Here is a 144,179-nt window from a genome sequence, read left to right as displayed (position 1 = left end):
ATGTGAAAAGGTGCACTGTATAGGCATTTTTCAGCAGCTGAGAACATTGCAAGGGAGAGCAGGTGTGCAGCACGGGTAAATCTTCCCAGTCACCTGAAATGTCTGGTTATTCATTTATAATAATGTGATTTATAATCAATGACACCCATAATCTCAGGAAGGTTTTGCATATCAGGAATGGTATCTTAGGTTCTGTTTTGCACAGTATCTATCACAGGGGTCCATTTATGGGTTTTTGAAGAAGAGCTATTATGCCAATAGATATAATAGTAATTGTTATTAGTGGCAGAAGGATGACGCTGAGAGATCAGACAGCAGTGAAGCAAAAAGGAGTTCATCCACCACAACAATCTCTCAGACACAAGACTGTCCCTAGAAGATTGTTTCATCATCCCCTCAGAATAAGTGGGTAGAAGTTCATTCATTATGCCCACTGCAGCTGTTTCTCCTGAGCTTGCCAAAGATCAGAGCTGCGGTTGCAGAGTGCACAGAGGGTGTCAGTACTTGACAAAGAGAGTTTGCTTATTGCCCATTCAACATCATATGGAGAAGATGGGAAAGATGCAGCCTAGCCAAGACTGGGCAATATCCACTCCACCACAGCTCACAAACCCAGCTCAGCCAAACCTGACCACACATCCCTGACAGACATGTGGAGAGCAGTCCCAGTACTGGGAATTGTGCACAGGAGGAAATCCTCTCAGTGGCTGGCCTGTAACTGGAATTCAGGCACAGAAAGGTTTTTAGCTCACCATTGTTCAACAACGACCACAGGGACTGGACTCGGAGATCTAAAGGGCAGGCTTTAAAGGACTAGTTTTCTTCATGCCAGAAGCAATGCCCCATAGACAGTTTTCATGTAACCATCCTGTTTCGGAGGCTGAAAGAATTTATTGGGATGATTTCCAGGCTGACTTAAGTTCCAGATGACCATCTTCAACCTGTTTAATTTTGGAGCATAGATGAAGCCAAAGTGTCCTGCTGTATTCTCACTTCCAAGAACCATGGCCATGCAAAGGAAAAAAGCAAAGCCTCTCTTTTTCAGTTCAACAGTTCTTTTTTAACAATATATTTTAAATATACCTTTGATCCAGCAGGTTTCCTAAGACTGTCACCTTTTACTTTTTTCCTTCTGCTTTTAGGTCTTGGATTCCTTTTCTATAGAAGCTATTAGGTTTGCACTGAGAAATACAAGGGGGAATGTTTCAATGACAGCAAGATGCAGCACTAGGTGCAATGTTATATTCAGAGTAAATGATACCATTCAAAGGGCAAGCAGAGCATGAATAGCATTGATTTCCAGAAGAGCTATTTCAGTACACAGCAAAGTTTGATAAGACTGCTCTCCTTCACTGCCTGAGTTGTTAAGAGGCTGTGTCCCACACTAGCAGGCAGCAATATGGTCTGAGCTAAATGTAACTCATCACCTCCTGTGGGGTTGTCAGCATTAAATTATGCCTGGGCTCACCACCCCATACTCATGGAAAACACAAGAGCATCCCACAGTACTACTGTGTGCCGAGGTATGAGTGCCCAAACTGCGCTTTGCACTCTAGAAGGGCTCACAAAGCAGGTCTGTATCATTAAAGCATGCAGTGACCTACTCCAAGGGTATCTGAAATCACCTGGCCTGATTTCAAGGGTGAAGGCCTGACTGGTGGCTGAGAGCCCCCAAGGGTGAAGCTGTGCAGGAGGAGACCCTTTGGAGCTGGTCCAAGCCAATGGGATGTTCTTTCAAAGCTTCAAAACCAAGAGCAGCAGCATCACTTCAGAGAACCATTAGTTTACCTAGTGGGTTTCATCTACTGCAAGACAAGGTGAACCACAACTTGAGAGTTGCTGCCTTCTTTGCTTTAAGTGGGGTCTGGAGAACCAGCTCAAGTGCAAAAAAAGTACATCCACAGGTTTCAATATGCAAAGTCATCTCCAAGCAAGGAGTTGCACTTTGCCCACCCATACAAACAGCTGTAATAAAACCAAAAGATTTGCAGCCCAAATCCATAAATTTATATAACTTTTTGGAGCAAGTTATATTAAATCGAAGTTAAAAAGTTTTGCAGATGATTTGAAAAGAGAAAATAATCTATTTTTTGCTCAAATAACCTATTTTGTTACTGCAAAAGATCTCTTTTTTTACAGATTTTAAGTACTATATAATATCTTACTTCAGCTAAAATACCATGTTTTAAACCTACTTTTGGTTTTGAAAGTTTTTTGAAAATAACTTTCAGCTACTTTACAAGCATAAATGTGTCAAAACGATGTTGTCTCATAAGAATGCCCTTCAACCACCTGAATAACTCAATATTGGCAGCAGTTCAGACCACACATCTTGGCAGGCAAACAACCTGGCTATATATCCAAAGCTATCACTAAGCACACTTTCTGTGGCATGCCAACCTTGAGTACCTTGAAAGTGTATGAGTATTTTAAGAAGGTTAAAATGTTGTTGCCAGTTTGTCAGTTTTATCATTTCACCAATTACCACAGCTTCAACAAATCCTTAGATGTCACAGGTCTCCTGAAGCTGCTGCCAAACTAGAAGAGGGAGAGGGATGGATCAGCAGAGCCATTGAGGGAGTGAGAGTCCTTGTGTCTGGAGGCTAGAGGCTTGTTTACTTCAGTTTTAGACTGTTTACTGAACATTGAACTGGGAATCTTGATTGCTTCTGAGGAAATAAGTAGAAATTGTTGTATTTTTGAAGTTTCAAATTCTTCATGCAGTGCTGTGGAAATTGACATAGTGGGCAGGGGAGGACTGTGATGGGATTGATCTTTCCAAAGATAAATTGGTTGTAAAATCATGCTCCTAATCTTCTTGTTGCTCCTCCAGCTCTCCTTCTTCATAGCCCACCTTATCCACCTACAGCCCACACTGTGGGAGATATCAGGCCCTGAGCAGGAATTTACAATCACAGCAGATACCAAAGCAGCTCTGACATGAGGGTCTGGTCATGCCTCCCACCACTTCCAATCCATCACCCCTTCTTTCATGCTCTACAACTGTTCCTCTCAGCTGACTCTGAGACATGCACAAGGTCATCGCTTCAGAGCAGGACCCCCCTAGAGAAAATCTTTCCCTTACACATCACCCCTCCTGCTAATGTTTCCCCTGCATCTTTACTGTCCTGCTCACAGCCCAGCACTTCCCTTGCATCTCCCCTGGCTGTTCACCTTCTTCCTGCCTCTCTGATAACTGGGCAGCCAGCAAAAGCAGCAGTAGGCCAGCAGAGTTCATGTTGTCCTGTCAAATCTCAAATCACCTGCTTCTAATCCTGACTGATTCCTTCAAGGAGAGACAAAGAACACAGAAGCATGAAAATGCCTTTGCAAAGTTTGAATGCTGATGTTTAGTTTCTTGACATGATGAATTTACCCAGAAAAGCTGTGTCTCAAGCATACAGGAATCTGTTATGAAAAAGGCACTGCAAGTAGCTGGCAGGCAGTACAACATTGTGTCAATGACCATTATCCTTCTCGGGTGATCTCCTTGTCAAAGACAATAGGACTGTGCTGCACACATAGGACGCAGAAGCAGCCACTGAGCAGGCAAATTCCAACTCATTTCACCAGCCATAAAATAAATCCTGAGTCCATAAGTGTTTGTGTAGAAATGAAAGCTGTTTTATGACCAAAGCATAAGAAGAAAGCCCTTCAAATGCCCGTTTCAAAGTCTAAAGCTTTCTTACACTTCTGACCCTTCCAATCCCTTTAGCTTTTTGCTATGAGTGCCGTTTTAGCAACAATAGCAACGAGAAAATAACACCAAATTGGCTTAGCACCACGTGTGAATTCTTATTTACAAGCTACCGATAGCAGCATTTTTATCCCTGGCTCAGCTCTAGCTGCAGCAAGCGAGTCTGAAAGCAGTTTCACAGCTCAGGGCTGACAGCAAGAAGGGCACTGCCCCAGCCCAAGCCCTGTTCCTGTCTCATGAGGCCCCACACCACTGAGGTGATCAGGTATCGCCATCAAAGTGCCCCTGGGTCAGTGGGGGATCAGGGACTCACTATGCACCAGTACGACCTACTGCTGCCCAGACGCCTTCTCTTCTATTTCTGACCTGATTTTCTCACCTCACACAAAAAGGGCTGCTCTTATTGATGTTCCCACCGGGTTTTTTCTGCTTTGCAGGGTGGCAGAACATTCAATGGTGCCTGAAAAGAGAGCAGCCACTAATAAAGACTGAGCACAACCTGTGCCCAGGAGCGAAGCTACCCACATAGGGAGGAGTCAGAGGTCCTGGTTCCCACTCCCCAGAACGTATTGTACTAAGAACAGGGGCAGGAGCTCTGGACTCATCGATCCCCCTCTATTACTCACATCTCCAGGGCCTCTTTATCTATTGCATTTACACACAGCTGGTTATAAATATCGCCATATGAAATAAAGTGGCTTGGGGCTTTTTTATCTAGCTGACATTCCTCATGTTTTCCCACATTTCCTATGGCATGTGGTAGGGCAGGAGATCCCACAAAATCCATCATCCTTTTTCATGGATTTTCAGCAAGGTATGCAGTGAGGCAATAATTATGACCTCAAGTCTACATTTTGGCAAAGTTTTCAGTGGATTAATTTGAAATACATGACAAGATAATGATATCTTAATGATTTTTTTCAGGTTATTATATAAATCACACCACTCTCTCCAGAATAATGGGGGGTCCTATTTGTTACTCCCTCTTCAGTTTCCATCACTTGCTGTTGCCCCAAAACATTTAGAGCTGTTGTAGTATCTCTTCCCAATGTACTAAAATACAATTTGCTTGTTGCTATTGCAAGACATTAAAGACCAGACAAAGTGACTGGGTTTTTGTTTGAATCTAGGAAGGAAAATTCCAGGAACATAATAAAAAGTTATAAACAACATCCACTCTGGTGCACCTGCCAGTTGCAAGCCATAAAAAAACCAAAAAGGGCTATAACATGCCCCAACTAATTTAAGATCTTTCACCTAAAAGACTAAAGGCCTCAGATATGACAATGTGCATGCACATAAAAAAAAGTCAAACAAAAAACCAAAGAACACCCCACCCCAAAACCCAGAAGAAATGAAAAGTATAATTTTCCTCATGTTTCTGTAGGAACAGAGTCTATTATGTAACAGAGCTGAGATGACCCTAAAAGATGACTCTAAGCTGTAAAAAAAGAAAAATGACAGTGCTTGCTAGTTTGACCTGAAGATAAACTCCTTCCTGGTGTTAAACCTTCTGACTGAATCCAGGTGGCTCCATTTCAGTCCTGCCACACAATAAGATTTTTTAGCATAAGTATTTTGTTCATAATGTAAATCAGGCATGTAGTTCTATCTTACCCTAGGAAAGCTGTTCTCCATTTGCTTAAACTAAGGAAACTTGGCAGTGTGACTAAGCTGAGACTCCCAAATATGTTTCATTTTACTGTGAGAGTCATTATCAGCATGCAGAAGTGCTGGACTAGCCTGTTAAAATTGGTACAGCCCCTGCCCTGTGATGTGCACATGAGATACAAGAGGCAGGTATAGCTGACAGAAGGAAAGAGCGGAGTGAATCAAGCCAGCACTAGGACTGTCCACGGGCCACTCTCTGCACAACCAGCACTGATTTATTTTAAACGTCCCAGAAGGGAAGATTTTACTGGGGAATCAGAATGTGAGCAGTGAGGGAAATTTGCCACTATTTATCTGGAGCTCCTCCACACGGGAGGGAGACATTCAGCAAGTAAACTTCAATAGTTAAATTTACAAGTTCTTTTACACTTTCTCTTAAGACAGAGGAGAAAAAGTAATTTGCAGGAGTGGTTTATCCAAGCTGTCAGATGTTCATGGAACAAAATCAAACTCCAGTTTGGCAGGACCAAGGGATTTTTCAGAGTTGTACTTATTTCAAGAAACCTGGGAGAAGTCCAAGTAGGGTTGCTTTACTAAAAGCCAGAGAGAGAAAGACCTCATCTGACCTGCAAAATCTGAGTGCTGCTTGTGTACCATGAATGCTAAAACTGAAATGGCCTGTGGATGCTGTGCCAGAGAGGATTCAGTCTTCAGCCCAGAATAGCCAGTGCCCACTGTGGTCAATGCAAGGGCCGAGTTCCAGCCCTGCTTGCTGCTGAATCAGGGAAGAAGTGACACCTCTACTCGTCACACCCCAACAGAGTACCCTTGTCTTTACACCTCTCGTCATCCATACTGAATGTATTTTGAAAAGTTTGCAGCTTCATTTTGATGCAAAATGAAAATGGATTTTAGAACTGTAACATCTCTTCATGGGATAGCGTCCATGTTTTCCAGCCCAACTGAGCTTTAAGCTTTAGTTTTAAATGCTTAATATAAATAATTTGAAATAGGAACACTGAAAGGCCTGGATGCATTCTAAGCACTAGTATTCCAAATCAGTAAGCATAAAACTTATTTTAAACTCACTCCTGTTTCATTAATCCAAACTTCATAGTAAGTAAAGTAGAAATCTTCCTACAAATTCAAAAGCAAACCACTTTCCAATCTCTCTTCATCTGTTTAAATTATGCTGGCTGCCATAGAAAGCATACCCTTTAGAAATAATAGATGATTAAACAGCCTGCCTCACCTGTAAATAAGCATGGAATTTGGTGTGTTAGACATGTTATTTGCTTTGCACCTACTAGTCAAGCTCAAGTCCTGTGACTATTTATCTTCCAGAGAGCCTCCATGTTTTTTTCATTTGAAAAAATGCCAAATGACAAATTGCATTTGACTCCAGAGATTTGGAGACTGAACTGCTGCCACATATGTAAGCTTTTTGCTGGGGAGCCATCTGCAAGGCAAACGCAAAGCTCTAACATTATTATTCCAACCCAATGTGAAATACTGCAAAATACAAACTCAGCCTCCAGTTTTACTCCTACTAATATGCACACACCATAAGACTCAAATAAAAATGTTCAGCTGTGAATATTTATGTCTTATTATTAGCTCTGTTGTGTTTAGAGGCTTAGTACACCTTTGGTTGCTTCTCATCCTCCAAACAGACAACACAGAAAGATTTTTTGTGTCAATCACATGCCAGCAAGACAGAAAGAACATGGCAAAGGTGCATAAAATGTAGGAATAATTTTGCTGGGCCTTGCTGCATTTCAAATGGATGTTTCAAAAATGCAAGAAGTTTTACTAATTGCAGGATATACTTTCAAGAACCATCAGATTTCTTATGTGTGGTAGTCTAACTTGCACTGTCACATCTCCAGCCAAAATTGCAGCAAGGTGCCAGTGGGCACCAGAAATCTCTGATGCTACAGCTGGGTTTCTCCAGCTATGGACACTGGACAAATCATGCCATTCTGTCACACTGTTTTCTCTGAAGGCACAGGAAAAATCTTTCTGAACCTACTCATTAGAAAAAAGCACTATCTGGCAAACCCAGCATGCTTATGTTATTAATGGAAATTAAGGAGAACCATGCCTCTCACTTGCCTTTCAGACACTTAAGTAAACATTCATTATAACATCTCAAGTAAACATTCATTGTTATATCTCTGAGCCTAACTTGGCAAACTGCATAAGCCCTGCTGGAAAAGGTGCATAGTAATGAATTAAACTAGTGTAAATGTGATCTGAGCAGTAAAAAAATCATTGCAAAAGCAATACATGATTGCCTTTACTAAACAGTTACAGTACTGACAGAAATAATGGTTTCAACAGCTCTGCAGTCACTGACTTAAGGCACCACCATAAAACACTATGCATTGAAGACGTTGCAAAACAACAACTTTTGAAAAACGGGATATATATTAAAATATGGGATCTGAATACAGAGATGAATCAAGAGAGGAAAGTCTGTGTTTTAGCAGCTGTTTTTTTTCCCTTTAATTTGGATTTAAATACTGTCTTGGAGGACACAGGTATCGAGATGCTGCCCATAAACATGTATCTGATATAACTAAAGGAAGAACTAGTGACATACACAATTTGTCCCACGTGTCTGACCATGAATCTTGTTCACAGTGACTCAGAGACACTAATTATGATTTTAGGGAGGGGACACCAGGACTATCCATGCCTTCCACCAGAAGTTCTACATCTAAGCTTTATCACCAGGCACTTCTATGAACCTCTGACATTCTACTGGATTCAGGGAAACTTTTAGAAGATTTCCCAAAGAGATTCAAAGCTGTCAGCGTGATCCTAATAGGATTTTTTCCACTGTCATTTGGTTGATCTCTCCAAATTGACTCACAGCTGAAGACACCACATAAATCTGAGGATTTGTTTGTCCAAGGCACTGGCAAGGTCCCCATCACCAAATGGGATTATCCAAGTGTCTCATGAAATAGCATCTATTAACAATTTGAACATATTTAATGTCATGTCGCCCCACTGTTTCACAGAATATTATACATATGAGGAATTACAGCACAAAGAGGCTAATGTTTAGATCCTGGGAAAAAAAAGGACACTAAGAATAATTTACCATTATGTGGTATTGCAATGCCCAGCTTTCAGCATCCTTGTCCTCCTGATGGAACATGGAACTCTGACAGTCTGATCACTTGGATACCTCATGCTGGGGGACACCTGAGGCAGCAGGGACAGCACAGGGCAAGGAATAGCACCTAGTTCAAATCCTGCCCTCCTTCTATGGCAGCAGAGAGGCACTTCCAACCTTCCCTGAAGGTGGTGATGAATACACACTGAAGAGATATAGCAAGAGATCTCCATAATAGTAAACTGGATAGATGAGTAGCTTTTCAGGGAGCTGTAGAGAACAGTGTTTTGCCAGATCCACCAATCTGGTTTACAAAGAAAGAGTGGTGTAGGCATGTCAACTTGTGTGTCATTTGAAGGTGCTATTGTCATATTTTAGGAGAAGAGATCTTAGAGGAATTAAAGCAAGCTGTCCCTTGACCATGCAGCTAGACTCATGCCTTTAAACATGTACTTAGTATTGTCCTTAAAAATTTACCTCAAGGCTTTAACATTGCAAATGGGAATACATTTTAGGACAAAAGGAACTCTTAGATGCTCAGGTGTGCATTACCTTATTCATCACAAGTTCTGGGTTTTTTTTTTCCATGATTACCCCTGCAACCAGCCCGAAGTTTAATTTTGTTTTAAGGAAATATTAGGACCTGGACAAACTGTCAGGGACATTAGAACAGCTATGCACAGCAGAGCCATGGTCCATCCAGTCCTGTGTTCTGTCCCCATTCTCTGTCTGGCCCAAAAGCAGGTGCCCGGGCTAGCACATGACAACAGGGCAAGCACCCGTCAGCACCTGCCCTGATTATGCTCCTAGCCCCCTTCAGGTTGTGTCTCTGGGACTCCTGGACCAGGCAAAGCATAAACAAGAAAAGTGATAAAGACCAACATGAAGTGAGCATCCAGAATTAAAAATGTCCTTGATATTTCCCATTGTAAAGCATTATCTTCAGAAAAAGTATGTGACCTTCTTGCAGCCTCTGCAAATTTTTATCATTCTTGTTTTGAATGTATAAACTGTGTGCAGCCCTTGAGTACCAATCCTATCAATGCTAAGTACAGAGTTTAGCTCCCTTTTGACTCAGCAGTCTTTTAGCTACATATCAAATGAGCATTTTTTGCTGCAGCACCAAACTAGAATTTCATATCCAAGCACATGCTCTCTGGGATTCTTAAGCTTTTATCATCATCACTGTTTTCCTATGAAAAGCACCTAAATGATTACACTTAAATGCAACTTTGTATAACAAGGCCAACTTATCCAGCACTCCAGACTTCTCTGTATATCTGCCCCCCTATCTCTACAGGTCTTTCTACAGTCTTAGTGTGAGTTGCAAGTTTTCTTCTGGCTTCGAGTTCAGTATCAAAAATACTGAGTAGTGCTGGTATTTGCATGGAGCCTTGGAGACTCTCTGAGACACACTTTAATCTGGAGATTATTTCCTATGATAAGCTTCTAGACTTATGCAAATTCAAGACAATTTAAAGTGTTTTAGAATATTGCTCCAAAAATATACCTTATATGCTACTCATGTCTTGCTTTCTATGAGAAATCCAGAGATGTGTGCTGGAGAATCTGGCTTTAAGCATGGCTGTCACAAAACAAAAATGGACCCTGGTTTGATATGTATCAAAATAAAGTGAGCAGAAGTGTGAACAGGGTGGGAGTGAGAGCTTTTACACGTGCAGTGAGTGCCAATTAACAGACATCAGAAGCTTGTGCCAGCGTGAGACAGGCACTCCCAGCCCCTTCACCCACCACAGGCACTGCTCTGCAGGGACTCATTACAAGTGTGAGCCAGAAGCAGTCAGGGCTGTGGAGAAAAAGGAGTGCCAACCTGAGGCTATCAGGAATAGGAAAATAGGGCAATGAGGGTGGCGGGACTGATTTGGGGTTCTGGTCTGTGAACATGGGGGGAGAGGAGAGGATGGAGCTCCATATCCAGGCGTTTAGAAGACGGGTGATGTGGGAGGCACTGCTTTGAGGACGTGGCACAGCAGGATGGGACCTCCTAGTATGCAAAGCCAAAAGCTTTTTCTCATAAATAATTAAAAGTCTTTTTCCATTCCTGTTTTTTTTTTTTTTTAATAAATATGATTCTTTTTAGCTTCTACCAATTAGCCTGATAGTAATCTATTAAATGCATATGTTCTTGATAATGTAGGTGTACCTTTGCAACCCAAATGTCAAGTGGCAGGTACAAATGCCTCTCAGAATTTAAAGAAAATGCATGTGCTCTGTTCCTTCCATGTGCAACATTTATAATCTCAGCAAAAATGAAAGCAGATTTGCTTGATGAGATGTAGCATGAAACATTGAAATCCCCCTTTGCCCTGGCTTGCCAGCCAAATAAATCACAGGCCACTTCATTGAGTCCCTGTCTGAATACATAAACATGACAGGACAGCTTTGGGAACATCTAGTAAATCTCATTAAACACTTTCACTGACAGCATAATAACATGCTAAGCATATTCCAGCTGCCACACTGCACTGAGAATCAGAGTGCCTCTCTCCTGCTTTTTGTAATTCTGAGCTTTGCTTCCATAAAAAGAAAGATACTATCATAGTTTTGTTTTAAAATACTGGCTCACCCTGCAGGTTGTATATTTTCAAAACTCAGCTTTTCTCACTCTCCTTTTTGGGACACATCACTTGTTAACCTTGGACTTCTCTCCTGACAAGGTGAAAACTCATTAACCACCTCTGTATAATTTAAACACACAGCTTTGTTACTATGCCTGCCCCAGCCCACAGGGACGGCTGGGTTCCTGAAGCAATAGCTTGTTCTCATGGCAGGTACGTCCTCAATCACTTTCTCTGGGACAGAAGATAATTACCTGCCCAGTAAAAGAATCACAGTACAAGAAAACCCAAAAATGCTGTATGAACTTTTACAAGGCAAGATCACCTCACCCAGGACTATCAGTGATAGAGCAGAAAAAAATGACGCTGCTCTTGAGTTTCCCTTTTCATGTTATCTGAACAGTCCCCATGGGAATGATTCCTCTCGCTGTCTCTCCCAGTACCTGATGGTACGAGAGAGAGAGGCACACACAAAAACTTTCAGCTCTCGCGTCAAACGCTTCTCTTCCCTTAGCTGCCATTTCAGTGGTAGACAGCTTTTCAAAAGTGATTGTTCTTAATAATAGCCCAGGAGAACAATTTTGACGCTGGGTATCTCTAATACTTAATATCACTGTCCCCTGTAACAGACAAAGAAACACTAACATTGCTGCAGGGTCATCTGGGAAATGGCAGATGGATCCAAGTGGCAGGGGAATGGCCCCACCGGTCTGGAGTCACCTTCCCCAGCACCATGGCTACATCCAGCTGATCTCTAGTTACACTGGCTTAGTGTGGGCTCTTTGTGGTTACCTTTCACCCCTCTGCCAACCTCCCAAGTGTTGTTTAAAGCCACATGGCGCCACAGATAAAGTCTCCTCCAGAAAGGATCACTGATTTACATTCACTTTATAGAACACTTCTATGTCTGCTCACGGCTCCAGTGACTGGGTGCATCCAGCACCGGCAGACTTCCAAAGTCACAAGACCCACCAGGCTTCAAAAGCTTGTGGTAGCAACATCTGATAGCAAAACCAGGACTGCATCATTTAATATATGATAGTGTGGGAGATGGAGGGGAAGCGGCTTAGTATGGTAGGCACCGGGTGAAGGCATTAGCAGATGAAAGCCATAGGAACCCTTATGTCAGATTTCCCCACACGCATTTATTTCTAGGCTGAATGCTAAGTAGGATTTGTCTGCTTTCCAATTTCAGTTTGAATCATGCCAAAATCTTTTGAGCACAACCCAAGGAAGTCAAAGTAGCAGGTACTCATTTTCACTAAAGAAAAAACAGTCTAGGAAGTTCTCTAGAGTGTAAAACAGGCCCACGCACAGAGAGCCCTGAGATGCGGTTTGGCATTCGTGTCACAGAGGGCTTCTGGAATTTCGCAAGTCCCCACACTGACACTTCCCATGTCTCAGGTGCCACCTAGAGCTGCTGCCTATCTACTCTGATGAAGATACAGTGACAGTCTGGGGGCAACAGCAAGAAAACAAGAAGAGAAAAGAAAATTGACTCTAGCATTTAAAGAGCCAAATTTACCAATTTTTTCTTAATATAAATAAAATGGAATGAGACAATTTTGAATGGATCAAACTAACTTCTTCATGTGGTTCACCTTACCTCTCATACCCTCCTCTTTCCCATTCTCATCATTTTTCACCACAGAACAACTGTGGCCTTTTAAGTCCTTGCCATTGCACCAGAACCCTTCCTTTTTTTTCTTCTCTCTTGACCCTTCAGATCAGGACCTGACCACCTGCTTAAGGGCTGTCTAGAGATAGGCAAGGTTTGCAACACCTAGGAACCTCATTTCTCAGCAGGTTTGCCTGCGTGTAAGGCTCTGGGTGGGAGTAAATCCACGGTTCTGGCCCACACCTGGAGCACTGCACCAGCTCCAAGGACAGCACAGCAGCCAGCCTGTGGTCCATGCTGACAGGGGGATACCTGGGCCTGACTCAAACCTCCTCAAGTTAGTGGCATCACTTCCATCAACCCGGATGGAGTCTGGATCAGCACTGTGGTGGGAACAATTATGGAGGTAATCTAAATGGCAGACTCCAAGTAGATGATTGCCAATAAACGAGGAGCTGATGAGCAGAAGGGAAAAAAATTAGAAGGACCAACCAGCCAACAGTGGTAAACAAAATTCCTACAGGACAATGCATAGGTAACTTCCCATGGTTTCCTCTCTGTAAGCCGCTCCTTGCAAACCTCTTTTCTTCACATATTGTTTACATTGGCACATATTTTACCTCCAAATCTGGACTAATGCTGTTCAGATCCATGCAGCAAGGATATTTCATAGCATACACAATACAAAGAAAAGTCTCTCAGTTCCCTCCCAGTTCACATTTGTGTGGGTCCTTCACCCTCTTCAGGATAATAAGAGCTGTCTCTGTAGCCAAGGCAGCAACTTTTACCATGAAAACTGATTCTTAAGGCAGTATTTAATGCTGTTTATTTGGCATTAATTTAGAAATTGCCCTTCTTTAGGAAGGTGACCAAATCTCTAGGCAGAAAATGCCAGTGAAGCCTTTTACAGCAAATCAGTGCATGGAAACTGCTGGTAGAACTACATGGAGGCTAATGCCAGAGATGTATTCACCAGATCCAGCTGTTGGAACTTAAAGGAGGAGGCTGGTAACCTACAGTCCAGGGAGAAGGAAAGAGAGCTCTGAAGGCATCCTAGACTGGGTTGAGCCCTTTCACAAGGTACCTGCCTCCTTCCCTCACTGTGGAGGCCAGATTCTGGCTAATACAGACAGACCTGTGTTGAGAGGAGACCTGGAAACAGATCTTGTGAAATGGACTGGCTGATCGGGTAACACAAGACTGAGCAGATTAAACCACTGGGATCATTTTTCCTTTTAATCATCTAGTTCTGTGGCATTGGAAATAGTTGATGTGGGCACTTGCTCATGCAGGCAAACAGGGAAAACTCTGGAGGGCAGCAAGGTCAACTAAGCACCCAGGTTATCAGGTGGGTTTGTCATGAAGGGGCAGGTGCCGCAGGTCAGGACCATGCTCCACAGGGTCAGAACTGCCCTGGGATGGCCAGGACTATGGAGGGCTGGAGACCTGCACTGCTGCTGCATGGCCAGGGCACGGGTTGGAATGGGGCCCTGGCCCATGGGCAGGATGGGGAGAGGTCCTGGAGGATGTCAAACAAGGCCAACAGAGCCTGTTAGTGCCGTAAGGAACCTGGCAGTAGCTTGGCTGTAAATGTTCAAGGACTCCAGCTTTATCAGATTTCATTAAAACTAACGGGATGAAATCATACCTATTTATTATGTGTCATGCCCTCCTTCTCTAAAAATTTAGGAGTCTCTCACTTTAGGCAGAGCCATGAGAACAGCTGTAAGAATGATTTGTTATGAAGAACCCAACCTGCAGTGCTCTAGGCTACTGCAATTACCTAAATCTTTACCACTGTTGCAAATTACTCTCGTTTGTCAACGTCCCCATCAGGTCCAACCCATGATATGTTGTTATCATTGCCTCTGGATTTAAATATTCCACAATGCTGCTTTTGTTGCAGAAGGCATCTATTTAAAAACAAAATTAAACTTAGAGAAGACTTTTGATTACAGATAGCCTGTGTAATACATTAACGCTCATCAGTCTTCACTAATTTATTCTTGCTCCCCTGTAAAGCACGTGCAGACACTGTGTAAACAGGAGCTCTATCAGAACGAAGGATACACTTTCATTCCTCAAGCACAGAAGACAGATTCTCGCTCCATAAATTATTCCATTTGTAAATTATCCTATAGGTTAATAGATTTTAGAGCCTGACGGGGCTTCTGGCATCATCTAGCCTGTATCAACTCTTGCGTAATCACTGCATATATTAGGTGTACAGTTTTATCCAATGACTCCTAGCAAAGAAGAAATTTTTCTCCCAAACTTAGTGCAGTCGGGGATCTATGAGGGGAAAACTATGAATGAGATAAATAATCCTTTGCCCTTAAAAATTACTTCTAGCAGGATATTTTCTCGGTATATAAATCACTAGTAGTTAAAGGCAGATTACATTCATAATAAATGATAGATGTCACATGTTATCAAAGTGATTTCAGGCTTCACTCCACAAAGGCACTTGAGAGTGAATAGCTTTAAACTCGTGAATTGCCTTGTAGGTTTCTGTGGGATCACTCCTGGGCTTCCAACAGAGCCGGCATGTAAGAGCTTGCTAGAATAACTCTTGCAAAAGCTGACGGAATACATCTAGGAAACAGCACCAGATGAGCTTCAGAGTGAACTAAAACTCCAGACTCTCAATAGCTGCACTGCAGCAAAATGCCTTCAAGGCAGGTCTGGAAACATTATGATTCCTATATATCACACCCAGCTGATTTCAACTTGTCTGTGAGCATGGCGATATCCCATTTAAAAAAATCAACCCTGGTACATGACACTCAGGCTTGAAAATCTTGAATTTTGCTATCAGTAATCACAAAATTATGCTCATTTCTGCAGCATATGACAAGAAATAGTTGGTGTCTATGGTACGTACTGAGCAAAGACTAGCTCTTGAATTGTGGATGTTTGTTTAGCTGAAGCCACCTTCATTTACCTGCCCTTTGAGAAGACAGCATTCTCACAACAGCTGTGTCATGTCATAAACTCAACTTCTAAACAGCAATAATTGGAATCCATGGGAAGCACCTGATACTTTCAGGAAAATACAAAATTGTGCCAAAGCACATCAAAGAAAAGTTGCACAACAAGAAAGATGTCAAAGTAATATCAACATAGACAAATAAGAAGCTGAAAGATTAAACGCAACAAACATTATTGCCAGCTTTTGTAAATAACTGCAGGGTATCCAGGTGACTGGAAAAAAATTAATTGGGACACTGGGAAAAGAGCAAATTAGCTCACTAGCAAGTATATATGAGCTAGGAACCTAACTAAAACTAACAAGATTGAATAATATCACTTCAAGGTGAAACTGTGAACTTTGTAGAATCCATCCAACAGTGAGCTGATTTTGGTATACCTTCAGGTAGACTGTTATCCAGTCTGTATCTTAAAGAACGTCCTTTATTTCCTTGATTTGTTCCACAGGTTTGTCCCCCTCCCCGATGCTAAAGATTCTTTTATCATGAGATCTGAATCAATTAATTAAGCCTCTGAAGAGCACCAATAAGATTCTGATTAATCTTTCCCTCAGAGCAAAGCCTGGAAAAAAACCTACAATACCCTAGCAGTACTAAGGACAAAGCTTCTCCAAAAACAGTAGAGCTATTTTGCTTTCCTCCTCTCCTAAGGTGGCAGAGAATGGGATTCTTGCACTAAAAATTATGAAACTTCTCAGTTAAGACTTTGTCAGTTAAGGTACTTCTCTAAACCTTTGGTTTTGCGGTTGTAACTTGAGAAGAAATTATGTTCCAAAACTCTAGAAAGGTTTGTTAGTGGGTGTGAATACAATAAAGTTATACCTACATGTGGCATTCTGAGGAGCAAAAGGAGTGCCTTCACTAGTCCAACCTGCAAAGCCCCATGCCACCCGCAAAAGCCACCTTCATCCCACAAGCAGCAGCAGTGCACAGGGTGCTCCTGAAGGCTGTCTTTGGTTTAGTGATGTTGGAAGGGAATTCAGTCTGTGTGAATTCAATCAATTCTTGGTGTGAACCAAAGCATGCTAAGGGGGCAAGAGATGCTAATGCACACTCTTACTTTGCACAAAAATATCACTGGCAGATTGCCTGCAGGCACCAGCCTGCTCTGCTGGGTTCAGAAGCTGAGCAGCAAGTTACTGCTTCTGGCAGGACTTGAAAACAGGTTTACTAAGGCTCTTTGGGATTTCCAATGTCAGTTCAATACTCAGAGGGAAAGATCAGGCCTTCAGGTGTTCTAGCATAGCAAGCTGCTGTTGAGTTCTGAGTACCAAGGTAGTCACAGAAGACTTCAGCAATATCTTTGAAACTAGCAAAAGAAACCAATCCCCTTCAAGTTTTGTACAGAAACTGAAGGTCTCACAAATCGTCTGAGGTGAAAATTTTCAAAAATTATGGAGACAAGAGTTTGAGATTGAAGGACATAAGCATACAAAAAATTAGGAAAACTGAGGAAACCACTCAAGAACTCACTTTCTCACTATAAAATTCAGCAGAATTTGGAGGATTGAGATCTTTGGCTGAAGGACAGAAACACAGTGAGGACCAGAGGTGCAAAAAACCATGAGTAACCTGCTTTGAACTTTGAATCCTCAAAGCTTCTGTTTTGGCACTGAAGCATGCCAACTTCCCCAAAAAATTGTTTTGTGCAGGTAACAATCTAGACGCAAACAGGGTTATAAACATTTTGGAGTTCTGTCATTTGGTTGTTTCTAAGAATGATTTACCAGGGTTTGCAAAGACTAGTCCATGTCCAAACAAATGGTACACAGAGTAAAAAATACAGAGCCAGTTACACACAAAGCAGTAGCACATCAGTCCTTCTTGCCTGCCTTGTCCGGTACAGTTTCCTGCACCAGAACCGATACCCCACGTGCTCCCCATGCAGCAGGATCAGATCAGTACATTTCCAAGTTGGTTTCTAACTGCAGTGCTCTGAGCTACTGTGTTTTCAGGACCTGTATTCAGATCCAAACATCACCCTCCTATCATGGCTAACTTGACCGTACCTTAGCAACGTGGCCAAAATGAGAAGCCTCAGGCACAGAAACAAGTTACCAGGCAGTGAAGAGTCGCTGTGTGTCAGCTACCCTGCAGTGGCTGTCTGCACTGATGCTGTTAAATGTCTGCAAGGAAAGACTTGTGGCTGTGCTTTGCTTCTGCCACAGACCGTGTGCACAGTTGCAGCACATCAGCTGATGGGAGGTCATTTCTTTCCCACTTTCATCCTGCCTGCGCTGCCTGTAGTATTTTGCTGGCTGATTTGACAGGCCCTGTGCAGACACAGGCTGTGGATGGCTGGAAGCTTGTTTCTATAATTTCATACTTTGCTCCTGTTTGAAGGACAGCCTGGCAGTGTGTATACACAGACATGGGTCTGGCAGGCACTGGTTGTCAGAGGGCCCAGGCAAGCACCCATGGAGCAGGAAGAAAACATTGGGTATGATTTAGTGGTTGGGCAGGGGTACGAAAGAAGAGGGCAGAGAGAGAAAAATTATGCAGATGCTTCTCAGTGGAGTGAGGACCACGAGGGTTCATAGAGGCTGGAAAACAATAGCTGTTAGACAGTGTGATTGTGGTTCTGAGGGCATTGACTCAAAACAAAGGAAAAAGGTGTCATGTCATGCAGGACCCTCGGCTCACTCCCTATAAAAGCATAAAGATACTGGGAAGAGAAAGGGACACAAAATCTGCTTGTTCTCTTTTTCTTCTTTTTCTCTGAAGGCTAGTATAGTACAACAGGAAATTCAGAACCACACTGAAAAGAAATTTCAGCGAAGTGCCTTCTCTGAGGACAACCTGTGAATTAACTTCAAGACTGAAGTTCAAAAATATTTTACTGCTATACCTCTTTTTACACCAAAGACTTCCTACAACTACTCAGTATTTCAAATCAGCTTATTTCAAAGCTTACAATATTGCCTTGTTACAGTTCCCATTTGAGCCTAGTTAATGTTTGCAATAATAAGAAAATAAATTGTTTCAGTGAGAAAACAGCTACTGCAGATATTTGCTTGCATTGTGAAAATGACTGGGTCAAAGAACAACTTCCCCAGGGAAAAAAAAATAAAGAGATCCAAATAAAACCAGAGACATAAACAGAAACATGCTTCACATCTTTATCCTGGCAACCAGCATGAGGGTTCAACAAATCTGCACCAAATGACATCCAGCTCAAGGTCCAGAAATTTGTCTTTATTATTTAGCTTTTTTTTTTGTTAAAGCTTTGGAGTTTTTTTCACTGTCATGTTTTGAGGGGTTGGGACATGCCTTTCACAAATTAAAATGCCCTTTTTTCTTAAAAATGCTGGTTTTAATGGCTGCAGGTCACATGTATTTCAACAGAAAAACTGGCACTCTCTTCTTACTCAAGCTGACACATAAAACAATACAGATCAAACCAAGCAAAGTCCCATGGGAGCAATACACAGGGAAACACACATACTCCAGAATTTGCTGGTTTATTTATAAAATATGATGACTTTAAATATGTGGTTTCTGTAGTAGCTCATGGATCCTCTGTATACCTGAGATTTTATCTTCATTTTTTTTCATTTTATCTCCTTGGTTTCTTAAAATATAAATTTTATATTTCTGCTTGTTTGCCTTCCTTCCCCAAACATCAACAAAATTTCTGGAATTGGCACTAGCACTCTAGATGCATAAAGAAGCAACTTTTCAAATTAAGCCATGCACAATTTAATTTCTCCTGGGGTCTTAATAACCACAATATCTTTCAAACATAAGGTACAAAGCATAATTTAAAATAAAATAAAATTTTTAAAAAGGCTTCAATTTGTATGTGTCTGCCTTATTCCCTTACTAAATATGAGATCTCAAATTCTCAAAGCAACAAAGGTGGAGGCAACTACTTAGTTATCTGAATTTGTTTATCATTGTTTACTATTTGTATCCAAGTGGCATTGTATTATACACAGAGCAATACAGATGAAAACAGCCCTCTGCATCACACAGCTCACAGAGATAACTGCAGCTAGTAAGAAAAAGGAAGAGCAGGATGGTCTCGATCTATCTGCCTCAGTTCATCACCTTTAAAAAAATGCCATTTGTGCTCAGAATTCTTGGTCATGTGTCTACCATGGAAAAAAGTCATAGTAAAACATTTAAGTATCTAGACATTTTTACAGACTTCAATAGAGACGTCATTTCAGCCCTTCCAGCTTCACTGTTGCATGAGGAAAACACAGCACATTAGTTACAAATGTGGGCTGCATGTTTGTGGGAATCCTAATGGCTGAAAGACAGAGGGAAAATAAGACAACCAAAATTTATTACTAAATAAACTAGAAACTACCTTGTATTATGAAGGCTGTTCTCGAAAACTTTAGATGTACAAGTCATGGTTTGAAATATTTGAGGTTGCAGGTTTGCCCCTGCATTTTTAACTGCTGCCTGTGAGTAGAGCAGCTGTGTCATCATTCACACCTTTATGTCATTCTGCAATATGTCAAGAGCTGCATCCTTAAAATCTGTAGATTTGAAAGCATGAATCAGCAAAATTCTCACCTTTTTCTTTTACTCTTAGAGAATGGCTAAACAAATTATATATGTAATCTGAAAAAACAGACAATAAACACTCAGTTGAACTGGATGGTTTCTGGTTTACAGGCTCTTACATTCTGCTCCCACAAGTGGGGGGGATCAGATATGGTATAGTTAAAAACTTATTAGCAAAAATAATTCACAGTTCATTTATGGTGGGAATCGTTTGATTCTAACCCGTCAGGAAGTTTCACTCGGTTGCTTAAATGAAAGAGGAACAATTCTTCTGGATATAGGAAGAGGATCTTGTTGGGTTTTTTGGTTTTTTTTTTTTTTTATAAAACCCCTTTTTTCTTATCACTTTTCCCTTTTTACCTTTGCTGTGTACCACTCTGTCTTGTGGGCTGCTATTTAGTTAAGAGAGGATAGATATACTTTGCCCCAGAACACATCACTGTGAGGAAAAGCCACATAAACACTAACCGTGCGGAAGAGAGGACTGAAAAAAAGCAACTCAGAGTCAAGCTGTGTAATGAATCTCCATAGGAAACATATTTGTAATTAATTAAACATTAAAAGAGAAGACTAAAAGCTGCCAGCTGGGTCATCAACTAACAATAAAAATAAACAAGAAGAAAAAGATCCAAGAGGCCAACTCACCAACTCAGTGAGTGAGGACAGATTCTCTGATCAGCTAAACCAGAGATTGCTTTTACTGCTACCCTAATACATCTCAAGAATTTGCAGGATAAATTCTGCCCGAAAATTTAATTCTCCCTCCTGTCAGAACTTTCACAGATTCTGCCTTTCATATGTGAACTGGGTCCTCCCTCACCAAGCCACTGTGGCCTTAAATGCCTCCAGACTGAGCTCTATTATGTATTCTAGTTGATCATACCTAGTAAATAGGTACATGAGCCAAACTAACGATCAGGTTCCTAAAACCCTGCTGCCCTGTCATCTCCTCCCTTCTCACACATATCACCTATCCTCTAGCTCATCTGGTTTAGGGTGTTTTTTTCTCCCATCCATCTGTTACATCTTCCACTGTCTTCACTGGTAAGCCCTGTGCTGCATCATTGTAGAGTAAGCAGCACAAAATTATACATGCCAGCACTGAGCTGTTAATTAAGTTAGCAGAAGTGGGATAATAACAGGACCCTGGCTCAGTATAATTTTCACCTGAACCAGCTGAACACATTTACCTAAAGGAAACAAAGGCTGCTATTCCAGCACTTTATGTATTCACGATTTTTATTCATGGCACAATTAACCATTTCCACCATTACAGACGGTGCTGGGCAGTTTTATTTGAACAGCAATCTGTCTTTCCTGCACTGAGCACTAAAGCACTGACCTCTTGGTAGGGAACAGGTTTGCTTTTGCTCTGTAGTGACAGCAGCTCCCTGCAGTGCTGTTATAAGCATGCTGTGACAACCGCTAATGACACCAGCCAGAAGACATCTGAAAAACACTGCAGTAATGTTAAAGTGAATAAAATATTTAGCTTTGCAATTTCTTTACAGAGTACCCGCTGTTGAACCCAGGTTGGCTGCTTGCTTAAAGCAGGACCCTGTGCAGCTGCACAGGGCTGGACTGGGACAGTGACCATTTCAGTGTGCAAAGAACTGTGTGTAAAGACTGGAGGTTTTGGTTCCTTCTCTAGAAAGCATGCCGCACATGATCTGTGTTTGCACAGATATGTATTAAAGTATGTCTGCATAAAGTGACCTGCCTTTCTCCATCTCTCCCGGTCGAGAGAGTTCATCACACAGCCAAGGTGCCAAGTAAGCAAGTGGAATATTTGTAACCCTCTCCTTTTCCATAAAAGAGCTTAAGCTATGCATATTTTCTTTCTTTTATACTTCCATGCTATATTTGCAGGGAGGAATTTTTCCTTCCCTGTGTCTGGATATCTTTAATTTATGGAGGAACTAAACATTTCACTTAACATTGACCTTCATTCTAAAGCAAGCCGACTGTTTGAACAGGGGTTGAGAAAGGCAAATGAGGAAAACACAGCAGCTTTCTGGAACCTGCGTCCATCCAAGCATTTCACTCAGCATCGGCTGTTGTCATAGCCAAGTAAAACCCTGTTAACGACTCTCTTACCAGCTCAAGAATGTATCCTACAAAAGATGCATACTCAGGAAAATAACAAGCTGCTACATTTATTCTCCCTATCCGTGCACTCTGTACATACCCATCCAAGGCACTGAATCCCAACAACCTTAAAGTTAAAAAATACTTACTGATTTCTGGGCTTGATGTCTAAGACAGCACTTCATCAGGGACCTGCTCAAAATTATATAAACAGAAAAATAAAACAAAGGGCCTCCAGACTCCAAGGAATGGCTGAACTCTCCCTTACAGCAATTTTATGATCCATGTTTATATTTTTCATACAGAGCTACTGGCATTTCTTGAAGTTCAATTTACATCTTGACAGCTCCAGCTGTCAGGTCAGTGCTACAGACCAAGAGAAGGTGAAAGGGTCAGGACCTCCTCTCAAAGTCTTGGTTGTTTGAAAAAGTCTGTAGCCAGTGAGACAGAAAGAGAATGCTCCCTTCATGAAGTACTGCAGTATAGACATTTTCCTCTTAATTAGTGAGGACATATAGACTTTTGATACTTTCTTTCTCGTGTATTCCGTCCCGTTGGTATCAGAGATTTCCAGTACTTTTCGCATGGCTCTCACTTAAGCTTTTCATACTTCTTTCATTCTCATTGTAAAGACAGAAGAGCAGATTGCTCCATAGGAAAATGCACATGAAATAAAATGTGCTTTCTCTGAACCACACAGCCTGCTCTATGGAGAAAGAAGCTAAATGCCTCTGCTTTGCCAATGGGTGTTTAATACAGAAGAAAGTATGTAAAAAGAGAAATAACCTGCTCTACAAACTACTGACACAGATGCAATTATTACTCTGTGCAGGTATCCAAAATGCAACACTAGAGTCAAATATGCATCTGCCTGCAGCTTTGCCAGAGTTACAACAGCAATGCTTTTGTCTCCTCTGCTTTCTTTAATTAGTGTCACATCCATTACAGGGCAGCAGCAAAACTGACATTTCAGGAAACAACGTCTGGCTCTTGTTAATCAGAAAGAGAGCTGTAAGTCTTGCAAGGAGAGTGGTTTTAATTTGTGCCTATGGGATTCTGATATTGAAATACTGGCCTTAAATATCTGCTCCGTGGGGAGTTACTGCTGCACATTAATTCTGAACTTGGCAGTTGTTGTGCTGCAATAAGACCAAAAAAAAGAGCGATGAGTGACATAACACTAAGTGACATAGCACCAGGAACGCTGTAGCAAATGCAGAAGTGCAGTCACCCGTGAAGTATACCACACCAACATTCACCCCCTACACACAGCCCGTACTATCCACTTGGAGGAGGAACCAGCTTCAGAGAGCCCAGCTTTACCAGAGATAGATCCCTACATACACAGAGAGAAAGTTACATGGAACTTTCAACACAGCCCATCAGAGAGACTTGGGAGGTCACCATGCCTTATTTTCTTTCTTTGGCTATAATGACTCATACTGGGACATCTCATTGAGTTCATCTTCCATGCAGACTGTTACCAATAAATAAATAAATAAATAAATAAATAAATAAATAAATAAATAAATATCAGATAAACTTTGGAAATTTTCCTGAAGTGCCTCTCTCCACCTTAACACACTTTTTGATCATGCGGCTTCCTACCTTTTTTGGTGAGGTGATAGGAGACCATGATGATTCATTCAAGCTGTCCATGTTTCACTACATTCACTGCTGGAAATGGCACTCCAGAATGCAGATTCCCTTCAAATTCCACAGTCAAAGGAAAAGCTTCTACACCATATTTAGAAAGTCTCAAATCCCTCTTTGCTGTGGCTCTTCATAGAGGACCTTTTCCCAGGGATGGCTGTAAGATGGATTGCTGCTGATTTTTTAAGGTGCTATAAAACAGTTTAAGGGTATGTCCATTCTTTAGAAGTCTTGGTAATATACATACCGTTACATTTTTGCTTTTAAATAAGTCTGTAAAAATATGTAAAAATTCATATTTCCTATATTTTCTATGCAAAATGTCTCTAATATCAAATGGTAGCAAAAAAATATTTGGTAAATGCAAAACTACAAGGAGGTCTCAATTGGATGGAGACGAAAGCTCTCCTTTTCACATAAGATAAATATTTATATTCATATAAGCTTTTATTATGATTCATAAATATCTCAAGAGTTATTAGCATCCTTGTGGCAGCTTCCTGAGGCATGGTAATGCTGCCATGTCTGCTTCAGAGAGGAGGAACTGAAACACTGAAAGACTGAGGTCACCTCATAGAACTTTTAGCTTCTTAATCTGAATTATTAACCTGGGTTCCCCTCATCACAAAGTGAGAGGAGGAATCACTTTTAGAGTGATTGGTCCTTTCTAAACCAAGCTGGTTGAAATTACACTCAGGCATTACATAACCCTAAACAAGTTACATAGAGAAACTGGAGGGCTAGAGAACACAAGACACTAGTTTTGTTCCCGTGCATAGGGACTTAGTTAACAAAGTATGCAGCAAAACATGATCTTGACCTCATATTTCTCAAGTCAAGCCCACATCTTAACTATTGAGTAACATAAAATAGTGGGCAAGATGCTAAAATAAGCATTTGCTAAAATCTTCTTTGATGGATTTGATGCAATAAAGAAATTAAAAGATTAGTTTAATCTATCAATAATTCTATAACACAGCTATTACAGATGCAGACCAAAGTAGCTTGTTTGAAAATGCTTGGTAGGTACAATGACGTATGAAAAAATTATTACATGTGAGAATGGTAAATCTAGTGACACAGTGAAATACTACAAACAACTCAAAATTGCATGCAGCAAGTCACCAAACACATAGGTGGATCATGCAGTTGTTTTTTCTTTTGAATCCGCCAGAGAGAAAATTAAGCAGTAAGGTCAAAAACCAGCCTGGATTTCTGTTGAGCTGCAGAAAATGTACCAACTAATGGAATGTAAAACGTACCAACTAATCAACTAATAATGCAGATTTAAGGAGCCATCTTGTTCATTTGTCGAACATAATTTTATTTGTTTTCCTTTACTTTGTTTCTATTTCCTTGAAATATTCCCCTGTCACAAATCTTTCCTGGAGCTTTGGCATGAAATATATCAGCTTTCAAGTAACACAAGGGCAGGAGAAATGAGCTAGCATCCAAAGAGGAAGAAGAGAATGAAGCCACAGGAGCATAGCTGAGTTTTAAGTGTGTTACAGTCAGCTTACAAAATTCACATCAGTTTGGCTAGTTACACTGTAGTTTTTCCTCAAGATTTCTTGGGGAAGAAATGAAGTGTGATAGTGTGGGTTGTGTTCAAAGTCAACTGCTATTGCTGATTTCAGTACAGCTGTTCAGAGTGTAAAGCTAAGGGCAGAACTATGGTCCATCTTGTACAGCTAAATTAAAACAGGTGTTTAGAACAGACAGAAAAAGGGTGGCCAAACCATAGGTCTATTCAAACTAGTATTAAATGTATTCCTCATTTTGGAAGCCGAGTCACAGCCAAAGTGTTTTGGGTTTTACATAGTGAAGGATTTTATTTGTTTCACTTTTAAAAGGATTTGACAGTAACCAAGATAATTAATTATGAATTGCAGGCAAAGTTCTGGGTTCTGCTGGACTTGTTTTTGTATGCTGTGGTACAGCTGAGAAACATATGAGCAATATTCTTTCTTTTTCTTTACCAAACCTGGCTGGTTTTAAACATTTTTATTTATTCTGAATCAATTCAGATTGACTTACTTCTAATGAGCCTGCTCCTATGTCTAAAATTTTAAAGAGGAACCAAAATGCTCTAAAATAAATGTATTCCAAACCTTGCTTACTCTGGTAACCAGTGTACATAGTGCACCGGCAACGAAATGTCAAAGCACTGAAATAAAAGACCAAAGAATTCAATCTGTAGAACCAATACACAACTACACCAGAGAATTTAAAAAAAAAAAGAAAAAAAAAAGTCATAACAGAGTGTTCCTATGGTTTAGACAAGTGGTTTCAGGCAGCTTGTCAATACACTTGCTGTACAATCTCTTGCGCTTTTTTTACGTGATGGAAAGGCATACATGAATATTTAGGTCAAATAAATAATACATATCTCATAAATAGGACAACCAGGGGGTGTGTCCTTGGAGGTTTCACTTTAGTGGACAACATTTGTATCTTGAAAAGCGATGCAAGTGTGCTATTATAACCATTCGTATCAAGATGTGCTGGTTTGGGCTGGGAAAAAGTTAATTTTCTTCACAGTAGCTGGTGTGGGGCTGTGTTTTGGATTTGTGCTGGAAGCAGTAATAACATGGGATGTTTTGGTTACTGCTGAGCAGGGCTTACACAGGGTCAAGGCTTTTTCTGCCTCTCACCCCAACCCAGCAGTGAGTGAGCTGGGAGGGGACACAGTGGGGACAGCTGACCCCAGCTGACCAAAGGGATATCCCAGACCATGTGGTGCCATACTCAGCATATAAACTAGGGGGAAAGTTGGCTGGAAGCCACTGTTCAGGGACTGGATGGGCACTGGGAATTGGTTTTTATTTGCATCACTTGTCTTTCTAGGGTTTTATTAATCTCTCTTTTTTTTTATTACCTTCTTTTTCCTTACAAGTTATCAATATCAATATTATTATTTCAGTTATTAAACCATTCTTATCTCAGTCCACAAGTTTTCTCACTTTTACCCTTCCAATTCTCTTCCCCACCATCCTTCTGGCAAGGGTGGTGAGTGAGGGACCAGCTGTGTGGTTCTTCGTTGCCAGCTGGGGTTAAACAACAACACAAGAGTACTGGCAATTTTTATAATCTTCTTCTTCTTCTTCTTCTATTTTTTTTTTCCCCCTAATATCCATATTCAGAAGGATGCACTTAGCAAAGCAAAACAAAAAAATCTAAAAAACAACCAAACCAAACCAAAAAACAACAGGAAAATAAAAATCAAGGAAATACATTCCAGGCATAAAGGAAAATATATGAAAATATAATAGGTCAGTTACTGATTGCTAGATCTCTTTCTCTCATAAATAAGGCTCTTACCTACTATCGACTAGCTACTAGTCCAGAATTTTCCTCTTTCACCCACCACAGATCTGAATTCTGAAATAAAGATTAAAATTAGGACTATAAAATTAATCACCTATAGAAGGGTACACAAAAGCATGGCAAATTAGGAACCAAAATGCAGACAGAGAGGTGAAACCCTCCAGCAGTCTGAGACCAACAACTGTGCATTCCAGCTTCTATTGTAATATGTATTTATTTTTTCTTTACATCACACCACACATTTTCCTATTCATTATCAGCCAGCTACTATCAGGGATGACCATGCGCTCTCTAACTCACTGCTTTGCTTAATAATGCACTTGCAACCTCTTCTTGTCTCACTTACTGCACTTGTCACATTTCCAAGCACCCATTCCAAGTAGCTAATTACAGTCTTAATTGGGGCACTTTCAGACCAGCATACATGCCTCATGTTTGCCAGATGGCAGATCCAGATCTTCTGTCTTGTGTGTACTCAGCAAACAGATAAAACCACAGCCCAACGTTTTGGAAACCTGTTTTAGATCAATGTAGCATCAGTATGTCACTGAGAACTGACTTGGCCTACATCAATAGAAGTTAGTTCTGCTTAACCTATTTCATACTGAATTTCCCCAAGAGCTGCTCTGATATTAAAAGTCTCTAGACAAATATTACAAAGATTCTAACCCCCAAAAGCTGTGATCTTCTGCAACTTGCCTATCTGAATTTTAAGAGTGCTATGACAATTAAGGGCAATGACAACTTCAAGGTCCTGTCACTGGATTCACCACTCAGGATCTAACATGTCTGCAGCTCATAGTTTCACAGCTTTTGTACTCCCAGCTTATACTTCTCAGCACACAAGTAATAATGTAATGAGAGACTAAACTCAAGCTGACAATGAATAGCCATAGAATTAATCAAAAACATCTAAGATGAAGAAATATTTAAGCTAGAATGCTTACACCTCATGGCTTGGAGCATTTCTGCCACAGGAAATTTACAGTTGCAAGGACGTAAGCACAGGTATATTTACTTTTTCCATAGAGTAGCCACCACACAGGGATTCAGAAACTTCTCATGTTACAGTTGGCCAGCACTGTACTCCATCTAGCCACTTAGCTACCTTCTGTCCTGTTCTGTGCACTATAAACCATTCCTGTTCCACAGAGCTTTAGGAAGAAAGACGGAAAGAAGAAATGTACCAGCCACTGCATCCATAAATGAGGCCAGAGTATTGTTATAGCTTCTGGTCAAGCCATTTCTGCAGCGGTTATTGGCACATAGAGCAGTTCTGGAAACAGCTGAAACCTGAAGGATTACAGCAGCCTTTGTGGCAAGACTGTTAAAAACAGAGCTAAACAAAGCAATAAAGATACAAAAAGCAAGGCTAGATTCTTTAGTACGGGGAATGAGTTTGCTACAGTGTTAAGCTATGAGTATGGACTAATTTTACACAAAGGCACTGGAACAGCATTACTTTAGTTTCAGAAGTGGTGCTTTCCCCAGGGAAGGCTCCCTGGAGAATCACTTCCAATGGTTTTTGTCCCACCCCCCTTTCCTCTCAATCCTATGAAGAAGTGCTGTATTTCCACCCCTGCCAGAGAGAGAAAAATGAGAGAAAAATCATTCTACCACGCTTGAAATCCCCAAATGCTTTTAGTGGTTGTAATTTCCCCAGTGAGCAATTTTTAGCAGAATGAGCAGATAAAATTACACTGCAAACCATCAAATTGAATGATAGAATCTTCATCATAATCAGGCATCATTCTTGCAACCGTTTCACTTCAGGAATTCCTTGCATATTCATCCCTCTTAAAGGCAAGGGGACAGAGGTCTCTGAATAAATGCTGTATTCAGGAGTTCGTCCTACATTTTATTGCAATAGAAACAGTGGCTGTATTTACTGGGCCTGTATTTGCTGTTCCATCAGGGTAAGCCAAGTGTGCAGCAGCTGCACAGTTGCATTGCACTGCACAGTTGCACTGTTTGCACCATCGCCGCACCAGCCGTGGATTCCCTACCGAGGCTGTGGGATTATTAAATACCAGACAGGCACTGAACCCAAATATGTACAGGTGACATGGCGCAGTTACAGATTTACAGTCATGTAAACGAAATCATGATGAACCACCAGCCCTGCTCATTACACTTTTCCTCCTGGTCCTCAACCTGTCTTTCAAGTACCATTTTTTATTTCATACGATTGCTGTGAAAAATGATGGCTCTTATAAATCTTCACAGGTTCAGATACTTAATTACACACTCCTGTATCTACGACCAGGGTAGCAGCCCTATAGACCTGGATTTGCAAGGCCACATTTCAATTATCAGCTCTATGGTCATGTATTTTACCATTCCTCTTTCCTTCACAGTTTCTAAATGTCAGACAAATAAAGTATTTGACATTTGGAGAAATACCAGCATTATAACAAATATGACAATACACTAATTTTCAGACAATACATGCTACTAAGCATGTAATTTTCAAGACTTAATTTCAACCCTTGTATACATATTTTAAAATCAACAATTTTAAATTTTAAATGAGAACAATCGTTAATATAGAAAATTTAATTATAAGCATGATCATTGAACCAAAAATAGAAGTGAGTGATAATTAGCGTGCCAGCATATAAATGCCATAGTAAGAACTGCTACTGGTTACAAATAATTGATTTGTGAATAGATGTTCTCTGTGAACTTCATAAACCTGTAACTCAAATCATTCTCATTATAAAAACTGGTCATCTTAGCTGAAAATACTTCTGTGGATGAGAGAGCCAAGAAAATCAATCACTTCCATGGCCACAGAAAGAGGTTGTTCTGGGTCAGTGTCCAGATAGTAAAATATTTGAAGCCTGTGATCTAGTTTATAATTCATGATAGGCTATAGTTAGCCCTATAGATATTAAAAAACCCTTTCTTCTCCTGAAAGAAAAAACTGCTCCAGAGACCTCTACAGCTTTCACAGTTTAAACATCAAGTCCATGATTTTGTTAATATGTCTGTAAATTACAAAATTTTTGAAGAAATTGTTTATTAGTAGTTGAGATGAGCATCCCAAAAAACCCAAACCTAGCTCTTAAAATTCCAATATTGTTGTATTGCCCAAAAAGTACAATAGTAACTTTATTCTATCACTATTTTTTTAACAGAAGAGTGGGAGTGAATGTAAGATGAGTCAATAGGAAACACAGGTTCTAATTTTTACCACACCTTTGCCTTTGAAAGGGAATTCTGAAAGCAATCAAAAAGAAGCTTTCCATGTGTTGATGTTTAATTATCTGTCACTGGGATCATGGTCTGCTGTCTAATGTCCAGCACCACCAGTAACAGTATTAATAGGTTTTTTTCTGTGTATTCATTTGGTCTGGATTAGCAAAATGGGAAGATGCTGCCTAGACAGCTCAGTAGCAAAAGCAGACAGAGGTGCAGGATGATTCTGAAGAGGCTATTCCTTTAGATGTCACATAAATTAATTGAAAAATACAGAAAAGGCTCATTAAATACCCACCCCTGTTTTATACAAAATAAGAACATTTTTATAAACATGATACACAGAAGTAAAATGTAACAAGTATATCCAGCTACCTACATGGCACAGAGCGAGCACAGCACAAAGATCAAGTAAAACTTAGAAATCATTGAGATTCCTAACATTTGGGACCAAAGCAGATCTTTGAATCAACAAGTCTGACTTCTGTAAGACCTCATCTAATAATTCTTATGTTTGAATTAATCAATCAACAGCTTAAAACAGTCATTTGAAAGGGAATAATGAGGTAGTGACAAAGATGTTTTACATGACGCACATGCCAAGTGTCAAGGGAAGTGATCAATAGGTAGCAGAGGATGGCTCCAGAAGCTCATTACAGGTGGTGAACACATCTCAATACTAAATTTAACATTTCCTGATAGGTATTGGAAGAGAAAATGAGCCTCTCATATTTGAAGTTTGAGAGGCCACAATGGAAGGTTGTTAAGATAGGATTAAATTGTTAAAAGCACTGCTCTAGGTAAGTGACCTCTGCAAGCAGCATTTTGGATGGATATCAGCTGGAGAAGGCTCCATTTGTTGAGCTCAGATAGGCTCGTGCTTCAGTGGCGCGGGACTGGACAAGACTTAATCACCATGCAGGGTGTCGGGAAAGGCAATATCATAACCTAAAGGACATAGCTGGAGTCTGAATGCAAAGAGACTGGGATGAGCTGGAGAGTAACCCATGAAAAATAAGTAGGGTGGTGACCACTGACCAAGGCAGGAAATAAATGGGAAAGTCAGGTAAAGAGGTGAGACCAGCCATGCCAGTCTAGGGAAGTTTCATAACATGACTAAATATGTTCCCATTTAATAAAGTGGGGTGAATAGCTTCTGCTCCTGTCAGGAATGCTTTCTTTCACCCATGCATTCCCTAAGGAATACATATACACATACACACACACACATACATACACACACACATATATATTTCCTTCTTCTGAAGATGACTGGATGAAAAAAAGCAATTTTTTACTTGTCTTTGTTGTGATATCTTGATAGAAAACTTAAAAGCAGTTCTGCTACTGCTGCTCCGTAGATATGGTCATATATGGTACCCATTATTTATATTTAAGATTTGAGAGGTCTGGCTAAGAATTTTATAACAACTAAAAGAATATTCCTTTCAAGTAAAAACTAACAGTGATGGTTTCCAGCTCCCCAGTTTTCCACATCATTAACTACGATCACAGATAATTAAGCTTCTATCTGACCTGTCCTAAATTGCATTTCTGTTATTATACACTTGGATTCCCCAGATCTCTGACACTGGTATTTACAAATAAGCAATTCAGGTAGGTGCTGTCATTCAGAGTGGAACTGCAAGCTTTTTCTTTCGGTGGATTTTTCTCAGGAAAGACAAAAAAACCAACCTAACTTTCAATTGATTACGTGGATTGGTGTGAAGCATCACTTCTATGGAGATGATAATTCTGTGAAAGACATGTTGTATCCACAGAGAATTTCTGACATTTTCTGTTTTGACACAGAAGAGGAAGTCAAACTCTTCCATTCAGTCGATTTTGCCACCAACCAAGCTCACAGCCACACCCCTCTCACTGAACATCCCATGTAATACAAAGCAATAATCAGACAATAAAGCTGATGTTTCTGCAGGAGGAGTGCATGCTGCTGGACAACCCCTCCATCCAACCACCTTGCACAGCTAACATTTCCCATTTCATGCACTGTAACACATCTGACTTCAATATTTTTTTTATGACATTTGTGAGCTCAATAACATATCTTTAAGCATTATTACCACAATTTTCACTAGGTGCAAGCATGAACATTTAAATCATCATTTATATGTCTCAACAATATGGTAACTTACCCTTCAGAGAACTATCTATTATAACTGACCATGCTTTCCAGAATACTCCCAGAAATATTCTCCATGCTTTTAAGAGCCACGATGCTATTATCTCCCTACAAAATAAGCAGAATAATCAATGCGCCTCAAATCATTTTCCGCTTTGGGATACTACTTTGCTGGCCAACAGAGCAACCAAATATAGCTGCAAAATAGCCTTTCTACTTAAGCATGGTCAATATAGGGGTTTGTAGCACTAACTTTTCCCAGGACAACATACACCTCTTAATATTTTTAATATGTTTGCCTTGTTTTCTCTTCCCTGATGTCTTCTGTGGTCTTTTGAAGAACTCCAAGTACTTTGTGAGGCTCTAAAGAAGCTCAGTGTTTCTCACTCATTCATCTCATGCTTTATGCCCAATTAATAAATGAATACTGTAATGAAAAAATTTTCATTAATGTACTAAAAAAGTAATAAAAGGTTGCTTATAAAAGTCAAAGCAAAGTGCACTTTCTTCAGTTCCGTAATATTCCTGCCATGATAAATCACTCCCCCCCCACAACAACAACAACAACAACAAAAAGAGAGAGAGAAGAAACTTATTTAAAGTACCTATGAGAAGAAGTAAAAGAAAAACAGTTTGTTGTGTTAAAAGGAGCAGATAAGAGACACTAGGTACCAAGAAAAACATGAGATACATTTGCAGGGCAACATGCCCCCAAGACAGACAATTTTGAAGACTGAATATTCAGCCGTTTACCACACATGGGCAAGAAGCCCATCAGGAAAGGACAACTCAGAGCAGCCCAGACTCCAATGCAAACTCCAGGGAGAAGGGTTTGTTTTCAAACATCTCAGACCATCAGAGTACCATGTTCTTTCACCTGAAAAGAATAAACTGTGAGTTGTAAGAAACTTCTCCTTGTTACAGTGGCCCACAAAAAGGGAAAAATGAAATTACTATTAATTTCGGGTAAGGTTTTTATTTTGGCATGTGCTTGTATAGAATTTGTTTTTGATAAGGTTTCCTCCAAAAAGGTGTCAAGAAATGGAACCATTACTTGCCCTGGATGTGTTGATCCAGGGCATAATTATCTTGGTATTAAAATTTTGACCTTAATTTTGAATCTGAATTTCTCTAACTTCAGCTTTCGGACATTACACTCTTTTCTGACAGATTCAAGAGCCATTCAAAATCATGGTGAAAGTGTGCTGTAATCCATGCATTTCTTGATCTTCTCTTAGACTAACTGAAAAGAGTAATTTCTATAAATCCTTCACCAGGAGAAATTTCCCGTGTTCTTCAGAATACTTTTTGTGACTCTTTCCTGCATTCGCTCTCATTTCTCAGTACTTTTTAAAACATGCTGGCCTGGACTGTATAAAGCTTTCAAATATTGATCTCATCAGTTCCCTGTCCAGCAGTAATAATTATTTCCCTTCTTCTGTTCATGATTCTCCTTTTATCACAGCAGCCCTCTGTCATGGCTCTGCATAGGGAACTCAGATGCAACCAGCTACTTCCCATGCACAGTCAGTGTCATCCCATACTTCATACCCTATAGCGTAGGAATGACTAAATAATTTCTTCTTAGAAATACAGTTATGTTTATAGCTGTATATATTAAAAAAAAAAAAAAAAAAAAAGCCTGAACAAGCTGTGTGACAAAAGCCCCCCACCCGAACGCTCTGCTGTCTTCTTTGTTTACCATGATGTCCACCTGTCTTTATAACACGTCCATTCTTCGTCTATTCTGTGGGTTATGGAATAACTGCAAGTCTGGCACAGGCTCTGTTGGAAGCTGGTATTTTAAGAGATTGTAAGAAAACAGGTATTAATCCCCTTCACAAGAATTTTAATGAAAATTGGCACTTCTGTTATAATGGCATATGATAAGACAAGTGCCTTTCAAAAATCTGTTGCATCTGCGGAGGAACAAAATATGTCTTTCCATTGTAATAATATCTGTGTGACAAGACTTATTTTCTATTAAATTGATATAAATTGGCAAGTACTCTTTTATGCTCCATTCTCTTTCTTTCCTTTGGAAATGGACAAAGACTGATTTAGAACAAACCCAAAATATTCTTTATATATAACCCCTACTTTAGTTATGCTCCTAATTGTTTCCAGCTTGCCTAGCAATTCAGAAAAAATAAGTGAAGACTTCAACACTTGATTCACCAATGGGAGGGGGGGGGGAAATATTAAAATAAAAAGCAAAGGTTAAATGGGCTGCACGTGCCCAGGGTATGCTAGTTCAAAGATTCCGAAAGATCAGTAATAACTGCACATTTCTGTGCATGGGAAGAATTTGGTTCATTACATGGTCTGAGTGCTGAAATTACATTAATGTAACACTGAAGATTAAATCAATGTGAAGATGAAACCTCCTGAAAGAAAATTCTAACAAAAGCCATTTCTACAATGCACATAGGCTGCTGTCAAGGGTTTTCACACTTCTTTTGTACAGCAAACCATCACTATCTGCAAGAGTTGTTTCCAGAATATGAACTTTCTTTTCTTGTTTTTATTTAAATTACTATAAGACTACATATGGGAAAAATAAAATCCAAGGGAAAAATAAAATCCAAAGAAAAAATAATTCCAGGTAATGAGGACTCACATTTGACTAGAGGCTCTTTCAGGGTGGTTCTGATTACATGGATGAAAGACTAGGAGTCAAAACACAGCGATTAAGAATAGAGAGAGGGTGCTTAGAAAGGAATAAGAGGCATGGGACCTTGTTGGATTTCCTGAAGGGAAACCTGCTGGATGGTAGGGACCCAGATGAAAAATATGTCAATGTGTTATTTCAGGATATTTTTTCTACTTGAATGGGACTGTTTAGTTTCTGTGGATAGATCTATAATTTACTGGCTGGTAATGCAGTTTGCATCCCAAAGCCTGATGCTCCTACTGTTCAGACCAGGAAGGCAATGAAGCAGATGACATTTTTCATCCCTTAACTGTATGAAGAGGCTCCCCACCCATGGCACATGGGGTCCTGGAAGCAGACTTGCCCCTCAGGACATGGCTGGGGCATGACCCTGGGGAGGAGATTGCCATGTATTGCCAGTTGCAGATACCTGAAGGAAAGAAGGGCATGCCCCTGAATTCACCCAAACCTCCTGGACAGAGCAGGTTCACAGACTGCCTGAAGAGTGATAAACTTCCAGACTATGACCAAGACAGATAACAGCACTAGACTCCACATGTATATTGTTCCTCGCAGGCATATATATTCCTCAGGATATGCCGCTATTATGCAAAGTCATGTTGTGTTACTTGAGCTGGGCCACAGTATCTTTGTACGTCACCATGGCAGTCACAGCGTCAGACAGAGATCCTGAGATCCTGGGTCCAAAGCCAGCACAGCCCGACCTCTGCTTCCTGTTCCAGCACTAGGCTGTTCTGTGCTAGCTTGAGGGTCAGCAAACACCTCTATCAGCAGCTTCATGAGAGACAGAAATAAATAGCAAGCCAGTGGTACAAAAGCTCTTTAGCTATGACCTATCCCTAATTTTTGCATCTGGTAATCTTTATATTGCCAGAGATTTTAAAAAACAGATTTTCCTCTAAATGACAAGTGTTCTGTTCCATGCCAATGCCATTTGTCCTAATGATGACAGTTCACCATCTCAAGAAAAAGGGACAAACTGGCAGTACAGGACACAAACATTAGCTTGTTTATAATGTGTTATAATTGGAATGGAAATCATTCACAAATTAAATAAGTGAATAAACACAGCTCTCCAAAGTCCTAAATTAAAATATTCAATTGAAACACTTGTCTTTGCCATTTGTGAAACAAATGTTAAAAAATTCAAAGAAGAGCTTTTGCATTTTTATTGCAACTGTTCTAAATGGAAGAGTGACAGATGATGAAACACACCAAACATATTCAGTCCAGATCACAGGAAAGTATTTGTCACACTGTCACATAAGAAATCACTGGAAAAAACTGGAAGACAATGATCAGCAGCAAGGTGATATCCATTTTTAATCCTCGTTATAAAGCAGGAGAGGCACCAGAAATATGAATGAATCATCTTGAGTCATCCAGCAAAGTTTCACAAGGCTTTACACAGTGATTGAGGTTGATCTGAATGAAGAATGGCACCACACAGACTTGCTGAGTCCATAACTCAACAAGGGAGAAGGAAATCTTTCCTCCAGATTCCAATCATTCCCCAGGGCCTGATTTTCCAGAGGTTTTTAGGTGTAGAGTGGTGTAAATGAGGACAAAGCATGTCTTCCTAAAATTTCCCATGCTCCTCTGTAGACCAACTATCCCACTGTTTTGACATGCCCTGGAGGATACACTTCTCTCCACTGACTGTACAGAGGACCTTGGGTGACTACTTTCTGTGCAGAAGCCATCTGTGTCTGGCGTTTAAATCCGTTTGGTGTAGCTCCTCTGACCCAGTGGCCTATATCCAAGTTTAGCTCCAACTCGCTCCAAGCCCCACTGGCCTCCCTGCACTACTCAATATCAAACTCCTTTGTAAAAATGCCCATGTATCCCTAATGTCACCATCCAAAGATGACAAGGCATCCCCATGCCCATGCTACCCCCGCAGGCCCCCTGCAGAGGCAGAAGCTCCCTGCTCTAGACATGACAACAGGCATCACTCTTCTAAATTTTTTGTAGCATATTTTCATTTTCACGTGGTTGCAGACCACAGAATCATAGAATGGTTGAGGCTCCAGTGTGTGTCTACAGGCGGTCTGGTCCAGCTCCATGTCTCAAAGTAGGGTCAGCTTTAAGAGGTCATTCAGGACCTATTGGAAAGGAGGTCATAGCCAGCTGGGGGTCAGCCTCTTCTCCCAGATGACAAGTGACAGGATGAAGGGACATAGTCTTAAGCTGTGCCAGGGGAGGCTTAGCTAGGACATGAGAAAGAATTTCTTCAGAGAAAGGGTGGTTTAACATTGGAATGGGCTGCCCAGGGAAGTGGTGGAATCACCATCCCTGAAGGTGTTTAAGGAAACACTGCTTGTGGCACTCAGCGACATGGTCTGGTTGGCATGGTGGTGTTCAGTCATGGCTTGAACTCAATGATCTTGGAGGTTTTTCCCAACCTAATTGATTCTAGCATTCTATGATTCGCTTTCATATGGTTGTGGACCACAGGATCACAGAAAGGTTTGGCTCCACGGTGCCTCTGCTGATGGTCTGGTTCAGCCTCACTTCCCAAAGCCAACTGGGAATTAGAACACTGCCAATTAGAACAGGTCGTTCTGAACCACAGAACCACAGAACTGTAGAATGGTTTGGGTTGGAAGGAACTTTGAAGACCATCTAACTCCAAATGCCCTGCCACGGGCAGGGAGCACGTCACTCAGGACCCCACCCAGCCTGGCCTCGAACATTACCAGGGTCGACGATGCCATCAGCTTTTGTATTACCTCCAGAGGCGGAGAAACCACAACCTCTCTGGGCAAACCCGTGCCGCCAGCACCTCACCACCCCCCGCAGTACGAGGATAATTTTCATCTCAATAATTTCGAGAGGCTCTTGCAGCAAGGGAAAAGCCGGCCGGCCGCCGTGGAGCAGCGGGAGGTCAGCGGGCCGCGAAGGAGCGTCCGCTCGGGCCGGGCCGGGCGCGGCGCTCCCCCGGGCCGGTGGAGCCGGGGGTGGGTGTGGGGGGGCGTCCGCCCCCTTTCCACCCTCACCGCCTCCCACGCGCGCACCTGCGCAGGCGCGCGGGCACGAGGCGCGCCCCCGCCCCCTCACTGCCTCGCTCCCTCGCTCGCGGCCGGGCGCACGCACACGCCCAGCGCGCGCGCGCGCGCGCGGGGGGCGCGCACCTGCGCCGCGCCCTCGGCCCCCCGCCCCGCGCGCGGCGCCGGCCCCGCTGGCGCCTGGAAGGGACCGCGGCGACCCCTGCGTGCCTCCTCCTCCTCCTCCTTCCTCCGTCCATCCTTCCTCCGAGCCGCCGGGGGACTGCCCAGGTGATCCGCCGCTGGGAGTGCCTGGGGGACGTGGGGAGGATGTCTGTGTGTGTGTGTGTGTGTGTGTGGTGTCCGCGTCGAGTTTGTAAGTTCTCAGAGGATATCGCCCTGCTCTTCCCCCCAGCCCGGGCGGGGTTTCCTCACTGGGGGTCGGTGAAAGATACTCCGCCTCCCCTTCTCCTTCCCCATCCTGTCCGCTCCCTCCGTGACCGATATAATCCCGCGCTGGAATCGCGGCCGCAGGGTAGCGGGGTTTACGCCGCCCCGCAGCCGGCCCCCACCCCAAATTGCGGCGCTTAGAGGGGGTTTAGCTGCTCTATGGGTTGTCTCCCGTGCCCGTGCCTCCCTCCCTGTGCGGGGTACCCTAAGGATCGCTCAGCCTCCGCGCGTCGGTCCCTTGGAGGATAATCTCGGGCAATTTAAACATCCTCCCCCCTCCCCCGTTTTTGTTTTTATTTTCTATTGTCACATTTATGTAACAAGTGCCTGCCTGCACGACAGGCTGGTGTTGCTGTCTAGGGCGTTGCATGCTTCGGGTGGGGTGGGGGGGGTGGGGGGGGCGGGTGATGTATCCAGTGCTGTGGCCGAACATTAAAAAAATGTCTTTCTGTTGAAGAAGACAGGGGTTAAAATGAATGAAGATCTGAAGGTTAATTTGAGCTGGCTGCCTCAGGATCATGTAGAAGCCAGCTCTACAGAGAATGCCTCAGCTGCAGGCTCCTCCCTGGTTCCTGCCGTAGACCCTGAGCCAGAGCTTTTGGTAAACCCCTGGGACATTGTCTTGTGTACTTCAGGGACCCTTATCTCCTGCGAAAATGCCGTTGTGGTTCTGATCATTTTCCATAATCCCAGTCTTCGTGCCCCCATGTTCCTTCTGATAGGCAGCCTGGCGCTGGCAGATCTCTTAGCAGGCATTGGATTGATCATCAATTTTGTTTTTGCCTACCTTCTGCAGTCAGAAGCTACGAAACTGGTTACGATTGGACTGATTGTTGCCTCTTTCTCAGCATCTGTTGGCAGCTTGCTGGCTATCACTGTTGATCGTTACCTCTCCCTGTATTATGCTCTGACTTACAATTCAGAGAGGACTGTCACTTTTACCTATGTCATGCTTATATTGCTCTGGGGAGCATCTATCTGTATTGGACTGCTGCCTGTAATGGGCTGGAACTGCCTCAGAGATGAATCCACCTGCAGTGTTATCAGACCACTCACTAAAAATAATGCAGCCGTCCTTTCGGTCTCTTTCTTGCTTATGTTTGCCCTCATGCTGCAGCTCTACATTCAGATCTGTAAAATCGTGATGCGCCATGCCCATCAGATTGCCTTGCAACACCATTTCCTGGCCACTTCCCACTATGTGACCACCAGAAAAGGAGTGTCTACTTTGGCCATTATTTTGGGGACTTTTGCTGCTTGCTGGATGCCTTTTACGCTCTATTCTTTAATAGCAGATTACACCTATCCTTCTATATACACCTATGCCACCCTCCTGCCAGCTACCTACAATTCCATCATCAATCCTGTAATATATGCGTTTAGAAACCAGGAGATACAGAAAGCACTTTGGCTCGTCTGTTGTGGCTGTATTCCTTCTAACCTGTCTCAGAGGGCAAGATCACCCAGTGATGTCTGATTGGCAGCCACCAGGACGCTCCTTAACATGTTGCTTTCCAGACATTCTGTCTTTGGTTTAGATGCATTCATTAAATGGCGTGTGATGGGTTGACATGAAAACCACAGGATGGACTGACCTTTTTGTAAACAGAAAACCCCAGCGACCAAAATCAATCGAGTGGTTTAAGGAGGATTTCCAAAATTAAAATAATCAGTGTTCTTAACAGATTTATAATGTTGCTCAGGGTATTTTTGTCATATTACCCAGACTTTGCCATGTTTGCCATGATTTTACATTAAGTTTTCTAATTAAAATTAGATTGAAACAGCATACTTCTTTTAAATTGTTTATGTGATTGAGTTTAGTCATACTGCATGTTACAATCTGTTGTTAGGATATTTTTTCATCTTTAATTCTTTTTTAAATGGGGAAAAAAAAAAATAAAACCCAAACCAAGTCCTGTGACCCCATCTGTATACCATCAGAATACTCTTCAAAATAATGGCCAATTGTACTGATTTATATGGAATTTCTTGTAATAATCTCAGTGCAACAAATTTGCTCTAAGTGAGAAAGTACTTGTGCAGCTTTTTGTTTTACATCTCAGCATGAATTAGGTTGAAAATTGTTTACAAGAGTTACCTGTTCTCTCATGTGTTCTGGCTGGATGTTAAAGCAAGAGATAGACGTTCCTTTCCTTTTGAAAAGTCAGACATATGTTTTCACTTGCATGTGGGACATCGGAGCTGTGCTGTTGATTATAAAACTGACAGGGGGGTATCTTTGAAATTGATGAAACAATATGGCCTCTTTCGGCTATGCATTTGTAATAGATTGAAAACTAGGTTTCTCAGACAAGTTTATCTTTTTAGAGGAGTATAAGAGACGTTTCATAAAACAACGTATGGATTGCTTGCAGCACATATTTAGCACTACATGAAATGGTTCCCCTAGATTTGTTACCAAGTCAATACTATTACCATTTGTTTTCACTGTTCTCCTATGTAATTTTAAATACCGACATTTATAAATTCTCAAAGCATATCTGGTTCATAATATATGCAACCAGAACTGCAGAGTGAAACAGTGTTTTCTTCTTTTCTGGCAGTTTCATTCTTTGCACTGTATACATGTCAGTTCACTTCATTATGGGACTTTATTATAATTCTGGTCTAGAAAGCAGAGCTTCCTCTCATGAATGGTTAAATTTCAAACTGCTTCTAACCTTCCACTGAAGCCGCATTAAAATGCACTAGAAATAAAGCATTGTTTCCTGATTTGAAGACTACTTGATTGTCAGAGAGAAAATCTTCCTGGCACTTGTCTTCGTGAAACATGAGGTGTACCCTCATGTCAGCGCACGGGAGGTTAGAGTACCGCTTCCCTTAGTGTTGATGGGAGCTCAATGTGTTCATGCCCTGGCATCAGCCGGCGGTTATACTCCCTTGAATGTCGAACTCAGCGTATTGTATTGTTGCTTCAGTACCTTCCATTAAAAGAAAAAAAAAAAAAAAAAAATCCAAAACTCAAGTGTAAAAATAGCAATATTTACAGTTCAGTGAAAAAATATACCTGTGTAGTAGAGATAGTAGAGACAACTGCGCTGCTGGTCTGGACTTTTCCAAATGGAATCTGTCCTTTTCACGTGGACGTTTGGATGACTGTAGCTTTTGTGGCAAAGTTTCTGTAACGTTAAGAATCATATGCTATACACAAAGCTGAATCTCAAATGTAAGTTGTCTGTAAACAAGGCTCTGTAGAGATTTTTATGAGCAATAATTAATTTTAGTTGCAATGCTGGGTTTAAATTCCATTATTTATTTGGTTCTTACTTGGTAATCTGATTAGTTTAATAATAATTGCATGGCATGACCCAGTAGAGCTGTGAATTTGAAGCTCCCCTGGCTTCCCTGTGATTTACAGATGCTCAGCAAATTAGACTATGACCTCTGCTCAGTGTAGGGTATTGGTGTTCTTTATCTACTTATGAATGATGCTGAAACTCTAGTCATTGAATTTTCTTACAATTTTTTGTATAAGACATACTCACTTCAAACATATCCATGCTACATACGTGTGCAATTTTGTGAGTATTCAAACTATTGGGAAATAATGGCAGTAAAAAAAAAATCATGAGATTAATAATATAGAGGCTGAATAATGTAGGATAGCACTTTTAAAAGAAAAAATGTCATGCAAACTTTGCTCCCCCTGCTTTTTCCCTTTGTTCTTCTCTATCAAATTACTAAAACTATGATGAAGATGAGCAACTACAACTGTGACCAAAATTCAATCCTGAGGGCGACTGTTGTTTTCCTTATACAGACGTGTTCTCATCCTCCTGGATAACCTCACAGGCGTTTTTCTCTAGGCAGCACCAGTGTGGTAGGGAAGCCAGAGGAAGACACCACAGAGGGAGATAATGTCATCCCCTCTCCTCGTGCTGTTTCACCTCTTGTCCTTGTCATCTTCCTCACTCCACAGGCTGCTCAATTCCACAGAGGCTCTCCAGTGTGCCGTGGGAGCCGACCTCTTCCTTGTGCCAGAGCAGAGAGATTTGTAATTGGAAGCTTCTCTCCTGAGGAGCAGAGCAAGTCAAACGGAGGAAAGACGGATTAATTATAGCAATCCCTCAAAGCTGGCTCATAGGGATGTGATTTGCCCTTGTTTGAGGAGTTGTGCATGGTTACCTTCCACCACAAACTGATGAGAAACATGACTCTGCCTCCAAAGATACCGCTGTGACCTCCAGCGAGGATTTTGCCTCTTACAGAAATATGTTCCAAAATTGAGGCCGTGCAGCATAGGCCAGAAAATTCTGCTGAAAGTCAATGACATGGGTTTGCCTGCAGCTGTCAGGCCAAACTTTAGCATAGTCTGCAGCACTGGGATGGGGGCTACGTAACACACCTCTGAATGAGTGCTGGGAAAGAGGGGCAGAGCTGTGGGTGCAAAGCTGCCTTCCTCACTCACAGAAGAATTGCTTGACAGCCAGCCACCTTTCATACCTTGCAGAATTAAGTAACTCTCTGCTGTCCCTGCAGAATGACAGTGGAGCCCCTGTTCTGTGTGGTGAGGTGCCAGTATCCATCCAAGGTCCTCCTGAAACTGGCAGAAATCCAGCCAGCTTGCAGTTTCTGATATTTTGTTGTCCCATCAAACAACAGTGTGTAAGATGGGGGGGGGGGGGTAGATTCACCATTCTTTGTACAGTGAAGTAGCTTTCGTAGCTCCACTGTAATGGCAGAAGGTTGGGTTTTTTTCTTAATTTTGTTTAAATAATTGAAGTTCATGTTTATTTATTACCACGCTTGCCCCAAAGTTAGTAACAGGTTGTATCCTAATGGGAAAAATTTATTGTGGTCATTTTTTTTCATACGTTCATCCTCAACACTTAGGAGAGGATTTTTTAAATTGTCTTCCATTTTTTTTTTAAATTTTTTTTTTTTAACCATTTCCCCCAATAGTAGTATTTCAGCAATAAGGAAAAATATGTTTTTAGCACTAAAGAGCAATAAAATCCTCCATGATGTGGATACTATAAACTGCTGAGTAAACTCAGAGCAATAGAGAGGAAGCAATATATACTTTAGACAAAAAAAAAAGTAACTTGCATAAGGACTTTCAGTAAGCATAAGTCTTCCTTTGTTAAGCAGATCCTATCAGACCAATGTGAGACATTATTTCTAGTTAATTTGTTTTATAATCATTGAATTCCTGAATAGAATTATGCAGCAATAACATTTTACCTTAATTCTTGGATCCGGAATTTGTGCTATTTGCTGAAAGAATTATGTGCTGCATTGGGGAGTTTTATTCTTATCATTGTTTGGCATTTAGTTGTACAGCATTCTGTGGGTTAATTAATAGTGTTCAGGATTTCCAGTTAAAACTTAATCCCGAGAATGCCCGAGTTTGTCATGCTCATCAGGGTGACTATGACAAATGGTGCTAGCCTGTTTTGAAAACAGCTTGATTATGATACCAATGAAGAAAACCCCTACCAATACCCAGGCTCTTTGGAAGCAAGCTCAAGGGACTGATAATGCTTCTGTACCTTCCTGCCATGGACACTCAGTGACATAAGCAGTTGCATCCATCCTTTAGTGTCAGGGACCAGCCTTGAGGCATCTTGGAGTCACTAGAACTCCTCCGTGGACAGCAGTGAGCTTTGGCATAGACCAGTGCCCATGCTGTCCCCAAAGAGCTGTTATTCTCTTGCCTTGCTTTCTTAGGGATTTTTTAGCTTTTAAAAATAAAATACATGTGACTTCATTTCCCCAAGGTGATAAGCAACCTGCCGTATGACTTGAAGTTGGGGTAAAATGGCATTGCTACAAATCAAGCGCCTGAAGCATAACTACGCGCTTGTTATTTTAAAAAAGGATAAAAACAAAAAAGATTCTGTGACATTCAAAACAATGTTTTCAAAATGTTGGCCCTGACTTTTACGAAGAGAAAGTATATAGAGTTTGGGTTTTCCTATATAAAATAAATAAATAAATGTTAATAAGAATTGGACAGAGTAGTTACTGTTTAAGAACCCACCTGCTGTCCTGTCACTTTATCTGAGATACTGAATGGTTCTAGATTGTCTTCATGGTAGTTCAGACATGTTCCATGGAGGAAAAATAAGATCTCTCAATCTCTGCTTATAGAGAACTGAAAGGAAGGAACTATAAGGGAGTGGTATAATTTATATCTCATGAATAAGCTATAGGTCAGGAAAGATAAATTAGGCATGTGTATCTCCCTCATCTGACAGTAAAAAAATGATGGTACTCCCAGTAAACTTGAAAGGTCTCCTGTCTGGAAGTACTGGTACAAGAGGAAATTACCTCTTAAAACTGGGTGCTGCTATCTTCTTCAGATCAGGAATATGCAGTTCCTTTTAATGGATCAGAAATCTGAATGAACTGCAAGGATATCTATTTTCCTATTAAGTGGATGCTGAAAGAGGAGAGATGGAAGTCTCTATAGCTTGGGGAATCGGCCAGATTCAATCACTCAGTGCTTGAGCTTGGCCGGGAAGGATGCTTGAATAAATGCACCCACTGTAAGAAGGGTGTTTGGAGCTGTCCATTTGGAACCTTACCCGAGGTACACAGACCCCCGGGAAGGCCCCTGGGGCTGCCCCTCTTGAGTGGTGTTCAGAGAGCAGAGAGGAAGTGAGGTTCACCTTCCTTGAAACTGTGTTGCCCCGTATTTCGTTCAGGTTATTACTTGTCTTGTTAGCACAGTCTTGCGTGGCCCCACTTGAAATCAGAAGAGGGGTTTTGTGGAAAAAATACTGAAAATTCAAAGTAGGACCACCAGAAGATTATTTTACAGTAAGTCATTATGTATTTCTGTTCTTTTTGGGGAGCAGCTAAGCCTGTAATTTTGTAGTAAATGTTTCTTTGGAAACAGTATACCTTTGCACTAAAAATGTCCATGCTGTGGTTTATTCACAAAATTGTTGTGATCTTGTAAGCCTGACAAGAAGAAAGAGTTGCACATTTCACTGTTATACAGACTTCTTGTAGAAGAGAAGGGAAAAATCCAAACCTGAATGTAGGTTAGATGAAACCATATTGCAGTTAATTAGTGTGTCACTGCCGTGATGCAGTGCCCCATGGAAAGGATAAGGGGAGATTTTTACTGTGGAGATTCTTTGCAAATAATTGAGAGAGTAGAACTAATTTTAAAACAATGGTCAGTTACAGTTCTGTCACAAACGCCTTCAATTGGCTTTTAAGGAAATTGTTCTCATCACCCCAAACCTTTGTTTTGCACTTTACATATGCCAACACAATTTTACCTACTTGTTGACATCCCAGATATTTAATTGGAAAAGATAGTACTGTGTCTCTCCCCCTCCTAGGTAGGGGGAAGTGTGTTATGTCCCAGAATTAATGAACTGATTTAGTTACCTGATACGTCTAAGTAGCACAGAACTTTCTAAAAAGCACAGAGTTCCTATGGACATTCATTGCACATTTAGAGCCTTCCTTGAATTACAAGTGTGGAGTATTAGGATTTTAACTGATGGCCATAGGATTACAGGTTGGGTTATTTTTCTTTTTCTCCTTCACCTCCCCACCACCCCAGCCCCCAGCAGTAAGATGTCTGGTACAGTCCTTTTTGTTTCAAGGCAGACATTGGTTTGCAGTAGGACTTAGTGATCCTAAAGTGTTTTTTTAACCTAAAGGATTCTATGATTCTAAGTACCTGCCTCTCGTAAGTACAGTGGTGCATTCCTAGGTAAAAGCTGATTTACAAAGTTTTTAATAGTTTGTTATAATCCTTTCAACCATATCAGCAGCCCTTTTTCATTGAACAACGTTAGTGAGTGTTTCCCTTACACAGGAAACGTCTGATTCACCTGTGGGGAGGGAAAGCAAGGGTGCTGCTACTGTTTTCTTTACACTGGTAATATTCTTTTTCCTCTACCCACTTGATCCCCACCATATGATCTACCAGGATGCCCGAGGACAGGCTTAGTCCCAATTTCTCAAGAAAAAAGCAAGCCAATACCAACTGCACATGCTGAAAACTGCATCCTGCAATGATTTACCTTAGAAAATGGAGGGGCCTTTCACTTTTAAGAAAAAGATGCCAACAAAGTGTATATTTTTTTTTTCTTTTAAGTATAAACTCATTCTTAAAAGGAAATACCTATGTCCAGGTTTAACATATTCATTGTATTACATGCTGAATAGAGAAACGGTTTCCTAGAGTATTTTAGTATGCCATTAACTTGATTAAGTATGATGAGCTATCACTTTTAAATAGCATAATTACCTACTTAAATATAATATATATACGTGCATAATTATTACGATTATTTAATTTGGTTTTTATATGTATGACATGCCATATATCGTGCTCTATACCTTCATTGTGGATGTGGTTAAAGTGTAACCTCTTTGCTGGGCAGTTTCTTATTGCCCAACCTATATGAGTCTTGCAAACACTGAAAGACTCAGCAGTAATTGGTATTTCAACAAACAAAGACAGGCAAGAAGTTTCAGAAGGGAAGCAAATTCTCATGTCTTTGATTTGGACAAATCCCACTGCCAGCTTTGAGATTACAGGAATGTTTTCCATGACCACAGATAGTACAGAATGCAGGAAGGGTGCTTGGCACAAGCATGGGCCTCTGAAGCAGCTATAACTTTCTCCACACACTGTTCCCGTTTCTCTCTTGCTCTTTTTCTGTCTTTCACAGGTGCTTTGGTAACAGGACTGCGCGGATCATGATTCCACACAGTCGTGGGGCACAGCTGGACATTTTGCACAGGCTGATGCTAACCTGGGGAATGTTAGAGTACCCCAAAATTTTATGCATTCATTTTTAAAGGGCACACAAAATACATATATGCTTCAGGGGTTTTCTGGGAAAGAGGCCTAGGACCTCTAAGATTTAGGGCCAAGGTATAGACCCCTAATGCATTGATTAATTATGGTCACCATAGAATTTCCCTCTGGCTTCAGTGTTCACTAAGATTAAACCCATCGAAACAATGAGGAATTTGGCTTCCCCTGCTTTCAGTGGAGAGATATTTTATAGTATATAAATAAAAGCAGCATGACCTGGCCCTTTGAAAATTGCAATACCCCCATCCAGAAAAGGACAAAAGGGTTGTGGAGAGTGGGAAGTTGTGCCTGATCCATGGGGTTTTGTGTTGTCACTCTTTGGTTGCCCTCTCACAGTGTAGTCCCTTAGTATATGATCAACGCTCAGTGCACCTTGTGGTGCCACTGCCCCAGAGGGCTCAGGAGAAAAGAGCGCAGAGGTGAGGCTTTTCTGCTGTGTTGGTCGCAGGTCACAGCACGAAGAGTTTGGAAGGGAGCTCTGCTCTCAGCACGGAGCTTTCTGAGATGTGATGGGAAACAGGGAGCTTTCTTCAATCACATTCCAGCCAAATTGGAGCTCTTTCCTTTTGTGTCACCCTCTCAGTGTAAGCAGGGACTTCCCTTAGTCCGGGAGAAGGAGGGTAGGTGGTTGGTGGGAGTTAGCACGCTCCAGCACACGGCTTTTTACATGGCAGCTGTCCCAGAGCCGAGCAGCTGGAGATACAGTCACCTGCTGCTGAACTCAGGCTGGTCCCTCTAGGAAGAAAATGTGCTTTTCCAGAATGCAGGACGAGTGTGTGTGATTTGTGCCAAAAGCGTGGAATGAGTATTGCAGCTGAGGAGGCAGGTAAATTGCCTGGATTACACATGCAGCAGAATAGTCAGGCGGTCTCTAGGGTTACTTGCATGTGCTCAAATACAGATTTTTGTTGAAGCTGATAACAGTCCCATATATGTATGGAGAAGGAGAAGAATATGAGCTTTCCTGTTGGGCCTCAGCCAGAGCCAACCAAAGGAAATGGGCATTCTTGGTTTTGTCATTTTTTTCTGGAGAGAGACACATTACACCTCTGTCCATTTTGATGTCTATAGCTTCTTACTTTTGGGGGCTAAAGCCCTCCTTTGTTTGGTCTGAGCTTTACTGTCACAACCAAAATCTACAAAAGTTGATTGTTAATGTGTTTACAAATGGAATTTCATAGGATAAGTGCTAAAAGTGTGCCTCTGAAATAAAGCTGTAAACTCTGTCTTTAACTTCAGACTGTGAAATTTGGAATACCTGGGCTAGTATAACCGCCTGTAATTTTCTAGACTTACTAACTGGACCCCTACGTTTTTTGTTGCCAAATGCAATTAAAAATAGTCTGTAGTTTACCATGTTCATGTCATCAAATCCTCAGAGAGAACTTTTCCCAGGAAACATTGTACATTTCAAGTAGACACCCGATACTACTGACTGCAGTGTAGCTCCATGCTGAATTCTAAAAGCTTTGGCAAAAGCATCTGCATGGAGGATGGTTCTCATGCTGTACATCTCACTAGGAGCCAGGTGGATTTGAATCCTGCATGTTGTGCTTTTCATATGAGAACCAGCTACTGGTTTCATACATAAAGGCCTGTGGTTATTTCTTATACTAATTTAGGTTTTTGGTCTGTTGTTTTTGTTGTTTTTGTTTTCTTTTCTTTTCTTTTTTATTTAACTGTGGTTGAAGTTTGAACCATAGCTTGCCAGTGTATGAAGTGATTTTAAAAGGAAGTGAAACATTTTTGCCTCAGTTTTCCTTAAGCTTAAAGCTTTGAATTGCAACTACAGAGCTTCTTGTTGTATACAAGATAGTCATTTAATGCACTTTATTTAAAAAAGGCACAAATTATTTTCTTTATAAAATGTTACAATTGCACTATGCTGTAAGAATTGGTTACTAAATATAAACTGTACAGTTTTGTAGTCAACATTGTAAGTGTTTAGTCATAAATGATTGAAACAATTACATGTTTCAGTTAAATGTTAATTTTATATGTGGTGTATGTAGCCATAAATAAATTTTTTCTTTTTAAAAAAAGAATGGTTTGTTGTTTCATTTCATCAAATTCCCCATTCTGTTTCAATTAACAAAATGGTATCCTTTCTACAAATACAAGATTTAAGTGTGTTCCAGTGCAAAGAGATGACAGGTGACACTGTCTAAACTCGGGGGATTAAATTCAGATGTGCAAACTTAAGTTGAATTCTGTAGATCCTCTGCATCTACTAACACTGCAGAAGGAAATACGAGGCTCTACAGACAAAAACTCTGAAAGAAGAGCTAACAGGAGTTCCTGAACATTGAGTTGCAAGTGAAAGCCAGAGTAACCTTCCATGTCTACCTTTCTTATTCAAGTTAATTTATCTATACTGCACTCTCTTCTGACATGCTGCCTTTTATCATCATTGTATACACTCTGTTTTGGAGAACAAAATGCAGTATGGATTATAAGAGGTTCTGCATTGGGCCATGTTAAGTGGATCTAAATACTTAATATTTGTGTTAGCAGTCATTACCTGGGAGAGGTAAAAGCTATTATGGAAGTAAAAAACTGTGTTAACCTAGATTTTTTTTAGAAGTTTGGTCCTAATCCTTGAATTAAGTAACTGAAAAATCAGGTGCATGATCACAGTTCTGTATTTCCAATTTGACAGTTTTAGACAGGTTAAAAGAAAATGGTGGACTGTCTCATTTTCCAAATTATTTTTTTCTATAAAATATATGTCCATTCCTTTGAATGGGGTTCTTGCACACCCATCTTATTTTCCAGGCATATAAATTGATGGAACGAGTTACATCTCTCACCGTAGGACTGACTGTCACGCACCATAGCCATTGAAATGTGGCTTCTGAATGAAATGGGGCAGTGGCTGACAGATATCCAGGTAAAAGATCAAGAGTGAGGCTGCTTCCTTTATACCATGCAGGACTACAGTCCTGCATGTCAGATGGATCCTGGGGGAGATCTTGGGGATGTTTACTTCTACCAGATACAGCTGTCCTCTCCACCTCTCACATCGGCATTAGGCACCACCTGTTTTGTCTAGAGGAGAAGAACATGGTGCAAGAGTAGAGACCCAGTTTGTTTCTCTGAGGTTAAACTATAGCCCAAAGGACTGCAGCGCAGTGGTGACCAGGATGTATTTGATAAAAGTAACAGAATTACGAATAATGGGCAACAGAACACCTATGTGGCCAATAACAAATGGCCACTGTACTTATAAGGATAAAACAGTTGAAAGCTGTCAGGACATGAAACAATTTCCATGCTAGAGTAAGCAAAACAAAGTTCCATTGTATGAGGCCCACAAGTTGAAATTAAAAAGTGTCGGTTAAGTGTTCTTTAGTTCAGGGATGCTTGACTGCATCGTTCCAGGTGTGCATGCCTGTTCCTAGGTTCCTTTAAGAGTCTGTAAGTCACATCAGAGATGAGCTGCTGTGTTGGACAGACTTTTGGACACGGCACAGCATATCTTACCTTCTTACTAAATTCTTATAAATTGTCTTAGTTATAGCCAAATGTCAGAGAATGTCTACTACCTCACCACTGTCCTATATGAATCTTTGATATCCATGCAGTGTGAGCCTGTGCAGTTAGTGGAGATTTTACATTCATTGCTGAAAACATTATAGGAGAAATAAATCATCAATCTGGCATTTATGATAAAGACAACTCCAATTGCAGATATTTTAAAAATCCTTAATTTTAAAGTTATTTTGAAATTGTCTATAATCATACTTATCCAAGTATTTTTTTTTTCTCTAAAATTGCTTTTCAAATTGGCAGCTGAAATAGAATGTTTCTTTTTAGGGTTTGTTTTTTGTTTGTTTGTTTGTTTGGGGTTTTTTTTGTTGTTTTTGGGGGGGTTGTTTTGGTTGGTTGGTTGGTTTTTTTTGTTTTTGTGGGTTTTGTTTTTGGTGTGTTTTTGTTTGGGGGGTTTTTTTGTTTGTTTTTTTTTTGTTTGGTTGGTTGGTTGGGTTTTTTTGGTTTTTCTTTTCTTTTCTTTTCTTTTACTGAAATGTCATCCTCATAACAAAAATGCTCCATGGGGTTGGTACTACTTTGAATTCCCCTAATGTGGACGTGAGCTGAGCAACCCCACTGCTGTACAGGACATTGCAACTAACACGTGGTTACTGCATGCTCTTACCTGAGCGTATTCTGCTTGTGAATTTAATTAGGATTTTCTTTCATATCTGCAAAAGCCTTCCATCCCCATATTTTTAGCTAATTGTAGAGCTGGTGGCCTTTCAATGCAGGCATTCTTTATCTGACAACAAAAGATATTTTAATGTAACCAGGACACTGCCTTCCCACCCGTGGCCTAGCAGAGTTACTTTCACCTTCATTTTTATCATGATATATGGCATTTAAATGGTGCTTGACAGAAAGCCTATATAAACACATTTTCTAAGATACATTGAGTTTGCCATTATCATCACTTTGAGCTGTCACGCTCAAAAACATACAATTTCCAGAACAAGGATCAACACATTCCAAATCATTCAGCCTACAAGGGGAATACAGAGAATTTGGCAAACTAAAGTGGGAGAGAGTCCTCACAACTCCAGTTTCAAGCATTAGACAGGTCTAAATGAGGACAGAAGATTCCAAAATCTCAAACTAACCTCAGGATTTCCTTTACTCCCCTGGCTATTCCTGCTCTTTCACCTTTGCATGAGGAGTGACAAAGAGGGGGCTGGTTCTTATTCCCCCTCCTCTCTCCCACGTGGCTGCAGCCCCCAGCTCCATTTTTGTTTTTTCCAAGTGCTGGGACTCCTCAGTGGTGCCACTGGTGATGCAGTGCAAGGACATACGTGGAAATTACTGCTAACAGGGCAAACCATGAATCTGCAAAGGCATCAGGCTGGAGAAAGAAGCATCTGATCTTTGCCAGTTTAGCCCAACCAAAAACCCACTCCCTGATGTCCAGGCAGGTCAGATAGCCTCGCTGCTTTCAGAGGGGAGCAAGGGCAAGCTCCCAGCCTCTGGCCTTGGCCTCGAGACTGTTGGAGTGGAGGGGCTGGTCCCTGCCCAGTCTGCAGACACTCCCTTGGCTCTGTTACTCTGCAGAGATGGTTGAGTGCCCTGCCTGGCAAGGTAGCTCGTGTTACACTGAGCTAGGGCCACACAGCAGCAGCTCATCTCTCCCTTGATGCTCTGGATCCTTCTGCAGCCTTGTTCCTTGCTCAGATGGGCTCCAGGATTTATTGTCAATGCTGGATTGCCAATTCCTCCACAGCTTTTTGCGGGAACTAATAAAACAGATCTGGTTTTTGTTGTTTAATTAACTAGCACGTATTAGTGTCCCTGGAGTTCTCTGCACTGAGGTTGGTTTTGGTTTGGATTTTTACCCTCTCCTAGGACGATGCCACAGAAAAATGGTGTGGTTTCTTAATGTTCAGTCCAATTCATTCATCACGCTTTTTCTGGAAAGTGTTTGTTTGCCTTCCACCCAGCCCCAGCTTGTGCACAGCCTTGCCAATAGATGTGTCTGGTGTTAGATGTGCAAACCCCGTGTCTGCCATCACGGGGTCGTTCAGGCTGGCTGCCGTTCACAGCTGCTGTGTCAGCTGTGGAACCACGCTCAGAAGCCGCCCCCTTCCCCAGGAGCAGCAGCAGAGACCCGTCTTTGCTGAATCCGGGTGTTTCTGCTGGCAGGAGAGGCAGCCAGGAGAGCTTTCCTTGGTGTGCTGTCTGCTGCTGCTGTGGTCACCACATCCCTGGGCCTTGGGGAGAGTGGGTGCGAGGGACAGGCTGCAACAGGCAGCGTTTAGGGAGGCTGATATCCTTCCCTTGTGATCCCAGGCTGTGAGCAGGTGTAGGAACAGGCATTTACCTGTCCAGGATCTGTTTGCTGCTCCGCCATCCCAGGTGCATCTTCCCGCTAAGATTCACCTGGCTAGCTGGGTGCTACTAGACACCAGCCCTGCCCTGTGGACATCAGTTCAATGTCTTTCCTTGCCTTACCAAGGAATGTATTCTTCTTCGGAGGCTCGGTAGTTTCCCTTATTCTCTCCAGTGTTTTTCTGCTTCTCCTTGATTCTGTTAGAGGCTGTTTTAGTCAGCAGTCGTTGATCACACACGTCTGTCTCCAGAGATCTATCAGCAGAATCTCCGTAATTTCCGCTGCTTCACAAAATGAGACAGTGTTTCATTAAGTTAAAAACAGAACAAAATGCTGCTCTCTGTCCCTTTCAATCACCTCGCTTTCAGCAGTCACTTGCAAAAAGACTGTTCCTTTTTCCTCTGCTTAGAAGTTGTTTTTTACACCATTTAAATGACAGCTTAATCATATGATAAAAGGACTTCCCCGAGCACAGGTCTTCCTCTTGTGTCAAAATACCAGTGGATTCCATATTTAACATCAGACGCAGCTGCGTTGCAGCCGTAGGTGAAGTTTCTCCCCTGTGAATAGCTTGTATAGTATTATTTCGCTGCGGAGAGCGCTTCCTGTTGGAAAGCTGTTCAGAGACAAAAATGTCAGCAGGGCTCCAGCCCCCACCGTGGAAATCAGCAGCAAAAATCCTGAGGAGGAGCTGAGTACCTGTAAAGATGTCAGTGTTCTTGGAAAGGTGGGGCCACGTATAGAGTAACTCAGACCTTTCATGATAAAGTAGCAGTATTGTTTTGAAAGATAGAGAAGGCTTGACAAACACCCGGAAAGTGCTTCGCAACAGATGGCAACTTGAGCGCAAAGAGGTCATATCAAGCATGTGGCAAACACAAATATCTGCTGCTCTTCCTTCTTGCTTCCCTAAGTGTTTGCTGTGAGATTGTGGCAGATAGGGCATGGGCTCTCTCTGTCACTGTGCATTTGTGGGACTGTCTAAAAGAAATCATTACAGTGAATTTAACATTTACTTAAAAGTTCTGAAAAATTTCCACTCCTGAACTAGGCTACATCACATCACCTGTATGTCTGCCTCTCAGTACCTGACATCACCTGGAAGAGTGCACCACCACATAGCAGTTGTAAAGCTTAACGTAACATTGCCTCGTTTCAGGCTTAGGGTGTCAAGGCTGCCATCGGCCTTCTGCTGATGCAGAAGCAAATAGCAGTGTGAAAAAAAGACATGGCAATTTGAAAGGCTTCCAGTAATGGGGCAGGGGAGAGATCGGGGTACTTCACCCCATAGATTCTGTAAAGCTTTGGGCACTGTGCCTCCCCTGCAGACATGTCTCCAGTCTGAGCCAGGGAAAACCCAAGGGGAGAGACAGCAACTGAGAGTTTCTGGGCAGTGCATCAGGTTAAAACCTATGAGGCCTAAGGTTTATTTGACCCATTAAAAGTTATTAAAAGCTTTGCTTCCAAGAGGGTTTTACCAGATGCTTTTCCTTCCTGGTGGAGCTGGAACCTGAGAGGTATTTTGCAACCAGCATCCATTGGTTCAACTGCAGCAGAGGTACAATTTCCTGCAGAAAGGTCTCAGGCCAGTTGCAGGTTTCCGAGTCAAAAGCAATCCTTAAAACTCCATCTAAAAAACACCTGGCAGCAGTTGCCAAGCGCTGTAATGACCCTGCGTTGTAGCAGCTGACTGTGAGAACCAGAACTCGAAACAAAATCCTGCCCAGGAGAGATTACGGGTTTGTTACTGATGGTAAAAGCAGAGCAAATGTGTAAGTGGAAGAGCAGGATGCTGCCTTTGAGTGCACAGCATCACAGCTGGGATACAGTGTTCCAGAAATAAGTGGGGTAATGAGCTGGTGCCTGTGTTACGTGAGAGCTCATCTTATCTATAGTGAGCATTGTAAAAGAATTCAAGAAGCAATGCAGAAACTTCTTGATAACTCTGCTTTCCCTCTGTTTCAGCATCAGGAGAAAGAGAGGTCTGGGTAGCTGGTGAGGTACGGAGATGGTATTTCAGAGACAAAAAAAGCTTGGAAGCCAGCAGGGCAGCTGAGAGGGACTCAGCTGGGTTCCAACAGATCAACCTGGAGGAAAGGATTTTAATGTTGGAGCCTGAGTTTTGATATCAAATCAAATTTGGCAGATGAAATGACTAGAGAGGAACTGGTGGGAAGCTCTGACATTTATGTTAAACATACAGACATCTGTCCTTTAACCTACCAAAGGCTTTATAATACCTAAATTGTCTTCAAGATAGCAGAAGTCAGACTGCTCAACAAATTGACATTATCTCGTGCTGCATTTGGGTGTTAAGGGGGTTATTTTATAAACACACCCCTACAGGTAAGTCAAAGGTTGCACAACAGCCTGTGAGGAGATGCTGGGGGTGCTTAGCCCATTCAGCCTGGAGAAGATATTCACAAGGACCCAACAAAGCTTGTGAGGGTATTATCAAGACAAGAGATCCAGGATCTTCACATGGTGATGCTGAGAGCCTACAGGCCCAAGTGAAACAATGAGGAGAATGAATACAAGGAGAAACTATTTCCCCGTCAGGACAGCCAGGCAGTGGCACGGGTTGGCCAGAGACGTTGTGCAACCTCTCTTGGAGGTTTTCAAGACTCTGCTGGATAAAACCTTGAGCAACCAGGTCTGACCCTGCTTTGAGACAGAGGTTGGACCAGAGACCTCCTGAGGTCCCTGCCAACCTGAACTATCCTGTGGTTCCAGTCCCAACACCCCTGCCGTGGGCACGGACACCTGCCACTCAGCCGAGCTGCTCAAGGCCTTATCCAGCCTGGCCTTGAACACTGCCAGGACTGGGACATTCACAGCTTCCCTGGGCAACCTGTTCCAGTGCCTCACCACCCTCACAGCGAAAAATTTCTCCCTAATATCTAACCTAAATTTTGCATCTTTCAATTTGTTCCTATTACTCCTCATTTTTAGTTGGTAAGAAGGAGGTAGATAGAGATCAAGCCTTGGAAGATACTCCCTAGGAAATGGGGCATCCCCATCTCCTGACATGTAGATCACCTGCTGGAACGGCTGCAGGCAAGCGCAAGCTAATGGATTCAGTAGAGGAATAAATGACTGTCAAATTAAAAGAGCCTACAAAATACTGGTGGTCTGGCTCAAAGATCTAGTGGATGTTTCTGTTGTTGAACAATAGGAATCAATGACTATGGTCTCAGCAGAGGCATTGACACAGCCTCCACAAGTTACGTATTGGATCTTCCTCCTATACTTTGTGTTATTTGCTGCCTTGAACAGTAACAAACAACTTTGGTGCCTACCAAAGGGGAGAGGCAGAGAAAGAATGGGCCTCCATACATTTATTTTCCACTTTTTACACTGTGCCCTTCATAATTTTAAGGATTTCCCCTATTATTCATAACATTGGGTGCTTACAGAAGGTAACACATTTTAAAATTTCAGACATTACAAAAAGATCTGCCTTGGGGCATGAGCACTGGAAATAAAATTAATTAAAATTATACCAAGTTCTTCATTGGTCCACAGTGGGGTTATGTCATATCAGAGGCAGTATTTAAAAGAAAAAGTTAACGCTTGTGTGTCAGTCTACTCAACAGATAAACCAGAACAGCAGAAAGGTCAGAGTTACAGCATGAGGCAGCATTAGCATTTGGATTCTGAATGGGAAAAATTTCCTAATACCGTTAAAAGCAAACCGTACAGCTTTGTCAAACCGAACAGCTCACAGTCACTCAACTCCAGCCCAAGCTGTAGGCAGATTTCAAGTCTGCAGGGCCAGATCACGTGGAAGAGTGAAAGCAGAACCTTGTGTCTGCAGGGTACCTGGCACAACAGACCTTGGTCCTCACCTTAGAATTATAGATAATCTGTATTTAATACAAATAAAAAATATGACTATCAATCACAATTATGAGTTCACCATGATTTATTTATCTACTTGAAATAATTTGAAGGTATCCGTTGAGTTGGTGGTGACTGATCAATTATTCCTTTGATGTTTGATTCTTAGTCACAGACTGGAAAAGAACGAAGAGCACAAAAGTAATTTAAAGACATCCTGTCCTCTGTAGGACTGAGGTACAAGGAAAAGCTTGCTCAGTTTCTGAATGGAGTAACCCTTCCAGTCACCAGAACTACCAATGCTGAAGACACAGGGGAGAAAAAAAAAGGGACGAAAAAAAAAATCCTGCCTCTGCCAGCATTACTAATCAAGTAGTAATGGTTATGACATGAACATTTCCTATGGCAGCTTGTGCATTGCTAAACTAATATAAATTCCTTAATACTATTTTCCATATTATTATATCTGGCATTATCTCTCTAGATACAATACCATTTTGCTGTTATAACAGAATAAAATACTACACATCCACAGTTTACAGAAATTCCTGTTCCCTGCTCTGTCTTTATAATGGACCAAACCACCTGAGTAATTGAAGTAACAGCTCATGTTGTCAGTGTCCCAGCCTCTTGTAAAAATCTCTTGCTAGGAATCCTGGTCAAACTGCTGTTAAGCTTTTGTCCTGTTTAGAAGATTCATTGAAAGTCTTGAATCTGCAACAGGAGCTTTTTCCTGACTTATATTGCATGCATGTTTAAGAGACGTTCACACTCAAAAATATTTGATGAAAGTCTCCATATCAGCCATCTGGGCCAATTACTATGGGCCCACCACCATCCTGCCCAGCCAGAACCTGCTCACCTGGCAGCTTCCATCTCCTCCAGCCAGGGAGAGAAACACATTCCCCGTTCATTTACAGGTGGTCACTGAAAAAAACCCAAGCACTAACTCCTGAGTGACATTCAGGGAGCCCATCCCACAACAGAGCAGAAGGTGCCCTACAAATCCTCAGCAACTCAGCCTTGGAGGGTGTGAGGCTGCCTGGGAGAGTCATTGCTTAGCTTGGGGATGAGGGAGGATGGGGGAAGGCTTGTCTTTAGGAGAATGTGGGTTATAAACTGTGCCGGGTTTCACCTTAAAAGAAAAACATTATTTCCTAACTTTTCACGTAAGGGGAAAAAAACATAGCCACACAGAACAGGGTGAAAAAAAAAAAGTCCCTCCTTGCCATTGAAACCTGGGCTCTCTGACCTGGGTTACTCTACTGACCACCAAAGGCTACCAAACCCCCTTGCTTTGGGTAGGAGGGAAGTTCTCAGGGAGGTGTAGAAAGTGAGACTTGGGGTACACATCCTCACATCATTCCCTGAACACCTGTGGAAATGAAGGGGTGTGGAGAATCCCTTCCACATGGAATGTATTCCACAGTGGAGACTAACAACACCAAAATCGTGAAGCTCCAGATGTACCAAAAATAATAGTATCACACACACATTTACACCCATCCATAAGGAAAAGCCTGCCCATCACCACTCTGCTCCCTGACAGGAGAAGGAGCAGCTGAGGAGAGTTCCTGGGGAAACCTGCTTGGCATTGGTGTTTTCCCAAGTGGGGTCTGAGCAACAAAATGAAGTAGAGCTTACAGAGCCCAGCAGAGCTGCACACCGGCAGTGCAGGGTACCTGCCACCCACCTCTGCTACAGCACAAAATCGTGTGTGAGCCCTGCCAAGCAGCTGATCTGAGGTGCATCAGAGCACATTCTCACTTGAAAGACAAAGGAAATGAAATAACAAAGGAAGAAGTTTTGTCTTTATATGAGTACAACCCCCAGGACAGCAGGGCTTTCCCTCAGCTCTATATAACCAATAAGAAGGAATTACAGAAACCACATTACTAAAATTACCTTAGGCCCATGCATATTCCTGCAAGCATTAGGAACAGATTAAAACCAGAGCAGCTAGGAACAGTGCTATCTCATCCAAAAGATTCGCCTGCCAATGAGAGACTGCTTGTGTAACACTCTCGCGAGGAGAAGCCAAGCACCAGGAGCTGAAGGATCCCAAAGCTGCTGCAGGGCAGCCCTGGTGTGAGCAGCAGGGCAGAGGTGCCCTGAGTGGAGCCCAGGGGGGTGTGCAGGACAAGCTGCAGTGCCTCCTCCCTTCTTGTCCTGTTTTTTTTGTTTTGTTTTTGGGGTGTTTGTTTGTTTGTTTTTTTCCTACCCCATTCCACCAGGTATTCTCTTCTCCCTTTCTGCTTCCTCTCTGCCTCCTGCCAAAGTAGTTCAAGAATTAGCAGGGGATGCTCTTTGGCCTCCTTGTCATTACATTTAATTAGAAGACACCCTCATTTGCTTTGCTTTTGCTCTCCTACCTGGCAGAGTAATTTGCATTTCAAAAATGCAAATTCTTGAGTCTTGTTCTTCCTCTGCCTGAAGTGAGCAGCACAGAGGGTCACACCGAGTGGCTCAGCAGCAGCAGCTGTGGCACAGCCAGAGTTGACAGCTGAAAGAACCCCTGGAAAGTCCACAGAACTGGTTAAAAATTAATGAAAAGGGAAAAATGCTGAACATGCAGTAGGCCTGGGCTGTCTCAGGTCAGTGCAGACACAGAGAGCATCACAACTAGGTGGCACACTGAGAGCAAATCAAGCCCCAAGCACCTGTCCAACGCAGAGTGACAAGAAATTCATAGCAGTTGTATCATCTACCCCTTTTGCATGTGCCTGGAATATCCTGACAGCAAACACAGTTCTGGGATTCCCATCTCCTCTTCGAATGATGCCGCAGTGAGGCAGTGGTTGTTTCCAGGTCCCTTCGTTGTCAAGCTGTGCCAGCGTTGCTACCAAGAGCAGTAACTCATACCAGATCCAATGCTGAGTCACTTCTTTGGCTTCATTGCATAATTTGCATCAGCAGGACCATAACAAACCGTCTGCTTTCAGAGACCAGACATCTTTGCAACACCATTCCCCATACCATAAGTTAGTAATACAGCGACTGTCACAGGTGCCCAGATGAAGATAATCACAAACACTTCCATAATGTAGGAAATAAATCCAATCTTTCAGAAACAGTCACCCTCTCGGTGGATGCTGAGTGCTAAGAGCTTTTCAGATCTCTGCTGTAATAGTACAGATTACATTGAACCATTTCAGATTGCTCTTGGCTTTGCTTTTGTCCACACGTATCCTTAAGCCGTGCTTCCATGGCTGAAACTTCCAGTCTTCAACGCTACAAGTGAAATTTGAAACTTTGGATGAAATTTGAAATTTTGTATGTGTGCATAAGATTTTCCACAGGTCCACTCTTAAACTGACCTGGAATTTTTAAAAATACTAGTGGGCCAGGAAAGATATGTATGTTGCACCACTGAATCCTAAAAGAGATTCATTGCTGAGGAGGCAATCTAGGAACAGAATGATGAAAAGAATCCTGTCTGCTCTATTTCTTGCCACCTGTTCACATGAGGCTTTTTTAGTCTGGTTCACTTAAAGAAACAGCAGTCATCTGGCAGAGCTGATGCAAACACAAATCAAAATTCCAGCCCTAGAATTTGCTTTGGCTAGAGATCTACAGAGATAAGAAAATACGATAATTGTACAATTCACAAACTCTAGGCATTTCAATGGAATTATCTATAAGCCAAGTTAATTACCTTGAAAGAAATAACTCAGGATTTACCCTCTTTCCCAGAAAACATCAATATGTTTAATAAAATTTGCAGTATCTAAAGTTTTCTTCATTTTTTTTCACCTAGATAGGGCACAACCAAGGAAATCAAATGAATTCTTCATGACAGCATGGGAAATAAGGAAAGCATAGTAGAGACAGGCTTTAAATGCTGCAGTAGAGACACAGTTTTACAGCCTGTCTGTACATGGTTTTGCTGTACACACAAAAGCATTTGCATTACAGAAGGTTATTAATCAAATAGGCTCAGTGCTTTAATTTCTAATCCCCAAGAAATTCTGAGTAAACCTTAGTCTAAAGAAGACACAGTTTTGAGTAAATTACTTGGAAGTCATTACGTGTTCTCTGAAAAAGGTGATTTTTCAAGCTATTAAAACAGCCCATCTGAAAAGCCACCTAATTTCCTCCCACTCCCACAATTTTGTCATCCTCCTTCCTCTGCTTCAGTCCTCTTGCACCTGCTGGTTCTTCTTGCACCTTTGTAAGCACAGAAAATTTAAGACAGACCAAACTTGGTTGCACAAAGCTGATTAAAACCAGAGGAGAAGAGGTGATGTAAAGAACCTGAATAAAGTTAATCTTGGATTAATGGTTGTATTCATAATGCAGAAGAAGAGAGAGCTGTTGCAGGGGGGAGGGAGTGGTGAAGAAGGTGAAAGAAAAATAGCACAGCTTGGAGAAAGCACAGAGAAACAGCCAGGGAGTGTGAATACTCCAGCACACCATGTTCACTGTGCTCTGCTACTGTGAACCACAGCACAAGGTTTTATGTACCAACCGTGGGCATTCAGTCAATTCTAATTGTCATTCCTGTTGTGACATGCCTTTGGAAAGAGACATTGTTCTGACTGAAATGTTTTCTTTCACTCTCACTTTTCCCATCTATTCAGAGTCAAAGCAAACTATAGAAAAATAGAGCCTTCAGAATGGCCGAAGCGGATTGCTATATGGCTCCAGTTAGCTCAAAGGAAAGAACAAGAAGGTATCAAGTGGCAGCCTTTCCAAGGCCTTTCCAAGACACAGCAGAGATGGATGCTGGACTGGGAATCACACCATTGCCTCTAGGAATGCACTGGCAACGGGTTCTTTGCAGAGAAGGCTGAGTTTAATCTGAATCCACTGCCTGCTTAGTATCAGTACAGCATTAAATTGAGTACAGTTCGGACCACAGCAAATCTGTCTGCTCATGGGCGGCCTTTGAATCAGGAAAAAAGTCAAGATTCCTGTTCAGACAATGTGGCTGCCCACCAACTACCCCTCAAATTCAGATTAGACTGCAGAGACCCCCTTTTCTTTCTGTGTTTATACACCACCTGCATTGCAATCTTCTGGCCATAACCTCAAACAGTAATAAAATGATGAAGCCTGCTACACATTTCTCATTCTGAAAGAACAAAAAACCCATCTGGAAACTGCAGATATATCAAATTTATTAAGGGAGGATAAAACGATCCTTTTTATGCTGTTAGTACTATTGACTTGTAATCTCTTGATGCAGTTTAGATATTATGGAACTTCAGACTTAATATTCTACCCAGAGGATGATATAAAAGCCATTATTGATTTCCACTCCCCATAAGCCGACTTCATCTCTATGTAAATTAAAGACTGTATAATATATTTCACAATATAGATTAGTTGTCATTCAAGCATTGATCTATTCTCCTACCAACAGGCAATAACACAGCCAGTGAAATCTGGTTAGGCCTTTGACCATTAACACTCATATCTATGGACACATCATCAAACACCATAAGGAAAATTTGGGCTGTATTTCCATTATTGTCCCAGGGGAATAATTACCCCCCTTTCTATTCACCTGAGGAGGACAGGGGATGACAGCAATGTCTTCCACCTACCAGCTACTCGAATCCTTCAAATATTTGGAGAACTTCCAGAAGAGGGAAAGTAAAACAGCAGCATCAGCATGATAAGGTCTCCCACACAGCACCCCAGCCAGCTTCTCCCGTAACACACACGTGGGGAGCAGGGAACGTGGGCACTGCCAACAGCTCCCCCCTTACTGCAGTGAGGTGTTTCCTATGTGCTCTTCCCTTAATGACCAGGAAGCATTTTCTTTCTCCTCCTCAGAGTGATGAAGACAGTGGTCTCAATTATTTGACAGGGGAAAGCTCAACCCTGCCATGAATGTCCTTGTCACACACTGGGGAGAAAAAACCCAAATGTTACTGTAAGCATCGGGGGCCACATCAAGCCTGGAGCAGCTTGGTTTGACCCTGCTGTGAGCAGGATGCTGGACAAGAGAACTCCCGAGGCATCCTCCTGCCTGAAGTACCCTGTGATCCTATGAAAGAGCAGTGGAAAGGCTTTCTACTGAGACTGCCGTCCACCACACAAAGGAGGAGCACTGGAGTCTAAGGAAATGGCATTAGCTCTTGTTGCTGAAAATACTTCCCTTCCTGACTAGGAGATGGGTTTCAAATCATCTGCCTATCCAAACCTGTGCTTGCACACAACAGAATGTGGGAAAACTTAAGTTTGCCAAAACCACATTCTGACCCTCCAGTCCTTTTCTAAAAGGTAGCCACAAAACCCTCAGCTCCTTGAAAAACAGCCTTACCAAAACCAACAAGGCCCTCAAATCATTTCTCATTAGGCTTCTGATAGGCTTTAGAAAACCTTGCTGGGTAGTGAAATTCAGAGCACACCACCCAAGCAAGGCTGGAGAAGAACCATCAAGGTTTTCTAGTTCGTTATTAGGCTCAGCTCCAGCCACTGGAAGTCTGATGATGAAACTTGCTGTGTAATTAACTTCTTTCTTTAGTGACTTTTATTACCATGTCACTCAGAAGCTGAACAGCACATCCACTTCTAGTCATACATCATCTTCCCTGTAAAAAGAGACACTCGGGATTTTTAACTCAAGCATTGCATTTACAGGAACAGTTATTAAGCATCGATGGGCAGCATCTGTAGAGCTTGAATCACGCACTCAACTGAAAGCAATGGGCATAAAATGACCCACAAGAGGTTCCCTCTGAACATCAGGAAATGCTCTTTTGCTGTGACCGTGACTGGGCACTGGCACAGTTTACCCAGAGATGCTGTGGAGTCTCACTCCTCAGAGATAAACAAAAGCCACCTGGACATGGTCCTGGGCACACAGCTCTAGGTCATCCTGCTTGAGCATGGGGCTGGATCACATCACCTCCAGAGATTCCTTCTCACCTCAAGCCCCCCCTAATTCTGGGAATGAAAAGTTTAAAACATCCAGCATTAGGGTGTTGCTGTTCATATCCGTCTCCCAACTTCCTTGCGGACCTCCTCTTCATTTGTGCAAAGTCACATCACCTCACAACCAGGGCAGGCTCAGGGGACTTGTGAGGACATTTACAGCCGGGAGCTCAGCCAAGGTGCAGTAAGTTCCTCAGCTGTCAGACCACGTCGCTCCAGTGCTTTTCACTCCATGGCAGTTTTACATTTCAGAGTACTTTGTTCCAAACTTGTCAAGGACCGAGACTCTGACCCTCCAGCAGTCTGCACAGTTGCACATGCACAGAGATTTTTCTGTACATCCACTTTTACCACACTACCACTCGATACCTGAGAGAAACCTATCTCTCTAACTCGAACTTCCTCATCTCCTCTCTGTCCTACTGCAGCTAAATTTTAATTAGAACACGCTCTCATGACTGCTCCGTGCGTCCACTGGAGGTCAGTCTCTCGCTACAGAAAGAATTGTCCCTCTTACCTGGTGGGTCGGCAGGGGACAGAAATCTTACAGCAGCACCTCATTTTCCTGTCACAGGAATTTTAAGGCTTCGGGTACAAGATGAGGACAGAAGTCTAGCGCAGCCCATAATGGAAGGTTACTCCTGGTTGCTCCTGTCCTTTTCCAGTCAAAGTGACACGAAGAATTGCAGGAAGCTCAAATGCAGTATTTTTCCACCTACTGAGTAGGTTCGATGCAACAGCTGCAGGTGCCCTCCTGCAGCTCTCCAGCCACCACTGCAGCGTTGCAGCAGCCAAGTGCCAGACTCCTCTCTTGGTAAAAAAAGCATCGCGTTGGGCAGGGAATTTGTAACTGATGAACGAGCATTTTGAAACATTTTCACGCTTTCTGCATTATCTGGCTTTGTATGCAAATCAAACACGAAAGTGTAATTACCAGCCAATAGATTTTTACTCTCTAGTTAATCCTACTTGGCTCGTGTGCCGGGATGAGCTCCGGAGAAGGCGGCTGTTTCGGCTGCTGCTCAGGCTGCGTAGGAGAGGTGCTGCACCACGCTGCTTCCAGCAACACCCGCTCATTAGCAAGGCTTCCTCAGCTCCTGCCAGCACTGTGCCAGACACTCAGCACCGAGACAGGGGTGTCTGCCTCTCCCAGGCTGAGCAACAGATGATGCTGAAGGATGGCAACAGCAGCGACCAGGAGCGAGGGAGTGTGGCAAGGAACAGCCACAAGAACGGGGCTGCTTGGCAGTCACACACGGAGCACAGGCACCGGAGTCCATACCACTACTTCAGTTTGGATCAGAAGCACCTTGGAAGCAGATCTGCTCACTCCATCTCTCCATGCTGTAATTCCCGTGATGGAGCAGCACATGAATTCGATTCCTGTCAGATGTAGGTAGGCACGAGACCTGATCACTACAGCTCCACGTTTAGTTTGCATGAAGCAGAACTGAGGCCCAGCACCTGCCATGCCCTGCTCCACAGACTGGCTCCCTTTGAGCCTCTCTTCTGAGTCACCTGGACATGATCCCAACAGCCAGCTGACATCAGGGCTGTCTAGGCTGCAGTTTCAGGCATTAACACTGATGAGACGAGACAGTTCCCATGGTGTGGATCTCAAACCCTTGAATATTCAAGTTCTACTTTATTTTCTCTAAGCGCCATGCTAAGAAACTAACGTTGCCTCTTGTATCTTCAGTTCTGTCCTGCCAAGGTCACTGATGTTCTCAGAGAGAAATTTTGTTCCTTTCATCCCACTAGCTCTCCATTTCATTCCATATATGCTTCCTGAGGCAATGTATTTTTCTGCATCCCTTCTACAGCACTGATACCCCTGTTAGCATTCAAGCAGTTGGGGGAGAATAAATGGTTGCAGCCTAAATCCAGAGAGAAGCAATACCTGCAGCAGGCTGGAAATTGCAGCAATTGTGCAAAGCTCACATCTGGAGGTCTTAAAACAGAGCAGCACTTTAGAGGTGCGCTTTATCCACACATTCTTTTTATATATATCTTACCACCCTGAGTACAGTATGTTTTGCTTTCTGAGCAGAACATAGTTCCCTAGACTCCTTTAGCAATTTTTGTATTCATGAATTTTAAAAAAGACCTATTTACTATTCAGAATGTCAGCTTAAGCCTATTTATCCTAATCAGGTATGGAGGCCAGCAGCGCCGCCAGTGCCATTTGTACCCTCATGTCTCATCTGATCAGTGAAGGAAATAAAAGCTGGAGCAGGCAGATGGCTGAATCGAAGAGAAAGGTCATTGCATACTGCAGCTGATAAGGTGAAGAGAATAAAACAGAGAAAGTGATCTTCAGGGAAAAGGTTAAAATGTAGCCTCACCATTTGGAGGCTTCTGTAGGGAAATAAAACAAAGAGAAGGGTCATCAATTTCACCAAAACACTTTCTCCTATTGTTTAAAACACACACACACAAAAAATCCAGACTGTTCTCTTCTTCCCCATCTGTTGTAAAAATATTTATTTTCTACCTCCCATTTAAGAGAAAGAAGAATGCCACAGATCTGTGCTGTTATTCTCCCCATCTAAGTGAGGCATCCATGCTTAAATGCTTTCACTTGGCTAAAACAGTAAATAAGCAGCAACGTTATAGACAACTCCCACATCTCCTCTCAAATAATTCTAGCTGTTGGCAGCTGCCTCACCATTTGGTATATTTTAACTAGGTTTGAAAATCCCTAAAGTAAGGATTTACTATCTCTTTCAGCAAAGTATGCAGTAAATCTATCAAGCCATATAAATTATTCACATAAATTCTAGAAACATAGCAAATAATATAGGACAGGAGGGGCACCGGAGGAGAGGGATGGAACATCCTTTGCTAAAAAGCCTGTGGTAGACCTAAATTCAGTTTTCTAGGCAGACCATGCCAACTTATAGAATAAAGATAGCTCGCAAAGTTTTTTAAAAACATGAGTTGTCATGCTAGTCACTGGGGGTTTTGAAGAGAGTACAGGAGATGATCAAAAATGGGCTATTCTTTCAGGTAAGCACTTGGCTGGTGGCAGTCGATTAGGCACAAGGTAGCAACCTTGTTTATCTTTCTTAAAACATTTGTGAAATGTCACAGTGGTGCTTTGCATCACTTATGGCATTTCAGTGGCTGGTACCGGGAGGAACAGTGAGCCAGTAGGATACAGGTATTTTAAGGTAAACCCTAAATGCCCCAAGGAACTGCAGATGTTTATAACTAATCAAGATCCCACTGCAGCATGGCACTGCACACATTATACATCTTAACAGTCTCAACACAGATTAAATATTCTGATAAACCTATACAAAAGTTCTTCACAGCAATACAAAAACTTTACCATCTGCTGTAAGCAAAGCATCTAAACCTTTGTTACAGCAAAATGTGGCATACATACAAATTATCTAGAAATAAAATTATGAGGAAACTTTAACAGCCATCCTTGAAAGCATTACATTGGTTGTCATTCTGAGCACATGAAGCAAACAAAAATCCTTCTTCCTCAAAGACAGAAATAATTACAACATAATGGCAACCACAAGCAGCGTACCCAGCTGTGTGACGACAACCTAGTAAGAGTTTTACGAGCATACTAAATTCGGAAGGAAACACAAAACAGAAGAGAAAAACCACTGCAGGTATAGCTGAAACCCCCCCAAAACCATACCAGAAAAAATAAATACAAATAAACGTGAAAGAGTGACTCAAGTGAAGCTAAGGTGAGGCCTCACATGGTTGGGATAAGCAGCAACGTTAGAAAGGCTTAGCTTAGTGATGAAGTGTGACTCTATGATAAACAATCCTACTAAGCATCATCCTCCTCCGTGGAGAGGAAGAGCCTTGTGCCCTGAAGCAGCACCCCTTTCAACACTCACTGGTACCAGCACAGTCACAGAACAAGGATCTACCCAAGGGAAAGACACCACGGCCAACCAAGCAAACCACAGGTCCTGCTGAAACTGGGAAGGGGAATATCCTGGGCTGGTAATGTGCAAATCATCTACTGAAAACCAGGAGGACAAGACTCAGAAGAAGAGGAGGAAGGGGGACAGGCTGCAGCAGGTGACAGCCTGTGCTGGGCTGTGCAGTTCAGGAAAGCAAGGGCACTGGCACCATAGCTGGTGATGGCATCCAGTTTGTGAAGGGCGACAGGAAGTGAGCATGGGCCATTCAGAAAGTAGAGGAGGTGACTGATAAGGGACTAGAAAGCTAAACTCACTACTGAAATCCAACAGCAACAGCAGGATGAGTCAGCAAAACTTGACTATAAAATTGGCATCAGCACTGGGCAGGTACGAAGAGAGCACCTGATTTCCAGGAACAGAGGAAAGAGATGAATTCTGCCACCCCCTTCAGCGTAGTTGGCGGGACTTCTGTTTAGAGTTGCTGCCCCAGACACAGAGGACAGGCTGTCCAGTATTAACTGGCATTAGGGTAACTCAGGCAGATTCCCAGGCCTCTCTTCCCTCCTGTACCCTACACTTGACTGGAAATGAGCGACTGCTGAACAGAGCAGTTTTCACAGAGCGCGACAGCACAAAGCGATTGAAAATGCCGAGTGACTCACAAAGGCAACATGCTTAAGACAAGCTGCTGAGACATCTCAAAACAGTTGCCCTCAGCTCTAATCTACAAATCACTCTGCACATAGCCTCCTGACAAGAGAGAAGCACAGAACTCCACCCTACTCTGGCTAATCAGATAAGAAGTTCTCTATCTGCAGCAGTAAGAATAATCTCCAAGAGACTTACTATATTTAGCTAAGAATCTTAGGGGCAACTTGTCTTCTTAAGTAGCTGAAAAGCCCAGTCCAGCACAAACCTGAGAGTGCTTTCCAGTTCTAGGAGCGCACATCTATGTCACCCACAGATGAGAGTGTGTTTCTCCAGAGAAAACCTAGAGACTTGACAGCACATGAAAAGATTCTTTGCCTGTTAGTAGAGAAAGCAAGATATGAAATTCTTTCTCCCTGTTTTGTATCTAAACGATTTTTCCTTCTCTTCTTTTTAATGTAAGATGGTCAACTGGGAACCCACAGTCCTTCTGGAGTAGCCACACTTCCTTTTCAAGCCCAAGGAAACCGGGCAGGGTGTTAAGTGATAAGCTCAAATCTCTCATCACGGTTCTGCAGCAGACACCAGGGCCTGAGGGATTCTAGTGGGTGTCATAATTTATTTTTATTCCTTATATATCACCCTCAGTGTTTTAGTACCTGAATGCAGATCTGACTCAATATGCCAAAAATCCTTGGACTTGAGTTCATGTATGTATGGACTCACTCCTACCAGGAATGCTTTAGACACAGAAGCAAAAATCCACACCCCCACAGGGCAAGCACTTTTTCCCAAAGCAGACTACAGTAGGCTGAATTTCTGTTTGGTTTTTCAGAAGGAAAAAATGTGTAATGTCACCTTAAAGAAAATTCACTTTAAAAAACTATCTCTGGATAAGCTGTTCTAATACTTATTTTACTTCTTGGCTAGGGATTAATACCTCAGCTCAAAATTTAATTTTACAGCCTCAGCTTCCAGCCATAAGATTCTAATGAAGTCTTCATTATTATCAGGTTTACACTCTGTTCAGTTTACAGTGGGATTTGAAACATTTTTAGAAATTACTTCCTTGCTGTACCCTTAGGTATGTTGTTTCAAGGGGAAAAGAACACCTCTTCATTATTAAAACAGTGCCCAGCACAGGAGAGAGAACATAGTTGAAAAATACATCAAGAACCAATTTCCCAAGGAGACATTTCCCTTCCTCCCAACTCCATCTGCATACTGCAAATGAGCTCAATTTGGAGCTTGTTCTCAACACCATGCAACCCCTCTTACAATAAAGGTGTTTCTCTTCTCCATTCGTCTTGGTAAAGAGAGATCTCAAATACCCAAAAATTCAGTTCAGTTTAGTTCCATGAAAATTCTTTAAAATTCAAAGGACAAGCACAAAAGCTGTAGAAGCAGCATGCTGAGTGACCATCAGTCCTAACTCCAACCGAGCTACAATAATCAGGGATAAATGCTTTACTAAGAGAACCTTTGAAACAAAAAATTCAAGCTTGCATATTCAGTTTCTATGTAGGAATGGTATCTAAGAATTGTCCTCTAAATTAATTGAATTAAGTTCAAATCAAAAAGTGGGAAATTTGAGAGAAGTAAGAACTGAGTGCTAGAGGGACTGGGGTTTTCAGTTGAACAGAATAGAGATTAATTTATTTTCCCAAGAAACAACTGAGTCTAAGATGCATAAACAAATCTGTTTAATTTACAATTAAGCTACTATATTACACAATTGGTTTATAGAAGTTCTTCCCAGAAGGATGAAAAAGCTTCTCCTGGCTTTAATCTGATTACAATTAAAAGATTAAAGTATTTTTCTAGTGGGCCTACATGGGTTTGTACTTCACAGTATTGTGCTGGGTGTCACTAACCTACAAAGATGACTTCTTATTAAAAAAATGGGCAAGACGACTTGCTTATGTAACTTGTACTTTCTGCCTTGTTCTTTTTGGAAGCAAAGATGGAATTTAATCCATTTAGCTGGAAAAAAAAAATCCCTAAAGCTACCTGTAGGGAAATTCATACCTGCTTAGACCAGCCAGGAACTTGGAGCTTGAATCAAGGCAGCAAAGGAACCAAGTATTGATGTCAGCAGGAGCAGCAGAACCTCAAGAAAATCTGGTTTTGTAGACTCCAGCCTTCATCCCAGGAACATCATGCCTTGGGATCAGAGATAGCATCTGGAAGCCTTACATTTTCACTTCTGTTATTGATAAGTTAAAATAAAGATGAACAGCAAAGTCTTACTAATCTAAGGAAAGAAACACAGGCTCAAAAGTGAGATTTTATTCATATTTGTTACTTATGCACAACCCGAAGTATGATAAAACCGATAAAAACGGCCTAGAATAGTGTTTACATCACTAAATTCAATTCACATTTCGTCCATAAAATAACAAAAGGAAAATTACAACATTGCAGGTTCAGAAAAACAGCTTGGCTACTATGACTGAAAAATTTACACTATCTTCACTGGTCACAACTGATTGCTTGTTTAATGCTTATTATTTTAAAATAAGCAGAAATTACAAAATTTCAGACACACCCAACTTCTGTGCTCATAAAATATATCTTCTGTCATATCAAATTTCAGTAGATTGGAAAGAATTTTCTGCTGAGACGTTTCATTTCAGCACGTATCAAAAGAACATCGAGAGTGCCCTCACCACCTGTGCAGTGATGTAATACTGAGGTCCCAGCTGCACCTTCAGCTACCTCTCCAAAGAATCATTTTGCAGCACACCATGATGGTAAGGACAAGCCATCTCCCACACGGTGATGAAAACCACCATCAGGCTGCGGCCTAAATTCTGTCCTCCCTGGTGGACACAAAGACCTCAGACTCAGGACACAGAATAAAGCACACTTCAGCTCTGCGCCTTAAGGCAAAGACAAAAGCAGCTCCACCTGGGATGGAGATCAGCAAGTACCTCAGCTGCCTCTGGTTACCAAGAGCTGGGGTCGCTCACCACTTCGCACAGATTGGTAATACTCTGTGTGATAAATTTTAACACCAGCCCTGAGGCAGAATGTTATCCCTCTGCCATAAAGGCAGCCACCACGGATTGAAAGTTCATATGCAGATTACAGAGCAATGCAGTAGCCAACAGTTTGCATGCAAACATCGCGTTAGACTGTTACATTCTCAGGACTAAAACTGTTAATGGTGTAAACACAAGTTAGACAATCACCTTCCATTTCTCGTTTTATCTTACATACTTCTTTTAAGAACAGACTGGGGGGGCTCACAGAACAAAGGAGGTTTACCAAATGTTAAGAGTTGGAGTTACACAGACTTCTGTTGCAAAGATTAAAACTGTAGTCTGACAAGGAAAGAACTCTTCCCCTGCTATGAGTAAAATTTAGAAGCCTCATTAGGCAAAGCAGCAGCCTGACTCTTGGTCCAGAAAAGAAAAAACAAAACAAACCATTTTAATACTGTACTACTGATTAAAAAAAAAAAAAAATATTAAAACAAAGAAAACAGAGACAGTTGAAGCAGACTTTATGGATGCAACTATGCCTAGGAAAGGACCAAGAAAATGAGTATATACATATATATGGCATAGTACCTCAACAGCCATCAAAACTGCTTTAACTGCCCATGTTTTATCCATGGGATGTACTGGGAAAGAAATACATTCAAAGTAAGAGTTCTGAGTCAATGTGCTACATGACTACACATGTACAAATCAACAACAACAGAACTTATGTACACGCATTTATACCTACAGGCATAAAGACCAAGTTTAATACTTGTGAAATGCATCTGATTGCTAGATCTGGACCGTTCCAATCTTTAGTGACAGCAGTAGCATTTCTCTACTGCAACAGCCCCAGGCTTTCCATGAGGTCTATCCTGAATCCAGTTATCTCATCGTAAGACTGAAAAGCTCTACGGGTATTTTCATTTATAACACGGACATGCATCTGCTACCCAGCAGAGACCCCCCCAACACTCTTCCCAACAAGCAGCCAGCAACTTAGAGCTGGTACTGTTACAGACATATCCTGTCTGCTCACCAAATGTCCTTTCTGAATCATGTGGGTTTCATTCTTCAAGGTATACATTTCATCATCTGCTACATTTTTAAGATAAAAAGGAAGATAGTATAAAATCAATTCTGTATGCATAAAAACTTAAGCCCGGAAGTGGTTAAAAATAGACTAAGGTGGGCATAATTAGTACCTAATAAAAAAGCTAGAAGTCACATTTATGTAACTCAACACTTCACTCAGCCATACAGTTAGCTGCCCTCAAAGACCAACAACCAGACCAATTCACAAGTATCTAAGTTGCTTACATAATTAAAAGAATAAGATGTGAAGTCAAAAAAATATATTTTATCCCTTCAAGAACAGGAAAGTAAAATAAAATGCTGGTTCTGTAACAGTGCAACAACTGCAGCATATTTTGCACGCAGCACAAGAGTTGCTACATTTAGTGGCACTTAAGTATTATGCAGTAAATACTGAAAGTAAGACAAGTTTCTGATCTGCATAAGCATAATCACATCATTATTACCAGAGTTGCTAAGCTACAGCATTCTGAATAATACCGATTCAATTTTAGCACCTCCCTCGCTAGCCTTAATACATGTCAACGTCCTGCTTTACATCTTGCTACCAAAGCAATCACTGAAGCCAAGTATTTAATGCAGTTGTCGGGGGCTCGGACCACGTTCAATCAGACCAGTCGTTCTCGTCAAACTCGGAGTCGTCGTCGGAATCGCTGTACTCCACGGCAATGCGCCTCGACAGGATGGTGGCCACGTCGTTGCCAACCGGCTCGCGCTTCGCCTCCTGCTCACGCTGCTCCTGCACCTTCTTCAGCTGAATCCCTGCAGAGACAGCTACTCTCAGACAAAGCTTTCCAGGCAAGAGAGTTCGAGTTTGACTCTCTTACTGGTGAGTTTGCTGTACTCTTACAAAATACTCAGGATGAAGGAGGGGGAAAAAGAAAGCAAGCATTGAGATACGAGAGCCTCCTTGAGCAAGGAAGAGGGAAAGACGAAAAAGGGAAATAATTCTCAGAGACTGAATACTTCTGGAATTCTAAAACTGTCAACTCTGTGTTGAAGCTAAATATTCAAGCCTGTACAGGTCATTTTCATCTGAGGATGAAAATTTTCAAAACTGAATTTGGAAATACTATTAGACCTAGAGCTCCATATTGTAAGCAAAGTCAGGAAAAGCCCTAAGTCACTGGTTAAAAGAAAAAAGTCAGTGTGCTGAAGCCTGGTGTTGGGTAATTCAGTTCTTCTGAACAGAAGCACAAACCCCTGTACATCTACCGGCACTTTGCATAACGAACACAAGTTTTTTGTGTTTGTTAGATTACGCCCACACAAACACCAGAACACGCTTGACGAGGCTGTGCATCTTTAGGTGCCAGAAAATGATCCAACCTCATGGCTGACAAATGTCCGAACAGCTGTGTGGTACCTGTGGTTAATGAAATCTGCCCAGCTGGGAAAAGAAGCCAGGAACTCATTTCAGAGGAAAACACTGTGCTCTCACTGAAAAAAAGGAACACCTGAAACTCAGTGTGTGCACTTACCCATCCTGATGGCAGCCAGAAGATCGCTCCGTGCATCGCTCATCGGTGCCTGCTTCGCCTCCGGTGCCGGAGGAGCGTGCATGGGGGAGGAAGAGAGGGATGCACCTGCAGCAGGAGGGCCTGGAGGGGGAGGAGGTGGGCCCGGAGGAGGAGGAGCAGTGACAACAAGCCCACCAGAAGGAGGAGGATGAGTAGCTGCGTATGTAGAGCCAGTCACCAATCCGGAATGGGAAGGTGGCACGGGGAGCTGAAGGGGACTAACAAACGCAGTTTGTGCTGAAGGAATCATGGGGGGTGGAGGAGGAGGGGGAGGACCTGTAGGATTGTAATAATCCACCATCTGAGCTGGGAGCATCCTATATAAAACAGAACAAAAACATTTCATGCATTCAAAGTTAGGACTTACAAAATTACTGCCCTTAAACTGCACTCATCCAACCTCAGGTAAAAAAAATCAAAAGCAATTTAGACTGGTGACTTAAATATGCGAGTGATTATACATGTAAGAATTGTGAAATATTGCTGATATATTAAGATTTAAGACAAATGTTCGAGTTAAAGGCTATGTCCTTTCAGCACTGTACAAAGTGAGCTTTTTATCTTAATTCTCCTGCCTAGTTAAGTATAAAGCTGCATTTCTTATTCAACATCTACCCTGTGGGACTGTTAAGTACAAAATCTTTGATGAAGAAGAGACCAAGAAAACTGCAGACTACACCCTTCAACTTAATAAAAAGTCAAGAGGTAATAGAAGACACAGCCAATGGAGAACAATGGAAAGTACGAAAGGAAAGATTTACCCAAAGGTAAATGTATCTCATGTGCTTCTTCAGTCAAATTTATCAGTTTAAATACCATTTAATTACATTGATACATTTGAATAGTTCTTGAAATAGGAGGCACAGGCTCACTTCTTTGTTAAAATGTCATTGAAAGAAATCTTAATCAGAAAAAAAAAATCAGAATTGGTAAGAGTTATGAAGTAGGTAAAGAACTAGATACAGGAGACAGGAGTTGAAGCTAAGGGACTGATGACACTGAATGACACACGTCAGTGTACGACAACTGCAACCCCCTGACAAGGGTCACGGACCTGAGGACCAAGCACAGTAATGTCTCAGACACTGGAAACAACAGAGAAAGGGCAGGCTGGAGCAGTCACTCCTAACTGAGTCATTCGCAGCACGATAGCCAAGAATCAGGCAAATGCTATCCCAGGATGCATCAAGCAAAGATGACAAACCTTGGCTTGCATAGTTAAAAACAACACAGGCAAGAATGACTGCAACTTTCCTGAGGTTACAACTTGGAAGTGTAAGCTATTTACACAAATGAACAGACAGAGACTCATTAGAAAACAGATGTTTTCTTTCTACAGGGGAACCAGAACTCTGGAGTAAGCCTGCCTTCAGAATGCAATTAGGCAAAATACCTACACAGGCATTTTAAAAATCTCTGTCTTGAATTAAAAAGTGGCATTCCTCCTGTGCCAGTAAGGAACTTTTGTCTATGGAGACCCCTTCCAATTCTGTCACAAGCTTCTCTTAAAAGGCATTTCAGGTATGCAACAAAGACTGCCAGATTAATCACAATCAACAGCATTCTTTCTGCACATTTCCTGCAGTTTAAAATATTATCCAAATTATCCTGTAACTACTTTCCACTTAACAGGAAAATTATCCCTTCTTCCATATTGTATTAGGCATCCTTAATATTTTACAATCATACTGACTTCACTGACTTCAATACTCACTTCACTCAATACAAACTTGATTATTTCTGCTTTCGCTATTTCTTCACTTAAATTCAGTTCATACATAGAAATTATACCAATTTTCTTCTGTCCTCCCCAAGGAGGCAACTAATGTATTTGGGGTCTTTTTCTTTGATGCATTACACATTATGATGGTCATGAAAAACATGCACTCCTCTGGTTTTGCCACTAGAATAAATCAGAGTTACCCATATTCTGCTGGTACCACAGGTACTGAGCTGTGCTGGCCATCTGAAGGCTGGGGTGGAGGTGGAGGTGGTTGCTGAGGTCTGTTCAGAGTGGCGTGTCGTACAGTGGTGGAGGGTGGTCTGTACTCATGCTCATGGCTTTGGGGTGCTGCCATGTACTGTGGACCATCTCCTGCTCCATAGGAAGGCATCGCTATCTGCTGATGGAGGGAATGATTCGGAGTAGCAGGATAAGAATAATCTGTAACATCAGATGCATGGGACCTAAAATTAAAGTAAATTGATACAGAAGGACAGATTGTGTGAGTGTAACAGGGCATTATCTAAATAACTGACTAAACAAGCTGAAAAGAATACAATCAGCATTATTTTTCTTGCAACAGGATTCCCCGACTTATCAAGCACCACTCCCTTTTAAGTCCACAGAAAGCACAAGAATTTTAGTAGCCGTAAGGAAGCTTATGTTTTTTTGTCAATGATTTTGACAGTCCATTGTTTGAAATGATAATACTTACCAGCCTGCCTCAAGTTAACAATGGCAGCAGGAAAAGAAAAGCAATACTACAAGCACTAGCAATTATGCAGAAGAACGTATTTTATCAATGCAGAGAAAAACAATTTCAAAAGTTAGAAAATGCTTTTTATTTTGTTTGCACAATTAATTTTGTTGGAAAGGCTTAAGGAAGCCTGGAAATGTAAGTATTAGTTGAGCAGAGAGTTCATAAAGATACAAAGTCTAGGATGCTCTGTCAAATAAGCCCAAGAGAGGGAGCAAAAGATCTTTTCATCCCATTACTGTGAAGACTTGTTTTAGTAATGAACAGTGGTGCAGCCTGGCTTTTAGTGAACATAGTGAATTGATGCACTTATCTGTGAGGCTGGAGGCAAGGTAAGCAACAAAAAGCCAGGGCTTTGAGCAAAACAAAATAACAAACCCTTTGGGCATTTTGTCCTCTTTCATGCTTCCTGCCTGTTCCATTTTCTTTGCGTCACTCATGAACTCAATGCCCATTTTCCTTCTCTCCCACTCTTCTTTTCTTGTTCTTACTTTTCTCACATTAATTTGCTGGTTTCTGTTTGGATTCAGCTTGTGTTTCTCTCTCTAAAGTACAATAAGTATAACAAACACATTGTAAATTGCCACAGTCCAAACACTACCATGTCAACATTTAATGCTTTAGTCTTACAAGTAGCAAAACAGAAGAAATACAACCATTTTTATTTTTACTTTAGCAGTAGGATAAAACCCCAGAGTATAACCAAATACACTTCTTTGGGACCTGACTTATAAAATACTGCTCATATAGTAGCTGGCAGCATGAAAATGTCTCTCAAACCAGTACATATTTCTGTATGTATGGGGTTTTTATAGCTCAAGACTACTCCAAGGTAAAAAATAGAAAGCCCCCTCTCCATCTCACTGCCATTCTCAGAATTAACCCTTCATGGATATAAAACAGATTTCAGGATTCAGTCTCAGATATTTGATGCACTGAAATGTAAAATACTCCATAATTTATAAAATATGAAAGGCTTACGTAAGTACAAGGTATCTGTCACACAAACAACATCAAAATCCAACACAGAGACGCATCCTACAATTTCTGCTTAAAAAAATCCCACAGATTGCAAATACCACAGATATCTGGAAACACCCAAATACACGTTGACATTGCTGGGAGATAAAAACAAATCACTTCAATATGAGAATTTAAACTAAGGAATCCTGGAAGCAAGGTTAAATCGGAAAAAAATAAAATTCAAAAAGTGTAAAATAGAACTCCTGATGAAAAAACCCACGCTTTTTAGATCAACCTTTGTCACTCTGCAGTGCTTCATTAAGACTAACAGGAGACAAGGAGACAAGTTTGCATTAGAAACTGTAAAACAAAACCAAGCAACCAAAGGGTTTTAGACAGGGATTGAGTCTGAATACATTATAGAAAGACCAACAAATCATATCAAATACTATGTTTTAATTACAAGTTCATTACTTTTCACAAAGACCACAACATTACAAAGTTCTGAGTAGATTTTTTTCCTTTTAAATTGATCTCCACTGGACAGTGGACTAAAGGTATCAGTCCACACTCTTGCAGTGGTAGCTGCCTCCACAACCTAGCCATTCAACAATTCAAACACTTTTTTCCAGTGGACTCTTTATTTCTATGTTTATTGCTAAGCACTCAATCACAAAAGACATAGGAAATAAGTAGGAAAATCCTCTGGAGGGACCAGCTTAGTGTAAAAAACTAAGACTTCAATGCACATCAGGTAACTCCCACAGAGCTCAAAGGGAATCTCAGTCAACGGAAGATGAATTTTGTTGCGTATCTCTAAGCAGAGATTTTTGTTATTTCAAGCAATAACATCTCATCTGGTTGTGTAACTTGCTTTTCAGACTAATGTAACATCAAAGAGCTGAACTCTTCTCCTACTGAAGCATTCTTTACAGGCAAATGTATTCCTGACTGAGTAGATCACAAAAAAATATTTAAGCTACCAGTAGAGCATCAAACAACAAACTAGACGCTAAGGAAGAGCTACTGACATTTTCTAGTAGACGTTTAAATGCTTTGTAACTACAGCTACTGAAAACCAAATATAAAGCATGCAGCAAACACTTCTTTCTCCGCAATACATAACATTATGATGACAAAAACACTCACGTGAAGCTGAGGAAGAAAAAAAATCATTACAGAATGTGCTATGTCATTTATGCTTTGAAATAAATTTGAAAAGAGTGTTTTAAACATGCACTGTATGTTTTGTCTAACTATTCCCACCCTGTAAGAACACCTAATTCTACTCAGCATTGCTGAACATACAACTGTGGTATAAGAAACAGCTTGGCTGGAAACAGACCTAGTATCTGGGGACAGTGATCCCTCGGAAGATGCTCCATGGTACACACTTTGAGACAACCTGTTGTCAGGTCTAAGCTCTTTGTCATATGCCATCATATTCCACTCCTGGCGTCTGTTCCTGGCTTTTCTAACCTTTTTCACCTCACGGGTGGTGCCATCTATACGCTTTTGCTCCTAATGTCCAAACAAAAGAAATAAAGCATGCAAAGAGAGAGAAAAAAGGAAAGGAAGAAAGCTGGTTAAAATGCAGTTAGAGTGCATGAAAATAAGACCAGATTTACAGATGAAGCCAAGTCTTCATCAAATTTCTCTGCACTGAAAATAAGAATATCTCCTTACGCTATGAACCTCATTAGTAGCAGGACTTTTGATTTGCCTTTGTTCTGTAGGATGCATGTGCTACCGTGATGCCAATCTCCTGCTTTTCCTAATACAGAGATGGGACCAATTTTAAAAGCCAGAAAGTTAAACTTTTTCTGACATCATGTCTTTTTAGACCACACTGAAGCACCTGTAATTTTCATCTCCTGAAAATCAAACTTCTGAGAATGTTAAATAAGCTCAGGGCTATTCTGGTTATTCATTATGGTCACAATCAACAGGGCCTGGGGAAGCATGGAAAAACTGGACACAATTCCTTATTCCATAGTCTATGTGAAATTATTTTTGTTTGCTTTAATTTCCTTTCCCTTCTTAGATCTAACTGACTATCATAATTCCTCCTAGTTTCTCCTCATCATTTCCCATTATCTGATATAAAAATGAACTGCACTAGTTCTCTCTGCAGTGAGTCAGTAATACTCAGGCCAGCAGTACATTAAAGCTTGATAGGTTCAGGACAAACTTGGCTGCTTATATCTTACAATGTAACACCATGCTCCACCAGTGTCAGTGTTTATCCTACCTATTTATCTTTACCTCACTGACAGCAAGATCTCCCAATACTGGGTCCCAATGCCTTCATCCCTTGGAAATGTTGTACTCACCTACTTCTGACTACACAGTGTGAATATAAAAATCATACTGGTGCTTCAGCACAAAAAAATGAACAAGATTGCTCAATTCAGACTGAGAAGCATCTGCTACTCCTTTTCTTAGTATTTTGAGAGCATAGGGTTTTGGTTTTGTCAATCAGCTCTAGATCCCACACCTTCGAATACATGTTTTATCTATTAGTAGGTTGATATTAGGCTTTTGGCTGCTAGAAAAATAGTTTCTCATGAAAGAATTACATTGCTATTCTGAGAATGCAGTCAGTGAATTGTACTGAGAGAAGAGCTTGGTCAGATTCTGGTAGGCAAGCCTTTTACTGGGGAATCTAGACCCACAGAATAAGGGATAATAGTTGGAAAGCCAGCTCAACATAAAGTTCATCACAGATGAACACAGGTTTTTTACTCCAATTGTCAAACAGCACTGAGTAAATAATTCTGAAATAACAAAACTATTCTGAAAAAAAACCCATCAAATGGCTTACTTGCCCTTGTTTTGGAGCTCTTGCTCATTCATGCATGTTTGCAGGAGGGACCTGCTGACCCTGCTAACATACAGAGTGACAGAAAAGACTTCTCCAAGTTCAACACCCCAATGTTTTGACAACTCTTGCTCATTTTTTCAATAAACAGATTTTTGGCCTGATTTATGTTAGATAACAATGATCATCTTGGTTCTTAATTCTTAAATTCTCCCCAAATATCTTTTCTCCGCAAACTTTTTAGAATCACACCCCTTTTTTTGTCTGATAGCCACTTTTTCACATCAAATTCTGCCAATACAAGATTTGGCGCAGAAAGGTCACAGATTCGGTCACGCTTTAATTTAAATATATAAAATTTTGGTAATTGCCATGCTTGAGTTAAAAGCTTGCTTGTTAAAAGCTGTTCACCTGCCTTTTTCAATTACTTGCTGCAAATGGTTTGGTTTTTTTTTTTTAAATTTTCGACTTTTATCCTGATTAATTTCTTAAGATTTTGTTCCCTGAGTCGTGTTATATTTCGGAAGACAGCCCAAGTAAGCCTTTTCACTGAAAACACTTAAGTTTTGTCTTCTTTCAGAACAACAATTTCGTCATCTAGAGGTCACAACTACATATTTCTTGCAAGATTCTAAATAAAATATCCACCTTCTGACCAATATATGATGCTGCTGGGAAGACAATAATTTTGATACAATTCCTATACAATCATGAGTGCTTAGATGACTGCCTACAGTTACTGCTTACTATTTAGAAGTTTAGTTTTAAAGAGATCACTTTTTTTTTAATGAAAAGGTAAATACATATGGATGCATAAACAACAGAAAATAAACACAAAGCTTAGCTGATTTTAATTGGATCAGATTTCAGCTGGACAGGTTGTTCCAGACCAGCATCTGTAAGCATGCTAAGGAATAAATACACTTGACTCCTTTTTACTCAAGCAGTACTAAACCTCACTGGTAGCGATATTTTCATTAAATATTATATCAATACATCTCTAAAACATTAAAAGTTTTCCAAAACAGTGGGGCAGCCCTATTACTAGGAGCTGACAAAGCTATATATACCGCCAAGGGTAGTTTTAATTGTTCCAGTAGCAGTTTCGTTTCCTTGACAATGGTGACAGCTCCAACTTTACTACCCAAGGCAAAGATGACAGAGCTGTAGGGGAGCTGAAGCCTTTCTAGATAATTACAGCTGGAAATAGTCCTCAGAAAATTAAAGTAACACTAAGAGGAGTTACTGTTTTTTTAACTAACTATAATAGAAGCTGTGGCAGACAAGTGGGTGCTGTAGATAAAGCCAGAAAACAGGTACATAATTCATGTTGGCAGGAAATTATTTCAGCAAACACAAAACGTATTAGAGCCTTCAAACAGGGTTAATTGTAAGTTTGATATTTGCATCAAGAATTAGCACATGATATTTCAAGCATCTTAATAAAGAATTAAGAGCTAGTAATAAAAAGTAGCTTCAGCAAGTATTTGCAACCCTTTCAAAAAACTGGAAGCACGAGCCTAGAGTATTTTCCTGACCTCAAATTTATAAAATCCTATCAAAACACAAGTAATCAAGAATGGTTTCTGAAATACAAGCTTTCCAAATTAATTTTTTTTTTTTACTTACTTGAATAGCTTATTATTGTCAGATAAAAAAGCCAGAACAATAAAGAGCAAATGTGAACAACTTTCCTTTGTTTAATCACAACTGCCCTATCTAGAGTCATTCAATTTAGAGTATTACTGATACATACCAAGTCAAAACTACACTGAACTCTGAGACACTGATCTACAGAAAGTAAAAAATGGACTACACAGATATTAAAGAATGAAAATGACAGTTTTCTTCAGAAAAAAAGTTCATCTGAAAGCCAAATCAGAGGAAGCCTGTTAGATATTTTCAATTAAACTGTATACAGAAACAAAAAGCACTATATTTGAGGCAAGAAAATTTAACTCCTCACAAACCTCCTGCTGCAACAGCTCGAGTACCTAGGGCAAATTACCAAAATAATACTGGAAAACTGATTCTATGGCGCAGGGACTACTCTCAGATTTAACTGAAAAATTGAGGCTAAAAACTAGCTGTATTTGGTCAGCTGAGTAGGATGGCATTTGGATGTCTAGCTTGCACTTTGCTAAGCAATGCACATTTATTTCACCTGCACAGCTTCTCAACAGCGATCAAGTTTTGTGCTTCTGTAAAGTACAAACTGAGTAAAGAAATCTCATTTAATCGATTGAAAATTTAAGTTCATCTACCAGATTGTTAATAAATGCTCTAAATTCATTCCTGGTTACTGCTACCATAAGGGAAAAAAAATAAAAGAAAAAGGACATTTGGTTCAGCAACCTGTAGAACAAAGTGTGCCTGGGAGGAATCTCACCCAAACCATTCTGCTCTCTAAAGGACCCAAAATCATGAAATGATTGAAAACTATCCTCTGGAAATCCAAACCTATGCTTTCTTCCCATCACAAAGTCAACTTTATCCACCCAAACTCAAGTCTATGCTGCTTTCTTCTTAGTTGGACTTGGCATATATTTAATCAAATCAAATAGCACTTCAGCCAGAATTTATTAAGGGGTATTTCTGTGATGTATGGCTACAATCCCACATGACTGGAATTGAGGATACTTGCATTTGTGCACTGTAATAAGATAATTAAAATCTATAAAAAATATACCGTGGATGGAAATAAGCAGGATGTGTTGTCTAAGTTAAAGTCTAAAATTAACTTTATATACATATAAAGTAGTTTTGTAGAAATCGTTCTAAAGGAATAAAGAAATGTCCAAGTGATGTTATAAACTCTCATAAAAGCATCAGTATTTTTTCCTTTGAAATCAGAATGGAAAATATCTCTAATTCCAATTCCTTTCCTCTCCCATTACAGTGTCTTCTTTTGGAGCAGAACAGGGCCATTTTTCTGGGTACCAATATACAGATACTGGCAAAGGATTCAAGTAAGCATCTTGGAAGATAACCATGCCACTCCTAAAATTCAATTTGCTGCCTTCTTAAAATAAGACAGGATAAACTATAAAAATGGAATGCACTGAATCTACAGCCACACAAAGAGGAACAATCTTTTCACACACACTAAGTATGAGCTGGCAGTTTTTATGCCTGGACAGCTGCACATAAAATTGTATTGCACAAATGTGCTATTATGTTTCTGCTTTTACCTTTTGTCTCCTCTTTTCTTTTCGCTTATCTTCAGTATCTTGTAACATTTTTTCTTTCCAAAGATCAAAAAAATAGGAAGGATCAGTATAGAACTTCAATCCATCTTTCTTATCATCCCTGGAAAAACAGCAGAAGAAAGCTAAAAATACATGAATTAGTATATATTAAATCCAAAAAACTTACCTTTGATGATCATCCAAGCCTTAAGCTGATCAATAACATCCCTTACTAACCGGATGTCCATAAACAAATATCATCACACTGTCTGCAGCAGCAGCAAAAACACATCCTTTGGTCATAAATCCTACACATTTACCTTCCAATTAAAAATTCGTAAAAATTAAATACGCTGCAACTGCTGTGCTATACCATTCTTAAAAAATAAACAAATTATTTATTGCAGACTGAGTTTTATCAATCTTGAAAAAAATCAAATCTTAATAATCAATATAGCTTTTCCCTTCTGCTATAACTATTCTCTGCATACAATTAGGAAATAAAGGGCGAAGTACAAGAAGGTAATATTTCCTTACCTATAAGGTGAAAGAATATTCAGAGGTGGTGGTTTGTCACTTTGATTATAAATATCAGCCACCGGGTTTGGAATGCTGTTCTTTGAAACCACCTGCTGGTCTTGTACTGTTGAGCTCTTGAATGCTTTCTTCATGTTGATGTCTTGTAAGGATACTGTTAGAAACAGAAATACATTTACCACAGGCCTGAAACGAATGTAAATGGATACACAACATCCATTTTCCACTGATTATCTGAAATATTTTCAGCAAGTTAACAGAAAGACAGGTTTTTCCTTAGTGGATAATACTGATATTTAAACACAAAGGCATGTAAGAATTACCACAATAAAACAGATTTAAGTCTCACTTGTTCCAGAACCTCACTTAAAATAATGCGACCATGGACTGTATCTTGGAAGATGACGCAAGAATGCTGTCACATGCAGATGTCCAACCATTTCCCCTTTTTACAAAGTTTATCCTGGAGTTCTAAGAGCAGAAAGTCTGGCTTCTTCTGAAACACGACGTCTGGTATTCCTCTGACACAGTGTGTTTTATAATTACACATGGTATCCATACACATTCCACCTCATTCTAAGTATAATTAAATTACAGCTGCAACAACCTCCTGTGACAGTTTCACTTATTTTCCTCTCCTTATTTTCAGCTCCTAAGTCTCCCCATATAATTGAACACTGCTTCCTCTTAAGTTCTGCTCAGGTCTCTACAGAGAGGAATACTTGTGCTCTTGTACTTTCATTTTATCTTTTCACATACGCAGCTCTGGGGGAAACGACATCAGGCTTTTCATTCTTTTCAAATGGAAGATTTAAGTTGGTTTTAATTGTTCCTGTCACTTTTATCAAGAGTTTCTTTCCCTCTTACCACAAGTTTTCATGAGATGCAGCAATCATTGTTAAAGAAGATCCAGTTAATGACCAATCACAATTTTAAAGTGGCAGTAAGCTCTTGATATCATCGTCCACCCCTAAGCACCCCGAAATACAGGTTTTAGACTGCAGTTGAAGATGATGTTGAAATCTTCATTGGGCTGCCTACAATGACACTGATCACTTCTGGATTCAATTCAAGTGTTTTATAAGAGTGTAAGCTGTAGGACTTGTGCAAACCAAATGTATCAGCTTAGTCTCTTTTGACATTTCATCTAATACTTCATGCCCATTCATCAAATTTACTGAATCTCAAGGAAAAACTTTGAGAAATTCCACAAGGTAAATGAAAAGTAATGGCCAAAAATGTAGTATACTGATGACCTGAAAAAATTAAAAGGGATGAAATTTTACACTGTTACTGCTTATCATGATGGACACCAAATCCCACTCAGATGTCTCTGCCCAACTATTTTTGTTATCTGTGCTGAGGTCTTGCATCTCACTCCAAGAACTACTTAGATTTTTCTGTAACTTTTACAATAGCAAAAAGTAAAACCAGAATATTTAATATCTAATAGTTGTTCCCCCATTCACATCATCTGAAGTATCAAAACACCATTTTTGAAACTACTTTCTATTTAAACCTGCCTGTAAGTATAAGGTATTTCAAGCCGATTTTTAGATGTATATATATCTGAATTGTTTTGTTCTTGTTTGATGGAAGACGCTCAAAAGAATAATTTTTAAAAAAAAAGTTTTCTGGAGATTTTTAGAACAAGTTATTTATATATTTTTGAAAACTCAACCTCAATTATTTTAAAATGTTTTTTCACCTGTAGTTTTTTTATATATAAAATATTTTTATATACACTGTATTAATTATAGCTAAGAATATAAGAAACCACTGATGCAATCAAATCTGAAGGGCTTTTTAAACAACCTTGCAATTGACATTTTTCTTAAATGCCAAAGCTATCCAGAAACATACTATTTCTCACAGTACAATGAATTATTAGAACGACTTCAACTTCTACAGGGAAATAGCTAATAAAATTTACTACTGACACTAAGGTGACAGCAGTTTGTATATATAGCTTATTAATATGAAGTATGATTAGCAATGCAAGAGTAACAACTGCTGTCAGTTTAAAATAAACATTGATTAAATTTTCAGTCCATACACTAGTTTCCCCTTCCAAAAGATTGCTTTTAATTACTCTCCAAACTCTGAAAACTAGGTGGGTGGTAGTGCATAACACTAATGAGACATTAATGAGGCAGTAAAAAAAAAAGGGGGGGAAAAAAAAGAAACAGCTGCAAAACCAAGATGAGAACTGCATTTCCAAAAGTACAGTGTATTAATATCATCTAGTTTGCTCATAGTACCAATACAATATGCCTCAAAAACTATGCCGAATTATGATCCCATAGGAGCTTAGTTTATGTTCCTATCTAACTCTTGACTCCTAAGATAGCAAAATGCAGGTGCTTGTACCAAAAAATCAGAGTGGTTTGGTTTGGAGAAGACCTTAAAAGATTATCTCATTCCAAACCCCCAACCATGGACAAGGACTCCTTTCACTTAACTAGGTTTCTTCAGAGACAGGGCATCCACAGCTTCTCCGGGCAACTGTGATAGTCTAACAGTTAATATGTTCCAAAACCATAAAACAACGACATGCAATAATTTCCAGAGAGTAACCAGCTAAAAAAACGAAGGCTAAATATTACACCATTACACTATTAAATATCAACAGTAAAATTTAATAGTGGCAGTAATTATTGGCACGATAAATATACAAACTACAAAAATCTGAATGGCAAGTAAAATATACAAGCCATATAAACAGCACTATTAAATATATCACAAGTAGCATTAACTACTACTGGGTCAATCTCACACTGCTGTACTGATACAAAAAGCTTTTACATTTTACTAAATGTCAGGAATCATCTAAACAGGAAGTATAGGCATTGGCTGGCTCAGACATGTAGCATGGAGGCCAAGATGCACATTAACAGCTTTTACAGCTAGACAGAAAAATGCTTTACCTACCCAAATAAGTGCTTTCAAACAATATAATGATGTTACTGAAATCCTGTGTTTTTACTGTGTTATTTATGAAGTGAATGACCAAGCTCATAAACAGGAAATATTTTTAAAGGAAATACAGTTTCTAGGGAGTAGAACCCCTAAAAAATGTCACCTTGTTGATCCAAACACAGTGCCTAGTTTAGATACAGGGCAACATATGATCTTTGCTGACCAGAGAACAGATTAACATGCCAATGTGTGTTTGTGACTACCCTACCCTGGAATTGATAGGGACACAGAATGTCTCAAACTTTTTCCAATATTCTGACTTACTTCCAGTAAAGTCTGTATTTATTTATGATTTGCTGGACTCACAAACTCAAAGTTTTCCTCATGAAAAACGCAGCTTAATAGCTCCATTACTACACGGGCTTCTAGACTCAAGAATACTTTTACTTTCTCTGATAAAGTGATTATTCCCAGCTTGCCTTACTGAGACAACAAGATGAAATATCAGCACAGAATTACTTTGAAAAGACAGAGGTTATTGTGCAATTAAACAGTGCTCTTGTCACCATCACTTCTGGCTCAATGCTTTCATGCAATTACCTACCCTCTTCCACTGTTGAATCCAGCTGGGTGACTTTGACAGCAAGGCGATCAATTCTGTCTTGGAGGGAATTTGCTCTGATGTAGAAGCTGTTGGCCTCATTAAACAATTCACCAAATATGTCTTCAGCATGTTTGCCTGTGTAAGAAAAGAGACAAGAAAATCCCTTAGCTAGTGGCTTACAAAACACAAGACAAGTGGCTTCAATATCATGAAATATAAAAAACCACGGTAGCTGTAGGATTAGAACAGCACAGTTTGTCATTCAGCAAAATTTGGGGCAACAGATTTGTAAAAAATGTCAAAATATACTATAAATTCTGCCTGAAGTCTATTCTTATGGACATCCTGGTTACAGTCTTAAAAATACAGAGAGACTTAATAAATTCTAATCCTTATGTAGCTGAACTAGTGCCAACTGACAGACAACTGAGCATTAAAACCAGCCCCTATGATGAAAAGGCCTGAAGTTACTGCAGTCCATAAAAGCTTCTGAACTACATTTTGAAATTAAAATCTTGCAATCCATAGTGGCTAAGATTTAATTTTAAGCATAAGCACAGGCCAACATCAAAATTAAAGCAGCACGAAACAGATAAAAACAGGTAAGAAACTGGGATTCTCCTGCAAGGCAGCCCACTTACCTCTACAAACGCCGACTGCACATGTTGCTGTCTCTGGAGCCATTTGAGAGAGGGTCAGAAACCAGTGACCACATGTACCCACAGGACTCAGTGCACAATCTTTTCAGCCTCCCTTTCACCCCCTGCACGTTCCCAATCACTGTGAGAGTGGACAGTGCAGTCCAGATCACCAAATCACTGAACAATTAGGTTGGAAAAGACCTCTGAGATCACTGAGTCCAACCTACGTTCAAAACCTATCAACGTCAACTAGACCATGACACTAAGTGTGACATCCAGTCTTTTTCCTTTAACACCTCCAAGGCATGGTGATTCCACAATCTCTTGGGCAGCCCATTCCAAGGTCTAATTATACTTTCTGTGAAGAAATTCCTCCTCATGTCCAACCTAAACCTCTCCTGAATCAGCTTAAGACTGTTCTCTCATCCTGTCACTTGTTGCCCAGGAGAAGAGACCGACCCCCACCTGCCTACATCCTCCTTTCAGGCACTCATAGAGGGCAGTAAGGTCTCCTGAGCCTCTTTTCCTCCAGGCCAAACACCTGCAAGCTCCCTCAGCTGCTCCTCAGACTTTTGCCCCCGACTTTTAACCAGCTTTACTGCCCTTCTCTGAATCCACTCCAGCACCTCAATGTCCTTCCTGAACTGAGAGGCCCAGAACTGGACACAGTACCTGAAGTGTGACCTCACCAGTGCCAGGTACAGATTTGCAGCCTCAGGCCCTTCCCTGAAAGTGCTACAGTGGACAGAAGGTGCTACATGATAAACCAAATCCCTCCCTGATGTACCAATCATTGTGCATGGCCGCTCCTCTCCCATTCCTCCCACAGAACTAGGAACACCCATCCACAGTTTGACTCTCTTCGTGCCCCAGCCCACAACTCTCACCCACTCCAGATCAGTGGTTCCAGATCCCCAATTTAACAGTTTGCCTGCCCCAGAACTTTCCCTACAAATTTCAGATTCCACCCAAAATCATTGCTCCCACTCACTGAACTGATGGTCCCTCCTACCCAGATACTGCTATTTCATTTAAGATGTCTCCCTCTACAATTTCTGCAGCCAAACCCCCTCAAAAAATCCTTTTAGAAAGAAAAGTCCTGCCTCCTGCACTTCACCATGCTTTTAAAACAAAAATTTTAAAACCCCACTTCTGAATTAAGCTCATCTTGTTACAACCTGTATCAAGAAGAGTCTGAAGAGCAGAAATGGAAAAGAGTGGGGGGAGAAAATAAAACTATCTAATAGTTGGAAGAATATGAAAATATGAAATGAAATATGCATTAACCACCTACATATGACTTCCAAACCAGTCATTATTGACATTTTAAGTTGGGTCCAATAAGCAACCTTAATAGTTCACAAAGAAAAGTAAAAATACAATGAAAATTTTGGTTAAGATCCCATCCTGTGAACATGTGGAGACAATAATTCAATGTAAAAAAATGCCACACTTAGGAAGTGAACAGGACAATCTGGCCTTTTCTTGGTCACTTACCTGGGAGGGAAGAAAACAACAACTAGACTAAAACATTGGAAAACACTGTGAATCACAAGAAAAAAAAAGTGATTGTCATTGAATGAAGGACTTTACCAGTCATAATTTTCATTACTACACGTAATATCAGCCAATAACTAACCCAAAATGTTAAAGATATGTCAGTGTATGTAAGCTCTGCTTCATACATATATGTGGAAGGTGAATAAGTAAGGTATGCTATCTACCCGCTCCTATCTCCTCCTCCTCCAAAACAAGTCACACACAACCACAGAATAGCTGAAGTTCAAAATCATCTGGTCCAATTCCTTGCTCAAAGCACAGCGAGACAGAGAAGACTGCCCAGGACTCTGACCAGCTGGGTTTTGAACACTTGCAAGGATGGAGGCTCCACAACTCCTCCGGACTACCCGTGCCAGTGTTCAACTACCTTCACACTGGAAGTGTTCTCTAAGTGTTCCCAGCAGCTACTTGAAATTCACTTATAATCCCCACTTGATTCAGTTGCTCCAAATGAAGATGTTATTCCAAGCTATGGAAAAAATAAGCTTTTCAACTCTTCAGCTAAATAAAGCAGTTATATTCTGCAACCAGTATTCAGAGCTCAATCAATTTTAATAGATGTTAGTTTATGTTAATATATTGAAATCAGCCTGCTGAGAGAGGACTGCCACATCCTAGGATTAAACACATCACCCCTAGAGAAGTCAAGGAGATGGATGTTTGTCAGTTATCTTTCAGAAGGCAAAGTGGGAGCATACTTCTTTTAATATTTGAATTTTTTTCAACACTTGCTAGCCTAGAACACATGAAAGACAAACTGTCAATCTCCTGTCTGTGAAAACAGTGACATAGCAAAGCAGTATTGGACATGCTGTTGTGATTAACATGATGCAGTAAGTTTTAGAAATAAAATAATACTTCAAGTATTTTCTATGTTGCCGTGTTTAGATTAGATCTTTAACAAAACTGAAACAAGCAGGAAAAAAGCATGTATCTTTCAATTTAAGAACTGATTTTGGTACTCTAAGACAGTAATTTAAAAACAATTGGTGTTGCCCAACATGTGGCCAACCTGCACATTAATTTAAAAACCCATCAAAGAAATTATGCAGTCTTTCCTCCTAAGGTTCCCTCTGACTACAGAAGACAGTGATTCCACCCACCCATTTGTAACCAGATTAACTAGAAACATTAGAATCATGCTTTACCCCTCCTCTTTTTTTGAAGATGCAAAAGTGGTAGGCTGTTACTGACTAGGCCTTGATTCTGATCTCCTTTCTCACAGCACCTCCAGCAAGATACTTAATGGCAAAACCCAACTTTTCCAAGCCAGCCTGGTTCAGCAGTACTACTACAGAGGAGAGTGACACAGATGGATGCAGCGTGCTCAGGCCTGCACAAAAAGTAGTGAAACTGAGCCAGTGGCCAATCTACCCAAGAAAATACTAAGAGGCAAGCTGGCAGATGTTGTTCTCTGCATGAAAGAAAAAGTCTTCCAAGTCTTCACAGATTCCACACTTCCTCCATGTTACTTACAGGTAGAGGCTGCAAATGCCCCCTTGTCCTTCCCCTCCCGTAGATTCTCTCCTCCCAAGTGGAGGCAAATGCCCTAAACAAGATTCTGCCTTACATAAAAGCGCACAGTTACATACAGAATGCTGCTCACTCTGCCTGTGCTCTGAGCCAGCTGGCTGGAAACAAACCCAAATCCGAAAACATAAAACAGAAAAAGCTCTCCTGAGGACACATTTCCTTTGGATAAGAACTTGCTCACGTCTCCCAAAAAGAGCAGAGGTAGAAGTAAGCCAGATTTGTATGCAACAGTACAGACATGCCAGTTTTCAAAATCCACACTGAACCCACAGTACAACACTAAAAACCAGCGTGACTGCAAGAGAGACCTGAACTTGCTCACTCAATGTCTCAAGCTGTGGGAACACCAACCAGCTCTGATGCTGCCGGCAGGACATATTACTTCAGCTCCAGCACAGCATTTTTCTGTGATCATTTTCTTGCTCTCAGTTGGCTCAAAAGACTGGCAAAGCAAATGCTGCCTGCAGAAAAAACCCTCTGCAAGCATGACATAGGTCAGACTGTGGATGAGAATGGTACTACATTTCACTTGTTAAATACCACATATTCATCTGTTAAAACTAAGGACACATCATTTATTTGCACAGATCTTCAACTTGACACTAACAGAACTTTAGGGGCTATCTACTAAGACTTCAGGTGACCCTAGAAATCCGCTAAGGGAGAATTGCAGGTAGTAAGTAGTCAGTTCCTCAGCAACAATCATAAGAGGATCTAAATACACAGTATAACAGATTAGCCCCAAGACCAAATCTGGATAAATGAAAGCCTGGATGCATTCCTAGCAAGTCAGAGAAGTAAAAAGTGTATTATGCACACATGGACAATCATTGCACAATACCAAAATGAGGTCTTATCACATCTCCTTCAGTAAATTCAAACATTAGACATTCTTCTCAATTTTCTGAAACTTAAGGATGTCACTACTAAGCAGCCGTCTGAGAAAACTGTAAATGAAACTCAATGACAATGCAAACAGCAACTACCTCTGAATCACACTGGACACTAAATTGTCAGCTGCTGTTCAAGAAAAATCAGAGGATCACTTGCAAGCTTATCTGAAAATAATAACTCAATGCTTATCAATTAGCAACAATCAAAATTCTACAAATTCTTAGGGCAATAATGACAAAACATAAGTCTGTTTTCAATATGATCTGAAGTCCTCAACACTCCACCTTAAAAAACCCACAATATACTCTAAGTTACACATCCAAAGCAGAAATAACAGTGATCAGAAATACAAAATGGTTTCTATCCAAAAAGACCACTTACAGATCAGGATGCTTCAACCTGGAAAATATATCACCAGGAGAACAGGATAAAGACTTAATAAAACCACAAATTATTATGGAAATGCGCAAGATGAAAGCACCTTTCATCTTTTTTCATCACACCAGAATGAGAAGGTATCAAAAGGAAGAAACAGGTCAACTTCCATTGTTGGACATTCTGTCACAGGTCACTGGTCAAGAAAAAGGTGAAATCCCTATTTCAACAGATCTAAGCAATACCACAGATGATAGTTTTACACATGCTCATTACATAGGATGATTCAGATGGACCTCCAGCTCAGCAAAATCCCTAAATCACTGACCACTGCAAAGAGGAAATGCTGTGTTTCTTGTCCTTTTTCCCTAAGCAAAGGCGTTTTCCTCTCATCATGAGCTGAACACCAGCGGGCCCCAAAGTCTGAGCTCCATACAGACTCAGTTTTAAAACCACGTCCATTTACAAAGTGAAGCAACTGATGAAGCAGTAATTTCTTTTCTAGGACCAGCGTTATCAGCACAAACAACAGTTGCTGATTGTTAAGGACTGTCTGAAAAACATCTCTTATCCCTTTCATCAAAAATATTGTTCATCTTGCAAACACTCCAGTCATGCTTCTAGAATTGCTCATGGCGCTGTCACCTGACAGGTGGGGTGTGTAGGCTGCTCTGCACAGAGCTGATGTGAGCCTGTCTCAACAGTAGCCTGCAGGCTTGTTCAGCAAATGGCATCTTTTCAGCGTGCTTGATTTCATTCATATGAATTCAGCACACACATATATAAAAAAGAAAGCTTAAGAAATACTAGCACACTATGAAAAACTAAAATTTCAGTCAGATGTGTCATCTGATACCAAGAGGCTGGAGAGCTTGCTGGCTCAATCCTGTAGGACTGAAAGGCAAGAACTCAAGTGCTGGTCTTGTTTCTTGCACTAATTTCTCCCACCTTAGAAAAATTTCCGGTTTTCTATGCTCGTTTTTTGATTGGGGCTTTTCTTGGTAGTGAGGTTTTTTTTGTTTGGTTTGGTGGTGGGTTTTTTTGTTTGTTTTGGTTTTTTGGTTTTGGTTTGTTGTTGTTGTTAATTTGTTTTTTGGAGTGGGGTTTGGGGTGGCAGAGGGGTTGGATTTTTAATAAACTTCAAAATATAGAAGAGTATAAAGCAAATGAAATAGCATATTATTACAATACCTAAGTGGTAATGTCCCATACCACACTTCTGCTCTTTAAAACAATCCTTTTAAAACATGGAGGAACAATCCATCTTAAAGCTTTTCATCTCTTCAGTTTTTCATCATGAATGAAATACTTGCAGGAAGTTACAGATACTTACTTAAGCTGCTTAGCTGGCGTATGATAGCAGCAAGGGTGCTATTGGTTACACATTCCAGTTCACTTGTAATTCCCTCTGGCAGAGCTCCTCGGCAGAGATGCCGTGGTTCAATGTTCCTTTTCACCAAAGGCATGGCTCACAATCTGTAATTTACAAGCAAATACGTATGACATTTACAAAAATGAAATTAAGAGCTCTGAATCACTGTAGTACACATTCAGGTTTTTTTCCTCCAAAAAATACTTCACCTTTCTTCTTTTAAAGCCTTGCTTCAGCCTTCCCACCGTAAGATACTGTATGATTCCTACCAGGGCACGGGAGTTGTGCACTCATGCCAGAATATGACAAGAACACAGCAGAACAGCAGAGAATACAGGCAATAGAGCTAATGCAGGCTTTTTGCCTTAGATTTGGTGTGAGATTTACTGTATGCACAGATTTGTGCTGCAGTTCCAGAATCAGCGGACTTCAGTGCACATTTGCATTTATAAAAAACTGGCAGTCCCCACAGGAGTGGCAGGAAAGGTCACTGTCTGGAGCAGGCTGGCATCCTGCCTTGGCAAGCTGGCCACCAAGAGACCGACCAAGCACTACAGCCCCTGATTACATCAGACACCGACCAACCCCAGCTCCGACAGCCTTCAGTAAAAATGATAAATTCATCTGACACCTAAGTAAGGGCAAGCGCCCCTCAGAATTAGGCTGCATGAGGAAGATGATGGTTTTCCACAGGTGTTGCTGTATGGCATTCTGAATGGAGTAAAGGCATGCATTGAACGGCTTTTGGGAACATGCCAGATGCAGGAAGACATTTAGCTGAGAAAACCAAGGTTGTCAGAACTGGTTTTCTTGGAAAACTTAAATAAATGAGGATGGTGTCTCATTTCCAGCCCAGACCAAGGGGAGGGGCCAAGACACTGTGTTACTTGATACCATCTCACGTCATTGCCAGGGGCAGGGAAAAGGGATTCCTCTCATTTCCTCTACAGTCAGGAACAACCTGGCTTCAGTCAAGTCAGGTTTTGCAATGAGCATTTTTGCACATGAACCATTCTCACTTTTCCTATTAATATTGTTGCTGCAACTGTTTGTTTTCTTATCTCATTGCTGTTTCCAGTAAATTATTCTTAGCTCAAGCCGTGATCTTTGCCTTTTGTGCATCCAGTTTCTCCTCTCTGGCCAACCTGGGGGGATGGGGGGCAGAAGAGGGGGAGAAGGGGAGTGAGCTGGTGACAGGGTGGTTTGGAAAGTCTTAGGGGGAGAACTAAATTGTAGAGTACCATTCCTAAACCATGACAGATGGGGAAAACAAGTACAAAAAGAGATCTCAAAGCATCACAAAAGAGCACAATGGCATAGAAAACACTGTCCTGCAGAGAGCAGCTTTGAGAGCAAGGATGCCCAAGTGAGACAGAATTCTCCCAAAAGGGAAGCAACATAAACCAAAAACATTTAAAGCCGTTTTCTTTAAAATTACGTTAACACAATAGTCAACTTGATTACATTTTTAGCACCAACAACTCAACATCCATTTACTACTCAAGAATAATACTCTATCTAAAACCATATGGCATGGAAATTTTCTGAAACAAGAAGTTACATCATTACCAAGGATATAGTACATTTGGGAAAGACTTAGCTGAAAATTTCTTTTTTACTGTACTAAAGCAATTAAAGTAGCCTTTCAATTTCTCTAATTAAAATCACATTCATAAATTAAAAAATGCTTTTGCCTTTCAAATGTGGCACAGTAATTTTTGTAATGACTTCCGCCTGAAGATTTAAAATATTTTATTCTCAAGAACATTTCTAAAAGCTTAACAACCTTAATGAACATAAAGCAAGCTATTTAACTGTAAGACTATTTCATAACAGGTCAAGAAGGAATAAGCTCTTGACTTCTAAGCAGCAGTCTTGAATTATACTGTACATCTTCCGTAATATGAGACTATGTGAGTATGTAAGAATTAAAGGTTAGCTGAGTTTGCTAAATTTTACACAATACATCAGAGGTAACAGAGGAGAAATTTCTGTATTTGATAAAAAAACCTTCCTGTTTCGATTCTATGTTTTTGTATTCCTCTACAAATATATATATATATTTAAATACTACTTCATATCCATTGCAGACACTTTTCTGAACTTGACCAAAAATAAGTCAAAACTAGAAATTCAGTATTACTTAAGAGCAACATCTAGCACCGATACTCTGCCAACAGATGAATGCATTTGAGCCACAAAACAGAAGTCATTATGAAAAATTCTTTCAATGTAATGCAAATGTTACAGTGAAAATTCATTTCACATAAAACTAATCTGTAAGAACTAAATTAAAAGGAGCACAAATTAGTGCTAAATCGATTTTTTATATGACAAGGCCACCAGAATAAAGCCTGTTTTTCCCATGGCTTTCTGTCTAGCATTCTCAGAGCTGCCCCCTTCCCTTACCTTTTGCAGTTTACCCAGCCTCCTCGCTAGCCCACACAACCCACTGGGCCCAGTCGGGAGCTGGCTGCGCACTTCCCAGCTAAGTGTCTGCTACCTCTTGGAACACCTACCACCCTGAGTACAACCAGAATGCCTTCCACCAGGAGCTCTCATTTAAGTCCCTTCTCCACGCAATGTTCTTTCTCGCCTGTAAAAGCTAATTTTGAAGAAAACACACTACTGCAGTTTGAGCTTTTCGTTTTCTTGTCTTCCTGATGAAATGGTCCGGTGTGTTCAAGAGCTACCAGGGGAGTGACAAAGCAACACAAGAAATCCTATTTCTCTAAAGAGCAGGCTAAAGCACACACCAGGGCTGAGGGTATGGCCAAATAAACAGCTTTTGTATAGAATGCATGATTTAAATTATTATGTAGTAACCTCATTTCAGTTTGAAGTTTAATTTCAAAAGGTAATTGAACACCAATGAGCAAATACATGCAACAAATTAAGCAATCCACTACCTGCTCCTGATCCGAGGAAAAGAAAAAAAGAACTCTGCAATTGCAGTAAGTTTCTTCTAATTTAAAACCTTTACCTAACTGAATTAAACACTTACAGACCTATTCAGATATTAACCCATTACTAAGTAAAAAGCTTGTGTCTTTACTACTAAAGCACAACCTTTTTCTTCACCACACACAATTCAGATGAACTTAGTTCTTTTTAAAGAAAATGCATGAGAAGTGAGGCTAAATCAATTTCAAAATCTATGTAGCAAGAAATTAGATGAGAAATAGACAAAACAGGCCTCTGAATTACAGGGTCTTCATGAGACACAACCAGACTGGAGGGAATGCGTTACCAGAAGCAGAAAACAAGAATTTGCAATGGCAATTCCACTGCCTTCCCCATTCATCTTCCACCTGTTCTGAGTTGCACTCAGTCCCAGTTTCTTCCTAGACGAGCTATTCACTGTGATGTCACTATATTAAACACACTGGCATTTAGAAATCATACTCAATTTTGCAATACAGATGTTTAATAACATGACTTCCCTTCTGCCATGGTCTAACCCCAGCCAAGCCCCACATAGTTGCTCCCTCTGTCCCCCAACAGCTGGATCAGGCAGAGAATAAAAAGAGTAAAAGATAGAAAACTCATGGATTGAGATAAAGACAGTTTAATAGGGAAAGCAAAAGCTGCCCACACAAGAAAAGCACACTAAGGAATTAATTCACTGCTTCCCACAGGCAGGCAGGTGTTCAGCCATCTCCAGAGGTGCAGGGCTCTATCACATACCAATGACTTGGGAAGTCAAAGTACTGCACCATCACTCCAAACATCCCCCTTCTTCCTGCTCACTTTATATACTGAGCATGATGTCACATGGTCTGGAATACTCCCCTGGTCATTTTGAGTTGCCTGCCCCAGCTGTGTCTCATCCCAAATCTCGCAAGCACCCCCAGTATTCTCCTTGACAGTGTCAAAGTACAGTAAACAGAAAAAGCGATGGCTCCGTGTAAGCCCTGCTCAGCAATAATATCTCCAATTTATAAACCCCGAGTTGAACACAAATCCAAAACACAGCTCCCTACTAGCGCCTGTGGAAAAAAAAAAAAAACAAAACTCTACCTCAGCCCAAACCAGAACACCTTCCATCCACAGACAACTGAAAAATCTAATGCAAATAAATTTTTATTTTCTAAAATTATGTCAGTGCAGTAGATTTGTCCCAATCCTAAGAATGTAATGTTTTTACTCATTTTACCCCAGCTAAGTACACAATAAAACCAAAAACTTCTAATTTGGATAAAGGGGTTCATCTCCACTGTGAGGCCTCTCATGTCTGACAGCTGCCTTTAAACCATCAGCTGCATCTAGCGCAAGAGATGAAGAATCTAGAAAGATGCTATATTGCCCACGTACAACTGACTGAAGTGGAAATGTATGAGACATTAGTGTCAGACCAGAAAAATCAGAAGAGTCAAAAGGGGAGAGAAGAAAAACGAAGAGTGTGAGATGTCGCTTAACATCTCACTAAACTCATGCGTGCCTCACTGGACACGGATCAGATTTGACATCTCGCTGGACTGAACTCTGACTGGAGTACAAACAGACACTGCTCTCCAGGCCCTCCAGGATTCAGCAACTTGATTTCCACACACATTCTGAAAGGACAGGACATCAAAAGCTTGAATTAGCTTAGATCAACCCATTAATATTCAGATTTTGCATGCTTCCTCAGCATTCTCATCTCCCTTTCTCTTCTTTCTCTCTCCCCCTCCCATAAAAACTTGCGTTACAACTCCATAACAACTTGCCTTTTGTCTTAAAATCAGAAGGTACTTATCCCAGTAGTCACTGCTGTAGAAGCATGTGTGGTACAGAAAGACTTAATCAAAGCACTTTTGCTTTTCTTTGCATACTTCCCCTGCAGCCACAGAAGTACCACTGCAGGTCAACTCAGACCGCCTTTCCCTGGACAGCAGCTGTTAAACCGCATGCAAAACGTCTGACACTGCCTTGGCAAGACAGATTCTTAAAAAATCATGTAGAGAGCAGATGTACAGTAACAAACTTGAAAAACGACAAACACCATGTGCAATCTCCCCAAACAACAGCAGAGCACAGCTATTACTAGAGACAAGCTGGGTTTTTCAAATATTTGAGCTACTGGCAAAAACTCAAAGTACCAGCTGTTCCCCAAACTTTTTGTCCTTTCACATCCCCAAAATGGTGTTGCAATTTACACGAGTGCTGAAAATATGTACCTGAATTTCATGGTTCTTTATTTTAAGTTCTTTACATATTCACTTATACCACAAAACAAATTCCAATCCATCAAACAGCCTCTCTACTTGTGAATATTTACTTCTTACATTTTCTCAAAGACACTGTTCAATCCCTTTTTTAAGCTCTTCAGAGATTTCTGCTTGTATCCTCTAGTAAAATATGACAACACCGAACATTTTACCATGAAAAAGAGCTTACTATACATCAATTTTAAATTCTCCATGAATATAGTCTATTCTTTTCCTTTAGAGCTTTCCATTGATGAATCTCCCAGATCTCTACAAAAACAGAACATACCATAATTCTCCTACAATGGAGAAGAAAAACGATACAGACTAAATACACAGCTTGCCATGAGTAATGGACCAGATGGGATTCCATTCAGGATTAAGCACCTAAATTTGTATGACTACATATATCTGAGCTCAGCAGAAGCCCAGAAAGCAATCAAATCCCTGCATCTCTTGACAGCTGCAAGAATGACACGGTGAGTTCAAATACCTCATGTGTAAGATCTGATAGGCATTCACCTGAATTTCAGTGTCTGAATCTAGAACTGCATTTTACCTCATCAAAACCAGCAAAGTACCACTGGTTTGCTCACATCAAGCCACACAATCAAGTTACACTACCTCCTAATAACCAGCCTCCATGTCTAGGGCATTTCAACATTTAAAACCTTCACAGATACTTACATTTTCCCATATCTAATGTTCTGACAGTCAATTCAAGACAAAATTTCTATCTCTGAATGGCACACAATTTGGTAATGCTGCCCATTTTCCTGTTCAAACTTGTAATTCTAGATAGCCTGCCATCACCCACCATCAAGATTCATGCATGTGCTAAATTGGATTAGAAGGGAAAGCAGAGAGGTGAAAGACCCTGAGCACCAGCTTTGGAGATGCTCTCCCATCCCCATTTTTTTTTTTTCCCCATGGAGGTGCCATTATCACAGATCTCCATGTCCTCCAAAGGCTCCTCATCCTTCACAAGATGAAAGAAGAGGGCTACATGGAGAGTAAACACTGCTATCCCTCCTATCCTAATGGAAGGAAAGGAATAAAGATGCTTTTAATGCATGCTCCTTTCTGGTTTTTCCTTATATTCTAAATGACTGAGAACCTGATGTTTGTGAACCTTTCCTACATCTCTGAATGTCACTGACTACCTGATCAGTAATGACAAGTTAAAAACAAATAAACTGTAACTAGTGTCTATTCTGGAAATTATTGAATTCAAGATTCATCTAATGTCATTCATCTGTACTTTTAAAGGTTTTGTGGGTTTTTTTGTTTGTTTGTTTCTCTTTTTTTTGTTGTTTTTGTACTGGCTTAATTCTAACAAGAATTTGAATCCACATTTTGTACACTGCAAAACAATACAGAATCTTTAGCCATCACTTATTGTCTCACAGTGCTCTCTAATATCCCAGAATTATTTTTTATCAAAAGGCATCCAAACAAGACTGATTTTTAATAGCCTCTTCTAGTTATTTGAGTTCTATCACATATGCAATTCCTCTCTCAGCCACATTACTATGAGATGAATATCAAAACAAAATATTGTTTTACTAACCCACAATCATGCTTTTAGTACCAAGTACTTTACTTTTATTAGAGCTACCCTAACCTAAAGGACATGGCAATTTTTAGTTAATATACTGGGGGTTTTTGTGTTTTACATAATTTTTAATGTAACTCTCTTGATTTTGATAGGAGTTTGGTGATGCAAGGGCAGATTTTTGATACAAATATGCACAAAGTCTGATATAATTCTATTTCCTAAGGATAACTAAAAATCAAGAACATTTCTTATCCCCAACAAATCACATCTTTCAACAATACATGTAAAGTAAAATGCCTAGAAAATGTCCTTCTCACTACAATTTAATATATAGCCAATTCTACCACCATCATTTTCACAGATCTTCCTCCTGATTGCCAGGTCTACGTGAAAGGAATGACAATCAAGGCTGGAATGAAAGCAGGTTTTTTCCTTTCAGTATCAGACCACCACTTCTGATCTTCCTCTCACATCATATCAATCTACTTATTAGTGATGATGAAAAGGGCACAGAAATTCCTAAAGCTATTTTGTTACTTTAATAGAGCTCTTTAATGTCCGTTGCAATGAGCTGTTTCTGAAGGTTCACCAACTTGGACGGTTGTTTTGCTTTCTCTTCTTTATTTGGCAGAGTTTTTGTCTGTGCTGAGATCTTCAGGGCAGATTTTATGGTCCAGTGATATTACGAAGGAAATCAAGACATTAAGCAATGACAAGGACACAGGAGAAGGGATGGGAATTAGTTTTGCTTATCTGCAAATCTAAAATTTTACGGGTGTACCTTTTCCTAGTCAACCCTTCCTATCTCCAAAAAACATGTAAGAAGCAGAACAATAGCTACCTCTGTTAACACAGAGGGCCTACAACACAAAAGTCTGCAGAACCATTAAAAGGCGAACGCATTAATTCAGGAATTTCCATGAATTAAAAAGCTAGGAGAGAAAAAACTGAACAGATCTTCACAACAGTGTACATTTACAGGTACTTTAAATTTAGTTCTCAATGTTTCAGATTAACAGCAAACATGCATAGAAAAGATAACTTTCACAAATGCAGGAAAAGAGGCCCTGAGGATGATTTAACCTAAAATTAAGTAGCTGCTCTTTCCTGGACACTATAGACTGTAATATAAAAGGCTTTAAAATATTACCAACAACTATGAAGTCAGAAATTTACTTTTTTTCTCTACAGCTTCCGGGATGGGTATTTTGGGGTCTTTTTCCCTTTGTTCTACAACCCCATGTTTTCATTACCTGTCCACTATAGCTCAAGATGATCTTTGGGCACCTGCCATTCTTTGATAGTGTCAATGCTTCTGCTTAAATACTTGTGTCTACAGCCCACTCCCAAGTAAGAGTCCCCCAGTGAAGAAGACTGGGGGACCATTTCAAAGTTATTGCATTAACCTTTTCCTCTCAACAGAACTGTAGTATTTCAAAGACTCAACCTCAAGAATAATTTTTCCCATTCACAATACTTTTCAGAGTAGTTTCTAAGAAAATAAAAAGTTTGTCATCAGGAAGCACAGACAGATTATGATGAAGTTTTATCTCCTGCTCCAGTAAGGCATCAGATACATGTCACCTAATTAAATGGCTTCATCATTGCTCAAGAAAGAAATAAAAGTATTTCTCATTTCTGCTAACGAAGCCACTTAACTGAAGGTTAACAGTGGTTTATCTCAATTTCCAAGCGTGCAACTTTTCAGGCCCAACTGCAACATACCTATGGAATACAGAATGCATTTCCTGTATTAAGGAAACACTGTTCAATTAAGTTCAAGTTCTCAAACTGTTCAAATGGACTTTACCATTTATACTCACAGCATTTTTTCCACTGCCTAATATGCAAAAATCTTTGCCAGTAAATTATATATTTTTATTTTTTTTTTTACTCTTGTCACTTAAATCTTTATACTTTTTAAACATGCCTTATCATTTTCATAAAGACACAGGAAAAGCATATACACAGTATATTTTTCATTTTGAAGCACATTTTTTTAAACATTAATATTTACTTAATTCCATCACCCCATTTCTTCACAGAACAAGCTTTCCCCAGAACATCCATGCGTATCCCTTAACTAGTTTTACTCTGTCTTATTTTTCTCATGCTTATTTTTACTCTGAAAACTGAGATCTGAAAGCTACTATCTTGCATTGTGCCACTTTCTTCTGATTACCTTCTCCCTTAGAACAGCTTACAGCACTAGAGCCGTAGTTTCAGATTTAAGCACCTCATTTTCAAATAGCCTTCCTGAATCTGATTTCAGATTTCCATTCCTTAAAATTCTCTTCATTGAAAGAAACACAAAACAATGCAAGAAATACACAGTGGTACCACTGAACCTGTGTGTTAAGCTTTGAAATCCAATTTCTCCTTCACTAACACATTTCAGTCTTCCTTGACAACCGGTGTTATTCAGATACGTATTCAGAAACAGACTTGCTTACCTGAAATCTACCAGAAGTTCACAGAGTGCACAATACAATAGCCTGCTGTACTGAATCCAATCACTCTGCCAGCATCAGATCCACCCACCCTTTTCTACTGATTCTGTATCAGAATACAGATGATCCAGGGCACCTTCACACATGACTAGAGTCTCTCGCTTCTAGATCACAAGCTGTCCTTTCTCTAACCAATTCAGTAAGCCAAAACACTAATTACACTTTATCTCAAAAGATGCAAGGCTAAAGGGTCCTAAAGAAATCCAAACAAGTAAACCAAAAGACATCTATACACAGTATACCTGTTGCTATAAAAAAGAAAAATTCAGGGTAACAGAATAAAAGTTCATGAAAAGCAAGAACTTTTGAAAAACCCTGGAAACCACATTCAGAAGTTTTTTTTCACAAGTAAGTAAATTTGAATCTGTTTTAACAGAATGCTATTACCTGACACTGTGCTTAACGGTAAAAGGTGGCCAGTCACACCAATATAGCTGAAGGGGGAAAAAGCTGGTTTCTGTCTGTATGAGTCTAAGTCCAGCCTGACTACCATTAAACTTATTAATTGTTATATATAAATCACATTTTCTCTTCTGCCTTCTCTCCATAGCCACATGAATGATCTTAGCACAGAGGGAGTCATGAGACCTCACATTATTTCTTTCCGCTGAACAAACGGCGACCAGTTTAAAGTACCAACAAAAGATGCCGACACGTTAATCTTGTTCTTAGCGTGATGGCTGCTCATCCTGCTCCTAGTCCCTTCCAGATGGCTCGGTGTGAAAGGGACGGTGGGATGGGGAACAAGGAATATTCCATGCTGTTCTGAACATCTGTTCCACTGCATTCATACATTTAAAAAAAAAAAACAATCAAAACCTTACCACCACTATCAATTTTACTATTTCAACCTAATACTGCTAGACTAACACCAAGTACGGTGTAAATGTTTTGCATGCACATGAGAAAGGAAAAAAATGTCTTTTCAAATCACTTAAGAGTATTTGTTTTGTTTTTGTCCGTTTTACGAACGGACTTCTTTCAATCACAAAGTACTTACGCTGCACTGAAAACAAGGTTTTCTTTCATATCACCTTTCTGTATCACACCCCAAGAATTTATTAACATTCCTTCTCCTATTCAAGCAAACAGAATTGAACTGAGTCACTATTTGTTTCCCTTTGGTTTTATTAATTGTCTTTACAGCAAAGATGCACGCTACACATTTGTTGGAGCTTGTTTAAATTTCATTTGTCCTGTTTGGCACAGCAGCTAAAAAATACTTTGCTTGTGCATATAAAGAAATAGTGGTAGTCTTTTGTTTTTTAAGCAGAGTTGAAAGAAATTAAAATATAAATACCTTACTACACTATACTGCCAACCTCTCAAGCGACATTTACCCTTTAAAAATACCACCTCTTTCTTGAACAGAAGCACCCAGCCAGAACTAGCAGAAACTCAGAACAGAAAGAGGGAGAAGCAGTGCTTTGTCCTACAGCCCAGGAAAGAAGACTTAGATTGATCATCCCCCCCGCTTTTGTATCATCTTGACATGTGCGAGCCATACGGCTGCTGAATTATTCAGCTCTTTGTACTTGGAATACCCAATGCTTACATGTATGGAAATTGAGAAGTACTGAAACACTGACTGGAGGAGCAGCAGATTGTAAAATCTGATTTTGTTTTGACCTTTAGTACCCTACATGGTAACATTCAGTGAGAAGTATAAACCAGATGAAGTCAAAAGGAACAAAATCACAAAGCAGCAGAGAGCTAGTTGTAACACCGAGCTAATTAGGTCAGGAACAGCCCTCCACTAGCAGGTCGAAATGTTTCCAGATGTCATCTGGAAACAGGCTTGGATCTTAATCAGCTGTGAGCAGAGTTTGTTATGCAGACAGAGCCACACAGTTCTCACTTTCCACAGCAAAACTCAGCAGCCCAGACAGTTGAGAAAATGTCTACAGGCCGTTGTCTCAAAACCCTGAAGTATTCCCAGGAACTGGCCAAGATGAATTAAGCCTTAAAAGTAAATCAATGGTTCAAATAACTCGCTGTGTATTGCAACAATAGTAATTCCCACCTGTTTAGTACCTGTTAATTTTTTGTAGCACAGTAATATCACAAAGAAACAAAACAAACAAACAAAAAAGAACTGCTATTTAATAAATATCAGTACTTAATTAACAATTAACCATATGAGGATATTCCCCACCTGAAGGAACATCTTTGTTTTCTACCCAGCTACTGCAGTCCAAAAAGAATCATTAGAAACAAACTCCTTCGTCAGCTGACAATTAAAATAGTAAGACAAAGAGTGGCTTTTCATGTCCCAATTTACAAGACACCACTGAGAAACTATTATGATTCTTTCAATACTCTCTTGAATTATGGCATTAAACACCTTGTAGTGCTTAGTTTAAGCCTGTTTCAGTTATCTGATGCACATTCTTTTAAAAATTGAGTTATATACAGTCACATTCTATCTACATGACAGAAATGGAAAAATTCTACTAAAAGAACCATTATCATATAATTTCTTCACACTACTTCAGAAATTTTGATGCTGGAACAACTCATAATAGAATATTGAAAGTCTACAACTGTAAACAAGCCTTTTCTTAGGGTTTTAGACTACAATCATGTACAAATAACCCCTGCAAACCATTTAAAGTACATTTGTCCCGGCCTTCCTCCTTCACAAACAGCAAGGGTTTATCAGAAGCAAATGCCTTGATTATATAAAGAAAACCTAAGTTGCAGCTAGGCTTGCTGACTTACATTGATCCCATTTAACAGAGCCTTACTGGATTTAAAGTGCTCGAAATAACTGTCTGGGTCACAGTCCATGTGATAAAGGCCACCTGGTGAGGCCTCAGGAGCCCTCCTGCAGGGACAACATGCCATTCAGATCCTCCAGTGACCTCAAGCTAAACCACAAGCAAATTCAGTAATTTGTTTCTCAGAACTCCAATTAACCTTAAATTGGAAGGGAAAGTTAAAAAAAGAGATCAAAGATTCCATTTGTTGTCAAATAATATCCATTTTATGGCAATACACAGTGTTCCCCATCTCCCATATGTAATATTCACCACGAAAAACCTATTTTAAAATAGGATTTTTCTGGGGAAAAAAAAATTATTGCTAAACTCTTACTCCCAGCAGTTGATTTAAAATGTCACATGGAAGTGTTACATTTTCACGTAATTCAGTTAATCCAAAATTTAAACTACCACAGGGAAGCGTCGAGTTTTCTTATAGTTCTTTTCCATACAAGAAACCCTCTGGATGTCATACATGAATATACACACAAGTACACTTGGCATACATTTATGTTCTATATATACACACGCAATTTATACACATTTATTATACATATGACACAGAAATGATAGAAGAGACCAATAATGTAGGTCAAACAGCAAAAAAAAAAATGCACTTCAGATTAATGTTGAGTTGCCATGACAGATTCTCCACCTCTACTCCCAGCAAACCTCTTCCACTCCCAGTTCTCACCAGGCTGGAAAGACTTTACCACTGGGAAACAACTGCAATGACTCTATTCCAGGCTACCACACAATATATCACAATCCTTAAAACACTTTGCACTCAAAGCAACTTCAATAACCACCTGATCAGCCACACAACAGCAGTAGAAATTTCCTGGAAACACATGGACAGACCGTGAAGATTTAAATTATTACAAAATAAAGCAACATCCCTGGAGTTCCTCAAGGTGAAGCTTTATACCCACACCACAAATCTTCCTGATTCTGACACTCCTATCAATACTTGACTACCTATATATCAGAAACCTGGAAATGGCAACTAGTCTGCGTGGGGGAAAACCAGATTTATTTTGGGCACTTTCATGGAAAAACTGAACTAAATATTTTGTGTCTGGATCCAACAGCTGAGTCTAAGTGAACTGAAAATTCCCAACTATTTTTATCCTGAGCCAAGTGTGCCATCTGTTCCCATGAAGTCCATCTTCTGGTAGCTACCGTACTACAGCATTATCACAAAGTGCCATGCTGTTGAGGACTGGTGTATAAATCAGGATACTCTGAGTGACAGAAAGCAACACTCAAAGACAGTCGTAAAAACAAAAACAAAACAAAACAAACAACCCCCCCCCCCCGAAGAACAACACAAGGAAAAACAAAACAAAACAAAAAAAACCACCAAAAATGCCAGCCACAAAAAATTACCACACAACACAAGGATCCCTATCAAGGCCCCCTGTCAATACACCCTTTGGGTTGTAGTTATTTCACTCTGGTGTCTAAGGAAGGCTGAGCTCTGGTCAGCCTTTACCAGGGTGGGGATGCATTTTATGTCCTTCCTACATGTTATCTGCCTGTACACAGTAACCTGAGCACTAAGGATGCTATTTCCCTCTTCCAGCTCATCTTCCTCACTCTTTTCCACACAGTTAACACCTTCAAGGTAATCACAGAAACCACTCCTGTTTGACACATGAGAAATAAGCAATGTGTATTTTTTCAGTTCATAAAATGAAATAGTAACAGTTACAGAGGACAGCAGAACATCCAGTTATCAGAAGTACAGGAGCTCCCTGTACCCCAACAACTGAATCACAAGTAAGTAACATGGGATCCAGCAGAAATTAAGATGGATCATAGTCCTTTTTCTGCCCTTATCAATACAAGGTATTTTTTTCAAAACTAATTAACATGGGCAGATAATCCATTTGTACCTCTCACCAGAAACAGAATACAAAGAGAAATGAAATGGCAGTAAAAAATGTAAATCTAAACACACTTGACATATTTGTTATTGACAGGCAAGGCACACTAAGATTATAAGCATCTACATCTCATCTCCCCAGATACAAAACATTTTATCCTCTCTTGGTGTTTCTGGCTCTTTTGTGACAGATCTCTCTCCTGCTAGGACCACAAATTCAGATGTCAAGGTTCTGCCCACCATTACCTTCTTAATAATTCAACACATAATGTTGGCCTCAGATTTTTCTTTCTGATGCTGTTTTGAGGTTTTGGGTTGGAGTTTTGTGGGGTTTTTTGTCGGAGTTCTCTTGGGGGTTGTTAAAGCTGAAATCAGTGTCAGGCAGTACTACAAGCAACATGCTTTGAAACAGGAACACTGGCCTACAAAACCTCATTTTCAGCATTAAAGAGATTTCCTCGTTACACATACAGTAACTCCCATTGTGAGACAAATAAGCTACTATAAAGCCATAGTGAGTCTCGGACAGAATTCAGCAGTTAGTCTTCTGTAACAATCCCCTTTCAACACTTGAAGGCTGGAAAGAAACTTGTGTTCCATGAAATCTGGCACTGTATCAACACATCTCCATGGAGCTGGCAGGACAGAAGTGCTCCAGAAATCAGCTTCAAGGGAAAAAAGCATTCTTACCATGTACAAATAATCACTAAGAAGAGGCATAAGCAATTCTTCCTCCTAGCTAAAACACATCAAATCACAGCTAAGATTACTGGAGATGCAGAGGTTATCAATGATAGCACTAGATTTGTTAAATCTGCTTTACTTCCTCTATTTCAAATCAGTACATTAAAATACCTCTTGTGGAACCTATTGTCTGTCTTTCTTCAAAACATATATATAAAAACATATCTTGAAAATGTAAACTTAGCTTTATAAGGGACTACGAAATGTTAGAACCTCACAGTATTTGAAAACATCACATTGATTTATAGCTATGTCTGTAAGTCTCTTTTAGTCAATGCCAAGTATGGGTGAATGCTAAGTGTGAGCTGGGAGGAAAACAGTTTTACACAGAATAATACAAGCACAAACCATCAAAATACATGGAGTTCCATAATAAAGAATAGCATGAGCCATCAGGTTTTTCACTTGTGAACCTCTGGGGGTGTTTAAAGTCTTCAGAGACTGCATCAGCAAGTTGTGAGGCACAATAGGAGCATAAGCACCTTCAGAGCAGAAAAGCTGCTGGTGATGATCCTGAGTCCACCCTGCATATACTCTTTTTTGCAGGGAAACAGGAATATTTGTCTCAAGCTAGTGCTCTCCCAGTCTATGGACCATCAGATGCTGACACTGTCACATGCCCCTAACAGACAACGTTTTGGATTTACACTCATCTGAAAGAGTTCATATACTTCACATCTGGAGAATTTGAATCATAAATATAATCCTGGATCCAAGCCAAACCCACAGCATAATACAACCTACAATGTTGTTTCAGCATGCTTTAATTTGCTATATAAAGGCTGAAAAAGAGCAGTTTTGTTTTAGTTTTCTCAGGACAAGATGGGAGAGGCAAATACAGGTTAAAAAGAAAAAGAATCATCTTAAGGCTGAAAATACGTCAGAGTATTTTTAAATTATGATTCCCTCCAATACTTACAAATAAAGGTTACATGGAAAAGGAAGGATTAAAAAAAAAATATGTACAGGAGTCAGAGTTTCCTTGATCCTCTCACTCCCTATAATGCACTCAGCCTCCCAGACCTTTGGGAAGAATCTCATCTTCCTTACTAACTGGCAGTCAGACACACAACAAAATCTTGGCAATAGAGCCAATTAAAACCCACTGAAAAAGGAACAGACTGCCTAAACCTAGCAAGGCTGAACTGCCAAGGAGCATCACTAAACCTATTACAGTAACGTTACCCAATACCTGCACTCCTACAATATCTGTACACCTGACATTAAATTTACTCTCCAAACATGAGAAAGGCAAGAAGCAGCATCTTAATTATACTGCTGAGAGACACAAGAGCCACTGGTGTGCTGGTAAAGGCCTGTAGAAGGATCAGAAATTGGATCACATCAATACTTAGTAACAAATGTTTCAACCACAAGATGAGTTATGTTTCCTTATCAGGAGCAAAACCCAGCCATTACCTTAAGATCCTCTCCACTTAAAGTTGTGCTTTATGAAACAGCAGCAAGCCAAACACTCCTTGACTTAATTAAATGGATTCCTTTTACCATTCCTATTTCAACATTTGTGCTATTATAGCTGCTGCTCCTGGCTGAGCTGCTTCTTGTGCTGGAATCACAGACTGAAGTCAGCAAAAATCTAATCCAGGGGAAAGAAGTCAAAGCAGTTTATGGAAGCTCTTATATGAGAGCGTGGAAGTGGTAGTGAAAGCACTTAAACCTGCTTCAGAACAAAAGAAAAAAAATCCAAAAAAACAAGCAGCTCAAGCTAAATTCCCATTTCACACCCAGTTGCTTTGTTTAGTTGTGTAGCAAGCTAACAAGACCTGAAAGACTACCAACTGCTTCCTACAAGAAATGGCACCAATACTGTCATATTAGAAGAATTTTACTCAAGTCATAGAATATGCTGAGTTGGAAGGGACCCATGAGGATAGTCTAGTCCAGCTCCTGACCACATAGGGCAACCCAAAAGTTAATCCAGGTACTTAAAGGTGTTGTCCAAATGCTTCTCGAACTCTTGACAGCTTTAGCGTCACAACCACTTTCCTGCAGAGCCTGTTCCAGTGCTTGACCACAACTCCTAGTGAACAACCTTTCCCTAGCATCCAGTTTAAACTTCCCTGATGCAGCTTTATGTCATTCCCCTCCATTCTGTCACTGGATACCTGACACAGGCTGGATCAGCACCTCCCTTTCCACCCCCTCACAAGGAAGTTGTAGACAGCAATAAGGTACCCTCTTCCCCAAGACTGCATGTAGTACCCTCAACTGCTCCTCAGAAGTCATCCTCTCTAGTCCCAGTCCATCATATTGGTAGGAACACAAACCGATGACATTAAAGAGCTCAGAAACCCTTGCAGTTTTTGTGAACTTTCTGCTGACACATTTCCCAAAATCACACAGGCATTCCAGCAAACTCTGAGCAGGTCAACAGAAAATTTACTGAACAGAAGACAATAGATATCCCATGTGTGCATTACAAATTCTGCTTATCTTTTTAGCCACATAAGTGGTTTATGTCTGTATCCTTTCCATCTCTTTCTGAAAAGCATGCTTTTAGTGATTGTCAAGCTGGTACACACTGATTTCTATGGTTTGTTTATAAAAAAGAAACAAGCAGCATATACTCATAAATATTTAAGACCACATTTATTTTTAAAGAATGACATATTAAATATGTACTTTTTAAATAAATACACAGTACTCTGAAACAGGAGCGTAGATAGCAACACAAGACAAAAATTAGTATCCTCTTCTCAGGAACAAGAAGTCACTTATTTGATGAAAGGTACCATGACGTCTCAAGAAAAGCAGTTGCCCTTAGCTCCTGGTAAATTGTGAAGGTCCTTTTTTCTTTTCCAAGAGACTAAGAATCAAGGACAAACCATTAAAAAAATTTAAGGAAGCATTCTCTCTCTGTTTTCAATCTAAAATCTAAATTTAATCCAAATTGATACTGTAATTCGTAAGAGTTCATTTCTTTACCTGTTTACCATTAATCACCAGTCATAAAATTGTAAACAGGTAGACCACATATTGAATAGACCACATTCATGTTTCCCAATTACATCTATCAGCATTCCACAGCCAAACACCTGAAGCCACTCAGTTTCATACCGATAAGATGCCCTGCCTACATTTTAGAGCCACAGCCCAACCTTTTCCTCCTTTATAGGAGTCCTACTGCTAGTGCTTTATCTTCTCCTTCACAGCCAGCACCACTGCTCTGTGCAGACTCACCACTCCAGCTGCCAACCCAGCAACCAAGATTTGTGTCCTTCACATGCCCTACAGCCACTTTCCTCTACTAACCTGGACTCTGCTCTCCACACCTCACTTCAGCAATGTCTCACTACATCTTTGTAAGTTGCCAGCTGGTCCAACGAGAGTTGGGGGCACTGGTAGCGAAGAGGAGAGAGATAAATTAATCCTTTCGACTGCACTTTCACCCCTGCGGTTTTACAATCCAGTGTTTGCCAACAAGCCCTATTTAGTACAAGACATTTATCTTTGAACACTAAACAGTTTCAGTAATTAAAAGATTTTAAAGACTGTTTCTTACTCTCAGAAGAAAGAATCCAATAACTAAAAGAATGGGACAGGGTAGTTACTCCTCCCCCTTTCCTATCCACGCCCGAGAGATATTCCAACCTCCTCTCTCCTACTCTCAGTGTAAAACATCTTATTCAAAGGCTGTGTCCTTATTTGACTATAAAAACTCTTTCAAGACACCCCACAGCATGTCAACTCTTTCCACAAATTCTCAGAAATAAATGCTCCATCTCCCCAGACAATAAGGAAAATGCACCTAGCTTACTAAATGCTGACAGGTTACAGACCAGGCAGCTATCTGCAAAGCCTCAGGGCTTTATCTATTTTTTAAGGAGCCATTAATGCCTCATTTTAAACGGCTTTAATGCATAGCTGAGGCTATCTTGTAGCTGCAACCAGATAATTTAAGGGCAGCCTGTTTTTCCTTGAAGGCTCTTCTCCATGTGCCAAGTAAGACAAGAGGCAATAGGCACAAACAGATGCACAGGAAGTTTCACCGGAATGTAAGGAAGAACTTCTTCAGTGTGCAGTGACCACACACTGGAACAGGCTGCCCAGAGAGGGTGTGGAGTCTCCCTCACTGGAGATACTCAAGAACCATCAGGACACAACCCTGTGCCATGTGCTCTGGGATGATCCTGCTTGAGCAGGGAGGCTGGACCAGATGACCCTTTGTAATCTCTTCCAACCTGACCCACTCCGTGAAATACACACGAGTGACTTGGTTTCAAGTGAATAAATGAGGAAGCTTTAAATGTTAACATTTTATTTACAAGTAAAAATGTAACATTGAAATGAGTATGAATGAAGTATGCTTTAATTTTATTCCTGAATTTTAAAAAGAAAGGGCAGCCATCTAGGTGCTGATGATCACGGCAGTCTCTTGGAAACTTAAAGAAAGCAGACTGAAATCACTTAGGGCACCTATTTCTAAAGAAAGAAAAACCCAACTGATTATTTTCACTCCTTCAGTTCCACAATGGTTAGTAGTGAACTTCAGTTCAAAATATTTTGCCGACCAAAACACTTCCAATATTTCCTATCATTAAACTGATTTGAACAAAAAGATCTCCTAGATGTTCATTCTTACCACTAGTAAGTAGATTTTGAACCAAAACATGCTGAAGTGAAAACAGTGTGGGGGGAATAAATCCTGGAATGTTAATGTTTGGGATGCTTGTGTTTTTCTTTAAACAAACAACAGAAACAAAGAAAGATGCCAAATTCTGAAGTGAACCTACTCCAAACTTGCCTCCCTCACAGCAGTGCTGTTGCTGTTACACTGGTGATAAAATCTTCTCCTGTGAAATGCAATTATTGGTTTAAAAGCCATTGAGCTGATGAGATCCCCCAACCCAAGAGGAATAGATTTCTTAACTACAGCTGTGACCAGCTGGCTGCTGAACAGAAAAAGGACTGCTCAATATTGCCATCTCTGTGATTGAGGCTCCAGTGGGCAATGCTGTGGCTGTTGGCACCCTTCCTGAGGTTGAGAACCTCATTAAACTGAGCAAAACCCATTGTGACTGGAGACCAGTTTGTTATTATGGACTGACAGGGTGACTGTAGACACAAATACATTGACTCCAACTCTCAAAGACTGTAATTTAAAGTTATCTGTGATTACATGGATCTTCCCTACACCCCACCAAATTATGTAACAAACCTATCAATACTTACATTGCTCTTAACTACACTTTAAAATAATCAGTGTAATCTGCATAGACTACTAGCACATATGGAAAAAAAATCAAGCCATTAGAGACTAATCTACACACAGTTCAAGAAGTAATTTAACTACATCAGTTAAATTTAGATTCTGATTTATTTAATCATTGCACAGGCAACCAAGATTTAAACCTCATCTTCAGCAGACCCCTGTGCACTAGCTGCATAATTCAGAGAGGTTATTATGATGCCAATCACAGAAAAGTTCAGAGAAGAGGCCAATGACTGCATTTATTTGCAGAAATGAAAATTTCCCAGTCTCAGACAGTGATAACAATATTTCTGTATGTGATGAACATGCTAAGGCAGACACCACTTTCAATACATAAAGAGAAGAAATTTGTTAACATCAAACCCATTTTGCCAGGCTGCAATTTAGTTCAACTCCATGCAGTCAAGTCCAAAATGTAAATAAGTGCACACTGAAAAGAGTTTAACCCCAGACAGGCAAGAGCTAAGCCCAAATATTCAGCCTCTCCTAACAGCAAAATCAGACAGAAAACAAGGAAAAGCTCACCAAAAATACATGTACCTCAAGACTGAAATCTGTGCTCACTTCTCTATCACGTTTTAAGTTAGACTCTCCCCAAACCCAATTCCATCTCATTCTGGCTTCACCTTTGGTAATGCAAGAATTCTGCAATACTTTCACCTTTCTCACAGGTCTTTTTCCATGCCCGGGAGACCATTGGGAAAACACTGTCCTGCTACTCCCCCCATCCTCTGCTATGCAATTAGTGATCTGCAGCTTTTGGCTGGTCAAGTAGTCCAAAAACCTTCCACTATTCTCCAGAAACTATTTCACCCCCACCCAACCTACTTTTCAATCTGTCCCATCCTGAAAAGCTACTTTCTTTCAGGGGACTATTCTTAATGGTTTGTTTTAAATCAAACATTTAAACTACTAAGTAATTCTATAATCTAGCAGCCATGAAGGTTAAAGGATACAGGTGACATGAGTGAAGAGTCAAGACAGAATGGGCGAAAAGTCTTGGCACATAAATTTGGTTTAACCCTGACTAAAAATATCCAAGTTGCTTTCCCAAGAAAAGTAATTCTAAAGACTGGAAGAGGATTATCCACACAGCTCTCACAAACATAATTTTAACTTTTTTTTCCCCAAGATGTTTAACTGAGTACACAGTATCATTTTTATTTAATTTTTATCTGCCAAACTAAATATAAAGGTGTATTTCTTAGAATTGCTTGTGTGTGATGACAAAAGAATTCTTCTGGTAGTCTACTGAATTGACAGCTGGGGCTAGTAAGCATCAGAGGCTGTTTTCAAGCCCCGCATCTGGTATTTCATTCCTCACTACATGCTCTCTAACTTTCTTCGTGGAAGACACTTTTGTACTGTAGTGCTGTAGGTTTATACGGGGCGTTTAGAAAAGCCAATGCATGCTACTCACACAGGATGGCATTTTAAGCAAACAGCAACTTTTACAAATATTTAGTATAGTGTTTTTATCAACCTGACAACTTTGGGGGGCATTTATATAAGCAAAATACAGAAGGAAATCCAGAGAAGCAAGACAAGGTACAGTGGTAATCCAAGAGACAAAATGAGTCACTTAATTTCAAATTCCTTACTATGCATGCAGAACAAGTTAATTAATTTTTTTTTTTAACAGACTTATAAGTGAATTCTTTGAATACATATTTACAAAGAAAATACATTACATTTCTGTAGAAATTATTTTAAGTACAAGTTTCTCATTTTATTGATCAGGCAATTTCCAAATTGTATGTCCAAACAATCAGTATGTTTGTAATACATGAATGATCAATGTTCAACAAAAAATTAGAACTTGTTTACTAGAATTAGGTTTCAGTATTTTTTAAAAAAACTTAAAGGCTGATATTTTCAAGTATGCTTAGCATTGTCTTTATACACCCATCAGTTACATTAAACTAGTTAAACACTAGACACTACAATTAAACTCTACATAAAAGTTGGGCTTAAAGTGCACACAGAAATAGAAAATATCTCATAAAACTACACTGAGAATGAGCAGCAAATATAATTTTTGAAGCTTTATGAATAAATATAACCTAGGTAAACCACTTCAAAACCAAGGTTCTTCTTCTTGTAGTAACTAATTTCTGTAGCTTCCCAGTAATAAAAGCAATGTTTCTATTCAGCATGAAATGCAACTGAAATGTAACATCGTTGTAACATTCAATGCTTCATTAAATAATAAGCAATATGCTAATCTAATAATCTAGTAGTGAAGCGTATTTTCAGCCTTGGGTATGTCCATTTGATTTACCCTTAGTTTTTTTTTGCAGACCTTCCCTGACACACTTCCTCCACTTTTGACACTTACAGCAAAAGGTCATTTTTCCAAACAATTTCAGTATATAACCACAGATTTACCTTTCTATTTACTGTGTAATGCAAAAGAGGTAAACGGTGAAATAGTGGGTTTTCTTTCACCCTTCTCCTTCAAAAGCTGCTACCAATAACCCTCCCATGCCTGCGTGCACCATATTGCTTTCTTATTCCTTCATTCCTTGAAACAGTTTCCTACTTAAAATTGTGAATGCACACATTTTTCCAGAATTCTTCTTTTTCCTAACTTAAAGTGCAATCTCTTTCAGAACATATATGCTGAAAAGCATCTTAAGTACTACCAAGCATATCCTCAGAACTCAAAACTGAAATAAGCAGAAGTGAATTTCAGCTGAGGGAAAAAGTGTGGCAAAGGATCATAGCCAGGGTTATAGACAGAGTCAGTTCTAGGACACGGGAGAACAGTATCCTAAACAACAGCCTCCTAAAGCACTGCTGCATACTTTACTGCTTCTCAGAGACCTTGCAGCAAGGCTGGCCATGGTTTCTGCCAAAGGCAGCACTGTGGTACGCAACGCAGGAAGAAAAGAGTCTCTCCTGCAAGTAGCTAATACTACTTTTAATCTCACCCTCCCAGCAGAACAACAAATCTGCTCTTCAGCTTCTTCCCCTGCTCAAAAACTTTCTCTCTCCCACTGCAAATGCCAACAAGCTGCAGCACCCTCTAAACACACATATGCACACACTTATCAGCTTTACTGACTGTAACAAAATTGTCAGCGCTTTGGCAGCAGTCCTTCCTTAGCACCCCCAGGTGCGTCTCACCTCTTATGTCACACAGCGAGGGAAGCGCTACTCTTCCAGCAACGCAACAGACAGTCCTCATCTAAAGGTCCCTGGTGTTGAGTGTGGCAGCTGAGACAGATTTGGAGCAGGGAAATATTTCCTCACACAGCTAGTTTAATATCAATAAATACAAGTATTTTATTATCCGTTGCACTTTGATGCAAACAAATATTCAACCTCAGCAGATTTAGTTTAAATCTCTTAGACAATACATCAACAAAGTACAGATTATGCAGGGTAAAAGTAATTAACAGATGCAAATTTATAAATCCAGTATCTCGTGAACAACCACGAATAAAGTAAATTTATTTCAGTTTTCTACACAATAAGATTAGTATTTAAATAAACCCAGTCTCCTGGGTGAGCAATGCCTTTCACAATTGTTTCAGGGCCTAATACAGCACATCATCAACATCATAAAAATATAAACCTCCTTCCCAAGACTAATTCAAAACCTTCTGGACATGTTTCCAAAATTCATCACTGGTCTTCATTTTGAGGGACTTATCACAGTCTTCAAAGCTATTTGTAATAGATTCACACAAAGGCAAATAAGTGACAAGGAAAGTCCAGTAAGAGCTCTCTTGAACAACTTACCATTTAAAAAGGAGTGCAGAATATCTGTACTGTTTATGCCTTTGAGAAGACAGCTGTTCTCTAACTTCCTAGTACACTCAGGTGGTTTTTTCTGCAAACAAAGACAAATTTAACTTAATCTTTCAGTAACAGAATAATTAAAAATACGCATTAAAAATGGGGTTTGGTTCAGTGAGCAGCAAAAAAAAAAAAAAAAAAAAAAAAAAAAAAAAAAAAAAAAAAAAAAAAAAAAAAAAAAAAACACCAAAACAAGTAGTAAAATATGCTTGAGTAGAATCCAGACAGTTGTAACTGTTTTGTGCTAAATATTTCATGACATAGCTTAATTCTTTGTCAAGGTAACAAAATAGCTTGTGTTATTTTATAATCAATTTTTAAATAGAAATATGAGCAGAGAAAGTAACATTTACACACTTGAAGACTGTGGGGATGGAAAAATGAGGTAATGGCCTACAGTAATGCACAATAAAACAGCAGGCTTAAATCCCTCTGAGATTCTTCACAGCAAATGAAATATTACTGAAGAGAAACTCACTAAAATGGACTAAAAAGAGCAATGAAAATCTCTTGCAAAAATTAAGTAGTGCGATGTTTCCATGAAAATATTACAGTTCCTAGCATCAAGAGAACATTGTGACTTTTAGGTTAGCATTTAATCATACACTAAATTCTTACAAATTCAGGGGTTTTGTCGTTAAGATATAAATGCCCTTTCTGCAAGAACTGTATAAAAGTTACCTCTAAAACAGATCACTTGCTAGAGGAGACTGACACTAATACCGTATTTTTAAAGGGTGCTACTATGCATTTTTTGGCTAAACTTTTTAGACAATTAAAATTTACAAGAGGAAAAAAACTTCTTTATCTCAAGGACACAGTTATAAACCACGATTTTCAAGAAAGACAAAGCATCTAGAAGAGCAAGACACTGTTAAAGTCAACACACAGATTTCTCAAAGGCAAGACAGCAGTGTCCTGCTTGCTCACTGTCACCCCCTCCCTTGCTCACTTTCCTTCATCCTTCCTCAGAATATCACCGCTTTAAGGTGCCCAGACCTTTATTCCAGTAAGCACTGGTGCAGTAGCCACCTATTCCAAATAAAGTATTGTCCTCTATTTAACTTGCTCACAAAATCTATCACATTGTCAAGGTCTTGGGTCTCCCTTAAATGTTTACGTTCTTAGAGAAAAGAACTGGTTTAAAGAGACGCATTATAATGGCTCACATACATACAACTCATTCACGTTCTCATTAGCAGGACAGGTGTACTAAATAGGGAAAGCGCCTTCCAAACACAGCGTCACAATCCCAGCTAAATAAGTCAGACGGGATCCTATTAGCCTAAGTTTACATAAGATGGACACGGACCTGCTGAAGAGATTCCAGGAAGACCGCAATGATTATTAGAGGGGCTAGAGCACCTTGTCCTATGAAGTCAGGATCCTGAAGAAGAGAAGGCTCCAGGAAGACCTTACAGCAACTTCCAGTACCAAGAGGAGACCAACGAGAGAGCTGGAGATGGACTTTTCACAAGGACCTGTTATGAAAAGTCAAAGGAGAATGGCTTTAACCCGAAAGAGGGTACGTTTAGGTTATATATTGGAAAGATATTGTTCACTGTGAGGGTGGTGAGACACTGGAATGGGTTGCCCAGAGAAGCTAGGAAGTGTTCAAGGCCAGCTGGGATGGGGCTTTGAGCAGCCTGGCCTAGTGGAAAGGGTTTTGCCCATGGCAATGGAACTAGATGCTCTTTAAGATTCCTTCCAACCCAGGCCATTCTCTGATTCTGTAAGTGACTTCAACCAGGAGTGATTTAAGTACGCCTGTGGCTCAGGAAACAGTAAATCTGCTTTAGAGCGAATAGCACTACATAAAAAAACACTACACAACAGACACCACAGAGCACTTGCAGTACAAAGTGACTGGAACCTTATATAGATCTTAAACCCTCTAGTACTACTAGGGTGACTGAGAATGTATTTATACATTACATTATCCTCAGCAGCAAAGGCACCTTATGAAGTGCTCAGCTCCCCACATGACCTGCATGCTTTTGTCCTCATGCTGCCGTTTACTGCTTCCATCCTTTACATCTACACACCGTCTGCAGTGCTGCACTACATAAACAGGATCCCTGAATCCATCCTGTGAGGAAAGAACTCCCCACTCAGATCAACAATATAGGACCTATACAGGGATGGAAAGAAAGCTGAGAATTACCACACTGTGAGGACACATCTCAGCTTTCACAGTGAAATAAAATCAAACCTTGACATATATTTCAGTATAAATACTTACACGCTTAAATAAAAACATCAAGATGAGGTCAGTGACAAGCAGTTTTAGATCTTTTTTCTGTTATCAGGATTTTTTAGGGGGTTTTTTTGTTTGGTTGGTTGGTTTGGTTTTTTTTTTAAGTAAACACTGAGAACGGCCCAGAGATAAAATGTTGGACTCTCTATGCGTTCTGCATTTAAGATACATAGCTATGATGAAAACACAATACAAGATACAGAAAGGAAAATATGTTTTGGTACACCACTAACAGTCCAGCAATACCTCTGTACTGCCCCACTGTGAAAACACACCCATTCCCTTTTGAATGGATTCTCTTTCTTTCCCGTGAAATCCTGAAGAGGGAGGGAAAAAAAACCCCACCAAGTGGCAACAAAAGCCATAATAAAAAGATTCTTACTCATTATCAAGTACATCACTGACTCCTCTGCCAAGTGCCCCACTGGATGCATTCACTGACTAAATTACACAAACTACTGAACAGCTTCAACAGGATAAGAATGTAGACACACAGAATGTGTAACACTGACTTCTAGTAAGAAATTTATATCCAGCTGAATTTTGTTCCAAATTGATGTTTTAAAGCTTTCTAAACAAAACTCCTAGAAATGAGGATATTACAGGCGAGCAATCTGAAGAACAAGCTATATGGCACACAGAGGATTACTTCAGAAATCCACAGAGGAAAAAAAAAAAAAAAAGGATTTAATGCAAGACATAACTTTTACACAGATTGAGGATTAAAAGTATCCAAATGGCAGGTCATCATGAAAATGGTGAAAAAAGGATTTTATTTTGAAGTCTGCTTTCTGTGGTGGGGGGAGGGTTTTTAAAACATGCTTTCATATATGGAGACCCAAAGCTTACCACTATAGTTTGAATCAATTAACTGCATTACTAATACATACAAAAAAGAAAGAGGTTTAAAACTTCAATACTGGTTTGTCTTCTTAAATTTGCGCATGTATTCAATCTTAAAAGCATGAAACTCTATCTTAGAAACTACCATAACTCTGCAACACACATTTGGAAAACCGAGACAGGTTCTGAAGTCTTCAAAGAGAAGAACCGAACAGCAGTTGGTGGTTAGGTCCCCCTCGATCTTAAGTACTTCTACAGTCAGATGGGGGCTTTTCTGTAAAAGAACCAAAAGAACCATACAATCAATTACTTAAAACTAAGGGGCCTCTCAGTAGCACATCTTAAGCAACTTTCACGAGATTGATCAAGACAACTCAAAAGTCCCTTATCTTTAAACTAGACTTGGTCCATATCCCAGTCTTAAATTCAGGCACAGAACACGAGCAGCATACAGACACGGCACCTCATGTTTTCCAGGTGGTCTTTAATTAAAGATTCACTTGCTGCTGTCTAGGCCGAACTCTGAGTCTCTGCAGCATCCAGAAACGCAAAATTAGTTGGGATATACACTGTACTTGGAGTGCAGAGAACCATCTGACCTCTGACAAGCACTCAAGAGACAATTTTGCATCTTCCTGAGAACCACTCTGACAGTCAGACTTCGTCACAGCAGAGTGGTGTCCTTTGCCACCAGTTCCTTCCAAAGAATGAGGAAGTTCAAGCTCTTCAAGTCTTTCTTCAGGGCACAGGCAGATAAATTAAACTATCCAACCTGTGTGGAGTACCTGGTATCTCTTTTATTCCATTTCACTCACTGGATTATGGTTCAAATATTCACTACTTGACTGAGTATTGCAGTCCTTCAGTACTGGACAGTGGAAACACATCTATACAGCAGGCTTGCAAAATTCTAAACATCCTGTGGAATTTATCTGAGGTTAAACACTTGATCTTCAGAGATTCTGCAATCTACAAAAGCCAGCCCATCAAGCCTACAAGCCAGCCAATAACAGCAGTGGTTTATCAGACATCCTTTGCTGGTAAGAAGCATGACCATCCCTACATCTATCACCTCTTTGGTGTCTCAAGAGGAGGCTTGCCCAGGACTACACTCTCTTCTTACAGTCAGCACTGACTCTTTACTGCAAATGAAGCCAAACAAACATTATACCACAAATTAGTGGTGTAGTAGTAGTAGTGGCAGTACCAACCACAACAGACAGGAAGTAGCTCTCTTATCTTTGATCCAAAACTAATGGGGTCTTCCACCACCAAGAAAGACAAAAGGAAAGACAATACCTCTGAGGAGGAAGAGATTTCAGATGGGATATCAATATCAAAATGTTTTTGAACACTTGAATAGGTTTGCTGGCAGCATTCACCATCCCTGAATTCTTCACTAAGAGCTAACAATCCCAATAGGGCAGTACAAGCCTTCTCTACTATCAGCCTGCTCCTTCTCCCAATACAGCCCTGCACCCTTTTCCTCCAGGTCAGAGAACACACCTCTATAGAAAAGCAAAGAGCTCCCTCCCAGCTCCACTCCTAGCCTGTAGAGACGTCTCCCTGATGCTTCACAAAAGGAATGCTGATGGCTTTACTCAAGTGGGTCCCCACTCTCCTGTAACAACACTAAAAATGGGTCATCCTCAGCAGATAGCATCTCTGTAATTTCAGTTGCTACCCACCCAGCATTACACAGTACAGTTTTTCAATTACTAATATTTAAGAATAACGTTTCTTAAAATAGAAAGGTCCTTTAAATTCTGGAGCATTCAACCTCACTTGCTGTTAGCAGACACTACTAAAAAGCATGAAAATCTGAATAGATGCTTTATATAAGTACTCCAGACAGAAAACTTGTGGGTTTATTAAGGGGATTAATCCAAGGCTAGGTGATGTGACTTTGAAGTTAAATGCCTCATTAAAATACCTGAATTTGGTGACAAAATCAATCAAAAAATATTGTCAGGTCACTAACAGCCAACATTCAAATCAAATACCACATTTCACCTTGTGCTGGACGAAACTTAAGATTTTCTTCACTCATACTTCTCCAGAAATAGGAGAGGGTCATGCAGGTTGTATCCTACAGCTTCATAATGTTAGCGAGAAGTGGCAGAGTAAGGAAAGCATTTATCAGCACAGGCCACAGAACCCCACTGAAAAGCATTAGCCAGAAATACCATGTATGCACACACATAAACCACAAATGAGACACCTCAAGATTAGTAAGTGAAATCTAGTAGGCTTCAGTATGTCCAGGAAAAAAAGGGAAATTAAACAGAACTGATGTGGTTTTTAAAAAAGGAGAAAAAATACCACACCAATGGGGAACTGCAGCTGCAAAGGAAGCAGCACCACGGTCCTACCAAACGACTCAGCACGGCCATAGCTGACAGCTAGCTTCAATTCCATGGAATCAGAATTATGCAGATGGTCACAGCCTGGATCAAGCAAGCAGCTGCTCTCTCTAGCACACCCCATTCAGGGCCAAAACATTATTTTTACATCTAGATTTAGCTGAAAGCAACCACTCTCATCATTCCATGGCTGATTTCCCCACAGGTTGGTGGTGAAAGAGAAATGAAAGAATAGAAGAGCACTCAGATTTAATGTTTGGAGAACAGAAGGCACATGCCTCACCCTAGCAGTCAGAATGATGCTTTGTGATATAGAGCTGGGTATGGACAAAGTTTCACCTTCCCTGTTATTATGCCCCCTTAAGAGGCTACATCATTTGTTAAAAAAAAACAACTCAGTATGAAGCTTGCTTCCATTGGGAACTGCTTTATGATCCCTTAAATGGCTTTGTGAAGTACATAAATAGCAAGAGGTCTAAAAAAACACATTGGACTTATGAGAGATAATGATTAAGTGACTGCTAGGGCTAAATTAAAAACATTCAGGCATTCAGGTTTGTTTTTGGTTTTTTCCCGCAGAATTACAGAATGGCTTAGGATGGAAGTGACTTTAATGATCATCTTGTTCCAACACCCCCGCCATGGGCAGAGACACCTTCCACTATCCCAGGTTGCTCAAAGCCACCTGGCCTTGAACACTTTCAGGGATGGGGAATCCACAACACTTCTGGGCAACTTGTTCCAGTGCCTCACCACCCTCTGAGTAAAGAACTTCTTCCTATCTGCTCTCTTTCAGTATAAAACTCTTGTCCTATCAAAAAACACCTTCTCTTCCCCAGGCTGAATAGCCCCAGCTCTCTGAGCCTGTCTTCACAGGAGACCTCTGATTACTTTCATGGCCTTCCTCTGGACTTGCTCCAACATGTACATCCTGCTTAGGTTGAGGGCCTTAGAGCTGGACGCAGCACCGCAGGTGGGATCTCACAAGACCAAAGCTCAAGTGGAAAACCACCTCCCTCAACCTGCTGGTCAGGTTGCCTCAGTCACGATACTGATGGACCTGGGGCTGCCCAGTCCTGAGTTGGAAGACTACGAGTGTGGGAACAGTGACTTTCCAATTGTGGACACTGAAATTCTAAGTGACCAGCTGTATCAGCCGAATATTTGCAATTGCATGGGGCATGATGGGATTCAGCCCAGAGTTCTGAAGGAGGCAATGGATGCCTCAACAGCACCCCTGTCCATCATCTACCAAAGCTCTTCAAAGTCAAGAGATATCCCTGCTGATCCAGATCTAGGTTTACTCAAATTTACAGGAAGGGTATGAAGGAAGACCCAAGAAACTACAGGCCTATTCATGTAGCCTGAGTTCTTGCAAAAATTATGGAGGAAAAGATTATACTGGGTAATACCGAAAGGCATTTAAAGAACGACGCTATTATCAAGCACAGTCAATATGGGTTCACAAAAGGAAAGTCATAACTGATAAACTACTTTGGTAACCTTTTATGATAAGATCACACATCTGGTGGACGAAAGGAAGGCAGTAGATGCAGTTTCCGTGGGTTTTTAGGAAAGCTTTTGATACTCTCATAGTATCCTTCTGGTCAAGTTGTGCAGCTGCAGGACTAGTGTGTTCATGCTGCGCTGGCCGAAAGGCAGAGTTCAAAGGGTTGTAAAGTCAGGGGGGCACTGCTCAGCTGGTGACCAGCGCCCAGTGGTGCTCCTCAGGGCCCATCCTGTTCCTATACTTCCCAACAATCTGGATGCAGGAGTGCAGTGTACCATTACTGTGTTTGCTGGTGATATGAGACTGGGAGATGCTTTTGTGAGGAGCAAGGGGCTTTCTAGAGGGATCTACGCAGATTGGAACACCGGGCTATGATTTACAGTGTGAAATTTAACAAGTCCAAATGCTGGATTTTGTACCTGGGACAAAGTAATACAGACACAAGTACAAACTGGGAGAGGGATCTGGAGTACATGGTGGGCAGAAGCTCGGTCTGAGTCAGCAGTGAGCCCTGGCAGACAGGAGGGCAAAGCCCATCCCAGGATGCATCAAACAGCATCACCAGCCAGGCCAAAGGGGGGACGTCCTGGTGCATTCAGCGTTGGTGTGGCCTCATCTCAAAGACTGTCTGCTGTTCTCGGCTGCAGAACTTAGGAAGGTTGTGAAGGTGCTTGAATGTGTCCAGAGGGGCTCAACAAAGCTGGAGGAGGGGCTGGGAGGAAAAGTCCTGTAATGAGTGGCTGAGGACTGGGGGTTTGTCTAGTTTAGAGAAACTGAGGCTGAGCAGTGACCTTGCTCTCCACAGCTTCCTGAGGAAGGGATGTGAAAAGGGAAGTATTGAGCTCTGCTCCTTGGGACACCGACAGGATACATGGGAATGGTTCAAAGCTGCACCAGGGGAGATTCAGGCTGGACAGTGGGAAGTGGCCGTCACCAAGGGAGGGCTCACACACTCAAACAGGCTTCCTAGAGAGGCGGTTGATGCCTCAGCCCTTGGCAGTGTTTAAGAGGCATTTGAACAGTGTCCCTAAATGACATGCTTTAACTTTTGGTCAGCCCTGGAGCAGTCAGGCAGTTGGACTGGATGATGGCTGTAGGTGCCTTCCAGCTGAAATATTCTGTTCTCATCATCACCTCTCTCTTATGCACATACTTAGCTATGCATGTAACTAATACCGTAGGTAGTTCTCACTATTTACAAAGCCATGTGTATCTACAGATACAGATTTCTCTATATACATCAACCCAGTATGTTTTATTACTAGGAAGATATTTGTGCAAAGCGTGGGGTTTTCCCCCAATTTTGAGGGCTCAAAAAGCATATAAATTGTTTTCAAACAGACATAAGTATCATGCAGATTAATCATTAAAGAGCCACCATTTATAAAATTAAAACAATGCAATTAGAAAGTCAGTGACCCCTTACAGCTGACCTATGAGGTTCAATCAAGGACATTATTATGTAAAAAAAATAAGGCAGGTGAGAAGGGAGGGACAGAAATTAAAGCATTTTAACAGGTGAAACGTATGTTTTGAATTATTCCATTTTACATCTCAGCTGGAAAGCTGTTCTTGAAAGAGACTGGCATACTTTAGCATTAGCACACGGTTCAGGTCTATCCAATTTCTCTAGGGTTTTTTCCCCACCCTCCTCCTGTTTTTAAAGGGCCAGATGCAACAGGCAGTTTTGTTTGTTTCTTTTGGGTCTTTTTTTGTTATAAACATTTTTATTTATAAGCCAGTTAAACTAAAGCAGTTTTGCATGGATCTGTGACCTCAAATCTCACTCAACGTAGAGGAGCTTAGCAGTTTAGGAAGATCAAACAAATCACCAGAAATCCAGAAGTATGTGAAATAAAGTCCCCCTTTTTTTTTAAAAAAAAGAAGGCTGAAGTGGCTTCAAACCAGCATGCCTGCTGTTACCAAGAGATTTTTATGGTTTTAATTAAGACCTGTTTTCATAAAAAGGAATTTTAAAATACCTTTTTCATGTGGGTAATGAAAAATATCAACTTCATTATCCTAACCACGTAACCCATCCAGGTCATCTACTGCACTGCCATCAGATTCAGCACCACACAGTTGATATTAACTAAAGAGACTAGTTTTACCTGTTCCCACTACATATTCCCATAAATTCCCATAAATCTCCTTCAGATTACTTCACTGTGACATTCACAGCCACATTTAGTATTTTCTGCTGGGAGGGCAGAAGAGGCAGTCAGCTGCCACAAATGCAGCATCTTACAGAGTAATTTCCATTAAGAGATGTAGAAACAATAACCAAGATACAACGTGACCACAAAGAAAACCTAAATTACCTAATGCATACAATATACACATCTCAGATTTCTCCATAATAATGTGATTGCAGGCAAATTATCCCATTCTGGATTGGTTTCTTGTCTGCATCCCTTCCTCAAGTCTTCCAACAACCAGAAAATACCCATTTCAATTTTACCTTCCTCTAACATTTTGAAAGCTATAAATAATTTAAATTTCCATTAATTAAATACAGATTTACATCATATGAGATGCAAAATATCTTGACTTTTGGGAAAAAAAAATAAACATTTAATGTGGCAACTGGCTGCTGAAAGGCATGGGCTGCCAAAAACATGCAAGAATATTTTTATATATATATATATATTTATTTTCTTTTTTAATTTGAAGAGCAGTAATTATGCTTAACCCTATGTGGGCAGAAGTAAAGGCACAGTGTCACAGGAAAGAGGGCATACTGCATCCCAGGGCAATGCCATGCCTGCCCAGGCAGCAGCTGACAGCTCCAGAGCAATGAGTGGCTTACATTTGGAAATGGAAGCAACCAGATATTCTGGTTATTACTGTCCACTTCATTCTGGGATGGGAAGAGAGAAGACAGCAGGAAATCTGGCGCAGCTTCAAACCCACCTCTTCCCACCTCCATATAAAAAAAAAGCAGAAACCACACAATGCTTTGAAGAGTGACAACTCCACTTCCCAGAGAGCATGACCAGAGCTGCACAGATGTGACACATGGACTCCTCTTTCCCTCTTCATTCTAACAGCTGCTTGGTGCTGGCAAGAGAGCAGCAGAGGAATAAAATACAACCAAACAAGGGAGGCTCAATTAAAACTACTGATATGCAGTGCATTAAGCTTTGTTCAAAGAGCACCAGCACATGCACTGCAGATGGGCTGAAGGTTGCAAGTAAAGCCACGCCAGATGCAGAACTCGGTGCCTTTACTCTTCTACCACACCTGACCTTGGTTTGAAAAGCTCATGTAGCTCTTCAGACGTGACCTCTGTGAACAAAAAGTGATGAGGAGGCATAAGCACCACAACCATTTGAGCTGGCCATTCACGTTATTATTACAGGTTTATGAAACCTCTGGCAAATTCTGCATCAACTACAGTGAACTAAAACAAATCATTCAGGAAGACATGGAACCTTGACTGTTTGGAGGTTTTTGTTGATGTTTGGGGTTTGTTGTTTTTTTCAAAGCCTCCTTTATGAAGTACCCACTTAAAATTGCCATCCGATCCCAAAAAATACAGTGTTTCCTTCTGCGCAGATGCATACTGGCTTCACTATTTTAGAAAACCTTGCTGCAGATTACCACGGGAATCACACTTTTTTTGAAAGAGGGGAGTGCTCCCAACACTTTCAAGATCCTGTGTTTTCACAACTACGCCATTTTCAAGTATAACAACAGTATAGAGATTTTTTGCCCTTCAGAAAGGCATTTATTTAGGAGTGGCCTGTTACCAAGTTAGCCTGTAAGTAAGTCTGTTCTGCAACAAAATTTCTACTTATGGGCCAGCTGTTCCATAGGTCATGTTCTCTTATATCCAGAATCACCAAAAGCTGTCTCAAGCCTACCAAAAAAAAAAAAAAAAAACCCCAAAAAAAACATACTGCTTAAGGCTGGTTCCCACTTTGGCCAAGTTTGTTCTTCTTTTAACACCCAGTAAGAATCTGATTTAAATCATCAAGTCCTATATGCTTTGAACAAGAAAAAAAGATGAAAATTTCATTATACACCTGCAGAAATTACTAAAAAAAGTATATAAGGCATATTTTAGGCAACACTACTAATATAATGCAAATTAACTAAACTATAGTGGAATTCAATTATTTCTACAGTCTCATCTTCCTACAGTAACATTTATTTTAGTATTTTGTTCAAAGTGGACTTAGAAGCCTCAAAAATACACTTCTAACAAAAGAACACTTCAAGCTTCATATTTCAGACAAGCTTTTGTTTGAAGATTTCCTCCGTATTTTAGCTCTAAAATATCAGACGTCTTAAAGACAACGTAACAATTCTCAGTAACCCTCAATTAAACTCACTAGTTTTATACCTCTAGATTTACCACCCATACTTCTCACCCTCACAGTTCAATCTCCCTTAAGTTTCCCACCCAGTGCTAAAGCATGTCATTTTTCTCCTTTCTTAGCCTATCCCTATAACTGAATGAACCTAGACAAACTTCTTTGGGTAACCCAGACTGCACTATGCTGCGTTTATTGTTCTGTGATGAGGCATGAAGAAAGTTATCTTTGACCAACAAATCAAAGCTGCTCACTATTTAGACTGTCATCCCTTAAGTTCACAAAACCTAATTCAGTGTACTTTCTAATACTTCATATTCAAAAGCATTAGCTGCAATAATTCCAGCAAGATTAATAACAGTGAGGATATTCAAACTACACATTTAGAGTCACAGGTCTCAAAGTTAACATCACCATTACCAAAAGTATAAAATGAGGTTGCATTTTTTTGTACCTGAACCTCAACATTTAAGTTTGTTTTTAAAGACTTGATTATTACAAGCTGCCTATGTGCTTCTCTAACTTTCTCAGCTCACTCAGCTGACACAAACACTTGCCAAGATTGCATTAGCATTTAGCAGCTTTGGGGCTAACTGTGCGTGTTGTTTCAACCTTGACAACCAACTGCACGGACACACTATTATATTTAAGCTTCCAGAAGTATTTAACATTTGATTCTGCTGAAAATACAGTTCTACTATATGTTTTGAAAATAAAATCACTTTTTCCTCTTTTGGAAACCCATGATGATGCCAAACATATGCTTGTTTTCCAAACAACAACTGTTTAAAAGAAAGAAAATTCTTTCTGATGTTCCTGCCAAAAACAACATTCTGTGGCTTAAAGAAATTTGATAGTAAGCAGTTCACTCAGCTAAGGGAAGAAAGATTTACATTTGGCAAGGATTGACACTTCATGTCTTGCATCTACTTCCCTCCATTTTAAATTTCTTTGGGGATGCATGTGGCAACTGGGAAGGGTTTTTGCTGTGGTTTGTTGGGGTTTGGGTTTTTTTACGTCTCCAAGTATTTCACTCTAAAAATAAGGCATCTGTGGGTTTTACTAGAAACGACACAAAGCAGAAGTTCATCACAATGCTTTTCTTTTTTACTGGGAATACTAGGATATAGAAGCGAGTTTCGAAGGGAAGTAAAAGACTTCAGAAAAAATGCATCAGCGAGAGTTTGCAGCAAGAGGAACAGAAAATGCAAATGAGGAAGTGGCACACAAAACATTAACAGATTCATTTTAAAGCACGGAACAGGGAGGGAAGGCAATGGATTTGGGGTTTCAGCAGCCGTTGTCACAAGCAGCAGTAATACTACATACCCAGTAAAGGTGGTTACTTCACTGCTGCCTCAATCGTTTCAGATTGAGACAAAATGGCTAACAGAAACATGCAGATTGGACTATGTACTACCTAAGATTTATTTATGTACATTTCAGAAAGCCAGGGGTTTAAGATGTGGGTTCAATCTGCTACAATATTTCACTCTGTCCTACATTAATAACTCACAGAAATAGTAACTGGACCAATTTACTAAGTAATGTAAAATATTTAGTCCATTCCAAGCAGCTAAGACAACAGAGGTTCTGAAATTTTCCCCAACTTGGGAGTATTACCTGACTCTCCCCAGTTTCTGTAGAGTTCTAAATCCCATTGAACAAAACCTTGCCATCACCTTCCAAGATACAGAAATTACTAAAGACTGCTAAACCTGCTCCAGCATCAAGTCAACGAGTCAGACAATGCTTCAGCCAGCTGAGTGACCAAGCATGACACCAAGCTGCAGATCCACACCATGACACCAAACTGGAGATCCACACAAGCTCTCAGAATTGTCAGTACAGCAACCAAAACAACACTCTGCAAAGCACACACCTCCTCCAGTAAGATGGCAAGTATTCTAGAAAAAAGGTCAGAATCCCAATGATGTTACAGTAGTATCTCAAATGCTATTCAGCATTATCCTATTATCCTATTTCAGGATAATAAAAATCCTTAAGGTTAAAAATTTAACCACTTATTAGTCCACCAACATGGAAGCTTCTCTTGTCATTACCAGTGCAAATTCAGTTCAGAAATTCAGCAACTAGACATGAAGGTCTGTCTTTATGAATAGCATGAACAGCTTGAGCTATAAGTAGGTGTAGCTTCTAATGTTCAGTGTGTGCTTGTTATGGAGCTACCCTCCCTGAATCAAAGGATACCTGAAATTTCAGCATGGTCTACAAGAGCATGAGCAGTTCTTGATGACAGAGGCAAATGTTATAATAGCTCCTCTTCATGTGAGGGCTGCAAGTTTATACCTCGGTACATTCTCAGGCACTCCTCTGGAAGGCATTTGCAGCTCCTCCTAACAGCCTTCAGGTATATCACACTTATCATGCCCAAGCTTTACAACTCTTTCTTTACTTGCTATAAACACACAGTGATGGCTATAGTGAACATGTACAAAAACCTGTAGAATTCAAGAGAAGTAAGCTGGTTGAGCAGGAGACAGGCTCTCTTCCATCCAGTGGGGGGGGAAAAAAAAAAAAAAAAAAAAGCAGCTGATGAAATGTTAGTTCCTGGCTCCTTCTGCCAAAAGAAGGGTGGATAGAAAGCACATGGCTTGCACAGCTGCTTGTCTAGCAATGCAAATACCTTTCTCCTACTATTCAGTTAAACAACCTAAAACTGTAACCAAACCACTTGTATAACTGTACCAAGACATCCTCTTTAAATCTGACTTAAGCAAGACATCCTCCTTAAATCTGACTTAAGATTTAATTGCAGTTCCAGTTGGCATGCAGAGGTGAGAAGAAACTTCAATATTCCATGTGCAGAAAACATTGATACAATAGTCTTCAAAGCCAGCATGAAATCAAAGGCTTCATTTGAAGTGATGTGATCTTGTCCACGTTTGCAGCTGTTCAAGCATTCAAAGCAGCAGCCAAGTTTTAAAAAGAAAAATACTACTTTCCCAGGAAATAACTCTGCTGTAAACCTGTGCTGATATAAGTTCCAGAGAATTTCAACATTCTATAGAAAACTCATCAGCAAGACCTAACTGCTGCAGAAAAACAAACTAAAAAGCCACATTTCCACTAAAACCCCCCTTCTAATTCACAAGTTCAAACTTCATTTATCCATTCACATGTAATGAGGCAGAAGAACTTCTCAAAGAAGTTTCCAAAGGCTGTTTGAAGTTTCAAGATAAAATAAGCTTTTCAGGCCTTGTCTTCTGGCACTTTAGTCCCCACAGCTGCCTGTTGCTTTGTAAGGACAACACCAATTCCATAGCAGATGAACAGTTTTCCTCAGCATCACTCGATACTCACCTTTTCAACTATAGGATTTCAAAACCAACACCAAGAAATCAATTCCAACATTCACTATTAACATGTTTTGATCTATTTTGCATCACCCACTACATACACAAACTCTCTAACTATTGTTACAAGCAGTGTGGTTTGCCACTGTGAATATGCCCAAGAAACCTTGATTCGTCAGCTTAAGTACTGAATAACACTCCGTTTTCTGCTTCTAAAACATATACTTGAAAATATAAATCAGTTCAAGGTGGCATGAGTATAATGAATACTCAAAACAAAAACATTTCATAAATCTGGCGTACTAAGCTTTACACTCGATAGAAACGCTGCCCCATCACTGAATTTGGCTACCAAATCTCTGTTAGAATAAAGAGATTATATTTGTTAGATAGGAAGGGGCTCCAAGAATCTTGAAGGAGTTAATAAAATTCTGCTGAATTGAGAGGTCCACAAAAAAAAAAAAAAAAGAACCACGCACACACAAACAAACCACCCCATACATTCTGGGTCATTTCTAGACCCAGAAAACACCATCAGTTCAACAGTAGAATATTTCAGTACGCGAAAGGAAAAACTAATTCACAACATATTGAAATTGACACCTATAAATCTTTAGCACAAATAAAAACCAGCAAATCCAACAAATACTTACCGTACTTAGAAACCTTTAAAATAATTCTCCAGTTACCTCTCCAGCTGAAAATAAAGAAATCAAAGATAAACTCCAAGCATGCAGCTTAAATCAGCACAAAAGCTGCCATTTTGATCTGCAGCTGTTTGTAGCTTCTTCCCTTCTTCCCAAATGTTTTTGTTCTTCTCATGGCAGAAGAAATTACATCCATCAGTAGCTAAAAATATTTCAGTTATTTGAATTTTCAAAAGAGGGGTGAAAAAGAACTGCGCTTTACCAGTTAAGAAAACAACCCAGTGCTACATTTCAACAGCTTTTATCAAAAGTTGGCTTAGATATAAATAATAGTTACATGTGAAGGAAAACATTTGGTTGAAATTTAACAAATAAGTCTGGTGTAACAAGTTTATTGTCATTATTACCTCTGAAGGCAGACTAAGTTCTCAGGAGAGAATATAAGTGCTACGGCAGTTCTGCTACAGAGCTAAGGCTCGAGGTGCTTCGATCTAATTCTTGGTTGAGACACTAATTTTTCCTAGATTACAGGTATGCTGTATGGGAGCCTTTCACATGGAGAAGTTAATAGTCACCCTCTACCTCCACCTTTTCTTTTAAGAGAATTAGCAGTGACAGCCTGCGACTCATCATACTCCTCGTACAGGGAAGCCTCCAAAGGCAAAATACAGTTACATCCTACACTGGAAGACATTTGTAATCTGATCCTATCAATGATCTCCATACACTGAATGCCATTTAAGGTTAGAGAACTAAGAAATTAGCCTGACAAAACCAATTACTCCCCATCAGGACTGTATACTAATGTATTTCTGCTGTTGAGATGATTGACAAAACTTGGTATCGTGGCATGCACAACCTGGTCAGTAACTTACACCAGCAGCACAATTCACTTGATACGCTGCCTGTAGCTAAGATCCTATGCAAGCAAAAATAATAATAAAAAAAACAAGTCAAAAGTAATGACCACAACTTGTCTGATAATTTTAACTGGAGCCACACATGAACCAGGAAGTAATAGCACATCCCACTTGAATTGAAAAGTCCAAGAAGAGTTGTATTATACAACCTGTATTAGATTCCAGTGCAGTTATAAGACAACATTAAGTACACATCAGCCAAAGACAGGTCTGCAAGAGCAGACTGAAATTACCACCTTCCTCACGCAAAGCAGTCAAGAGAATTCTGGAAGACAGTGCTCTGAGACTGCTCAAAAGAACAAGACTACACTAAGATGTGACTGCTCATGCAGGAAGTTTAATCAAAAAATGAAGACCTGCAAAGGCATGAAAGCTAATTAACTGTCCAGGTGACACCAATACAGTGACAGAAACACTCAGCCACCATCAGCTCCTCTGGAATCCTTCACCAAAGCATCTGCTCTGGTTTGGTTAGCTTTTCAGAAACCCTGTCCCTCTCATCACTGGGTAAGATACTTCAAAACACTCTATCATCTGTCAGATGATGGCTTTTCTTTCTCTTTCCTCCGCACAGCAACACTGCCCGCAGACAATGTTATTCATGTTCCAGAAAAGTAAATGGCATGTTCCTTCCCATTGAAGAATGAAGTAAATAAACCTGAGCTAAAGTAGGCACGCCAAAGAGTAGCTGACATACAAGGAGTTTATATTGCTACTCCTAAAATCATGATCCCTTGAGGCACATTTTACAGACAAGGCATATACTGAAAAACAAAACAGGTTTATGTTGTTATTAACTATGAAATGTCACGTGTTATACCATATAAATCAAACATGAAGCCACAATAACTTATTCCTGCTATGAAAATACCTTTTTAAAGCACAAGCGATTCTATTTCTGACATGTAAAGTCATTTTTAATACTTCCATGGACAAATAGGAAGATTAACAAAGGCTATTCAATTTCTGTAACTATTGAGTATAATCAAGACTATTGTTTCAGTATCTGATTAAAAAAATGTTTTCTATTTTCTCTTTATTTGAGGAAAATAGCCATGGAAAACGAGAAGAGTACTGGCTCAATTATACATTATTTCATGTACAACAAAACCTCTGTGCTCACTGCCTAATAACTCCATTCATACTGCCGCTAGCTATATAAACACAAAAGTAATCTTCCAGCAAGGGACAGAAAAAGTTTGCTTTGCACAACTCATCCCCAGAATACAGCTGGAAACAAATCAAGTTTCCACATAATTTAAGGGAAACATAGTATGGTCCTAGTCGCAAATGAATAGCTGCAGATAAAACATCCCAGTTCTTACTAAGAATGACTTGGGCCCTGTGGGCAGATAACTGTCCCTCCATTTTAGCATATTCTCTTCTGATGAGAATTTAAAAGGCAAAAAGCTGTAGCATAACAACTAACAAAGCTCAGCTCCACAGCTCGAGTACAGGGTTTAATCTTCAATCCTTGAAGCTTGCAAGCACTGTAACCAGTAACTTTCACAGATTTCCAGCTGGAGCTCTACTCCGGCATAATCATTTTTTATCATGTCAGCCTCCATATATTAGAGGCCACAAAACTTTGCATCTGAACTACAGATCACTTGAGTGTGGGACAGCATACTGGAGGACAAGAATTGCAGCCTTATTCCATTACTTCATCCCTCTCTTCAAGTACACTCACTATTAGTTTATGGAAAATACTGTATCAGCCAAAGTCCAAACAACAGTCTGTCTCCTCTAAATGTAATATTTTTTGATTCCCTATGTAAAGTTTCAAAAAGAAGGCCAGTCTTGCATGATAGGCAAGACAAAACAACCTCCTCATCCCCAGACTGAAAGTTTTTTAAAGTTCCCAGGTGCTTTCATAATTTGCCCCCATCTTTTTCTTACAGGAATACTGTCCCTTCATTCCCTGCAGTTTACAAGAGGGGCACAAACAACTACAGCTTTTTCCTACTGATGCACAAACAGCACACACACGACTCCATTTGTGCTTTGAAGTGTTTTCTATCAAGGAATCTCACAACTGTATCCAGTAACCCATCACTCAAGTACTGGCCCCACTTCACAGATTACTGCTCAACCTAAAACTATCAGCCCTTCTCCTGTTATCTGCAGCGATTACTGAACTATATCAGAAAGAAAGAGAATAAACAAAGCATTTTTTAACTGCTTTCAGGGCAGCGTTAGACATCGAGCAGTTGAGATAAATCCCTGTCTTCACACGCCTGCACTCACTCAGACTCCAGACTTCTTCTCAGCGACACACTTACTCAAGAGCCAAGCAGAAAAAAAAAATTAAGCAAAAAAAAAAAAAAAAAAACCAAAAAAAACCCACAAACCCCCCCCCCCCGCAAAAAAAAAAACAAAACAAAAAAAAACCAAAAAAACCAAACAAACAAACAAAAAAAAAACCTACACCACAAACCACCAAACCGTGGTGGTGGGGCGGGTAAGGGTTTAAAAGTTCCCAAGCTGTCAAGGACTCCCAGCGCCCTTCAAAGCCAAAGACGATTATTTCTAAGCACTTGAAGAGCGCAGAACACCACCAGAAAGCCTCGCCGGTGCCACGCCGCGGGGGCCGCTCTCGGGGGAGAACGAGCCCCCGGGCGGGCGGCTCCCGGGAACGTGGGGCCGTGTTCCCGCTGCCCGGACCGAGCGCTCCGGGGAACGCGGGGAACAGTTCGGGCGCCCGGCCCCCACAGCACGCATGGAGGGCTCCGGAGCCTCCCCGCGAGGGCGGCGGGGCGAAGGGGAACGCGCCCCGCGGCTCCGGGGTCCGGCGAGGGGCCGACTCGGAACAAAGCTAAGCCGAGAGGGCCCGAGGACGGGCAGCTCAGCCCGGACAAGCGGAGCACAGCCAGCAGCTCCAGAGAGACCCACCGGCGCCCCCGCCGCGGCCGGGAGGAGAAAGGGGGCTCCCGCAGGGCAGCGCCGGGATTATCCCCGCGGGCTGCAGACCGCTAAAAAGCGGCTGCTCCCTCTCCGCGCTCCTCAGGGGCGGGGAAAGGACCCTCTGAACGCCGCCACCCGCCCTCCTGCCCGCCCTGCGCGGTGGCTGCGGGGGGCCGGAGCAGAGCCCCGCACCCACCTGGCGCCGCGCTCCGTTCCATCCCGCTCCAGCCGCCGCCGTGCCAGCGCTCCAGCCGCCGCCGCCTTCGCGGGCTAAGCCGCCGCCGCCCCGCCCCCTCAGCCGCGGGCCCCGCCCCCCCACCGCCCTGCTGGCCCGCCAATGGGGAGCAGGGCCCGGCGGCGCCCAGCGCTGATCGGCGTGGGGCGCGGCCAATGAGAGCGCCGGAGGGGCGGGGACAGCTGTCAATCAGCGGCCCCTACCTGGGGCTGGCGAGCGGCCAGGCGCGGGGCATGGCGAATGTGTCTCTCGTCCGGCTCTCTCTTCGTCCTTTCGCCTCTGTCCTGGCCGGCTCGCCCGTCTCCGCCGCTTCGACTCCTGCCAGCCCCGGCCCGTGTCCCGCCTGGCCCCGTGCGGCCGCCCAAGCTCCCAGGGTGTGGCGGCTGCCCTGGGGCTCCCAGACGGCCCTCGAGACCCTTCTGCCCCTCGGGAGCAGCCTCCTCTTCCCCCAGTGCCCGAGCCGCCCTTTCCCCGCCCGGCCCCGGCTGCGGGACAGCGGTGCCCAGTCCCTCGCCGTCCCCGGGGCTATCTGGCGCCATCCCCACGTCGCCCGGTGCTGTCACCCGCACACCGCCCCGGCCCCTTCTCTGCCCGCAAGAGGCCTCTGCGGAGCTTCTGCCCTCATTCCCGACTGCCACAGGCGCGCCCACCCCCGCTGCCCTTTCCTTGCCCTTGCGACCCAATTCCTGCTGAATCCAGCTCCCGGGCATCCGGGCCCCCGAGAGATCCATGTTTATCCCGGCGGGCTCTCTCCGCGCTGGGCAGGTGCCTTGCGAGGGCTGCAGCTGCCGAGCCAGCCCCAGCAGTGTGCCCCTTCCAGATTCGCCTGAAGTTGCCGTCCTTTGTGCTTGTCCCTGCAGCGGGGCTTTTGTTGCGCGCCGCAGAGCCTTTAGGAAAAAAGTAGGTGGGAGAATCACGTGAATCAGGTTTTGGAGGGGGCAGGGTGGGTAGAACAACTGCTAAATGGATTTTAATAACTAATGACAACTAACACAGGACACCCCAAACCAGCAAGCTCACGAAGATGACGACCGGCTGCTCTGCTCAGTTCAGCGGGCTGTCCAGATCGATAGAGTCTCTGCTTGGCCTTTAAATGGGATAAAGAGGTCAGGAACACCCCCGCGGTGGGAATAATGCTCTCCAAAAGAGGAGCAGGCGGGACCCACCGCGGTGATGGGGAGCCGATCTAACCATCCCCGCAGCCCGCCCTCACCCAGGGAGGCTCAGGCTGCTCCGACCCCGGGGAGCGGTGAGGCAGTGGTGTCTCAGGCCGTGGAGAGCTGAAGGTGCAGCCGCTGTCTCTGGAGTCATATTGAATGAATACTGTTTAGTCAATAAAAATAATAACGGCTGAACGCAGAGTTTTTGAAACACCATCTCCAGTCAATTGGCAACCAAAATTATACTGAACTCAAACCCAGTTGTACCACTTCAGTTAACCGTATCTTCCCTTACACCAAAGTTGCAGGTTCACAAGCACCCCTTTTTCACAAAAACAACCAACCAAACCAAACAAAAAAGTGGGATTGCTATAATTTTCAGAAAAATTATTTGTATTTGAGGTACTTGTATCAGTCGTGGTAAGAAGCAACAGTTGAGAACCACTGCTGCAATCACTCCAGATTACACAGCAAAAAGCATCAAGCCAGCTTTGAACTGCTGATGGTGACAGTTTTATGATCGCTAGCAAAGTAAACAGAAAAGAAGTCTTTAAGTAACACAGCCCTAAAAGAAGGAAGCAGCAGGCTTTTTACTCAGCACAAGGGCTTAGTGGGACAAAAATCCTTAAGAGCAAAATAGTCTCAAGGTTTTCAGAAAAATTCATTCTCTATCCAAAAAAAGAGTATTTTTCCTAAAACACATATGCAGCAAGTGAAAACTCTTCAAAGACTGTAAAATAAAACAGAGGGGAAATGACTTGCTATTGTTAAAATACAGCTGCATTCATGCTCGTTCAGTGGTCCTTTTTTCGTGCTGAAAATGGGATCTTGAGGTTTTCAAAATATTAATTTCAAACAGGCCTATCTCTACCAGTACTTTTTTCTGCTCCATCAATACAAGTAAGTAGCCTGTGTGATGCAAGGTATTAATTAACATTTATTTCGTTCCAACTCCTTCCCAGTCTCCTGGATTACTTCTTAGCTTTCATTTTTCTCCTCTGTATTCATGACATTTTTAATGCCATTTCTAATAACATCTAGATCTTGTAAGACAGGAACTCAGGCACAGCTTTATTACTGTTGCTTTGACCTTGCCTTTGAATTTGCAAATAAGGCAAATCTGCTAAACAATTTGCATTGAATTGGTATTGAGTTTTCATTAAGAGAAAAGGAAAGGTGGTTAAATTAAATGCAAGGAATATTTGAATCAGCATTTGTATGTACCAGTATTGTTTTTAAGTTGAATCATGCTTCAGAAAAGCCCTCTGAATGCAGTAAATAGAGGTTTAGACTGGCACACCAAGAGATATCCAGGATTGATCTTCTATTAATTTCACCTGAAGGAAGAACCAGACTTCGGAGGGCAATGAAACGGGAGGGTTACTGGAGACTGACACCAGGGTGAGTTAGTGGAAATGAGCATGACATTTTCTTAATGTCTGCTTATCACTGGTTTAGATCAAATTTATAAGGACCTTATTTTCTTGAATCATTAATTTCGCACACACACACAAAAAAAAGATACAGCATAAGAAGAAACAATATTTTGAAAGCCTGTTATGCAGCTTGTTGCTTCCTGTTGAAGAGCATCTTTCATGATATGAAAACCTTTTTGTCTTTCAGGAAACACAAAATTGCTGGATAATGTTAAAATAAATAGTGTTGTGAAAATGATTTACAATGCCACCAATAATCATTACATCATCTCTGATTATTAATGGTACATTGATAGGCCCCTGCAGAGTTTCTTGCTGAATCAGCTTTTGAAATAAATTGCTTTCCCTCCGTCCGCAGCCGCACCCCAGAGAAAGAGGAACCATGTCTTGACTGAAGTAATTGATTTAGCACAGCCAGTGGATACAGACACTGTGCAACCTAACATGCTCTGTGAATTACTACATCTCTGTTAATGGAGTTTATTCTCCTTTATCACAAAACTGTTTAGCCTTGATAAGGCTGCATGTGTATTTCTCATACTATTCATATTTTCAATGTGATTGATATTACCATACGACTCACATTCTTCAGCAATACTTTCCTATTAATTATTTTGCTTTTTCTTTATTGTCTTCCTTCTACTATCCCTGGATTGCTGGAATACTGAAAGACTAGCAAAGAATATGAAATCAAGATGCAAGTAGATCCTCAAAGGAAACATTCAATGTAAGTTCAAAGAGTCACTGTGTAATCAATCTTGAGGAAAAAAAATGCAGGGAAGCAAGAACAAAAGGAAGCCTAATAACTTTTCAAGACAGCTACTTTCATCAACTAAACAGGAGTTGTAATTCTGCCAATTAATAGTAAGGTCCATTAACTGTAAGTCATAAAAACTACTTGCTATGCAAAGCACTTGTTTTTCTTTGCTGGCCCCGACATTTTGGGAGGGCAGTGTAGCAGGATATCCTATGAAGCAAGGCCTGGTGATCTATAGTGGGAGTGGACAGACTCTCTCAATGGTTGTACAGCGTTGCCAGTTGAACAAGCTCCCTTTACAAAAACAAACACAGGAAAGACATGATGCCAAGTTCCCTGAGAGATTAAAAAATTATATACAGAAAGCTGTAGTTAGTAGTGCGCTGTTGATTTAGTGTTGATTTAGTGCGTGGCACAGCTAGGACTAATGGGATGAAACTAAAAATTGAGAACCAGGGTGAATTATCTAGGGGAGGGGAAGGGAAAGGGAAAGGGAAGGGAAGGGGAAGGGGAAGGGAAGGTAACAAGGGTACGGGAAGACAGGGAAGGGAAGTGGACAGGGAAGGGAATGGAACTTGACAGTTCATGGACTTGAAGGTAATGGAATGTAAGTTAAGTGACGGTAATTGACTTCCGTCTTCCTGTCATCTGTGCAGCTAGTCTTGCCCTGTACTCCCGTTCTTCCTTTCCTATACTACACGGATTAGTTTGATTTCTGCAGACAGGACAGTGTGAAATGATTCAAACAGTGCTGTAGCAAACACTTTCCCATCAGCTTAAGATGAGCTATATATATATATATATATATATATTTTTATTTTTTTTTTTTCCTCCTGGCTGGATTCACTATAGCTCTTAACAAACCCAGCAGTCCTTTCCCAAACTTCTGTATCTCTTCGTGTTATGGCCACCAATCATAACAGGGGTGTAATGTTGTGAGAGAAAAACCTCTTACACAGGTAAAAATAGACTTTCTTGGAGAAAAATAAAAGGGTAAAGAATAACAGTGTGTTGTTCAATGTCAAAGGATTTATGCAGTGTTCTGGGAAGTCCCTAGCTGCTTTCTCACTCTACTAAGCCCATAAACAGACATGGATATTGAAAGATTCATGATAACTATGTTGGATTGCTCCCAGCCTGATGTCCAATAGTTACTGGTGGCCTCACTCCATCTGATTTGTCTGTCTCTCTTGTCTCTCTCAAGGGTAAAGTTTACCAACAGAGATTGCAACCATCCATTTCCCACTGACTTTCAGCAAGAGGTTATCACCTAGCTCCCTTAGGGCCCCTTAGAAATCTCTCTTCTCATCCATAGAAAAGAGTGAGTGCCTCAGTGTTGTATTCCACTACTATCTCTGACTTTGGATAAGTCAAGGGGACAGAGGGAAGATAAACTATCAGAACAAGAAGTGGCTCTGGCTTATATTTGAACCCCTGTTGTTTGCCTTAGATGTGAAAGTACTTTGAATGACACAGGGATGCCCAAACCCAAGCTTGTTCAAAACCTTGGAATGTCCAGTGTCATGCCACTTCTTTGGACAGATATTAGCTGCAGTTTAGTATGTGAGGAAAGGTGAGGGAGGAATAACGAAGGAGATGGCTGTGATGAAAGGATAAGTTACATTAATTTTTTTTTTTTTATTATTCAATTATAAAAATCGTAATGGATGCCAATAAAAAATATGCTCCTGGCATATCCTGAAATTGTTAGGAGGAATATTACATAGCAAACAAACATGAGGAGTATGGTAAAAAATGAATAAAAATAGAAAAACTACAAAATCCATCCCTTTCAACCATACATATCTCATGAGAATAAAGCTGTCATGGAAGAACCCTGATTACTCATCTCAGTGTCTGCCTCACAAGTATCAGCTTCTTTTCATGCACAGACATTTAGATGACAGGAATCAAATGACCAAGTGTACAAGGATGCACAACAGTGAGTACAAAATGGTTCTGAACTTTCCCTGGCCCATGGTACACAGCTTCCTCTTAGGAGTGCTGTGACAAGTGAACTGTTATATCCTGTTATATGACAGGGGACTGACACAAGGCCAATGAGACTGTCTCCTTCCAGCAGCTTGACCAAGGAGTTTATTTTCCAGTTGAGATGCCACTCTGCAACTCCCTGACCCCAGCTTCTAGACACAGTTGGATCACCAGTTAGGCTTGCCCAGCAGACTTGGCATCTGGTGTCCCAGAGTTAAAGAAGCTGAGAAGTAAAGGGTTAAGGTGTGAAGCTAGAGGTAAAAGTTGGAGAGCACCAGAAGAAAATTAAATGTATGAATCATAGAGATAAGATGGAGTTTTACTGAGACCACCTTTCAAAAATGTATGTAAATTAACTGCAAATAGGAAAGGTAACACTAGACTTAAATTATTAGAGTAGCGATAGAGACATGGAAAATGGGGCCAAAATGGCAGAAAGTGTTCTCTTAATCCCCCTTCCTGTGCCAAGCCTGCATAAATGAGAGAGATATGGTTATGGACTGATGTCTGCTTTATTATTTTAAGGTATTTAATCTAAAGCAGAGAAATTTCACCATTTCCTCATGTATTCTTGCCTAGTTTCTATTGTCAAAAACTTTTTGCTAATATCTAATGTAATTCTTCCATGATGCAATTTTAGCATGTTCTTTTCTCTTGATATCCACAATAGATACAGAGAACAGAAGACAACCTGTGACTATCTGAAAGCTTGTCACGTCTCTCCAGTCATTCATTCAATAAATTAAAGCCCTAGATCTTTCTTTCTCACCTCATTGGACATGTTTTCTAATTTTCTGGTCATTTTCCTTTCTTCCTTTTTAATTGCCTCCACATTTGCTGAAGTTCACTGCCCAGAACTAGACATGCAGCTCTCAATAGCAAAGCCTCATGTTTTCTTTTACTGCAATAGTATGACACTGTTGATACATATCCCACTTCTGAGTCACTGCAACCTCAACATCTTCTTCAGCAAAATTTCTGCCTAGTCAGCTGTTTCCCATTCCGTGTTAACACACTTGATTTTTTCCAGATTAAGTGCAGACCTTGCATTCTCCTCTTTGAAGTAAGTTCATCCTAGGTTTTATAGCCAGCTGTCCCATTTGTCAGGATCACTTTGATTGCTACTCCACCAGTTTGTGACATCTGCAAATGTGCTAAACATACTTTCTACTTCATCATCCAGGTCCCTGAAGTAAATACAAAACATTACCAAACTCAGGACACATCCCTGGAGAGTCTCAGGCAACAGTTTTCCATTGTAGTAGTGAACTTTTGCTAACTATTACCTGATCACTGCTTTCCAAACAATCTTCTCCAGCTTCTTAAAAGAACATCTAGCAATGTTAAAAACCTCCCTCTATACCAATGTTTTAAAGAGAACTGAAGTTAAGAATTTCCTTAAAAGTCATGCATGTATTAAATTTGATCACTTTTATCTTGTTTCTATTATGGAATACTTAGTATTTAGCATGAGAGACACAAAACCACATTTCAGACTACACAAAACCACATTTCAGGCTAGAGAGTGAAAGCTGGGCATCTTGGATACTAGTGAGGGAAAAGTTGGATTTTCATTCAAAGAAGTCCTTAGATTTTGAACATCAGTAAGTAATTTGTATGTGAGTGTTTGCTCACATGACTGAGGGTCCACATCACTATGATTGATCTTGAAAATGACAATTTTCTTTTTAATGATGTTTTAGAATTCTCTATTTATTTGTTTCCTTTTTTTGAA

General features: G+C 40.7%; 2 protein-coding genes across 9 annotated transcripts; one reads left to right on the top strand and one right to left on the bottom strand.

The window, feature by feature from the left end:
• Positions 1-38,387: 38,387 nt before the first annotated feature.
• On the top strand, positions 38,388-49,320 carry GPR12 (G protein-coupled receptor 12). Of its 3 annotated transcripts, none has more exons than XM_040056874.1 (2): positions 38,388-38,504; positions 39,128-49,320. In XM_040056874.1, the coding sequence occupies exon 2, from the start codon at positions 39,136-39,138 to the stop codon at positions 40,138-40,140; it is 1,005 nt and encodes a 334-aa protein (XP_039912808.1). In that variant the 5' UTR covers positions 38,388-38,504; positions 39,128-39,135; the 3' UTR covers positions 40,141-49,320. The 3 variants fall into 3 exon arrangements, with proteins under 3 accessions (XP_039912808.1, XP_039912806.1, XP_039912807.1); XM_040056872.1 differs by having other exon boundaries at positions 39,124-49,320; XM_040056873.2 differs by having other exon boundaries at positions 38,485-38,504; positions 39,121-49,320.
• A 21,562-nt stretch (positions 49,321-70,882) lies between these two features.
• On the bottom strand, positions 70,883-137,163 carry WASF3 (WASP family member 3). 6 transcript variants are annotated; one of them, XM_040056780.2, is made up of 12 exons: positions 137,061-137,103; positions 121,048-121,158; positions 119,097-119,265; positions 117,728-117,818; positions 94,058-94,200; positions 87,722-87,856; positions 84,199-84,352; positions 83,665-83,782; positions 78,998-79,173; positions 76,133-76,396; positions 74,171-74,526; positions 70,912-73,451 (listed from the first exon to the last, which is right to left on the bottom strand). In XM_040056780.2, exons 5-12 carry the CDS (start codon positions 94,188-94,190, stop codon positions 73,294-73,296), a joined length of 1,494 nt encoding a protein of 497 aa, XP_039912714.1. In that variant the 5' UTR covers positions 94,191-94,200; positions 117,728-117,818; positions 119,097-119,265; positions 121,048-121,158; positions 137,061-137,103; the 3' UTR covers positions 70,912-73,293. The 6 variants fall into 6 exon arrangements, with proteins under 6 accessions (XP_039912717.1, XP_039912713.1, XP_039912716.1 ...); XM_040056783.2 differs by lacking the exons at positions 78,998-79,173; positions 121,048-121,158 and adding an exon at positions 77,068-77,234 and having other exon boundaries at positions 70,883-73,451; positions 137,061-137,140; XM_040056781.2 differs by lacking the exon at positions 121,048-121,158 and having other exon boundaries at positions 137,061-137,140.
• Between the last annotated feature and the right edge of the window lie 7,016 nt (positions 137,164-144,179).

This window comes from Hirundo rustica, chromosome 2, assembly GCF_015227805.2.
Source record: "Hirundo rustica isolate bHirRus1 chromosome 2, bHirRus1.pri.v3, whole genome shotgun sequence".
Taxonomy (NCBI): domain Eukaryota; kingdom Metazoa; phylum Chordata; class Aves; order Passeriformes; family Hirundinidae; genus Hirundo; species Hirundo rustica.
This window is presented reverse-complemented; position numbering and strand designations above follow the sequence as displayed.

Excerpts from the sequence above, each read along its gene's own strand:
- GPR12 (XM_040056874.1), top strand. The coding sequence starts at position 39,136 with ATGAATGAAGATCTGAAGGTTAATTTGAGCTGGCTGCCTCAGGATCAT.
- WASF3 (XM_040056779.2), bottom strand. The coding sequence starts at position 94,190 with ATGCCTTTGGTGAAAAGGAACATTGAACCACGGCATCTCTGCCGAGGA. Across the intron at positions 74,527-76,132 it reads GTGGTACCAGCAGAATATGG|GATGCTCCCAGCTCAGATGG; the intron begins GTAACTCTGATT and ends TGTTTTATATAG. Across the intron at positions 73,452-74,170 it reads TCTGGCTGCCATCAGGATGG|GGATTCAGCTGAAGAAGGTG; the intron begins GTAAGTGCACAC and ends CTGTCTCTGCAG.